Source organism: Mytilus edulis, chromosome 10, assembly GCF_963676685.1.
Source record: "Mytilus edulis chromosome 10, xbMytEdul2.2, whole genome shotgun sequence".
NCBI classification, from domain to species: domain Eukaryota; kingdom Metazoa; phylum Mollusca; class Bivalvia; order Mytilida; family Mytilidae; genus Mytilus; species Mytilus edulis.
In genome coordinates this window covers 53,539,801-53,683,979 of record NC_092353.1, presented here as the reverse complement: position 1 = coordinate 53,683,979, position 144,179 = coordinate 53,539,801, and the positions used below count along the sequence as shown (strand labels likewise).

The 144,179-nt window shown below is 31.8% G+C and overlaps 7 protein-coding genes across 10 annotated transcripts in view; 2 read left to right on the top strand and 5 right to left on the bottom strand.

The window, feature by feature from the left end:
* Positions 1-4,844, bottom strand: part of LOC139491483 (uncharacterized) — a 14,760-nt gene extending 9,916 nt beyond the window's left edge. The window contains exon 1 of the mRNA XM_071279198.1: positions 4,778-4,844. Within this exon, the coding sequence (XP_071135299.1) occupies positions 4,778-4,803 (26 nt within the window). The 5' untranslated portion in view covers positions 4,804-4,844. The remainder of the gene's footprint in view (positions 1-4,777) is intronic.
* A 12,811-nt stretch (positions 4,845-17,655) lies between these two features.
* On the bottom strand, positions 17,656-23,412 carry LOC139491482 (uncharacterized protein PF3D7_1120000-like). The gene is made up of 2 exons (XM_071279197.1): positions 23,332-23,412; positions 17,656-20,873 (listed from the first exon to the last, which is right to left on the bottom strand). The coding sequence occupies exon 2, from the start codon at positions 20,867-20,869 to the stop codon at positions 19,196-19,198; it is 1,674 nt and encodes a 557-aa protein (XP_071135298.1). The 5' UTR covers positions 20,870-20,873; positions 23,332-23,412; the 3' UTR covers positions 17,656-19,195.
* Positions 23,413-33,522: 10,110 nt separating this feature from the next.
* Positions 33,523-36,666, bottom strand: LOC139491480 (interferon alpha-inducible protein 27-like protein 2A). Of its 2 annotated transcripts, XM_071279195.1 has the most exons (4): positions 36,636-36,666; positions 35,432-35,485; positions 34,358-34,488; positions 33,523-33,806 (listed from the first exon to the last, which is right to left on the bottom strand). In XM_071279195.1, the coding sequence occupies exons 1-4, from the start codon at positions 36,649-36,651 to the stop codon at positions 33,669-33,671; spliced, it is 339 nt and encodes a 112-aa protein (XP_071135296.1). In that variant the 5' UTR covers positions 36,652-36,666; the 3' UTR covers positions 33,523-33,668. The 2 variants fall into 2 exon arrangements, with proteins under 2 accessions (XP_071135296.1, XP_071135297.1); XM_071279196.1 differs by lacking the exons at positions 35,432-35,485; positions 36,636-36,666 and adding an exon at positions 35,590-35,722.
* A 9,935-nt stretch (positions 36,667-46,601) lies between these two features.
* LOC139491479 (leucine-rich repeat-containing G-protein coupled receptor 4-like) lies at positions 46,602-76,114 on the bottom strand. 2 transcript variants are annotated; one of them, XM_071279193.1, is made up of 17 exons: positions 75,997-76,114; positions 75,233-75,413; positions 71,807-71,878; positions 69,912-69,983; positions 69,075-69,146; positions 68,360-68,431; positions 66,958-67,029; positions 65,865-65,936; positions 65,144-65,215; positions 64,330-64,401; positions 63,214-63,371; positions 62,076-62,123; positions 61,531-61,776; positions 59,324-59,521; positions 50,923-50,987; positions 49,220-49,428; positions 46,602-47,145 (listed from the first exon to the last, which is right to left on the bottom strand). In XM_071279193.1, the coding sequence occupies exons 2-13, from the start codon at positions 75,409-75,411 to the stop codon at positions 61,589-61,591; spliced, it is 1,149 nt and encodes a 382-aa protein (XP_071135294.1). In that variant the 5' UTR covers positions 75,412-75,413; positions 75,997-76,114; the 3' UTR covers positions 46,602-47,145; positions 49,220-49,428; positions 50,923-50,987; positions 59,324-59,521; positions 61,531-61,588. The 2 variants fall into 2 exon arrangements, with proteins under 2 accessions (XP_071135294.1, XP_071135295.1); XM_071279194.1 differs by lacking the exons at positions 46,602-47,145; positions 49,220-49,428; positions 50,923-50,987 and adding an exon at positions 57,284-58,626.
* Positions 76,115-79,064: 2,950 nt separating this feature from the next.
* LOC139491477 (uncharacterized) lies at positions 79,065-94,837 on the top strand. Of its 2 annotated transcripts, none has more exons than XM_071279188.1 (6): positions 79,065-79,214; positions 88,187-88,788; positions 89,471-89,566; positions 90,180-90,479; positions 91,376-91,618; positions 93,210-94,837. In XM_071279188.1, exons 2-6 carry the CDS (start codon positions 88,209-88,211, stop codon positions 94,811-94,813), a joined length of 2,823 nt encoding a protein of 940 aa, XP_071135289.1. In that variant the 5' UTR covers positions 79,065-79,214; positions 88,187-88,208; the 3' UTR covers positions 94,814-94,837. The 2 variants fall into 2 exon arrangements, with proteins under 2 accessions (XP_071135289.1, XP_071135290.1); XM_071279189.1 differs by lacking the exon at positions 79,065-79,214 and adding an exon at positions 80,011-80,172.
* Positions 94,838-97,459: 2,622 nt separating this feature from the next.
* LOC139492490 (uncharacterized) lies at positions 97,460-104,234 on the bottom strand. The gene is made up of 3 exons (XM_071280667.1): positions 103,909-104,234; positions 102,045-102,140; positions 97,460-98,030 (listed from the first exon to the last, which is right to left on the bottom strand). Exons 1-3 carry the CDS (start codon positions 104,113-104,115, stop codon positions 97,692-97,694), a joined length of 642 nt encoding a protein of 213 aa, XP_071136768.1. The 5' UTR covers positions 104,116-104,234; the 3' UTR covers positions 97,460-97,691.
* Positions 104,235-115,825: 11,591 nt separating this feature from the next.
* Positions 115,826-139,578, top strand: LOC139492835 (uncharacterized). Its single transcript, XM_071280987.1, has 4 exons — positions 115,826-115,856; positions 132,155-132,211; positions 135,884-136,754; positions 138,424-139,578. The coding sequence occupies exons 1-4, from the start codon at positions 115,826-115,828 to the stop codon at positions 138,434-138,436; spliced, it is 972 nt and encodes a 323-aa protein (XP_071137088.1). The 3' UTR covers positions 138,437-139,578.
* The last annotated feature ends 4,601 nt before the right edge of the window (positions 139,579-144,179 follow it).

The following is a 144,179-nucleotide window of genomic DNA, read 5'->3' as shown; positions in this document are numbered from 1 at the left end:
AAGTTTGATTTTAACAAAAATTGAATTCTTGGGCTTTTTTGATATGTTGAATCCAAACATGTACTTAGATTTTTTATTATGGACCCAGTTTTCAAGTTGGTTCAAATCAGGATCCAAAATTATTATATTAAGTATTGTGCAATAGCAAGAAATTTTCAATTGCACAGTATTCAGCAATAGTAAGAAATCTTCAATTGCACAGTATTGTGCAATAGCAAGAAATTTTCAATTTCACAGTATTGCGCAATAACAAGAAATCTTCAATTGCACAGTATTGTGCAATAGCAAATATTTTCAATTGCACAGTATTGCGCAATAGCAAGAAATATCTAATAATTGCACAATATTGTGCAATAGCAAGAATTTTTTCAATTGGAGTTATCTTTCTTTGTCCAGAATAGTAGTTGAATCAACTTAAATCATTGTTTTATACAATATACAATGTATATTCACTTTTACTATCAACTGATAAGTTAAAACAATCTTTACCATTCAGTGATAACAAGCACTTTATTTTACATTTTAATATTTTATGATGTATTTAAATGAGTAGTTATTGTTGCAAACTCCATTAGAAATTTTTCTCATTTCAGATTTCATAAATAAAGAGAAAATTTCTTCAATCATTTTTTGAGAGGATTAATATTCAACAGCATAGTGAATTGCTCAAAGGCAAAACAAATATTTTAAGTCTCATTAGACCACATTCATTCTGTGTCAGAAACCTATGCTGTGTCAACTATTTAATCACAATCCAAATTTAGAGCTGAATCCAGCTTGAATGTTGTGTCCATACTTGCCCCAACCGTTCAGGGTTCCACCTCTGCGGTCGTATAAAGCTGCGCCCTAGTCTTAAAGGCCGTACTTTAACCTATAATGGTTTACTTTTTAAATTGTTATTTGTATGGAGAGTTGTCTCATTGGCACTCACACCACATCTTCCTATATCTATTAAAAAATGACTTTAATACTGATGATATTTAAAAAGCAAGCTGGTCGTAGATGATCACTTGAATATACACGGGTATAACCAACGTATGGTTGATTTCGGACATTGTGTACTGTTCATCGATATTTTTTCTGTACTTAAATTTATGGGTTTTTTCCCCCGTCATATTATAATACCGTTCGTGAGTAAAACATCGAGAACATAGTATGAGAAATTCAAACATATATCAAGGTGACTCGATTAATGCTCGAACTTTCTTTACTGTATAAGGTTGATATAAAATGGCATTACAAAAATTAATTATGCAGACATCCAAACGTCAAATGTAAAGCAATTGTTCGTGCGAGACGAAAACGTTACCACTTATCAATCGTAAAATGAAGATCTTTATGTGACCTATCTTTGATTTTCATAGATGCATCCATTAGAGCTATTTTTATAATGCTTGTAGTTAAACGGTTTGAATGGCTTATTTGCTTTTTTAGTATAAATATGTGCTCTATTTCAATTACAATGCCTAGTCAAACATGAATACAAACCGAGCAAGCAAGTCTTAAGTATGTGCTGTATATTTAGACCGAAATCGTAAACTGCTTTTCCGGTAGAAATCATTTGATTTTCGGGGGAAGGGGGGAATGAGTTACTTGAAATGGCACATTAGTTTATATAACAATAGATTTCTTTTTGGAAAAAAGAACTATATTAATATGTTATTGAAGAAAATGAGTATAGTCAAATCTTCAAAATTTTCATAGGAACTGGGGGAAGACCCAAACTTGAACGTGATTTCTGCGTAAATCCAAATCAAAATTGTGGTCTTTCATATTTTAAATTCAATTTTTGAAAGTGTTTTGTATTGCTATTTCACCTATAGTTTTTAAACAACTGTTGTCCATGTCACGCGTAACGATTCAGTTTCATAAATGGTTGAAGACTTATGATGTCGTCTTAATATCTTTTGGTTAGTTTTGTAGCTGGGTTACTGTATCATGGAACTATAACCCCACATCTCCTTTTATTCATCGTAAACTGGTTCAAATTTAAAATAAAGAAAAACAAACAGTTGTATAGTTTTCTATGAAAAAATGTAAAAATCACTTTTTGACTTGCTGCAACTTTTTGCAACTTTTAAGTAGAAGTCTTTAGCTATTTGACTAGTGATGCCGCTCACGATATCCTTGGTAGAGTCAAGCATGGACATACGGAGAAAAAAATCTATGTGAAACAGAAGCAACGCTTTGTATTGATTTGTATAATTATACCGAAAGCTAGTTTAAAAGAGCAGTGAATTTTAAAATTACATTGTAGAAAACTTACAAAAAGTAACATGACATTTTAATTTACGCTTTGACAATTACACCAACTTAATTTGGTTAAACATGCTTTTTTTCTTCTTAGGCAGTTAATATATAGTGTAACTTCGTTCAATAACAGGCGCTATCAAACCAATTTTTAGTATTAAAGTGAAACACATATATATATTTATTTCGATCTAAACCATGACAAACTTGACCAAAACCATGACGAATTTCTAGACTCTTAACCAAACCATGTCAATCTCTTAACCAAACCATAGCAAATCCGATATCTTGCTTATTCTGCATTAATTTCGTTAAACAACAATTCCAATGTAGATCGTTTGACCTCCAATACAGATTCAAAGATCTTATTTGCTTTTCATCTGCTCGTGTGAATAGAACTGAGGCAATAGTTAAGGAAAGTTACATAAATTAACCATGTCAAACTTATCCAAACTATGACAAAATCACTGTACTAAACGCTCCTCGATATGACGACCTTACTACCCGTGACATTGGTACATGTAAATATAGTAAATCATTCAACGTGTTCGAACGTATTCAATAAAAGAGTTGAATCTAAAGTTGACCAAAATAAAATAAGAAACATTATAATAGTAATTAAAAACCAATTGTTCAGAGAACCATTGATGGTCTTTCCACCAGTAAGATCTTTTTTATATGAAAATATTAAAATTCGGTTTTAAATGTCAATTTTAGCGTCAAATGACAGCTTATTGGACGCTGATTCCAAAAATATATGGTTTCTATGCAAAAAGATATACATAAGGGAGATCATTTTTTACTTCCGGTTAAAAAGATGTTATTTCCGGTATGTTTTGATAGTTTACGTGACACTGATTCCAAAAATAGATGGATCTATATACTTTTACATTAAATTAGTACAAAAAATGGCTACTTCCGGTTTACAAAAGGTCACTTCCGGTTGGCTTATTCAAGGTCACATTGCTTGCAACCTTTTGCCAAAAGTCCCATGGCTTTATCATATATATATAAGAGGAAAAAGCAAAGGTCAAAATCTAGAACGTTAAATTTACCTATGACCTTGAGCTCAATTTCAAGGTCATCAACCAAGGACCTCAAATCAAAACACTCTAGGCCTCTAGACTTTATATTGTTAATGAGTTATATTACCATACAACTAATATTAGATATAAAAGGGGGCAAAACTCGCATTAAATGTTACGTACCCTTTTAAGTAAAATTTACATGTTACGACATGTCGCAACTAACAATTGTGTGAAAATATTTTTTCGATATCTTGTATGATTTCTGAAAATAAGAGATAACAAGCCAAAATCAAAAAATTGAACATGACCTTGACCTTTGACCTTGACCTCATTTTCATACTTTTTGAGCAAGGGCCTCAAATCAAAAGACCCTAGGCCTCTATCACTTATGGTTTTCCAGTTACAAATTTATTTCACTTTATATTTCAATACAAAAGGGGAAATTACTCATATATGGGGTCTTCGTAAAGCTTCGGTCAAAATAAAACGTAACATCCATAACGAGCAATTTGGAAAAATAAATTTGTCGCTTTCTTTTACGGTTGCGGAGGAGATCTGATAACAAGAAAAACAGTGTTTGGGGAGATAACTCTTACAAAGAACAGTGTTCGGTTAAACAGGGTGAGTTTCAAAAGCGTATAGACTGTATGATCTCATATACAAAAAAACTAAGCGACATCTTTTGAAACATTTTTACACCGCAAGAAAAAAATTAGGCGGAAGAAAAAAAAAATAATCAGAGCAAAATCAAAGGGTCTTTCCACACGAAAGGTGGAAAGACCTAATTAAAGTAGATTTTTCAGTTGAAGTGTGTATTTGTGTGGAGTCTGTGTAAATTGAGACTGTATAAAACAAAGACACAATTATACATTTCTAAATACGTCTTACATGTATAAATAGAATATTTCTTTGGAAAAGGAAGATAAATGGTCACATGATTAAATGTTTGTAAACTAGGGGAGATAATTTGACTTATTAATAGAATATAAGAGATAAATGATTCCTCGTGTAAATATACACCAATGCACATTGTTTCCTTTTATATTCGCGATTTTATGAAACTTTATTTATCAAATGATTTAAAAAAAAATCTTTTTAGCAAACCAATATTGAAGAATCAAAGCATATTATACTGCTCAACTGTGTTTAGTAAACATGTACACGGTAAATACGATCAACGATCGATTTATTTTTCTTGTGTTATAACAACAATTAATAAAGAAAAATTTACTAAAAACAAAAACAAAAAAAGACAGACCTCCATACAAACTCGAAGGTAACATAAAAAAAATGTTAAAAAAGGTAAATAAGTAAAACAATCAACGTGTTCGAACACATTCAATAAAATAACTGAATCGAAAGTTGATCAAAACAAAATAAAAAAATATTATGGAAATAAAACTTGGAATTCTATATCATTCAGCTGTAGTGTGTTTTTGTGGATGTCTCCATACATTGTGACTGTCTAATACAAAGAAACAAAGATACAAGTGCCATACCTTAATCGGTCTTTAAAATAGAACATTCCTTTGGAAAGGAAGGTAGATGGTCACATGATTAAGTGTGTGTACTCAATGGGAGATAATTTGAATTGAATTTAGAATACAGATAAATGATTTGTCATGTAAATATACATCAATGCACCCCTGGTTTTCTTTTATATTCGTATCATTATTTTATGCAACTGAATTTATCACATGATATTAAAAAGCCTTTTATTTTTCATATAAATTAAAAAACATGTAAAGTGCATTTTACATATTAATTAACGTTCTTCAATTCTATTCTCTTTAGTTTTTAATCCATTTTCCTTTTTTTTTCTATTTTTAGGCCCACTACTTCCTATTCTTTATATATCTGCAGACATTATTTTTTTTCATTTTTTGAGGCTCCTTTTCTATCAATCCACACAATGATTTGTTTCCTTTTCGTATTATCATTTTTTCATCTGTTGATTAAAAAAATGTTTGTTGTGCATATTAAAGATATACTAGTAGATAAGAGTCGAGCTGCAGTCTTTGGACATTTTATGAGAATAGAATTTTGGGAAATATCCTTCCGTTCTGATCTACCAATAATATCTTCTTAAAATTATATTTTCAGTTTATATTAGTTTATGATCGGTAAAAGCTTTTTATCAATTAGTTACTTCTTTTTTCCTGGAATCTGATAATCGGGAAATTTTGTTATTTGCAGTGAAACATTTTATGAAAAGTCTGTATTACATAAAAATTTTGTTTATTTGTTAACCTTGCTGCTAGCAGAAATTATATTACTAATATTAGAATTAAATTCAAAACAGTGTGGCTATGGCCATTGATTAACACATTAAATTCACCCATTGAGTGGGACAATTTAGGTGAACGTTTGTATGTAACGACCACTGCTCACTATGTACTTTTTAGGACACTTAAACTATGGGGTCACCAAAGCTTCTCAACACCTTAATAAAGTAATTCGAAAAATTAATCAGAAATAACAGGATGTTTTGATTTATATCAATTATATAAATCAAAGCATAAAGGTTCCTGATTAATTTTTCCAATTATTTTATAATTAAAGGCGTTAAGAAACCTTTTGGTGACCCCACAGTTTAAATGTCTATCGTAGGTACGTCGTGAACAGTGATCGTTACAGACAAACGTTCACGTAAATTGTCCCAGTCAATGGATAAATTTAATGTGTCAATCAATGGCCACAGCCACACTGTTTTGAATTTCATTCTATGATCTTCCGAGGGACAAATGATAAGTATATATAAGTTGCTTATATAATTCTTTCGCCTTGTTTTACACAAAAAATTATCAATAACCACTAAACCATAAAAATGAGGCCAAGGTCACATGACACCTGCCAGTTAGACATGTACACCTTACAATGCTTCTGTACACCAAATATACTTGACCTATTGTTATAGTATCTGGGATATGGACTTGACCAGCAAACTTAACATTGTTCAGTGGTCCATGAAATGAGATCAAGGTCAAATAAAAACTTTATGACGGGTATGAAGACTTTGCAAGGTATGCACATATAACAAATAGTTTCCATGTGACTCATATTAAGAATTACATTACCAATACAAAAAAACAACTTTTCTTTTAAAGTAGTCACTGAACCATGAAAATGAGGTCAAGAACAACGGACATGTGACAGACGGAAACTTCGTAAAATATGGCATCTATATACAAAATATGAAGCATACCTTCTATAAACCTATTAAGAAGTTAGTTCACGTAGCCACCACCGCCTCCGGATCACTATCCCTTTGTCTAGCTTTCTGCGACAAAAGTTGCAGGCTCGACAAAAACCACTCATGAATAAAGGCAACAGTAGTATACCGTTGTTCAAAATTCATAAATCGATAGAGAAAAATCAATTCCGGGCTACAAACTAAAACTGAGGAAAACGTAACAAATATAAGAGAACTACGACACAACAGAGACAAAACATCGAAGTGTAACACATCCAGAAACGAACTTTAATGTAACAATTGCCATTTTACTGACTTGGTACAGGGCATTTTATGAAAAAAATGGTGGGTTGAGCCTGGTTTTGTGGCATGCTAAACCTCCCGCTATAATGGCAGTCTTAATTATAACATTAAAATGACAACATAACACGACAGGGTTACAATAAATAAACAGATAAATGGGAGAAAATATAGGACAGAGAAACAAACGAATAATAGCTATCAAAAGGTAACAGGTTAAAAAATATTTTTATATGCCAGACGAGCGCTACGTCCACACAAAACTATGCTCAGATGTAAAAAGATTGAAAGCCATAACATCTACAAAGTTGAAGATCGCTGAGGACTAAAAGTTCCAAAAAGTTGTATGGCCAGGTTATCCGCCTGGGACAAAAACATAAATCTGCCGGGGACAAAAACATTTTTACCAAGAATAATACATAGTTTTGAAAACAGTAAATTTTATAAAATGACTATATAATAGATATACATGATTAAACTGAAGTGGTGACTAGCTATAGAATAAAAACGAGTACATTACAAAGTCACAGCCCTGTTAGCCATAGTCAATGCAACGCCCAAAGTGACGTCACATTTAAATTTCTAAAACGTGTTCCGAAAATTAAGGAAGAATTGGGATGAAATTCAAGATTTGATTTGTATGGCTTATCTAACTGACCTTAATAGCAGTGACAATTATAGTACTAATTTATATGTAATATGAAATTGTAGTAGTAATTAGATAATTAATTGTATTATCTAGCTTTGTGGGTATTTCTTCTGATCAAACTGCAAACAAAATATATCGTGTAAATTTCGTTGATACAAAATTAAATCTACCAAATGATCTGGATGATTAGTTATCCCCAACACAACACACGAATACAACAGAAAAAATACGATTAACAACTAAAAACGTTAAGACATTTGACAAACTCCGATGACAACAACAAACACAACATCAAAACCCAACAAGTTAACCACATGAACCACATCAACAAACAACAACCACTAAACAACAAGTTCCTGACTGGTGCGAACAAATGTAATCCCGTATGGTAATTGTAACACATAACAAACTTTTGGTATCACGCCTTTTATGTATGATACGTAAGTAAAGAACTACAATTTTATGGACAAAATATATAGGATTTCGTTACTTTATCTTCCTTTTATGTGCATTTAGTTTCGGTAAGATATTCATCCGTGATATGCCTTAAGTTATGACCATGCATTGCCTTCAAATTCCACAGCCACAAGAGCAAGTTAATTGTCTTATAAAATCGGCTGTTTCTGACTATCATTTCATTTGCTTCATATCAAAATTGTGTCTGTCATTTGCAAAATTTTAGTGCTCAAAACATTTGGATCACCACTTTTGGAGAAATCTGCAAATAAACTCATCATAGATACCAGGACTAAATTGTATAAATACGCCAGACGCGCGTTTCGTCTACAAAAGACTCATCAGTGACGCTCGAATCCAAAAAAGTTTTTAAAAAGCCAAATAAAGTACGAAGTTGAAGAGCATTGAGATGCAAAATTTCTTAATTATTTTCCATAAGGGAGGGGTTAACCCTTCTATCACCTGGAAGCAATGAACAACCATAGACACCTGTCAACTTTGTATTGATACGTTTCTGTAATGTCAGAGTCAGGTTGTCGATGTTTCTGGTTGGAAGAACTACTACAATCTGGGCTTGTCTGTCCTTCCGTTTTCGAAAGGAAAAATCAAATGGTTCAGAACTGACATTAATTTCTCCAAATTTCTGTACATTGGATGATATTTGCTGTAAAGACTTGTTAAATTGGAATTAAATATTGACTTGATTAGTGGAGTCGCTTGTGGCAATCGATTGAATGAATTTTTCCTCGCCTAAAATATTTTTCATTGTTAAAAATGTTTGAAGTTCGGACGCATGCTGTTTAATACTGGCAACATTTTCTTGTACTTCGACGATCTCTTTTTCCTTCTTTCTCAGAGTAGTCAATAATTTTTCTATTTTGCATTTTTCGTGTTGTTCAACTATCATTAATTCTTTAATCATGTCATCCTAAGTTTATCAAGGTGTTGATTTACTTGTATCCTGGTTTGTTTTATTTCTGCTCCAATTTTTCTTTTCTTGTTTTCTATAGATTTAAAATGTTCATTCCTGTTCGTGTAAAGTCGTTCAATATTCTTGACGACTACCTGCAGGGTTTGTTCCAATTCGTAAAAGACATTTGAAGTTTTGAGTTTATTAATGTCGATTCCACCTTTACAATTGTTGTGATATTTCATACATTCTTACAGCATGGACACTGGACTGTTGAAAAGGAACCCATGCTGCAGAAACGTAACTTTAAGCAAATTTCTGAATTATGGTCAACAAACATATTTTAGCAAAAAAACGGTGTAAATTCTTCAGATTTATTCCAGATGTCGATTGAAGGAACCGCCACAACATTGCACAATAATCGAATTATCCTGCGACTGATGTGATTATATAATATTTGGTAAACAATGCAAAACTTTTGTGGTCTCATTGGTAATCATACCACATCTTCTCTTTTAAAAAGACAATGAGAGAACTTCAATGAATATGGCGTTGAATATTGAGTCTGACCAAAGTAAGCTAAATGACCTCAATTTGACGAGTGTCAAATTAATGGTAATTATTTATACTAAATAACGATAAACAGGCACGATAATAAGCAAGCTCCTGATTTCGGACAGGTATATTAAGCATACATGTATCAGCAGCAAGTTGAATGTATTACCTGGATCCAAACCTTTAATTTCTAATGTGAAACAGGGTTTTACTGCATGCACAAAACAAATGATTAGCAAGTAGTTTTTGTCTTGTTGGTAAGAATAAACATTCAACTTTCTATGAAACAAAATAATCGTACTTTAACGTTTAATCCCGCTGCAAATGTTTGCACCTGTCCTTAGTCAGGAATTTGAACTAGAGAAGTTGTCGTCTGTTTATGTAGTTCATACGTGTTTCTCGTTTCTTGTTTTTACATAGATTTATAGACCGTTAGTTTTCCCGTTAGAATGGTTTAATACTAGTAATTTGGGGGGCCCTTTATCGCTTGCTGTTTCGTGTGAGCCATGGCTCTGTGTTAAATGCCGTACCTTGACCTATAATTGTTTACTTTTATAAATTGTAACTTGGATGGAGAGTTCATTGGCACTCATACCACATCTTCCTATATCTATCTTATCTTTCTTTAACAGAAAAGTAAACAAAATGACTGAGGGACTTAGGTGAAATATTACCTCTACCAATTAGAACCCTAAAAGTGTCACTCTATTGGTAGTAGTTTGACCTTGCACGTTGGTAAAAATTAATATCCAAATAAAAACATTATTTATCTCCTCACTTAATATTTAACACCACTCTCAACATACCCAAATTGTCCTGATTTACAATCAAAAGAAAATATAATCCTCAACACAAATGATAATGAAAACACTGAGATATAATTTACAATTCAGGTGAAATAAGAATTAGCATAAAAAAAGGTTCTAAGGTTCAAGTATTGACTTTTAAAAAAAAAAAGCAACTCGTTTTAATTTTTGAGGGCAGCCCATGATACCGATATAAACTAGGTGATTAGGGAATTGAAATCTGATTCCTTTTGGTCATCTTCCAACCGATAGTCAAACCCTTGTTAAAGAAGTCGTGCCTGTGGTTACTGGGGATTTAGAAATACAAACTCACGTGCGAGCAACATGGGAACGTTAAAGCCGATACCTCATTCAGAGAAAGTATCCAGCTCACTTTACGTGAAGACTTAAAGTATCCGTTGGTGGCCGGTTGCATGGCTTAATGTCTGTCCCAATTCTTTATACCAAGGACGCGTGACATAAAATAATAGTCTAAAGATCGGTTGACCTTTGTCAGACGAATATAAACAACATCTACAGTTCAGATTGATATAAAAAAAGAACTAGTAGAATTGACAATGAGACAACTGTCCACAAGAGACCAACATGACACAGAAATTAACAACTATAGGACACCGTATATCCTTCAACAATGAGAAAAGCCCATACCGCATAGTCAGCTATAAAAGGCCTCAAAATGGCAATGTAAAAAAATTCAAACGAGAAAACTAACGGCCTTATTTATATAAAAAAAAATGAACGAAAAACAAATATGTAACACATAAACAAACGACAACGACTGAATTACAGGCTCCAGACTTGGGACAGGCACATACCTACATAATGTGGCGGGATTAAACATGTTAGCGGGATCCCAACCCTCCCCCTATCCTGGGACAGTGGTATAACAGTACAACATAAGAACGTACTATAAAAATCAGTTGAAAAAGGCTTAACTCATCAGATGGACAAAAAACAAAAGGAGTTCATAAATTTGTGCTGAAAAAAGAAGCTAAAATTAGCTACCGGCTTCCGATGAACTCATATTTCAACTGCAGCGATAATCATAGTAAGATTAAAGACACACTAAAAGAGTTGGTATTGCTTAGTCGTTGGTATTCATAAAAAAGAATGGCCAACATAGGTACACGTATCTTGTCTTAGGGAAGAATAAATCTTACTTTGTAAAGGATCACACTGATTCGAACAAAAAAGTCTCCGAAACTGACATTATCAAGATGCTTGATTTCTTGATTGACAACATGTTTGTTACGTTTGAAGGACGTGCCAAGCCATTTCAAAGAATTGTGAAGGAGCCTACTACTATGAACTAAGATTATTTTGATGGGCTTGGTGCGGTTTTTTTTTAATTATGAATATTAAAGTACCGAAATATAAAAAAATTATCATGCATTTAATGTACACTGTAACTTTAAAACACTTTAGATGTGTAGTCGGTGTAAGCATGATAGATTTATAATTAATTTTTAAAATTTGAATACTGTACGCTAGCATTTTGAATTTCTCTATGAAGATGATTTTCTCATTAGTAAAAATATCCAATCGCCTTGATCTTATATGTAGATCGAATAATTTTTTTACGAACATTTTATTTTTGTATTATACAGTGTTATATATAATTAATCTTTTTATAAACCTATTTTTAATTTGAGTGTTGGTTATCCTTGTCGTTTTTTTTTAATTTTTTTAAACTCCTCCCTCTGAAAAATCACAGTGCCAGCCGTTTGCTTCTTTACAAACAAATAATACAAATCAAAAATGGGAGCATAAAAAGATTAATTTGATGTCCGATAAGTATAGCGTTTGTGTAGGCTCTCTCATGAACCTCCCTTTTTTGTTTGTAAAGAAGCAAACGGCTGGCACTGTGATTTTTCAGAGGTAGGAGTTTGAATTTTTTTTTTAAATGACAAGGATAACCAACACTCAAATCAAAAGTAGGTCTATAAAAAGATTAATTATATATAACAGTGTATAATACAAAAATAAAATGTTCGTAAACAAAATATTCGATCTACATATAAGATCAAGGCGATTGGATATTTTTACTAATGAGAAAATCATCTTCATAGAGAAATTCAAAATGTTAGCGTACAGTATTCAAATTTAAAAAATTAATTATAAATCTATCATGCTTACACCGACAACACATCTAAAGACGTCAGAAAAATATTCATATTTGCTTATTTTGGACCAGTACACCAATTGAAACCTCATACAGACAATATTGGTATTAAATGTTTACATTAAATCTGAGTTTAAAAAAATAAACACAGTGTCTTTTGTTTAATCTGACCATTATCAAAGAATGTTATCTTAAATTTGCGCATGCATACTGTACTGTGTATTTACAGAAGAAGGTGTCTTACCTTATGGTTTACAGTTATGACTTTTTTGCTTGTATGTGTATGTCAAATGTTTAGATAAGTAAATATGTTTTTAATGGACGATCATATCACATCTTCTTTTAACACTTTAAAAATTAACAAATAATCAGTCGGTTGAAAACAATTGAAAGCCAACAAACTTAGTAGTTAACTACATTAAACCGAATATTAAACCTTACTTTGAACGGGCGAACGGACGGGCAGTCACACCAGAAAACACTATGCCCGAGCGGTAGTGAGGGCTAAAATAACACGAATATAATGGCTACCCATGTTAAAACTACAATAAAGTATAGCTTGCATCAAATATATCGATTCTGAATAGGACACTTAAGGTAATTTGATGTCCGATAAGTATAGCGTTTGTGTAGGCTCTCTTATGAACCTCCCTTTTTTGTTTGTAAAGAAGGAAACGGCTGGCACTGTGATTTTTCAGAGGGAGGAGTTTGAACAGCCAGCATGAACGGTTGTGGTATGTAGGTCAAATCTGTCAATTTCGGAATGCAACACATTATAGTCATAATAAATGAATTAGTAACACCATGTGCACCATTTAAGAGTTTGAAAGTGTTTTAAAGTTACATTAAATGCATGATAATTTGATAAAATGCATTCTTCTGAAGAAGCTCAAGGCAATATACGCATGTTTAAACACATTTTATTGGATTTAGAGCATGGGTTTGTTCACAAAGCGAAAGAAGCACGTCATGTTAGAATTTGAATTATAATAAGTATTATCATGCATATGCCACAGCCAACATAGCAACTTAATTAATCTCAAAATCTCAAAATCACATCAAACGTTGGACCAATGTTCTTTATTTCAAAATCTTTTAATTCGTCAGCCTTGAGTACTCTTATTTTGTAGTTATCATAAGAGCCAAATACCATCCTACCACCAGGAAGCAGTGAACAGCCTATGGCAACTCTATATTGATACGTTTCTGTAATGTCAAAGTAAGATTTTTGAAATCTCTAGTTGGAAGAGTTACCATAATCTGGGTTTGTTTGTTTCTCCGTTTCTAAACAGAAAAATCACACGAATCAGAGCTGACATTAATTTCTCAAAACTTCTGCACGTTGGCAGTTATTTGCTGTTGATACTCGCTATATTGACTCGGTTTGTTGAGTCACTTGTGGTAATCGATGGTATCCTTTTTTGAGAAATATAAGTATTGTTAGTCATGTATATTTGTAAAAGAAGGTATGCTATGACTAGATAAAAAATGTAGCCTCGCAACAGGTTCTCTATAGACCTCTCAATAATTGGTGATAGGAATCTTCAACCTGTCAAGAACCTGACGTGATTCCATTGCATTTTTAATTTCCCTATTCCTGTCGCACAATGTTGCATATTTATACATCTCGCATATATTTACCCCTCGACATGGCTCTTTCCTCCAGGGAGGGAGAATGACAGGTGACCATATCAATATATAGATAAGCGAAGCGGGATACGATTGCAGATGTCTAACCCTGAAATGGACGGGCCAATATGGACACAATATTCACTATTGATACAGTTCTGAATTTGAATTGTAATTAAATTTTTGACACATAATAGGTTTCTGACACAGAATCACTGTAGTCAAAGAACTTCAAATTAATTAAATACGATTTCAATTTATATTCAATTTTTGGCTTTAGTGCAATACACTATGCTGTTGCGAATTGACCCCCCCCTAACAAAAAGTGTTAATTTTCCCCCGGTTTTTTGCTTTTGTGCAATATACTAAACTGTTGAATATTTGCTCCAAAAAAACATTTTAAGAACTTTTCTTTTAATTTCGGAAATCTGAAATGAGAAAAATGTCCCTTTCCTTTTCCTTTTTTTTATCTTCCTTTCCCTTATCTAAAAAATAAAATCATTCCCTCAAGATATGATCAGTTCCTCAATTCAAATTTCTAATGAAGTTTGCAACCATAATTACCCATCTTAATACATAAAAAAGTCTTAAAAAATAAAATGACATACATTATTTTGGCTAAAATTAATTTCAATTATTAGTAACTGTTGAAAATAAATTGACAGCTGATCAATTCAAGACAATCATCATTTCTTAATACATATTTGACAAGCAGTGTTATGGAGGTAATCAAACATTGTTCTTTAAAATAGATTAGGATTACCTCCCTTACACTGCTTTTCAATTGTCTAAATTGTTCTTTAACCAGAAAACCCCATGTCTACCCCTTATTTGTCAATAACTTCTGAATGGCATGGTTTGTCCTTTGTAGTATAGAAACTTGTGATATAATTTCAGAGAGATGCATACAGTTTTACACAATTATTGTCTGGACACCACAAACATGCTCATTTGGGCCGTTTTCTCACCCCTAATTCATAAATAGTTAGGACCATTGCCCCGGAAATCAATTACAACCTTTCTATAGTGGTTATAAACCTTGTGTTACAATTTTATTGATTTTCATTTACTTATACTAAAGTTATTATCCGGAAATCATCTGTCTTCGGACGACGCTGACGACGACGACGACGACAACAACGTGATAGAAATATACGACCTCCTAAATGATAATGAAACCACATATCCTTATTGACAATCGTAATTGCCTCTCCTTGATATCAATCGCATCTATAGTTTCTTAAGGACAATCATACAGCGCTTTTTATTCATAATAATTCGTTATATCATATTCTCATTAAGCCACATCTAGTCATTAAATATCCAGCTATATATTCTTACCCACACTCAAACCACATCTTACTATTTAGATATTTTCAATCATACAATACTCATTATTGACAATCATACCTCATCTTCTTATTGAAAATCGTTCCACGTTAACAAATTGACATTCTTATGACATTTCCGTGTTAGCAATCATACCACAATACATCTCACTATTGACCATAATAAGACATCTCCTTATTGAAAAGCATGCCACATTTTCTTATTGAAAATCTTACCAAAATTCAACATTGACATTCATATCACGTCACCTAATTGAAAATCATACTACATCTCATTATTGAAAATGAAAGCAATCTTCTTATTGACAATCATACTACATCTCTTTATTGAAAATCATAACACATCTTCTTATAGACAATCATATTAATCTCATTATTGACAATCATACATTTTCTAATAGGCAATCATACCACATCTTCCTATTGACAACCATACCACCTCTTCTCTTTATACTCATAGTGCGTCGTCTTATTGACAATCATGGCCAAATCTCCTTATTGATAACCATGACCGAATATCCTTATTGACAATCATGTCCGACCTCCTTATTGACAATCATGTCCAAATCTCCTTTTTGATAATCATGACCGAATTTCCTTATTAACAAAAATGTCCGAATCTCCTTATTGATAATCATACAACGTATTTAATGCGTTATGGTTTTTTTTCTTATATTTACATTGTGTAACTTATTTATATACGATATACCATCATCTTCCTTATCTTCCTTATTGACAATGATATCCGCATCTCCTAATGGACAATCGGAACCGCATAATGGAATTTGATGCGACTGTTATACAAGTGAGAGGTTTAGCTAGCTATAAAACCAGGTTCAATCTACCATTTTCTACATTTGAAAATGCCTGTACCAAGTCAGGAATATGACAGTTCTTGTCCATCCGTTTTTTATGCGTTTTGTTATTTGATTTTGCCATGTGATTATGGACTTTCCAAATTGATTTTCCTCTGAGTTCAGTATTTTTGTGATTTTACTTTTTTCTCATTATTGACAATCATGTCCAAACATCCTTAATGCTAATCATTCCGAATCTCCTTATTGAAAATCGGGACCGACTCTCTTTATTGACAATTCTACAAAATCTCCTTTTTGACACTACGGACCGAATTTCCATATTGACAATCAGGACCTAATCTCCTTATTGACAATCTTGCGTAAATCTCCTTATAGATAACCATGACCGAATCTCTTTATTGAAAATCATGACCGAATTTCCTAATAAACATTCATGACCTACCTTCTTATTGACAATCATGTCCAAATCTCCTTATTTATAATAATCCCGAATCTCCTTATTGACAATCACGACCGATTAACAATCTTCTTATTGACAATTCTATCAAAATCTCCTTTTAGACAACCAGGACCGAATTTCCCTATGGACAATCATCACATAATCTCCTTAGTGACAATCATGTCAAAATCTCAATATTTGATAACCATGACCGAATCTTTTTATTGAAAACCATGACCGAATTTACTTATTAACAATCATGACTAACCTCCTTATTGACAATCATGTACAAATCTCCTTATTGACAATCATGTCCAAATGTCCTTACTGATAATCATTCCGAATCTCCTTATTGACAATCAGTACCGAATTTTCATATTGACAATCAGGACTTAATATCCTTATTGACAATCTTGCGTAAATCTCCTTATAGATAACCATGACCGAATCTCTTTATTGAAAATCATGACCGAATCTCTTTATTGAAAATCATGACCGAATTTCCTAATAAACATTCATGACCGACCTCCTTATTGACAATCATGTTCAAATCTCCTTATTGATAATAATCCTGAATCTCCTTATTGACAATCATAACCCACTCTTCTTATTGACAATTCTATCCAAATCTCCTTTTAGACAATCAGGACCGAATTTCCCTATGGACAATCAAGACATAATCTCCTTAGTGACTATCATGTCCAAATCTCCTTATTGACAATCATGTCTTAATTTCCTTATTGATAATCATCCCAAATCTACTTATTGACACTCATGGCCGACCTCCTTATTGACAATCATGTCCAAATCTCCTTATTGACAATCATGTCCAAATGTCCTTATTGATAATCATCCCGAATCTTCTTATTGACAATCGGGGTCGAATCTCCTTATTGACAATTCTATCCAAATCTCCTTTTAGACAATCAGGACCGAATTTCCCTATTGACAATCAAGACATAATCTCCTTAGTGACTATCATGTCCAAATCTCCTTATTGACAATCATGTCTTAATTTCCTTATTGATAATCATCCCAAATCTACTTATTGACACTCATGGCCGACCTCCTTATTGACAATCATGTCCAAATCTCCTTATTGACAATAATGTCCACATCTCCTTATTGATAACCATGACCAAATTTCCTTATTGACAATTATGTCCGAATCTCTTTATTGTAAATCATGACAGAATTTCGTAGTTGACAATCAAGACCGACCTCATTATTCACAATCATGTCCAAATTTCCTTATTAATAATCATGACCAAATTTCCTTATCCCTGTATTATCAACAATCATGTCCGAATCTCCTTATTAATAATCATTCAACTTTTTTAATGCGTATTGATTTTTTTTCTTATTTTCACACGGTCTAACATATTCATATACGTAAAACCAACGTTTTCTTTATCTTCCTTATTGAGAATCGAGATCGAATCTTCTTATTGCTAATCCGGACCGAATTTCCTTATTGACAATCATGTCCAAATCTCCTTATTGATAATCATCCCGAATCTCCTTATTGACAATCGGGACCGAATCTCCTTATTGACAGTCGGTTCCGAATCTCCTTATTGACAAGCATGTCCAAATCTCCTTATTGACCATTATGTCTAAATGTAATTATTGATTATCATTCCAAATCTCCTAATTGACAGTCGGGACCGAATCTCCTTATTGACAATCGGGACCGAATCTCCTTATTGACAATCATGTCCAAATCTCCTTATTGACAATTATGTTAAAATGTCATTATTGATTATCATTCCGAATCTCCTTATTGATAGTCGGGACCGAATCTCCTTATTGACAATCATGTCCAAATCTCCTTATTGATAATCATCCCGAATCTCCTTATTGACTATCATGTCCGGATCTCCTTATTGACTATCATGTCCGGATCTCCTTATTGACTATCATGTCCGGATCTCCTTACTGATAATCATGACAAAAGCTCCGTATTGATAATCATGACCGAATATCCTTAATGATAATCATATAACGTATTTGAAGCGAATTGATTATTCTAATTATTGTGACATTGCCTAACTGCCTCATGTACGTAATACCAACATCTTCTTTACTTAAATTGAAAGTTGTTATGTTAATTTTGTCATTATGTTGTTGTCTCGTTTACGTGTAACGCATTTCCTTGCTTATTTATACTAAACTGTCTCTTGAACAGACATCTTCAAATTAAACTGTCTTTGATATTAAGTCGGGATGATCTCTGATATCTCCTTTTGTTTATACGGAACTGTCATAATATACTTTTTTTCGATGAGTTGCTGTCTCGAAAACGTATGACAGACATTTTCTATTATTAATATGGAACTATCCTTAGATCAACTTTGTAGATAAATTGCTGTCTCAAGACTGTAATTTGTGGTATATCTATACCAACGAAATCCACCAAAACTTGTACCCCACGAAAAATAATGAATCCTTAGAAGTTTAATTTTTCTGTATAATCTCGATAAGATGTCGTCGAGTCTCGGGTCCAATACAGCTAACTTCAAATCTATAACAGAGCCATTCCAATACAGAAATTGTCAGTTAATAACGCTATAAATTAATTTTAAACAGATCTTAATTAGTTCACAAAAAATTAATTCAATAAAAATAATGTTTGTAATCGAGATCAAGAAAATGTTGAACAAGGTTGAAAAAGTCACCCGTCTTGTCTTATTATTTAACATCATACAGAAAGGCTTCATTGGATGGATTTGAAACTAACAATTCATTGGTAGATGTGTCATAATGCAGAGCCCTTGGGACCCACAGTCCATCTTCAATTGATAAGAGTTGTCTATAGTGTTGTCCATCAGCAGAGATAACAACCACATTGCTAGTATTACCTCCCACTACATACACGTTACCATCATTGTCTACAGAGACACCTTGTAGAAAGCGCACAACACTTTTATCACAGAACGTCCACAGTATGTGACCATGGTAATCACAGCAGGTTACGCTGTCATTGCAATTTGTGTAGACCAATTTGTCACCGAATGTTGTAACGTACGCAAGATCTGTAAGATTGGTATTGTTAACATTGGTAATTGTTTCGTCATTCAGACTGATCATCTGTATTCCTTTCTCTGCGGCACAATATATTAAATATCCATCTTTGTATGCTACTCCACCATTATATGAATCAACTTTTATTGATTTCGTCTTTGATTTCTTCTTTAAGTCGATTATATTTATCTGATTTGATTCACCGGAAGTTACAGCAATAGAATCATCACCAATAAATACAACATCAAACGTTCGACCAATGTTCTTTATCTCAAAATCTTTTGATCCGTCAGACTTTAGTACGCTTAATGTTTTGTTTTTATAAGAGGTGAATACCATCCTATTACCAGGAAGCAGTGAACAACCAGAGACATCCGACAACTTTGTATTGATACGTTTCTGTAATGTAAGAGTCAGGTTATCGATGTTTCTGATTGGAAGAGTGACCATAATCTGGGCTTGTCTGTCCTTCCGTTTGTGAATCGAAACATCACATGGATCAGAACAAACATATATTTCCCCAAACTTCTTCAGAATTTCTGTGATTTGTTGCAAAGACTTGTTTATCTGACATGAAATATTGACTTGACTTGTGGAGTCACTTGTGGCAATCGATTTGACAAATGTTTCTTCGCCTATAATATCTTTTTCGATATCTTTCATTGTTAAAAATGCTTGAAGTTCTGACGCATGATGTTTAATACTGGCAAAGTTTTCTTGTACTTCAGCGATCTCTTTTTCCTTCTTTTTTAGAGAAGTTAACAATTTTTCTATTTTGCTTTTTTCTCTTTGTTCAACTGTCATTAATTCTTTAATCAAGTCATCCTGAAGTTTATCTAGGTGAAGATTAACGTTTATCCTGGTTTGTTTTATTGCTGCTTCAATTTCTCTTTTCTTGTTTTCTATAGATTTTAAATTTTCATTCCTTTTTGTGCTTAGTCGTTTAATATTTTCGACGACTTCCTGCAGGGTTTGTTCGATTTCATTAAATGCGTTTGAAGTTTTTACGTTTTTTATGAGTTCATTTATATCAGTTAAACCTTTACAATCGTTGTGAGATTTCACACATTTCTTACAGCAAGGACAATCGTGTTTTGCACAAAACAGCTCGTATTTCTCATTATGAAGTTTGCAGGTCTGAGAGATTTGCAGGACTTCGGTGGGTAAGTTTTTGTATTTGGCGATAGAAACGGTTTCATGGTTTTTTGATGCCTTGGAAACTGCATGATGTTTCTTACACTCTCCACAAAGTCCTTCGTCACATTCGGAACACCATACTACTGAAGGTTTGGTAATCAGAAGGTTTTCACAAATACCACAAATACCCCAATTGGTGGCCATAATCCTAAAATAGATTGCATGTACTTACATGAATACTCTAACATATTCTGAAATGTCTCGAATACTTTATTGGTTATAATTTGATTTATCTTTAAGGCCTTTAATATTAATATTAAGTTCAAGTTTCATTTAAATTCAATATCATTATTTTTACAGGCTAATGTTCAGAAAAATGACATACATAACATGAGACATGTTGGCTTACTAAAGCTTTTGACCTCCGAGTCAATAACTCTATTTTTGAAGCATGCTTCGCGAATTAACAGCAACTACAAGTTTTTGTAAACATTTTTGCTCGATAATAAGTAATTCACCGCGACCACAATCATCTTTTCAATCACAGAACACTTGTCGTTCTTATAATTTACTACGTATACGATCCACAAGAGGTTAGAAACAAAATGTTTAACTTGAAACTATACTTCCCAAAAACTACTCGACACACATTCGACTATAAAATTTAGAAGTTTTTCTTATATAGCTATTGTAATTTGAAAACATATAAAAAAAAAAAAAATTATCTCTTGAGGTACTAGGACATTTAAAAAAAAAAGACTTTTTTAGGTTATTGACCTTGTAAAAACTTTTTATAATAATCTTAAAGAAATGAATGCTTCCGAGCAATGTACTTATGCAATTTCCGTTATGATTGATATATCCAAATGGAATAACTGGTACCTCAGAAATTACAAAGCGGATTATTTGGAAACTTTGCAGGAATATATAAACATGTATTTTAGGTCGAACCGGTCACATTTTTCAGACAAATAATATAAAGGAAACATATTTCCCCTGAGTAGGTATCAGACCGAGTACATGTAGTATATACTTGTTAAAAAAGTAAACGATCCAAGGCAATGTATTTCCATACATAATGAAATTGGATACACTGTACCAAGGTAAAAAAGAAATATAGCCCCCCCCCCCCCCCCTTTTCTTCTTTTATTTAAAGTTAAATAGGGTATATCATTTTAATTCTTCCAGGAATCATAATTAGTATTGTATATTTGTTTCATACGGAATATTCATTATGAAATTATCCACAATAATTTTTTTCAAAAGGACGTTTGTTATTAGAAGTAAATATATGCGGACATCATCACTATGCAGTTTAAAAACCCATAATTTAATTGATACACAGGTAATTAAATCTTTAAATAACTTGTGTGCTTTGATCCGATACCGGCATTTAAAGTCTTATTTTGTCAACCTCAGCGTCGAGTATATACAATTTGTAACACGTCTATTAAAAATAATTGATTAGCATTGCTTTTCACACTCGTATTAGATATCAATAATATTACAGAAGTTTTTTAAATTCTGTCACAAATTGTAGAAATGATTGCACTGACAATGCGATTTTCCTATTAATAATTCTAAATGGCTTATATACATTATATCATATCTCTTTTATAAATAAATGATCAGCGCTGCTTATCAAATTATGGACACATGTAATCAAATACATTGTTGATGTAAACCTATGTTATAAGTTTACAAAAATTTGGCAAGATTTGTAGATGTTATTTAGAGCCCGCTATTAAACAAGACCGGACGGACAGACGTGCGGACGGTATTTAAGGACGCCCAATATTTCTATGTCTCCAACAACGCATTACGCGGTTATAATAACACGAATAAAGACTCCACAGAAATCGAAGCGAACAATAAAGAATAGTTGAAATAGGCAACATTAAGTCACTTAAGGTTCATCATAAGGAATTGAAAAATATGGCCGTGTTTACACCTCCAAAATTACTATGAGTACAGACAAACTGGTACATCCAGGAAAGTTTTAAGGCATGGCAGGAACTAGATATATAAAAGTTATATGAAGTCTACGTTTCAGAAAATTAAAAACTTACCTGGATTTTGATGTTCATTTTTTTCCAGTCTGCAGAAGATAGCAAAATAAACAAACACCCGAGTTTCATTTGATACGGTCCACTCAGTTACACAGTTTAAACCTGTTAAATCACCTATTGTTTACAGGTGTCTATTGTCCATCTATTGTCCATTTTAATCAATACTACTCACAACATTGATTATATGAGGGGAGCTTCTCAATCGTTTTCACTACTTAGTTAATTTTTGCACCTTCTGCAGGAACGAAAAAAAATGGATAGCAAAATCTAGAAAAGTTTATAATTTTCTGAAACATAAAATGCATTTAAAATTTATATATCTAGTTCCTGCCATCCCTTAAAACTGTTGCAGGTGTATAGGTTAGTCTGTACTCAGAGTAAAATTTGGGGTGTAAATACGGCCATTTTAGCCAAAAGGTTATGATTTTCGTGTTCTAACATATCTCGTTAACAACTGAAACGAAAGTTGATCAAAATAGAATAAAAAAGTATAAGCAAAAATATCCTACTATATAGTTATAGTATGTGTGTTTGTGTGGATGTCTGTGTAGAATGTGATTAAATAATACAGAGAAAACATTGATAAAAATAACATACCAAATCTAGTCTTATAAAAAAAACCGAGAAAAGACCATTTTCTGTAGTTAAGGAAGTTAAAGATCACATGATTTAATGTGTGTGTATGCCAGGGGAGATAATTCAATAAATAAATAAAAAATAGAATAATTCTGTAAGTATACATCAAGTCAAAAACGAATTATCTGTATCACATAACTGATTAACCTGGTTTCCGTTTATTATGATCGTATCTTGGTTTTATGTAACTTTTTTATCAGATGATTTAAAAAAAGCCCCTTTATATTGATTTAAACCATATATTTTAAATTCCATACATTATAGATAAGCGTGTAGATAAGAGTCCTTCATATATTATTCTTGTTAATTTTTGAGGGCCCTCATGGGGTTTTTGATTATGTGATTACTTGGCCGTTTTTTTAATGATTATTTGATTATTAAGCCAAATATTTCATGATTATTTGATTACCTAGGACTGTATTTTTAGTTTATGATTATTTGATTACTAAAGATAAGCAAATATTTAATGATTATGTGAATATATTGGCAAAAAAATGGTGATTATGTGATTACTAGGACCCCCCCATGAGGGGCCTCATTTTTAATCCATTTTCCTCCTTCCCTTTTTCAATCCTAAAATATTTCTGGAGACAATTATTCTTTTTTCCATTATTTCAGACCCGTTTTTCTATCAAGCCACCTTGTGTTTTCTTTCCCTTTTCGTATTATCATTTTATATAGTATTTTTTATTTGACGATATGTTTTTTTTTTTTTGGGGGGGGGGGGGTAGTCACGGCGCTAATTATGTGTATACATGTTTTAAAGATATATATTTATAAGAGTCTGGATAGTAGTCTATGACGTTTTATTAGTAAATTAGTTACATGTATATTGTTTAGATTTTTCTTCACTTTTTTAAGATCCCAAGGTACCTTGGTGATTGGGGAATATATCACACTTGGTCATTTTCCGACCGGCAGTCACTTCCTTGTAAAGGAGGTCGTTATTGTGGTTACGTGGGATGTATAAACACACATCCACACGCCATTTAAATAGGAACGGTGAAGCCAATACCTCATGTAGAGAAAGTATCCCGCTAACGATATGCAAAGGGTTGGCCTGTTGAATGGCTTGAGTTCTGTCAAAATTCTTAATACACTCATTGTTCACTGGCAGTACGAATACACCGCCTTCCATCGATCCGGGCGACCCATATACAGGGATCGGGACACACCTATTTTAATGAAGGTAAATTTGTTATCATCATGTATATTCATGCAATATGTTCTCTGATGGTCAAGCAAACACGTATCAAGCATTCCGGTTTTTTTTGTTAATTGTTGGGTGCATTAAAAATGTATTCGATGGCTTCATTAAGGGGTCTTAATGGGTGGGGGAGGGTCTGATCCCGCATCCCGCGTACACTTTGTATGTAAGGAATTCTTATTTTGTTTGTCACGGCACAATAATTTGACTTTCACGTGTCACACTAACAAAAATTCGGCAATCCACCGCCCCGCTTAGAACCCAATAAAACCCACTTCATTTCAGCCCCTATTATCCCTTGTTTTTTTTTTTATATTATTTTCCCTAATTAAAAGGAGCTGTATATGCTCTATAATGCAAACCACATCGATATCCTCAAAGATTAGTTATGTTTTAGTATGAATAACAGTTTGGATAAACTTCGATGAGACAGCAATTCAACAACTAAAATACGACACAAAACATTCAAATATGGTTCATGTCAAAAGCTGATGATGTTCCTAATTTGGAACCGGCACATGGCAACCTCTAACGAGGTTACTACCTTGACTGCGACCAGAAGATGTCCAATACATGATAATAATGTACATGTAACAGTTGACATAATATATGAGCTACATGTACAACAAATACAAACTGTTCTTATGCAAGTGCAAGTAAACATTTTTATGTTTATACACTTTATTTGATTTTTTTAACATTCAAATATGAAATAAAAGATGAATTTTGGTTTTTTATTTTAAGATTCTTATATCAATATAAAAAAGAAGATGTGGTATAATTGCCAATGAGACAACTATCCACAAAAGACCAAAATGACACAGACATTAACAACTATAGGTCACCGTACGGCCTTCAACAATGAGCAAAGCCCATACAGCATAGTCAGCTATAAAAGGCCCCGATAAGACAATGTAAAACAATTCAAACGAGAAAACTAACGGCCTTATTTATGTCAAAAAATGAACGAAAAACAAATATGTAACACATAAACAAACGACAACCACTGAATATACAGGCTCCTGACTTGGGACAGGCACATACATAAATAATGTGGTGGGGTTAAACATGTTAGCGGGATCCCAACCCTCCCCCTAATCTGGGACAGTGGTATAACAGTACATCATAAGAACACTATTTCCAAACAACAACAAACATTCCAAAAACGATTATTTCCAAGCCGATAAAGGGTAACAATTCATTGATTTTCATAGATATTTTAATCCACTGTCAATGATCTATTCACTGTTTATACATATTGATAGTTTAAGCAATATGTGATTGTCTTAGTCTATACCACGTGTCATTGAACATAATCTTCATATTCCCTCTGAGCATCATATTTCCTCTGAAATGTCGAGACAAATAATTAACTTTCGACCCAAACTGTTTAATCATTGTGTATGTCGTGTTCAGTTATAAAAACAAGTGGATAAGAAAAATGTATTCCTATGCACCTAATATTTTATGTTCAGGAAGTAAACAGAGCATAGGCAGTGGAATAAAACATACATTTGCCTTGGATTCGGGAGATACATGTATGAAGATTTGCTCACCCAAGAAAATCATATTACCCGCGGGCACAGCCCTCGTAAAATATGAATATTATTTGGTGGGGTAAACAAATCTACATATCTCCCTCAGGCACGGGAAATAAATGTTACTATATATTGTATTCAATGGTTACATTGAACTGAGTTTTAATACATAAATAATCACAGTGTGCTTAGTATTTGATCAGTATCAAAGAATGTGTTACATGTATTTTGAAAATGATCATACTGTGGAGTTGCAGTAAAATGTGCCCCAGTACTTGTGGTGTATTTCATTTTATCTTACCTCCTATACATTTCTAGGAATATGATTATTTAAAAGCGTCCGCGTGGAGACCGTGTATATTTCATATAAGGTTAGTAGGGAGGCGGGGCTTATTTCATACACGGTTAGTAGTGGTGTTACGTCTCTTTATATTCCATATTAGGTAAGGGTGGCAGGGATTCTTTCATACACGGTTAGTAGTGGTGTTACGTCCCTTTATAAAAACAAAACGGTACTGAGAAAAAATCTTAAAGGTTTCAACAGACGAAGAAATTGGTGATTAAGATGGAAATAAATTCATAAAACACATTTAAACTAACAAGTTTTTATTGTTGGCATCTGTTTTTGTAGGATCAAGGAAGTAGTTTCTTAATACTAACAGTATTGAAAACTTGCTCATTTTTATTATTGATCGCTTGTCTAAAATTGTCACACGTACAGATAAATTCGGTACCAGGGGCGGATGCAGGAATTTTCGAAAAGGGGGGGTGCTAACCCAGGGCACCCAGGGCAAAGGGGGGGTGCAAAACATATGTCCCGATACAAATGCATTGATCGGCAAAAATAAAGGGGGGTGCGCACCCCCGGAACCCCCCCCCCCCCTGGATCCGCCACTGGGTACATAGTGTGCTAGTGACGTAATACGGTAGATATGGAGTCAGTAAATTCAATATGGGGATTCAAGCTTTGCTCTCACCCCATATGGAATTTACTGACCCCATATATATCGTATTAGATCCCTAGCATACTATGTAACTAATAATACATTCGGCAGGAATTTGTTTATCATTTGCATTCTTGCATACATACCTACACCGTTATGTACTTATGTTGAATAATATTGCATTACATTGTTGTACTTAATAATATTTCTCAGTTATTGAGTTTTCGCTTGTATGTGTATATTTAACTTGTTGTTTGTATGGCGCCAGGGGTAGTCGGGAGCCTTTTCACGCTCCTCGTTTTTAGTCTAATAAACCGTTTAACACCAGATGATATCATACTTAACCATCAGAATCATCACGGAAACAAAATTAGCTGTGAAACATTTATAGTCAAAACAGGAAAACAAGTCATACTAAATGATTTTGTGTTAGATTCACTCTACCCCCGATACGATTTTCAAAACATCAATGGCGGCCATACAAAAATAATAAAACCAACAAGAAAAGTAACAAACATTCAATCTTATTTTATGTGTTTACTGTTGATATTGAGCGGAGACATTTCTTTAAATCCAGGCCCCACAAAGTTTCCATGCGGCATTTGCAGCAAAGCTGTTAGAAAAAATCAGCGAGGCATATTATGTGACGAATGTCAATATTGGTTTCATGTGAAATGCATCGACTTACCTGTTGCAGAATACAACATATTATCTCAAACATCAGATAGCTGGTACTGTAAATCGTGTACCTTACCACCATTTACAAATTCATTTTTTGACATTAGTCTGGAGGAGAAGTCAAACGCACCTAGCCAGAGTTATCTCCCTTCTTCACCTGAGGAGACTTCCGATGTCAACACGGTGTTTTCCCATCTGAGAAACGTGCGGAAACTACACCCAAGAAACTTTATTACAGCATACCTAAACATCAATAGCATAAGGTATAAATTTGATGAAATAAAGGAAATATTAACTGATAAAATTGTTGACCTTCTATTCATTGCAGAAACAAAACTGGACGTCTCGTTTAATGACAGTCTATTTGAAAGTGAAGGGTATAAACTTTATCGACGTGACAGAAATGCCAGCGGTGGTGGTATCCTCTCCATCATATCATCAGATATTCCGTCCAGCAGAAAGATTAACTTAGAATGTGAGACAATAGAAAATATATCACACGAGGTGTACATCAATGATAAGAAATGGTTGATAATGGGAATGTACAAACCCCCTTCAATGACGGGAAATACTTTCTCAGAATCTTTTTCAAAGAACTTGGATAAAATAACTGTAAAATATGATAATTATATTGTACTTGGTGATTTGAATTTTGACATGTTAATTTCTGACAAATGTCAACCTTTAAGTGATATCTGTGATATTTTTGATTTAGATCAATTAGTGAAAGAACCAACTTGTTTTAAAAAAGATTGTAGACCATCTTTAGTTGACGTCATTTTGACGAACAAAAAGTCATCCTGTTTTAAAACCTTAAATTTTCCAACTGGTATCAGTGACTGCCATAATTTTATCTCTACCACTGTAAAGGGTCAGTTGCCTCAACAGCAAAATGAAAAAATTATATACAGGAGCTATAAAAATTTCGATATTGATAACTTTAAAAATGATATTGCTAAAATTAAAATTGAAATTGTAGATGGAGTAACAACTGCAGAACAGGTAAATGAGATCTACCAAACATATGAAAATAACTTTATTAAAACACTAGACAAACATGCACCTTTGAAGTCAAGGTATCCCAGAAAAAGTCCTCTTCCATGTATGAATGGAGAATTAAGAAAAGCCATATACAGAAAACACATGCTATTTTCTCAGTACACCAAAAAAAGAAATAATCATACTTGGGAAAAATTCAGACAGCAAAGAAATTTGGTAAATAAGTTAAAAAAGAAATCTATGAAAATATATTTTTTAGAACGCTGTTCTGGAGGATCAAAAAGTGCTGATTTTTGGAATACTGTCAAACCTTTCTTTTCAAAAAAATGCAAATCCCAAGGGCAAAAGACTATTTTATTTGAAGAAAACAAAATTATAAATAATTCAAAAGATGTATCAGATATTTTTAATAAATTTTTTGCTACTGTTGCTGAGAAGATAGGAAATGATGTTATATATGATCCATTAAACAATCATACTAGCTTAAATGCCATACATGAGCAAAATCACTTGAAAACAGATGCAAATTTTAAATTTCAAAAGGTGACATCAGAAAAAGTGGAAAAAATCATAAATAAAGTTAATGTCAAAAAAGCAACTGGAGCAGATGGGATACCAGCAAAAATAGTTAAAGCTAGCAAATCTGTCGTTGCACCTCAGCTAACCAGTCTTATAAATTTGACTGTGGACACGGGCATATTTCCAGACAAACTTAAAGAAGCCCAAGTTACACCCTTACATAAAAAGAGTGACCCACTACTTAAATCAAATTACAGACCAGTCAGTGTGTTACCTATTTGTTCAAAATTTTACGAAAAAATATTTGAAATACAGTTATACGATTTCTTTGATTCCATTTTTAACCCTTATTTATGTGCTTTCCGTAGAGGACATGGATGTCAGACTACGTTGCTCAGATTACTGGAAGACTGGCGTAAAGCTTTAGACAAAAACTTATATATAGCTGCAGTTCTTATGGATTTATCAAAAGCTTTTGACTGCTTACCTCATGAAATTTTACTAGATAAATTACTAGCATATGGTGTTTCTCCACATTCAGTATCTTTATTAAAATCATATCTTTCTGATAGAAAACAGCAAATTAAAGTAAACGGTGTTCTGAGTAGCTGGGCTGACATCCAAAAAGGGGTACCCCAAGGTTCTATATTGGGTCCCCTTTTATTTAATATCTTCATAAATGATATTTTTTATTTTGTTAAACATGGTACATTATATAATTATGCGGACGACAATACTCTGTCTTTTAGTAGTCCGGATTATGACCATCTCATATCAACATTAGAATCTGAGTCTCAAGTGCTTATTGATTGGTTTAAAGAAAATAAGATGCAGGCAAATCCTGATAAATTCCAAGTTATTGCTGTAGGGAAAAGAACCTTTGCAAAAAATCCATCTATACAAATTCAGCAAAATATTTTATCATGTGAAGAAACAGTAAAGTTACTTGGAATTGATATTGATTACCAACTAAAATTTGATGCACATATAAGTAACTTGTGTAGAAAGGCATCACAACAGCTGAATGTTCTCAAGAGAATTGGATCATTTTTAAACAGATTAAATAAACTTACAATTTTTCATACTTTTATTTTGAGTAATTTTAATTTTTGCCCTTTGGCTTGGCATTTTTGTACAGAGAAAAATTCTAAAAAACTTGAAAAAATACAAGAGAGAGCATTACGATTTGTATACGACGACTATTTATCATCCTCTGAAACTCTTCTTGAGAACGCAAAGGTTCCAACCCTACAAGTAAGACGCATCAGGACAATGGCACTTGAGACTTATAAAATTTTAAATAATTTGGCTCCTGTATGTTTACAAAATTTAATAAAAATTAAACACACTAAATATTCTTTTAGATACAGCAATATTTTGGATGTACCACAGGTAAGAACTACCTCATATGGAAAAAAATCTTTTAGTTTTGCTGCTGCTACTTTATGGAATAGCTTACCTGACCACTTCAGGACTGTTAACAGCTTCTCACATTTTAAGAGTCTTGTACAGTCCTGGAGTGGAACAGAATGTTTTTGCTCTGCCTGTAGATAACTTTTTGTTACAATATTTATGCTTTTTATGTTGCATTAACAGCCTGCGTTGCAACTGAAATTTTTTGTTTTTTACCTTTTAAAATTTGAAAGATTTGAAATTTTTTACTTTATAATTCATAAATTATTTAAAAATTAATTTTTAAACAGAAAATTTTTAAAATTTTTAGTGCTTCATATATATGTTTTGGTATTTTGCAAGATACATGTATTATCTATTTGCTTAGAGTTAATTTTTGGTGCTGCTTCTTATTATTTATTGCATGCTGCATGCCTTGTTTTATTTGTTATTGCATATGTTTTTATATTCGGTGAAAAGCTCATTAGAGCTTATGTTTGTATTGTTTGTCAATATGCCGAATCCAAATAAAGTTTTACTTACTTACCTACTTACTTAACTGTTTGAATTAGTAATCATGTCATTTCCCCCCTGTTTTAAATATATACCGTCCATTTTGTCTCTGAGGGATAGTTTTCTCATTGACAATCACAACTCATTTACTGTTTACATTAAATAAACAAATAACCAGTATGGTGAGCCAACAAACTTTTAAGTTATCTACCTTAAACCCAATATTTAGCCTTAGAGAGAGGCAACGGACGGGCAACGGACGGACAGCAAGACCAGAAAACGGAATGCGCTCACCACCATAAGTTAAATCTCGAGAAGACTGATTTACTTGTCTTGCTATGATATCTTTTCAACCTAAACCAAAATACATAATATTTTACGTCAGATAAACAAGGTACTATCGTAGTCGGGGCGTCAAATATGGTAATCGTAAATTTCGTTGTTACAACCTCATATTAATCAATAGTTGTCCAGTAGGAAATATTTGAGTATTGTATTTCAGGTATTGTCACCTAGAATGAGTACAGTTATCTTTCTTTGTACTGATTATTTGTATTTGAATTGAAGGGTAATTTCTTATATTACACAATAAAACGAATCCATGGATCTGTTTTATTATACCACCTAAACAACCTGGTTACCGGTATAACTGTTTTTTTTACACAAGTAGTATGCTGGTAATATGTAAACCATTTGCGCGAAAGAAAACCAAGTAGTTGCAAGCCAAAGCTCTCGCGACTGAAAACATTTAGAAAAAGCTACGTGCAATAACAAAAGCTTGAGAAAAGGCTTTTGAACGTTTCAAATCTATATGGTTCTGACATTCTAAAAATGTTAACATTATAAAATGACAGTTTTCCTTCATTTTCAGTCTCAAGTCTTATTCTTGTTTAGTATGATGTTTTATCATGTCCATGAAAAAAACATGTGATTCAATTAGTTTTTGAAACTAAAGTGTCTAAGCTATGCATAATATACATATCAAGCAAATTACAAGGACTATACAACATTTTTAACCGGATTTTTGTGACAAAAATGTCGGTTATTGATTTGGGGATGTACGGCGGGCGGGCGGTCGGTCGGTCGTGCGGGCGGCAATCAAATGTTGTCCGTGCATTAACTCATGAACTGTTCAACCAAAGCTTTTAAAATTTTAATATGTTGTTACTGACAACTAAATGAAGGTCAAGTTCAATAATGGCGATTTTGACTTTTACCGTTCAGGAGTTATGGTTCTTGAAAGATTGAAAAAAGGTTGTTTCCAGTCGTGTCCCTGCATTTACGCATGAACTGTTATACCTAAGCTTCCCAAATTTTAATATGTTGTTACTGATGACAAAATGGAGGTCAAGTTCAATAATGGCGATTTTGACTTTTACCGTTCAGGAGTTATGGTTCTTGAAAGATTGAAAAATGGAGTTTCCAGTCGTGTCCGTGCATTTACGCATGAACTGTTTTACCTAAGCTTCCCAAATTTTAATATGTTGTTACTGATGACAAAATGGAGGTCAAGTTCAATAATGACGATTTGGACTTTTACCGTTCAGGAGTTGTGGTTCTTGAAAGATTGAAAAATGGTGTTTCCAGTCGTGTCCGTGCATTTATGCATGAACTGTTTTACCAAAGCTTCCCAAATTTTAATATGTTGTTACTGATGACAAAATAGAGGTCAAGTTCAATAATGACGATTTTGACTTTTACCGTTCAGGAGTTATGGTTCTTGAAAGATTGAAAAATGGTGTTTCCAGTCGTGTCCGTGCATTTTCTCATGAACCATTCAATCTAAGCTTTTCAAATTTTAAGATGTTCATACTGATGACAAAATGGAGGTCAAATTTGATATTGACGATTTTCACTTGCACCATTCATCAATAATGGTTCTTGTGATATTGCCAGGACACAAATAAATATTAATAAATCCGGTTTGCTGTCGTTGTGACAGCCTCTTGTTCAAATTGGATGATGTCCCCTTTTTCAGAAAAGATAAAAACGAGGGGTTAATTAAAATATATATTCAGAACAAGAACATTTTCATGATAAATGATTAGAAATAAACCCTTCAGCTCATACTGGAGCGACATTTTGAGTCTGAAGGGAAGACATCAATTATTTAGCAATACTCATACTTCTTTAAGAATTAAGAGTATTGCTGCCACATGCTTTGCGGATGACCATCGCATACGGTTACCGATATTAATTCATTAATTTGACCCGGCAGTTTTTCGAACAAACGACCTCCTGACCCAAGGCGAACATGCCACCACTTAACAACCCAGGTTGATAACTGGAGAGCAAGCCGTTAATTTAGAAAAAATACAGATCAGATGCTCTAATATTATGTCACTATTATAAAACACCGACATCTGAATAAGATTTTTTTATTCAAAATGCGTAGGATATAAATTAAGTTGACTAATAATCTCATAACATATTCACAAAGTTTCAATTATAATCATGTTTCAAAAATATTTAGCACATTTTTCGAAATTCACTACTGAATGTTGACTGTTATTTTATATATTTTGTGACTGCACCAACTACGGTTCCTACTGTTGCTCCTATTGCTACTTTTGTCGAGGCAGCCATTCCTAAAACACCAGCACTCTGGCATACAGCAAACCATCCACCAGCTGCAGTTATCGGGGTCTGAAAGAATTGGAAAAAACAAGTAGAAAATAAAATTGTAGATTAGGGTGTCCTTAAATAGTGCATATAGTATGTTGTTGTTTTCATTGAAATGTCATTTTTTTTCTTGATCAATAATACATGTATATGTATATAGAATACCTAAATTGTTTTTGCTATATTGAAGTCCCCCTTGATGGCTTTGCGATATTATGTATAAAAAAAAAATCTCGCAATATTGAAGACCCCATGGGTGCCTTGGTCTGTAATCTGCTCTTTGGTTGAGTTATTGTTTCTTTGACAAATTCTCCGTGTACACTCTCAATTAAATTAAAACATATTAAGAAGACTTTTCTTTGTTGTTGTATATCGTGTTCTTATTTATGTAAAACGTTGGTAATCAATAAACGTAATTTGAATACCCAATACTTCATTTAATATTTTTTTACTGTGGAATGACATTTTTGCAGAAGAAACGATGGTCTAGCTAAAATTTTGTAAGCTTGGTATCTTCGATGTTTTTTTATCCAAACAAATTGCAATATATTTGTTTACTGCTTTAGAAATGTTACCTGTATCCATGCAGCCACAGTACCAGCCGCCACTCCTGCTGCTCCGAACCCTGCAGCACTTAATACCAAAGGTGCGGCTACAGTTGCAGTAACACCAGCTGCCACTGCCACGACTCCAGATGTTAATGGATCTAAAATATATATATATTGAATGTTGACTGTTATTTTATATATTTTGTGACTGTACCAGCTACGGTTCCTACTGTTGCTCCTATCGCTACATATATACAAATTGGTAAATATAAGAAAGATCGTGCAATACGTTTTACTTTATCATCTTATTATGATTTATGATTCCTGTATTCTTTAAAGATACAGAAGTCATGATAATATTATACGGTTTCAAACCTTTTATAACGAACTAAACAGTTTTTATTTTGCTCATTGTTGAAGACTGTATTTCTTCAACTCACATCATTTTGACTCTGGTAGAAAGTTGTAGCATTGGCTAACATAAAACATCACGTTATATAAATTCGAGATTAGAACTATAATTACCCTTGTCTTCCTAATGTACAAATTTTAATAAAACTGAGTGAGGACCAAATCAGGCTATTACAGAATGTAAGAATTATCATAAGGAAGAGGGAGACAGTGTACATGTACAGATGTATAGGTATTTAAATGAAAACATATCCTTTCTTTGTAAGTTCAGATGGGTTGTGTATTTCAACTTCAGAGGCGGATTTAGGGGAGGCAGGGGGCCCGGCTGCCCCCCCCCCCCTTTTTGGGAAAAAAAATTGGTTGCTTATATAGGGAATCACTGAAGCGTGACTGGAGCGGGGCCTCTTAGGTCAGTCAGTGGGCCCCCACTTATGAAAATTTCTGGTTCCGCCACTGAACTTAATGACCAGTGGGAAGTATTTCATCATGCAAATTATCAATTTATTTACAGAAACTTTCTGCCATATATCATGTATATCAAACAATTTACAACAACAACAGATTTCTTTTTGTTTAGTTATACTGTTATGCGAGTAAACGTTTATAAACTTTGTCATGACATATAGATCGAACAAATACAATTTACTTTGCTAGAATGTGTAGTGTGTATATGTGTAAACACAGACTTACCTATAATTACACAGTGATATATAAAGGTAAACAAATTCAGGCAACTGTGGTAAACTATAAAAGGATGATATCTGTTTAAACATAATATCACATAATAGTGTTACATGCATAAATATATACAAACTAATTTGATACCTTGTCAAAACAAGTAAACTTACCAGGCATTCTTCCGTGATATCTATATAATGTTAATTATGTTATATTTCAAATACACAAGGTCAAGGATAAAAGCTATGCTATGCAATTACATAATAATTCTAAATATAAACTATTAAAACATGTAAAACTACACATATTTACATCGGAGAGATCGCGTAACAGAAACGGACATAATTTAAGCAACTGGTTTTATGCGTTTTATTTTACCATGGGGAATTACAGATAATTTAGGTGAAATCTAGTCTTTTTAGAATACGCATGTTATTATTGCTGATATTTGCTTTTTATGGCATTTTTTTTTAGGGAAACACATATTTATTTGGGCGAAATTTAGCTAAATATATTCTGAAATGTCATGTTACAGGGCATAACCAAAACTTCAGATGAATCTAAAAATATAAGTACAAACTATGGTATATATGATACTAGATATTTGAAATAAACCATGCAGATATAAAGTATATAGGTATAAGAAAAGTATACTAATAAATGTATGTACATGTAGTCGAAGTTGACTACCACTGCATGTTTGATAGTAGGTCTGGCCATAGATGTAATACCCATGTAATACCATACATCTGGCATATTATACTTTGTTTTTAATGCACGTAAACGATTAACGGACTATATTTAATGGCATGTGTGTTGAAGTTTGTTTGTCTTTTTCATGGCGTTGTCAGTTTGTTTTAGATTTATGAGTTTGACTGTCCCTTTGGCATCTTTCGTCCCTCTGTGAGAATTGAATGCTTTGTAACTTCATTGGGGTGTAAAAGCGTTGACCGAAGTACATTTTATATGAAGCGCGGATAATTCAATATTTATAATTACATTTTTAGCTAGGATCATGAAAACACGACTTTAATAAACTTTTTATTTAATTCACCTGTAAACTTTATTGTGGGATCTCGTGTAATTATAAATGATAAAATTTATTGTGTAATGCAACTGCTTAATAATTATATGATGTACAGTTAGCCAATCAGAATAACGTATTATAATGAAACATACATCAAATGTATAAATTATATATGACCATATATCTGACCTGTAGTCCAGTCCATATGGGTGTTGGATAGTACGTTGGGTCATACGGTTGTGTTTTTAAAGCACGTAGACAATGAACGGGCTATATATCTGACCTGTAGTCCAAGGGGAACTTCTGTTAGGCGGAACACATATTTAAATGCCACGTTTAAGCACTGCATTTAGGCTATTTCGTGGCTGCCAGTTTTTATTGGTGGAGGAAGCCGGAGTACCCGGAGAACTAGAAACAACCGAAATTCGATAAGAAAACTGACAATCTAGTCAATTAAGATTGGAGACGAGCGATTTCGAACTCACAACCTCAGTGTTGTCTGGCTAGCTATATAGTGATAACATATAGTCCGATATTACTCTGCCGTCCAACGGCTGTTTTGCCAGACAAGCTTGGACCGTGGGACGTCAGATCTCGTCCCATATCAAAAAGTGGATATTTACCCGTACATAATAGATGCGCTGTTTCGTTGCATCTAGCCGCGAAGACTCGTGGTTGATAGGTCTATGCTGCATAGTACTATATATTATGATTCTTAAAATAAAATAAACATACTAATATATATAATATGTTCTAGACCATACGAGTATTTGAACCGTATGCGAGATTTCAGGTAAGTTTATCTGTAATATACATTTGTAACTAATAAATATGACCAACGCCTTAACATTTGTCAGGCCGTACGCGTACAGTCCGACCGTATGCGTATTTTTAAAAAGAACGCATATGCTCTAGACCGTACGTGTATTTTTAAAAAGTACGCATAGGCTCTAGACTGTACGCGTATTTTTTAAAAGTTCGCATACCCTGTAGACCGTACGCCAATTTTTAAAAAAGTATGCATGCGCTTTAGACCGTATGCGTACGATCAAAATAGTCATATGGTCCGGAAAATATACACTGCCAGTCCACGTCTCTGCCTTTTTTAAGCTGATGATAATAGTTTTTTTCTCTCTCGTGTTGTACTGTTACATCACTGTCTCTGGTTTTGGAGGGTTAAGCACATTCGAACTAGGCTAACTCGTATGTATGTATCTGACCAAAATCATCAGCCTATTCTTCAGTGGTTGTTGTTTGTGGCTGAATATCATATTTTTTGTTCGTCCATTATTTTGTGAATAAATAAGGCCGTTAGTTATCTCGTTTGGGTTTTTTCACATTTGTCATTTCGGGGACCCTGACTTATAGCCGACTATATGCGGTATGGGATATGCTCATTGTTGAAGACCGTACGATGACCTATAATTGTTAACTTCTATGGCATTTGGTCTAGAGTGGAGAGTTGTCTCATTGGTAATATTACACCAAATCTTTATATTTACACATATATTGACTTTAGTTACATCTGGTCATCTTACACTGATATTGACTCTGGTTACAATAAATATATCATTTGGTTACTTTTCGTCACCTAATACTGTTACCACCTATTGATGTTAAGTTTGGTCACTACTGGTCACCCTATATACACGTGCACATATTAAATTTTAAAAATAGTAACCCTGGTCATCCTAAATATATTAAATATTATATATAATCCCTAATTAACTTACACAGAAATATTTTTTTGTCACCGCAAATTCGTGTTACGCATATACTGACTTTTGTGACCTCTGTCCATCATACACATGGATATATTGGCTTATGTTACTTCTGATAGCCATACACAAATACTAACTTCAGTTACATTGGATAACAGAATCAGAATCAGAATCAGAATAATTTATTATAGTGTCACATACCAATATAAACACAATGTACGGTGGCAGAATCCGGCCATGAAAGAAAAAAAAAATATGTTGTTCCCTCAAGATACTATGTCGTTCCCTCAAGATGCTATGTCGTTCCCACAAGATAGTTATCTCGTTCCCTCAAGATACTATGTCGTTCCCTCAAGATAGTTATCTCGTTCCCTCAAGAGTAGTTATCTCGTTCCCTCAAGATACTATGTCGTTCCCTCAAGATAGTTATCTTGTTCCCTCAAGATAATTATCTCGTTCCCTCAAGATACTATGTCGTTCCCTCAAGATGTTATGTTGTTCCCTCAAGATACTATGTCGTTCCCTCAAGATGCTATGTCGTTCCCACAAGATAGTTATCTCGTTCTCTCAAGATACTATGTCGTTCCCTCAACATAGTTATCTCGTTCCCTCAAGATACTATGTCGTTCCCTCAAGATAGTTATCTCGTTCCCTCAAGATAGTTATCTCGTTCCCTCAACATAGCAATACAATTATATTAATTTATTCTTTATTTCCAACTTCGAAACGGTGGAGTAAAGATACGGAGGCAGAATGCGGCCATGAAGAGTTGTTTATATGCGAAGAAAAATGGGTTTGAATTACCCGATATATAGCCATTAAAACATGTTTGATGATGGCACAGAGATTTCATTTATTTGTCCACCAGACAGCAACGAAACAACAGCAAAAAAACACAATTACTCATGAGACAAACTTACTAGTGTAAAGTAAGCCGTCGATACCAGCCGGTGCTGATATTCACGAGTACAGCAATTTTCGTATAGATAATTAAAGGCAAATGTGTGATCCTTGAATTTTGTGTTCGTAAAAAAGGCGAAGAAATATTTACATACATGGCAGTGTTAACAAAATCTATAATAAGTATTTGTTTTTGTCATATTTCAGAATATGAGACTTACAAACTGTTCCATTTGTTTTGAAGGTAGTGAAGTCAGCAACTGTAGTTTCAGTTTGTTCGATTTTTAATGGGCTCGGACATTAAATTTTGCAAAACTGAATAAAATCATAACAGCTGATTTCTTATACCTGCACAGTAATAGTTTAACTTGTATATTTTATATTTTGTACAATATACAAACAAAGCAAGCAAGCTAACCAAAGTTTTGCTCTACATGCATTAGAAAATAAGCTGTAATGATATTATCTATATGTATGTGCGACAAGGTGAAAAATTTAATATGTTTTGTGAAAATTGCAGCGTTGAATCTATAATAAAAAAGAAGATGTGGTATGATTGTCAATGAGACAGCTGTCCACAATAGACCAAAATGACACAGAAATTAACATTTATAGATCACCGTACGGCCTTCAACAATGAGCAAAGCCCATACCGCATAGTCAGCTATAAAAAGGCCCCGATATGACAATATAAAACAATTCAAACGAGAAACTAACGGCCTTATATATATATATATAAAAAAAGGAATGAAAAACAAATATGTAACACATAAACAAACGACAACCACTGAAATACAGGCTCCTACAGTATACTGTTTTTTGATTGGATAGATTTTCCTCCTTTTATATATTTAATTGGGCCGGGTTTTTTTTGGTTTTTTGTTGTTGTTTGGATTGTTTTACACAAGTAATTTTTGGGTCATTTATAGCTTACTTTTCAGCATTGAACCTATGACTGCTTACTTTACCAAATTATGTCTTTGTTGGAAAGGTGTCTCATTTGGCAATTATACCTCATCTTCTTTTTTCTATATACAAAGCACGTTTTAGAAAAAAAAAATAAAGGGTTATATGGCACCCACTATGACCCAGAGACTTTTAATATTGAAGATATTTTACATATGTCAACAGGACAGCAGCCGAACGATAAAAAAAACCTCTGCAACAAACGGATATTATCGATGGATGAAACTATTAAACAAAATATATTGAGTTATATAATGTAACCGCTCAGTGGCGGATCCAGGGGATGGACCCCCCTTTTTTTGACGATCAGTGCATTTGGATGCATGGGGACATGTATTTGGAACCCCTCCCCTTTTGTCCAGGGTTAGGACCCCCTTTTAAAATGGCTGAATCCGCCCCTGCCGCTTTCACAACACTTATGTTTAGCATACTGAATATTATATTGTTCTTACTTTTAGTTCAGGTCCTGATAAAAAAAAATCACACATTTAGTACAGAAAGAAGTGTTTCAATGAAAGTTTTCGTATTTTTCTAGGCAGCAATGATTTTGGAATAATATTATACATGTTAAAAGAGCTCAATTTTTTTTTATAGTGGACAGCGGTCATTTCATTCGAAATTTCACTGTTTCAGGTCGTAAAATTATTTATTTATTTATTTATTTATAAAATGCACAATATTTATACCCCTGGGGGTTGAAGACATATACAAACAATACAATACAATATACACAATAGAAAAATTAACATATTAAACATCATATATTATTGCACAGGTACAATGGAAAAAAAGCCTGTTCAATAGCCTGTTTATAGCTTGTTTTACGATGTGAGACAAGGCTCCTTGTTGAAGGCCGTACTTTGACCTATAATGGTTTACTTTTTAAAAATTGTTATTTGGATGGAGAGTTGTCTCATTGGTACTCACACCACATCTTCCTATATCTATGTTCAACAACTTTAACAAGACGAAACAGAAAGTCAAATAGTGAAGCCCGTAAACAATCTATAATACTAAAATTACGAGGTCCAATTTGTCAGCCGTCATCACGTAAAAACAACGAATCAAAGAATTCAACTTTATATACAACTAGTATAGTACAAAGGTGTAAATTAAAATGTACACCACTCCAGGCCCTTTTGTTTTCCACGTAATTAATATCGCCAATAATTAGGAAGTTCCGGGTCGAGTCCGATATCGATACCAATAGTATAATCACCTGTTACCTATTACCTTATCTGTACGTTCCGCATCTGACAGGCGCACCACCAAACGATGTATTCAGGATTAATATGCTATATAAACGGGTCATAATCACAGGGTTGACACTACTAAATTGTCAAATTGTTACCTATTGTAGTATTTTAATCCGTAAGACTTTCTAAGATAACAATACGAATATTAAAAATCTGGACTAAAAATAAGTTTCAATTTGTTAGCGGGCATGACGTAAAACAGCGAATCAAAGAATTCAACTTTATTTATAACTAATATAGGACAATGCTACATTGATTAAAAAATACTCTATTCCAGGACCTTTTGTTTTCCAAATATTTAATATTACCAATAATTGATAAGTTCCAGTTCGACGGGTTCAAACAGAAAGATTTGAAAGCAGAGAAAATTGTGTATCTTATAATCGGCATGACTTTATCAGATGACAGTACTAATACTAAGATAAGGCTTGCGCATAGTTATATACTTTAATTCAGTCACGGACCCGCGATATCACGGGTGTGTTCTAGTACTTTTTAATCTGAGCATGCAAATTGAAGATTATGTTATATCACGCATTCGCAGAACATCCATATTAGTTTTCACGACAGACTGTAATGACACAACGGCAACATTCTTGAAATTAAGCAATGTTTCATTGCTAGTTCATTGTGATTTTCGAAGCAGCAATGTTTTGGAATTTTAGAATGAAATTCAAAACAGTGTGGCTGTGGCCATTGATTGACACATTAAATTCATCCATTGACTGGGACAATTTAGGTGAACGTTTGTATGTAACGACCACTGCTCACTATGTACTTTTTAAAGACACTTAAACTATGGGGTCATCAAAGGTTCTCAACACCTTAATAAAGTAATTCGAAAAATATTCAGAAATAACACGATGTTTTGATTTATATCAATTATATAAATCAACACATAAAGGTTATTCCTGATTAATTTGTCGAATTATTTAATGATTAAAGGCGTTAAGAAACCTTTGGTGACCCAACAGTTTAAATGTCTATCGTAGGTACGTTGTGAACAGTGGTCGTTACAGACAAACGTTCACGTAAATTGTCCGAGTCAATGGATGAATTTAATGTGTCAATCAATGGCCACAGCCACACTGTTTTGAATTTCATTCTATTATATAGACAATAATAGTGCATTGACTTGACATATCAACGATATAAGGATGAGGCTTAGAAACGGGGAAATGCGAGGCTGAGCCGAGCATTTTTCCCGTTTCGGGCCGAATCCTTATATCGTTGATATGTCAAGTCAACTGAATGCACTATTATTGTCTTTATACTGCAATCTAAAAAAACATTTTCAATTGTTGTTTATTGTGTTAATGTTATTTATTTGATTTAAATATTGGGGAAAATCCCCCTTTAAAAAGGCCTCATATCACACAGACGGAGAAATATAAAACACGATGAAATGTACATCATTACCGCAATCAATGATGAACGAATTCGTTGCAGACTAAAATATCATCAATAAACATAAAACATAATGATTTATAGGTTGCAAACAAAAAAATATTAAGAAGTGAAATTTTTTTTCCCAAAAATTGCAAAAGAAACAAGTTTGAGTCGTTAAACGCATCGTTGTTTACATTGGAAACAAGAACAGGTTGAAGAGGTCGTATGAATAATTAAATATAATTTCGACAATTTCTATTTAAATATTCATGAGGAAAAGTGATATCAGGTCAGTGACCGTATATGGCATAGAAATATACAGTCAACGCATTTTGACTGCTTAAATAGAACGAGTGCAGTATAAGTCGGTTTAAAAGAGCTGAAATGATTTTCTCACTGGACAGTGGTCACGTCATTGGATATTTCACTGTTTCATGATTTGCAGGTTCAATTCATAACAATGCACAAAAACGGTTCAACTACTTTTGCAAGGTGAAAAAGAAAGTCGAATCGTGAAGCCAGTAAACAATATTTTTTTAATCTGAGCATGCAAATTGAAGATTACGTTATATATTTTACATTAAACATATTTGCAGAATAAAAACTAGTAATGAGAGTCTCATACAATATATTAGTTGACTCTGTAAATAAAGTAAATGCAGAAACGTTTCGGAAAGAAGTTGACCAAGCCAAGAGCATTTTACTAAAACTTACAACAAAATGAGGACGTAGCTATAGTTTTGATCTATTCTTAAACGATTAAAAAAAAATTAAATCAATAATAATGGAAATGATTTATAAGACACATCAGTTTTCAAGAATGAAGCCAATAATAAAGCAGTTGTGGTTTAAGTTAATGACTCTGAATTTTTATCAATATGGTATAGACAAATTGTGCAACGTAAGCTATGAGAACCACCCCGTTTTTAACTTAATGCCATACACTGATACTATCCAAACAAGGCATAAATTAGATATGGATACAACAAAATATAGTTTATTTAAAACAGCATTATTGTAAATTCATATTTTGCATTTAACAGTTCTCAATGGTTATTATTGATTGTTGTTGTTCATTTCTCAATTATTTATTATGCTATTTGTTTGTCTTTTTTGTTGTGTTACATCTGTCATTTTGGACCTATACGAGTTTGGCTCGTTTTGTTAACATGGTTAAAGACCGAATGATGATCCCTAAGAATTAATATATTTTTTCTTGATCTTTGATAGTTATATCACGTACACCTATATATAGCTAGTTCATTATTAAAAAGTACTTGTTTTAATATTCCGAGATCTTGTTACATTTAATATTACCATTTCGTTTTGCTTTAAGATAGATCCTTCCTGCGTTGGTATAACACATTTTCCACTTGTTGATATTGCCAATTCCAGACCGGAAGTCTCAAATTGTAAAATTGTACAGACCCACTTTACTTATATAGTTAATGAGTTTTATTAACATACACTATCAGAGGGTTGATATCACTCCTGCTGGACCGTAGAACCTGAGGGACTCACCAATATATACAGTTTCTGTAATGACATGGTGTATACACAAGGTTTATATACAATGTTTCTCTTTTATTTAAAATTCTTCGTCACTAGATTTTGACAAAAAAAATACTTATCGGGAAACGATTCAGTTTTCAACTGATTTTTATCATTCAAACTTATTTAACTTGAAAACGAGTTCATGGACCCTATGTTTTAAAATGCCATTTGGTTTGATTACGTTAGAAGAACATGTGTGCCAATTTTCACGAAAACGTGAATACTGCCATTTTTTTTTAATTTTAATAAATACAGAGCAAAAAATGATGTTTTTTTTTCTACAATCATGAACATTTGATAAATATGAGATATTTCTGAATAAAAACTGTATAAGTTTTTATGATACTTATAAAATACAGAAATTACAAATCATTTAACAACAAACAATGTGTGTTTGTCTTTAAAAACAAAGTTATGTCTTTCTTTCGAAAGGAAAATCCGAATTTTTAGCAAATATACAAAATTTCGACCTCATTTTACTCAAAAAGTAGCACATGACGGTATATTTTTTATTACATATTTGATTTAATCAGAAAAAAGAGTCTATATGAAGATTTTTATCACAATGTAAATACGGATTAAAACTGTATCGTATGCCCTTAATTTCACTGTCCATATAGTAATAATTTCAGGTCACTGAATAACCTACCCACATTTCAATGGCTGCCTAAATGTAAATTCAAGTGAACATGTGATTGAAGATCTAATGAGGTTAGACGTTCTGCTCAATATCTCAATATTTCCTCTATACTGACCCAGATTCATGATGATTTCAAACTTTAATCTATAACGAACGTGAATATTTCAACTATTCAAAGTTTGCTTCCAGTTAGTTCTCAGTTGTAACATATATTCTGTTTTATCATACGGTGTTTCCTTGTCTCATTTTAAGATATGTTACCCTCGATGATGTTCATATAAAATTGACTCCTTAAATAGAGGCATGCTCCTTTAACAAAAATTGCTCAAATTGATATAGACACTCCATACGTTTAACATTCACCTTTACACATTGGTCATGTTGGTTGACCGATGCGATGTGTCAGTGTCTCAACCTTTGTTTTTCGCGGTTCAAGATTTTTGTTTGAAAGGTACCAGTGTAAAAGTCCTTTTTACTGTAAATATTTTGATTGTGTTATTTTCACTGAGTGTATTCGCATAATAGTTAAAAAGAAATAAAAAAAAACGAATAAAACTTATCAATGATTATGTAAGTTTTTGGGTTTTGTGTAACTGCATGTCGCCTTTCCATGTTATTCTTAACTGTTTTTGTGCTTGCTGTCTGTTAGTATATTTGCTTTTCGTTTATTGCTTTAGCATAAATCAGACAGTTGTCTTTTTGTATGAATTGTTTTGTTTTTCGTTTCCTCATGTCGCGATTTTTGAAAGTATACTAGTATACTTTATAGATTTACTCATTATTGGAAACCGATGGTGGTCTGACGTTGATAACGTTCACATAATTTTCGTCCAATATACAGTTATGGCCCGTAGAAAATGTGAATATCCAAAATGGTCAATACGAGAAGGTTATTTTACTGAGGGCGCAGCCCGAACTGAAATAACGTTAATTTAAGGGATGACAATTTTGGATATTCATTGCTTCTAAGGGGCCTTAATTGTTTTATTATACCGAGCTAACACTGGCAGGGACTTTTGAATCACTGACAAAACATTCACTTTACTTAAACTTTGGTAACAAAGTAAACACAAGTTGACGTTCGGAAATACATTTGTGTCATAGAATTTCTCATACGCACAACAAAGATAGAATCTTTTTGTGAAATATTGATGGCCCTGAAAAGGACCGTTTATAAGAGATATCATCGGCACTAGTTGCCTGTTCTAATGCTTATTTCCTCGCAACTCGGTTGGCTTCTAGTAACGTGAACTTTGCCATTTTGTTTATGTACGTCTGTGACGTCATTTCATGGGAAATAAATTTTGTACAAATCAAGAAACTCAAAAGGTTATTCGCCGGTGTATAATAGGGTTATTCACTGCTGGTATAGATTTGAAGGGTTATTCGTCATTCCTTGCAATTGAATGAAAATAAATCGAATTATTCCATGTCACGTGATAACGTGTTACTCAATAGAATTGTTTGTAAATTATGTAAGGTATAATAATAATGATTGTCGCAATTTGATATTATCATCTTGATATAATTTAAACATTTCGGTAGAGGTGGAATCATAAACTATGCATGTAAGTGCTACGACCAATAAAAAAAACAAGAGAGGCTTAAAAATGCAAATTCGGAAACACTGGGTTTGAGACTTATAGCGTAAACAAAATAAATTGGTGGTTTTTCAATGATCTTGGCAAACACATATAACTATTATTTTCTTAACAAACAAAAACCAGTGTATATCTTCAATTTATATTTTATTAATTAATAAACATTTGCATTTGAAACTGCATAAATATATGAAACATGCAGGGGTTTTTGTTTATGTTTTTTGATAAATAAATCAAAATCAAATCAAGTAGATCTTTCTGATTTACATATGATTGAAATATTTACCAAAAGATGGTCAACAATATCGACCAGTGAAATAAATATTAACAGAAAATGAAACAGAAGTGAGAAACAAAAATGTATTTGTTAAGCATTATTATTTCATTGCAATTTAACAGTTGTTGTCGTCATATTTGTATCTCCAGATGGTTGATTTTACGCTTGGAATTCGTTTCTTGTTCACTTGATTTTTACCGGCGCTGATATATGCATTCCCATCATAAACAATTCCAACGTGACCGCTACCGCTCGATGCTGGAAAAGCAATTACATCACCACGTTGTTTAGACCAGAAACTGCTGACTAAACTGTAACATCCTGTGCTCTTAACTCTGTTTGAATTCGGATTCCCCCAGTCGTTTGCACTGATTGGAGAATACCACCAAGAATATCTGTAATTAAAAAATGATATCATGTTTAGTTTCTAGTTTTGTTAAACTATAGCACATTTACTTCCGTATATAGACATACACAGCTAGAAAATAATTATTAAATTTGCCGCACATTTGCAGAGTGTATACATAAAAGATAAATAAAAACATAATAATCAAGTCTTTTTCACAGTTTTAAATTTATTAAGTTAGTGAATGAGTCTTAAATATATAATTATATATATCTAATAAAACCGTTTCATAAGGCTAAATTTAACGTGTCATTATATACAAAACTAAAGCAAGGACCTGCGCTTCGTGTTTTCCAGGTGACTAATGACTTTATGCTGTCTGCAATATATTATGACGTACATCTCGTAAGTGTCTTTTAGTAGGGACATGCATGTCTCCCAGTTTTCCCAATTTAAGGATAACCATATTATGATTGAATTTTCTTAATAATGGTTTAACGATAAAGGTTGATTTTATCTTTTCCCGTATCAGAGTTTTAAGCTCAGCATTTGTAGAAATTAACAATTGTTTTTTTCACTCGTTTTCCATTTCACGCAATCAATTTGAGATATAAAAATGTTCTTGAACTCCTTGTTTACATTTGTGATCAATGTGCAAACTACATCTGCATTACGAGCGGAGCGAAAATGCAGTTTCGTATGACTTATAATTTCAATTTCTCGAACACAGTATGCAAATTGTGTTTTGAAATCAAACATATATATTTGTATGTGATTACTGTGAATATGTCCGTTTAAATGAAGTTTTTTTTCGACAAACATGAGAGTAAAAAAGCACATATCTAACAATATAAACATAACGTCACTCTTTTAAACGTTTCGTTCCTTCAAATATCTGTTTCAGAACATTTTTAAAGTAGAAAATCATAATGTATTTTTTTTTTTGCTTCATTCCGTAAAACAAGACCTTCTAGTAATCTTGGATATAGTACACTTGAGAATACTCTGTTTAAAACAATGGATAATACACAGTTCATAAATTATAAGACTGTTTTGTTCTGAAACAATATTATATGTATTTAGCCATAACAAAAATAAAAGAAGGAAGGCAGACATCGATTTAATATATAGCAGCATACAAATTTGATGACAAAATTACTAAAGGAATCTTTTTATGATAATTTGATTAGAACATTTTCTACATAGTATTTAGGAAATGCCTGTAAAAAGTAAAGATTATGACACTTGTTTATTAATTCTGACTATTTTATTTATTGTGTCTGTTTAGTTAACGCATCAACAATGATCAATGTAAATATAATGGAATTTGATGAGACTGTCATCAAAGTGAGAGGGTTAGCGCTATAAAAGCAGGTTTAATCCACCATTTTCTACATTTGAAAATGCCTGTACCAAGTCAGGAATATGACAGTTCTTATCCATTCGTTTTTGATGCGTTTTGTTATTTGATTTTGCCATGTGATTATGGACTTTCCGAATTGATTTTCCTCTAAGTTCAGTATTTTTGTGATTTTACTTTTTACCATTCATTTGATGTTTAGCTTTTGATTTTACCCTTTTGATGAGGACTTTCCGTGTTAAATTTTCCTTGGAGTTTGGTATGTTTGTTATTTTACCTTTTACTACAAGGTTTTGATGTTTTAAACTTTCTGCATTCTATTCTGATAAATTTTAGAAAAGAGAAAGGCAAAAGATTTCAAGGGGACATTCTCAAACTCAGTACGCCATGTATGACAAACACGAAAAACGACAAAAAGAGAAACAGCAGTACACAAAAACACAACACAGAAAACTATCGTACGAACAACACTAAGCTCACATAAACCGGGGGTGATCTCCGATGATCAAGAAGATCAAGACCCAGAGGCACCGTCGTGTTGCCTATATCAGTACAAACCCGGGGTTAAGTCTAACTAGGTCGGTCATAATCGGTGAAAGGTGGCTTTAGGGCTCATCCTGACTATAGGCACTTTCAGATACCTCAGTTTGAACTAACATCTGTCGAAAAAATATTTGAGAAAACTTCGTAATCATACGATACGTCCGAAGACCATTGACCTTTATATACCGTTGTACTCAAGAAATAAATTTAAATTGCGTACCTCTGAGGAACAGTTGCACCAACACTTTTCAGCACATCGTTTACAAACAGGTTGCATTTATTTGATTTGCAGAATTTTTTGCCTCCTTTACAACCTTCAAATGCCCATTCAGTGCTGTCCTTATAACTGTTTGCCTTGTCTGCTATTTTCTTTGCTGTTACTCCACTAGATCCACCACCTCCACCTCCCCAAAACCATCCCTTAACATGCTTAATAAGATAACAAAAATATACAGTAACATACAGTTAAACAAAAGCAAAGCTGCATTGCATATAAAGTTTTTCATCTAACCTCTAAATGAACCCAGAATAATATCATTTGCAAACGGACAAATTTTTTGTATGAATGTTCTTTGTAGTGTTTATCTCATCTGAATCTCTCACAATATGGTGTATTGTATAGTAAATATTAATGAAACAATCCCGTTAAAGTAGCACGTATCTAGTATAATCTTAATCAATTACATTACAAATTATACTGGGATAACGTATTTCATGCATTTTTTGCTAGTGTAGAAGTGTCGAAATTAATGTTTTTTCGCTATTCAATGGTTTATACAATGGGTAATAGTGTCAACATCTCTTAAAATCGACCAGTAACTGTCAGGAGATCTGTTCGTGTGAAACGTTTTAAGAACACCAGGTTTTTATTTTACCTTGACTCATTTTGAGCGTCAATTGCTGTATATATGAAGACAAAATGCATGTATGGCGTATCCAGTCTATATCTGATACTGATATTCATGCAAAAGACGCGAAAAATACCACAGGAAAAGGCAAACTCATGCAAAGTCGAAAATAATCTGAACTCTAGGTGGTCAGAGAACAAAGGAATTCGGAAAGACGAAAGGAGGAAATTCTTTTAGAAAGGCAAAAGACAGGAAAAAGAAAAAACTATGACTACTAGCTACAAACAGAAGAAGATCACAGAAAAGATCAGGAATCAGATATAAAAGATAAAACCGAGGAAACGATGTACATTGATGTATGACAATTAAGTGAACTGGTTAGTCTACTATTAAGAAAAGGTGGAATGCTAGTTTTCCCAGCTGGATGGCAAGATTATAATTAACAAGCTTTCGCAATAGAGAGGATAAAATTAAGAAAGGGACATTCAAACTTAATGTACCTTAAAACAGTTTTGGACTGTTAAATATTCGAACTAATGCTGACAGTTCTACCGTAGCACTAATTCTGAGAGTCCTGCATTATTGAAATAAGAAGCATATGAAGACTGAGGTTCTTTTTATTTTGTTCTTTTCATAACTGACATTCTGTATTTTACGCTATGCTATGTCGGCCGAAGTTTGGATCCCACCTCAAATGAAAATATTTTCATACTAAATTATTATGCGTTATTTTAATTTCATAACATTCCCTTTATCTGAAGCTCTTTCTTGGCTCACATGCATCAGGAAACGCTTCCACAGAAAGTCTTTGGAAACGGGACATAAACGATTAGCCAAAATAATATCATTATTAATCTACACATGAGTTTTGTTTTATAAAATATTTTTTCCGCCGAAAATTTGAAGTAATGATTTTAACCAAGTCATGTCAATACCGAATCACATACTACTTGGCTGATGACAGCTTCATATACTTAGTGTACACCAGTATGAGTAATTGACAGATTTATTTTTCTAACAGATTCAATACATGTAGTAGTAACATGTTCATAGACCAACCAGCACATGTACTTACCGCTTGGCATAAAGGCAAAATGAACAATGTGCAGAACAAAAACAACATAGCACACCGGTACATATCTACAACAGATTAGATACAACACAATAACTTTGAGGAACATCCAGGGAAAAGAGAAAGCACCACTCATAAGTATTATGTTAATTTCGTCGATAAGTGTTTGACATTATATAAAACAAGGGAACAATATATAAATATGTCCTGTTGTCCATAGATATGCCATTCTTTATTTGCAAAACAGATTAGAAAACATTTACATATGCAGTCAAACATATTGATTTTAAAATCATAAATATGTATTGTTATGTACATCGATATTTCCTGAGTTGCTATCTTATAAATGTTGATTTAAAGTTTGATCAATCTAACAAGTCTATATTGTCCTGAAAATTGTGTAAAAATATCATTAGAAACCAGTACGTCGATCGAATGATTATGTTTTCAAATAGTTTACATTGTATTAACAAATGTGGATCCCTTGATCTTTATCCCACCGTTTTAATTGATAACGACAATGTGAAATAATGGGATCATACCCCTATTTAGCTTGTATGTTTTAAGGGGGCTTGGCAACCCTGAAATATTCCGCTCATTTTTTCTCCTTATATCTATACATTTGAACATTCAAGGGTTCTTCGCCATCCACTTAAGTCTTGTTGAAACAAACCATTGCATTTAAGGTTTTTGTTAATCTAACAAAGACTTATAGGGGGAAATCAATGGTGGTTTTACACCTTCTAATGTAGTATTGATTTGAGGGTAGCGCTAGCTAAGAGATACATAAAAAATAATAGCAAATGAATAATTCCACCTCATTCAATCCGTGTTGTGTACTTCATTCTAACCCCTTAGCTATAAATGAATTATTTATGATTGAGGCGTGTTAGGCTATTAAAAGAAAAGAATGCCAAAATTGAAAGTGAAACAAAGGTCTATCATTTGATTGACTGGTTCGATCAAAATCGTTCTTATACAGGTAAAATTGAAAATTAACTTATTCTAACCTTATAATTGAAATCGAATAGACAAAGACACATCTTTTGCACGATGTCCAGATCCATATATCTATATTTATGTTTATATTGATATCATGTTATGTGAACCACGTTTTATTTTCGTGATAGTTAATAAGATGGCGTTAAAACTTAAATACACACAAAACAAAGCTACATATTATTGAACCAATGCCCTGTAAATTGTTTATTTTAGACTTTTCGTAATGTGTATAAATGTTTTACATGGTTATACATCTAATATGAGAATTTGAGTCAAATCGGGGAATATGAATTTCACAGCTAGTGCCTTTTGAAATATGACAATGACACACTATACATTGTATTCCATTTAAATGAACAAAATAATCTAGACCCTTACAGCTCTTCTTTAAAAGCATGCAAAGCCAACCTTTGATCAACTTGCTTGCTATGTTTGTTCGGATGTTTGTAAACAAAAGGTAGGTAGTTTGTTTACTATATACTGGAATTTGATTGGGCAATAAACATAAACTTCAATTCATATCCAATCAAATCCCAGTATATATTGAAACTCCGCCTACCTATTGTTTGCAAACATCCAAGCAAACATAGCAAGCAAGTTGATAAAAGTTTTGTTTTGCAGCTTTTATAGAAGAGCTGTAATGATTTCAAAAATGCTCGTTTTCTATGACGGTTATTTTTTTTAACGTGAACTCAAACATTTTAATCGTCTTAATTTGGTTTGATATGATTTGAGAAATAGTTTGATATGGCTAACAGGCGTTTCGTCTAAATAAAAATCAATAATGATGCTCAAATAGAAACAATCTCAAAGCCCATTTAAATACTTTGAAGGATGAATAACAAAAAAAAATCTGAAAAGATTTGACCTATACATGTATGATTCAGGAAAACAATTTTAGGCATAGAAATCCTTAGCGTTTTGAATGTTTAAACATTTTCTAAACAGTATATGTTATGTCATGTACATGTAGCACAAATAATCTAATAACATCCAAAGAAACTGTCTGGAACGAAACGCATGACAGCATAAGCATCAACCAACTCTTTAACCAAAGATACAACGCATATAAATTGCAATGTCAGACGAGCGTTTCGTTGACATAATACTCAGCAACAGTTGCACGGATTTAATCAGCAGGCAAGTATAATAATGTATAACGAAGTTGGAGAGCATTATTCACCACAAAATTCCAGAAAAATTAAAACGACAGATTATCTTTTGAACATTTTGCAAGTTGAATAATTTATTGAGACTTTCTCAAGTCTGAATGGTACCTGTATTTAGTTATCAATTGTCAAGGAATATGATAGTTGGTTGTCCATTCGTTTGATGTGTTTGAGCTTTCGATTTTGCCATTTGACAAAAGACTTTTCGAGTCGAATTTTCATTAAAGTTCGGTATTTAAAAGCTGTTTTTTTTTTAACTTTTACACACATAAACCGTAACTGTCTTACAGTAGAAGAAACCAAATGAGGGACATCTTTTTGAACTTTCATTTTGAAAGCATCAACAGTGCAGAACAGGCTACCTCAACTCATTATATAGCGGTTGCAAGGGTACTACTACTAGTAGAAAGTGTTATTCCCTCAGTATAAGGGAATCGTATAAAGTCTCTGTTTTGATCGGTTCTGTATGAATTGGACTTCTATAGATAAAAACGGAGACATTACTTCCCGCGTATTAAAAGTTTAGTTCATTCAAGTAAAGAAAACATGCAGATTATTTAAAAAAAAACCTACATTGTAAATATAACATGTTTATCTTAAATTATTGTCTGTATAGAGTGAAAAAAATGGTATTACCTGATCTTAAACAGATGTCTCAATATCAAATGTAAATAAGATTTAATTTTAGCAATACAACAGATAAAACATTAGTTTGCGTGAGTATTATGTACAAAACTATTATTCATATTTCTGTTTTTTGTCAGTTTTACAAGGAAATATTGATTTGAAATTTCGAGGTATTGCATTTCAATAAGTCATTTTTTAAACATTTTAACCGGCAATGATTTATCATGTTTTGATTATTTTAAATAGATGAATAATATTCTTACTCTTTTTGTCAAAAACCATTTTCGGTCACAAATTGACAAAAAGCTATCAATAGCTTTTTGTGGTTACGATGGTGTATAGTTGGGTATATCATGTAGTGTATTCTTTTTAAAGAACATACACCCTAAGTATGAAATAAACTTACATTTATCTATATTGTCCATGTTGTTCACATATATGAATTCTATGAAGCAAAAGATAGAATAAAGTAAAGAGTTTTATAAAAAAAAACACCAATAATAATAGCTTCACGAATCATCAAATAAAAGCCTATAAATATTATAAGATCTGAGTGAGTCAGATACAAACAAATATATTTGATAATCTTGTCATCTTCATAATTTTCAATAATATGTATTGCCTCAATTAGAAATCTTCTTATTGATGTTCAGTTATTAATATCAAATATTAAAAGAATATATCAGTTGTTACCATTCGTTTGATGGATTTTTGCTTTTTATTTTGCCATTTTATAAGGAGGCTTTGCGTTTTGAGTTCAATATTTTTATTATATTACTTTTTACTCATCATTGTTATGAATAAATATTACATTTATGATAACTAATATTAAAATCTGTTTTCATGAGATAAATACTCTATTTAAATTGAACCTACCCAGCAGGCACACAACGTTGATTTAACATTGAATCAATGTTTATTTTCTATGTTGAATCAATGTTGAATTATTATTAGATTTTGCAAATTTGTATCAACGTTGAAATCCTATGTTGAATCAACGTTGATGTTCAACATTGACTCTATATAGAATAATGGTTGCTTCAACATTGTTTCAACCAATAGCTTAATTTGAATTCAAATTGAATTCAGGGTGAATACAATACTAGTATTCAACACGGAATCACAATTGGTTAGTGGTTGTGTTCAACTGTGTTTCCATCTAAACTATAAATAAGTTTCATTCATCCGGTATTTTCTTTGGCTTGCAGTCCATAATTTTATACTGTAGCAATATTCAAGCTATTGTCTTCTCAAGGCGCTCAACATGCAAAATGCCATAGCAACATTCTGCCACAGGAAACCTGATCCAATAACTGCTCTATTATACCCAAGTTTGAAAAATAATCTCAAAACAAAATTGATTAACTTTAAATAAAGTCATTGTCTGGTTATATTTGATATGGTGTGGGCTTTAGCCCACTGTTGAAGACTGTATGGTGACCCAAAGATATATAAATAATGTTCTTTGGTTGATGGTCTTGTTAACAATAGGTACAACAATAAAAAGTGTTTGGGTGCACAAAACTTTGAATAGATGCCGTTGACTGCAAATTACTTGTAAAATATCAGTAATTTTCAACAATAAAACTGAGTGACCACATTCTTGTGATGAGAGCACGACTTGACCATGATTATGATAACAACTAATCAACTGCATAACAAATATGTGTGTTGAGGGCTTTCCTACGAACCATAATTTAACCAAGATTTTTTTTAACATTTAACGATATGCATATAACAACACAAATTATCATCCAAGAGAAATATTGATTTCGAAAGCACACAACCCTTAAAACACAAATTTTGCTCAATGTCTATTTGAAATATCTGAGTGATCAAAATATAAACAAAGTTTGCTGTTCGGACACTTCCTACCCCATGTATTCTAATGTTTAACCACTGATTATAGAGAAATATTCAATACGATAAAATTAAAATAAATTTATTTATTAATAGTGAAACTTTAACTTCTTTTTTTCTCACACCTTGTCTTTTTGGAACCCATTTTAGAAAGTTCATAGTTTTGTCAGACACTTGAATTGCTGTTCCGTGATTCCATCTAGGTCTCCATGATGACATCTACAAAATCAAAAGTTGTAACATTGTCAAGTTTAATTCTGTTCAACACATTCATAATAATATTACTTTAAAGTATAAATCAAAAGCATAAGAACCGGTGAAAACTAAAGTAAATGACAGACCAAATGCTAGAAATAAAACGCCAAAACAAGAAAACACATGAAATAAAAAGGCCATTAATGCAGAAACTTTTTACCAACCTCATATACCATTTATTTTTTTATTACCTTGTCGAAACTCTACTTCAAATTTGACAGTAAAATATTAAAGGTCCAACTTGGTGAATAATATATAGCTTCTGACCTTCCATCCCAAATTTGTAAACAAGCCACCCTTTTTATGCGATTAAAATTTCTTTTTACTTTTGATTCAATCATATGATTTCAAATAGTCAATGATAAAAATTCATGAGACGTTGTAAGATATCTTGGGAATGGTAACATGCTATCCTGATCCCGATCCTAAGGTAAATCCTTATATTGTCCTAAACATCCCCCTTTTTCACGTGTATAATTTCAACTTTTCAGTACAGTTTTCAGATCTTTTCATAACAACATGATATGCTCACATTTCTAAAATACGATAACGTAATCACAACAATTAATATAAATACTTACGATAAAAATGTTAAAGCTGTATACGGGATAAAAACTCTGCAGAAATCACTTGTGGTCTCGTTAGCGGATATTCAAACTTTGGCAACAAAAACAACTGCGCATGCGCATATCTGAATAGTCTTAAAATAGAAATGTTACAATGCCGCGAAAATTTAAATCGTTATTTAAATAGATCTATCCGTTGTTTATATTACAAGTTGTCAACCATTGTTTATGTACTGATGTATAGACGTCTTTCTCTTTGAATTGAAAAAAAAGAATGCAAAAAAAAGAAATGATATGAAAACAAGATATTTGACATCAGAAGTCAAGGAAAAAGGGGGAGGGATCTTTTAAGGGGAAGGGGTTATTCACAAATATTTTATTTTATATTTACTGTATGATCCTGCATACACGCTGGTTCTATTATTATGTTTTGGGGTGGGGTGAAATTTTGGAATTTTCTATTATTTCAATATTTGGGGTGCGAAGTTCATGATTAATCAGTAATTAATGGTTATATATACACTGCGACTGTTTTATGTGTTATTTTATAATCACCACAACAATTGGTGATAAATCTACTTACTATTTTATTAAATGTGAATATCGTTGTCAGTTTAAAAATAATTGTGATGTGTCCAATACTTCTTTTTTGACAATTCTGGTGATCCACAACTACTGGCCACGGTTTTTTATATTGTTTAGCCAAAGTTGATTCAGTGTTGGTATTTCAACACAATGTTAATTCAACGTTGAAACAATGTTCCAATTTCAACGTTGCATTGTCAACGTTGAATCAATGTTGAATATTTGTTGATCAATGTATAACCTAAAATCAACAAAGATTCAACGTTGATTCAACAAAGTGTGCCTGCAGGGTAGCACTTGACTGTTTCGATGTATATTTTGAATACTAAAATACACAGTCAAAACTCCCTCATGACCATGCTCTTGTAATATCCGCTTGATCATTTGTTTTATTACCTGACTAATAGTTAAGGATTTTATATAGCATCAATTTAAATTATACATACAGCTGCCTTCTAGTAAAATTATGTATACCTTGTGTTCCATTTGATATGAAACTGGCGATACAGGGTGTTTCATTGTATACGGTATATACACGTTGCCATTTGATTGTTTGAAATAACGTTCGTCGGATCTAAGTTTTATCATTCTTTGTATTTGTTCGAAATAACGCTACTATAGTGGGTTTTCAATCGTTCTATTAACTGGAGGAAAAATAAATTGAAGTCACGTTTAAAACATTTGATATTTAATTTTCCTGACTTCAAAAACCACATTTGAGCATATAGACAAAATAAACTGTGTCTATCCGAACCTTATATACCAGCATACCAGCAAACGATAGTAACTGTGTTCCGCCCAACCACGTGTTTCAGACAGACGATAATAACTGTGTCTCGTCGAATCAAATATATAAGACAGACTATATTACTTTGTTCCGAATATCACATGTATTAGACAGACGACACTAACTCTGTTCCGCTAATTAACCACATGTAGGTGACCGACAATACTAACTGCGTTCCGCACAACCACATGTTTCAGACAGACGATAATAACGGTGTCTAGCCGAACCACATGCATCAGACAGACAATATACTTACTGTGTCACACTAAACCACAAGTATGAGACAGAATATTATAACTGTGTTCCGCCAAATCCATGTATCAGACAGACAATTAACTGTGTCCACACAAGAAAAATGAATAAATTATACAGTCTCGTAAATTTATACAAACAAGCTTAATTATCCTCTTCATTGCCCACAACAATAAGCATTCACATAAAGGTATACACCATAACTGTGATATTAACTAAACACTTTTTATGTTACAATACTTATATGCAAAGACATTTACGAAGCACTATACTACAAATCAATATGTATATACCGACAAGGATTTACACATTCAACAAAAATAAATATCAAACAATGTAAACTTGTATAAAATGCACTATATCTTCTTTTAACGGAGTAAACAATTGTAACTGACACACACATAGTTTTCAGTAAATCAGGAACATCTGACGTCAACATTTTCCTCAATGCACTCATCCTGGAACTTGTCACAAAAATAACTAAACATTGATTCTTTGAGTGTTGTTATATAGAATGACTGCATTGTTTTGATATCTATAGTACAATTTTTGTAGTTGTTTGCCATGGTGTATCCTTCTGTAGACATTAATGCCGAAACAATAACTGTAATAAAATTTAATAATAATAGCTTTGTGACAAAAAGGTGTTGATTTTATCTGTTATATCAACACAGGATACATGTAAGCATTAACATTTTTTAGATCATTTATGTTGTCTTCGACATATTAAAGATTTGAAATACGAAAGTTAATCACTCTGAAAATTGCCATTGCTTTCAACAGAATAAAATCAACCTGAACTATATTCATTCAATAATAAACTGAATAAACGTAATAATTTGAATTTATCATCACTGAAAAGATAACACATAGCCGATATCAAACATTGTTTGTTTTTACTTTTTATTTTGCATATACATATAAAGAAAACAAGCTAATTACTCATTCACAACATTCTTGTATCGAATGAATACTTTGACAAGCTTAAAAAATATTCATGTAATCATTAGGAATCATGAAAATAGTTAGTTAGGTTTTATAGCATATGTATCATTGTTTATGTTTATCATGTTTATGATTTACTCGTTTTAAATTATTACTTGTTTTTATATTTGATATAACTTCACATTTCTATCGTCTAGTTTATGTTTAAACAATGCAGAGTTATAAAGCTTTTTAAAAATATTTATCGTCTTTTTATAGTAAATATTCTGATCATTGCCAATTTTTTTTTCCAAAGGCTAAATATCCTAGTGAACAATTCTTATTTTCCTTTAAATAATGTACACAAGTTCACCTACCGTTACAATCTGGACTGTCAGAACCTGGAAGCCATGATCCAGAAGCTCCACATACATAGATATTATTTGGATTTATTCCTCTACCAACTGTATATGATTCCTGACATAAATGAATACAAAACTGGCCAAAATCCTTTCTCCAGTTGTTACAAAGAATAGCACCATTGATCGGAGCACCAATATTATTACAGGTATATGCTTAAAAATAAAAGCATATGGCAATATGAGAGGCCGACATAATTACTAAATACTGTAATACGAATAAACAAAAAATAGTATTCTGACTCAGTCATCTGAACATGTAAACTTGCGATATCATTTAATGATATCATAAAAAAGGAAAACAAAAATCCTCAGCTCTAAGAAAAAATCTGAAAAAGAACGTCCGTCAGAAATTGACAAAATCAAACGTCATACATCAATGGAACAATGGCTAACAACTCCTATATTTGTGACGTGGTACAGACATTTTCCGAAAAAAAAGAAAAATTAAAATTGGTTTAATAGCAAGCTTAATCTCTCACTTGTGAGAGAGTAGTTGATAGTTCCAATAGTTTGACAAAATAGGATAGGCGACCCAATAAGACGTGTAACAGGTGGTTAATTTGACAATTGTTGGGATCCAGCAGTTTAACTATTTTAAGCATGTATACCACACGAAAAAAATAACTGACTTCCAAATTCAAACAATTTAAGAAATTAATCCATCAAATACGCCCAATAGTAATAGATATTATTTATGTGATATAGATACAATTGATAAGCGTTGATTCTTGAAAAAGAAACCATGAGTCCGGAGGGCGAATGTTTTGTTTTTCATGAATGAACGCTTATCCATTGTATCTATCACTTAAACTATTGTGTTAATGCCTTTTAAAAATAAACGCATATTCTTAATTAGAAAGTATTGTTATTGAGTTTAAATAATCATGTAATCGTGTCAAATGATCCATTACAATAAATTAAATATCACAATCCAATGGTTGAAACATACAAATGTTTTATAACACAACACGTCTACCCTTAAAGATCATCATACTATAAGGCATCTGAATGTTATCTGTTTTTTGGCAAAATAAGATATATTCGAACTTATTTCTATTAGAATTGAAAATGGAAATGGAGAATGTGTCAAAGGGAACAAAACCCGACAAAGAACATATATAAAGTGCATATAATAAGTATGTTTCCGAAATTTCTAACAAAAAGCTTTATTCTAGGAACGTCACGATTTGCTAGCATAGAAATTTACGAATAAACAGTTGTAAAATTATGTCGTAAAACAGATGAAATCATATTATATTATATACTATAAAACAAAAATGGGCAAATATAATGTAGTCATTTTTGTTTCAAACATGTTGAACATGTTGAATAACCAACAATAATTTGACTATAAACGATCAAACTCGCTTTTATTACACAAAATATCCACAATAACATACAAAACAAGAACAAAAACTAGAAAACTAGAGAAAAGGGACAGCAAATAGAATTCGAACCCAAACAAGCAAGTCCGTACCTTAAATTATTTACTACCTTAACCATGAAACCTCGTGGCTATCAATTCATAATATACGTTTGCCGTATCATGTATATATAAAGGTACAAGTCCTGTGTGTCTGTTGTACCGATGTATATCATATATTCATTTATATGTATAAATTAGATATTTAAGTCGTAACCGATTTGTAGCCCACAGGTTCCGTCGGTATGTTGATGTCAGAAACACGTTACAGAATTCATGAACGGGTTCGATTCCCAGTGAAGGCATATAGAAATTACAAAAGCTATAGGTAAGTTTTTAAAAGAATTCCATTAGTGAACAGAAATCAGTAAATTAGTCAATTCAAACTTAATGTAATTAGGCACACAAAGGAAACATAAAAATATAAAATGGTGAATCAATTCAGCGACAGATTAAAGAAGCGTTGATTTTAGAAAAAGAATCCACGATAAATGAGTAGACTAACGTCACCACAATGGTTTAACTTAGACGTGAAGACGCAATTTTCGCACTGCAGATACACGTTTCGTCTTCAAAAGACTCATTAGTGACAATAAGGTCACCATCATTTTTATTCTCGATGATAGTACCATAAAGAACATACATATACTCTATATCGTATACAACTTTGCGATCAAGTAAAGGTTAAGTTAAAAAGATATAAAACAGAAACAAGACTCATCAAAATCGGTCTACTTACGTCTCACTCTTATCTCAAACAAACATTCTGTACGAAGACCATTGGATGGCTTCAGTGCTCAATAACTGACATTAAAATCCCCCCAAGGAAAAGTCCATTTTGCTTCTTGATAATTTTTGAACACCTCCAAAGATTCATTGTTTGGATCGATAAACTCCGGTACAGACCATTCTACAGTCTTTGTCAATTCTGACGTGAAAACAGTCATATTGGCTGGACAATCAAACATATTTGGAGGCTCAATATCTAAAATTATACGATGAAAACCTTATAAGCAGTTCGACCTTTTAGCAATTTATATTTATGGTAGTTATGAAAATGCATGAACTTTGGTTGATTGTTGTCTCATTCACAATCATACCAATCTTCTTATTCTTACACAAATAAGATCTGACAGTTTTGATAAGATATTTTTTATAAAGAGAATGAAACCAAAGTGACGAATGCTTTATCTGTCTTAAACAAGGTTGACCTTGAACAATTTTTGCTATTTCATGCAAATCATGTGCATGCAATTGTTAATAAAAGTATTTTTTTCAACTTACCTACATCACAATTTTGACCAGTCCATCCACTTGGGCAAGGCTTTTTACCTACAATTTATTAAATTAAGTATATCAATAACATTTTGCTTTGAGTTCAGACATACTTGTTATTGTCTCATCCGTAAACGTTTGATCCGTTATATCACTATTGAAGTTAACTATGCATGTCTACCATATGTCCTTGTGTTGTTCTTCCTTATTAGCAATGCAATTTTGTTATATATTCATCTACCATACGCGAAGATATCCCATGAAGGTTAAAATTTTCGTATGTGTTTTTTCTTTCTTGTTAATCATTCAGTGTTTTGTGGGACGTTAAACTTGATTTGGCTTGTAAACGTTTTTTTTTTTAATTCAAGCGTCACTGATGGGTTTTTCGTCACTAAACAAAGCGTTCTGCATTCACATTTATAAGCCTGATATCTTTCATGATTTACTTTTGTTACGATATATATGCATATCTCTCTCTCACATGTTTAATTTATCGTGATTAGTTCTGAATGATCTTAAAATTATAGCTGGTCTTCGGTACGTTTGAGACGATATTCTGAAACCTCTTGCTTTTACAAGGTAATACTATCACAGTCTTGTCTGCTGACATATACTTTACTTTTCTTCATTTATTTACATACTGTTTTATAGATCTTATTGAAAGTTTTATAAAATGGAGTTGAAAGCAAATAGGAGACGATGAGAAATATATGCAAAATTTAGAGAGAAACATTTCTGACTTAATTTCAATGGCATGTGTTGCTATAATAAGGACACTAAACGATATTTTTTTCGTATGCAGTTGCGTTATTTGTGGATTTTTTAATATATATACTAGTCTACTAAAAGCTTGTGAAAAAACCACATCAGCGAAAATCTTCTAACATATTTATTGATAGTGGATTAGGAAACACGTTATGGCAACTTATATTGATCACTTTCCTCTTTGCGAGTACAAGTGATGCTTGTAGCGGCATTGGTCTGCTCTTTTTCGATATCTATAAGGGTGTCTTTTACTTGTCTCTCTTTTAATAAGACAATACTTGCAAACTATGTCAAAGCAGAACCGAATATCAGTTCCTGAAGTTTTCCTACCCGGAACAGGGATCGAACCAGGAACCTTTCGAAAATCTTTAATAAATTTTACCGTTGCATTCTTCAAAAGTATCATCAGTCACATCTGTTATATATATTCCAGAAGTTTTGCATGTGGCATAAGCTGTTCCTAAGGTAGGTCGTGATAGTAACCAATCACGAAACCACCGTACATAACAATCACAGGTGATCAAGTTATAATGCAATTGACTGTAATGAAAAATGCAACATTTATATTTAGTATACACAGCTTTGATCACTGTTTCAAGCAATACGGTGACCAATGGTTGTTAATTTTTGTGTTATTTAATCTCTTGTTAAGAGTTGTCTCATTTCAATCATATCAAATTTTTTTTTTAAATACACTGTATGAAACTGACGTTCTTATATTGTATGGTCAAATTTACAATTTGCTTTTATAGGTTCATTTCTAGGTTCAAAGGAAAAGATGTGGTCTTTGTATCAAAACAACCACAAAAATACACCTTATCGCTATTCCCGGCTGACCCGTCCGCTTGAACTTTTGACGTCAACAACAATCACTTTTCCATTGTGGCGTCAGACATTTTGTTTTATGACGTCAAAATTTTACGGGAACCTGTGTGATTTCCAGCAATGGCGGACAAATAGCGATAAGGTGTATGTAGCCAGTTAAAAACAAAAAATGCTTGTTTTACAGTGCAAATTATTCAATGATAACGACTATATTGTACTTTGACGATATTAGATTTTATATAAACTATTATCAATAAAACCGTTTTTAGGTTTTTCAACATAAATTTTTTATCTAAATATTTTCTTGCTAAAGTGAATAACAAATTTTAAAGGGAAAGAGGTCGAAAAGTTCTCAAAATTTATTAGTCAACTCGAAAAGCATACAACGCAAGCTGAAGTTTCGTGTAAAATCCTTGTCACAACCATCAGTAGAATGAATATTTTATTTTACATGTAAATGCAAGCAAAATAGCACAATAAAATAGGAACTAAGAAGAGACCCTACTCCACCGATAGATCGTTATGTTTACTTCACAGGCAAACATCAATTGAATATTACAATAACCTTTTGAAATATAAATCAAGCAACCACGAAACTCCAAAAATGTATAAGGTATAAAGTTTAAAAGGAATAAGCAGTAAATCTAGATGCCTTTATTTTAATATTACATACATTTTTGTCAGAGCTGGAAGATCTCCAAATGAGGTATTTTCAATTGTTGATATTTTGTTGTCATAGATATCTCTTAATCAAAAAGAAAACAATGCATTAAAACGATGGCATTAATACGATTTTATTGCACATAAATATATATTTCACGTAGAACTATATTATTTGAGATATTTCAAACTGCGATTTATATCATTTCAGACGAAAAAAAAGTCAACTAAATGTTAAATAACAAGAATACCGAACTACAAGGTAAATTGAAAACTGTAGGTCTTATAACAAATTGCAAATTGCAAATGCTCAAAGACATCATCAAACGAATGGAAATAATTATCATATGCCTGACTTTGAACATGAATTTCCTGATGTAGAAAATTGAGAATTAAACGTGGTATTATATAGCGAGCTAAACCTCCTACAAAAACAGATAATTTAGCTGCACTGTTTCAACTTTATTGTAAAGCTTAATCCCGAAAACAGTTTGAACACAATGTTATTTTTTATCAGCTAGCTTTCGTTTTTTTGATTGCGTAATAATCCATTTAATCTAGATATATATATTTTTCTGAATATAAGCACACCTCACATTGATAAACTCTTAATTGGGTATTAAATAAAACAACGTTCCGGATGTATTTTGTTTGTCCGTTAAGTCTTGTACGACATTCAGAAGGTGAACAATATTTGGTTATGTATTTCTTATCTATAGTCCGGGATATGTGTATATAGTTATTTGTACGGAAATTATTTATTTTGTGAACTGTGTAACAAAATGTCCTTATATTATAACACAAGCTATGTACACTTTTATACATACATTTGTTCAAGGTTATCCAGATTCCAAAATGTATGTTCACTTATTGTTGTTATAAAGTTACTGTAAATGTATCTGAAATAACGTTAAAGAATATTTGACAATATAGATAGTATGATGCTATGGGTTCATCATAATATGAAATACTGTAAATGTCGGTTTTAACAGTATTTAATTCTTGTTTATCTAGAATGTACGTGGGACAAATATTTGATGCCGTTTTGAAATTTGAACAGAAGGTGAAAACCAAATTGAAAAAATTTGTATTGCTAAATTGTAGATACTATAAAATACGGTTGTAATTGAAACTGAATAACTATTGAACATTGAATTGAAGTTATCTTCCTTTACAGTGTTATTGATACATGAACACATATAAAATGACATATTCATGATATTGTAAAGACGAACCTGTGCAAGTTTTTTACCCTTCATTTACCCTTTGCAACATGTGATTCATTTAAGCAAGTTTTTTTATTCTTTGTAAATTTGAAGGTTATATGCTAAATTTGAAGGTTGTATATCTTGTTCAATAATATTTCAAATTATTATTTATCGCGGCACTAGTACTTTTGCTTTGTTTGTTATTTGTTAAGATTGTCTAATGTGGTTAATCATGTCTTAAAAATAAGTAACGTTTAGAACTGTTTATTCTTTGCTAAATGAAATATTACAACGACATAAATTTCAACCATACGCATTCAATATAAAATATGATACTTACAAGATTCGTAACGATATGAGGTTCGAAAATACAGTTGATGGTAGACTCTGTAATTGGTTTTGTGAAACGTCCCTAGACAAAGTTAAATATTTCAAAATAAATGATAAAATAAATAAATAAAGGCAACAGTAGTATAGCGCTGTTCAAACTCATAAATTCATGGACAAAAAACAAAATCGGGGTAACAAACTAAAACTGAGGGAAGCGCATTAAATATAAGAGGAGAACAACGACACAACACTACAATGTAACACACAAAGAAACGGACCAAGCATCAGACAAAATCCCACGAAAATAACAAATATAACATCGAAACCAAATACATGAATTTGGGATAGACAAGTACCGTGACACGTCTTATCGCAATGTCAATTTACACTAAAAAATAAGAGAAAACAAACGACGCAACGTTAAATTGTAACACACACAGAAACGAACTATAATATAACAATGGCCATATTCCTGATTTGGTACAGGACATTTTTAAAGGAAAAAAATGGTGGGTTGAACCTGGTTTTGTGGCATGCCAAACCTCCCCTTTTAAAGCCATGTGAAATATAACATTAAAATGACAACTCAACACCACAGGACTACAATATAAATAAATTGGAGAACACAATTGACAAAGAAACACACGAACAACAATGATTATAATTATACCTTACATATATTATATAAATTATATTGTGTAATACAGTATCACGTGACATGGAATAATTCAGTTAGTTTTCACTCAATTTCAAAGAAAGGGCTTATGACCCTAAAAATTGTAAATAATATAAAAAAGAAGATGTGGTATAATTGCCAATGAGACAACTATTCACAAAAGACCAAAATGACACAGACCCTATTTTTCGCCTGTGTAATTTGTACAAAAGTCATCTCTCATAAAAATGGTATCGTTGAATGGGGAAAATGACAATTAAAAGTTAAAATCATCATGTTTTTTTAGATGTTAGTTTTAAGTCGTACATCTATGTCAATATATTTAGTAGGAGAAAAATATATTAAGATAAGAAATGTTTTAATTCATCATTTACGTTCCTAGGACATGTAGCAATTATCTGACTGACTGTAACTGTCATCTACTCACAATATCTCCATCAATTGAAGGTCGACGAAAACATTGGTCGTTAGGTTTGATATCCTATTATTTTGAAGATATCTGAAAAGAGAACACGATCAAATATAGCCATTACTTAACTGTCAACAGTTATAGTTTTGTATAAAAAAAAACTATCAACTTTTTAAAGTCTTGTTCAGTCCTGGAACGTTTTGAAATGTCGCTGTTCTGCCTGCAGATAATTCTTGGGCTTCTTATTATTTATGTTACTCTATTTTAACATATGGCGAACCAAAATAAAGTTTTCTTATCTTATCTTACCAGTTTATATATGAAATAACGTTTCACAAGCAGTTTTATTGTTCGTGTGTTTATAAAAAAGAAACACTCAACAAATAAATCAATCTTATAGTTTTATAAGACAGGAGCTCGTTTCGTCTTTAGTAGAAAGCGCTAGTTGTTTGGGGTGTCAAGGACAATTGGTTGCAATTTAATACAGGCACGACTTAATACTTAGCATTTAGATATTACGCTACAACTTTGTTTTTGCATTGGTCTTCAAACTATAATTACAGAGTGCCACTAAAGAGTTTTCTGTACTTGAACGCTCGTCTGGTGACCACATTTTATGCAACGTATCTTTGATCTAGTGTGTTAATAATTATCAAGGGAAGTGACCGAATGTACATAACATGCATAAATAGGAACTGTTCCCTTTAAAAACAAGTTTTTGAATTTCTACCATTGAACGTATCCTTAACACAGTTTTGGACAATCATAACCTAGGATGTTGAAAGTGTGCAACGTATGGAAGCTCTGGGTAGAACTAATCGAGAATAAGTTATATGTCACATTATTCTGACTGTCTCGTATTTGCTAGAAATAAACCTTACTGTACATTTAGAGTAATGTATTTGAAATCATTGTATTTTCCCAGTACAGTATTTTCCGTTTAGCAAAAGACAATTGTAACTCAACCATTAACAAGTAAAATGTCAATAGAGTAACACCATCAGTATTAACTATTCTATTTAATGCGCTTTAGACTTAATGTGAGTGTATCATTATGGGATATTACATCTAGATTAAATATCGTTAAAATGTACAAGCAAAGAAAGTGTACGATTTGTCTTCAAAGATACCAGGCTAATAACTTAATACGACTAACGCGTGTTTTGTCAACAACATGTACAATAGACTCTACAGTTACACTCAAATAGAATTTGTTAAAATGTCAAATGAAATCGACAAGTATTGAGGTACCAAACATTTGTGTTTATACAGCTAAGGTAATAAGGGAAGAAACTCCTTGTAAGTTTTAACAATTCAAAGTGTGGTTAAAAGTTAATTTATAAAAACGCTATATAGTCATTTTAATGTAGCTGACGTTGATATTGCATACTACTAGTATTCTATATGTATTGTCACTTACAATTCCCGAAGCTGATGAAGACCCTTGAACACATCTGTATCATATTCCTGTATGGAATTTTCATATAGGTATCTGAAAATATGTGTTTTGAAAATAAAAATTAATTTAAAAAAAATATAAATGTTTGGTTATCATGATATTATCCTTGTGAAACTTATTTACCAATATATCATCCCTTGTAAAATAAAAGTTAAATACATACATTTATAGGGGCCTCTGAGACCGAGTGGTCTAAGAAGTTCTATTATTGTAATCACTAGCCAGTCAACACTGAGGTTGTGAGATCGAACCCCGCTCGTGTGGGTGCACTCGATTTCAATCTTAATCTTATCGAAAGTCGATGGTTCTCTCCAGGCAATTCCACCTATAAAAACTGACCGTAACGAAATAGCCTAAAAGTGGCGCTTAAAAGTGGTTTTTAAACACCAACAATCAATAAATCATAAATCTATATCATATTGGCATCATTCTTAACCTCTCACCTATTATAATATTAATATTTTTCTTCCTACTTAAAATCGATGACTACCTGTCTTATAATATGTACAAAAAACTATTTCGACTTAGTTGTTGAAGATATTTAGAATCTTTGGTTCTTTCAAAATCATATTAGTACTAGCATCTTATAATCTCAGATGAATAGACTCATCAATTTCTTATATGGCAAAATAGACTTACTGATTTGATCAATTATTTATCATGCTTATATACTTACAGAACTTGCAACGACTTCAGGTTTGAGAAAACATTTACTGGGAGCGTTGTTATATTGTTTTGTTGTAAATGCCTGCAATTCAATAGAGCAGAGAAGCATGGTTAATAAAACATCCCATAGTTAAAATAGTGTGATATATTTAGATTATTTGTCCGTCTTTGGTCAATTTTTTTGTCCTTTCTTGTGTTTAAATATTTTCATTGTTATAATATATTCGAATTATAAGATATATTTGTTAATTTAATCATCTGTAGTGTTTTTCAAAATGAAAAAAAAAAACAACTTATAATCGGTGAGGTGTTCTCTCTTCTCTCTTTTCTATTTATGCGAGCATACACACCGTTTATATTTTCCGATGATACATGTACAAACTGTTCGCGTGTAAACTTCAGCTTAAACGTTTGTTTTACTTACAATATCAAGTGTTGTAGGTGAACACAACACGTTTTTTTTACATTACTGTTTGCAAAACTGTCTGGCGTATTTAATCATAAGCCTAGTACCTTTTAAAACTAAATAGAACATGATACCAAGATAATATATTTGTATAGTATGGGACATCGTAGCTGCCTCATGTTTGAATATATTAAAAAAGTATGTTCATTTAAAGAAAAAGAATGTGCATATATAAGTTTATCTCTGCACATCATGATATGGTTAACGTTTTGAAGTAAAGCTATATTTGTTTGTAAACATATTAGTTGTACAAAAATGGGTGATTGCAGGAGGATAAAAGATTCACACTATGTACGAACGAAGTAAAATAGTCAGTTTGCTTTAAAAATCAATAAACATACTACAACAGTCCGTGTTTATACCCGGAGGGAAAATACTTACAAATTTGTTAATTTATCTAAGTTTTCAAAGAAACTACTGTCAAGGTTTCCAATCACATTATCACCTAACTGTCTGAAAAAGAACATATTTCTTCTTTAAAATGGAAGTAGTATTACTCGAGACAAATCTGTTAATTGGTGTCAAACAATAAAAAAAGAGAAACAAAGAAGTGAATTGTTGTGTATCCTGACTGTACATTCGTAAACGAACGATTAAGGTAGATTGACGGTATACCGCCATCTTGGATTGTACAATCACAGAACAAAATTTGTCTAGTTATAGCCCAAATCTGCAAATTTGGAGACAGATTTGCAATTTAATGATTAGACTGTTTATTTATATAAAGAAAACTTGGTGATTTGTTGTATTATTCAAAGTATTTAAACAAATATCATTTTGTTTCGTTTTTAGAATCATTAATTCAAATGAGCCATTTAAGGGGATATAACTGCTTTAGTAAAAAAAAATAAACTGGACTAATAGAGATATTTTAAAATTTTTACTTGTAGCAAGCAAAAAAGTTCGGTGACACCATTTTCTTTTTTTTTCTTATAACAGATGATAAGACCTAGCTTCTCACAGTTTATTTTTCAAAATTCTGTCTCATAGATTTTTTTTTTATGCACAAAAATGTGTTTTTTCATGACCAGTCTAACCAAATTTAGTCAATTTTCAACGACTATTAGCTTGAAAAATAGCACGATGACACATCCTTTTTATAATATTTTTGAAAAAAGCATACTAGTTAAATTTTCATTTTGGCAAATTATAAGAAAATTCTGTCTCAAAAAGTCTATACTTATGATCTACTTTAATATGTGTCCGTCTGTAACTTTTTTATAGATAATATGCTAGTTTTGCGTGACAGCACATTATATATTAGAACCAAGAATAAAACATGTGAACAGCCGTCACGGATAGTCTTTGTCCACGAATGAAATGTTATGTATCGTTTTTGCTATTTGCTATTTAATATTTCATGTATCATTAGTTGTATACTTGAATTATTAAGTCCATTTATCTAGTATATTAAATAAAAGTCAAATCCGACTATTAGATAATTCTATATTATGTATCCAGTACTCTATATGCGATTTTTAGCTTCATTTTAACGTGTTAAACATAAGTATAATTTATCAAAGAACGCAATATGATGATTTTTATAATTCGTTTTATGTGACATTTGGTTAATGTCTGGTTGAAGCTTAACCTATAACTTCTTAGTGTATGTCTATAATCGGATATAGCTATGCATTAAGTCTACTTTGTATATTCACAAACTTTATATAAATGTATGAAGAAATGAATGCTAGCTTGCGTATGTATTTTTAATTGTTTGCATTTATCCTTGTCCTGTGTGTATTTATGGAATACAGAGAAAAATGTAAGAAAAAAAAATTAATTAAAGATATGATATATGAGAAGTTTATCGAGATCTAGCGGATGTTCATTAATTTCTAGAGAGAAATGATACAATAACAATCAAACAGTATCACATGCCTGGTGAGTGGTTTTAATAAGATATTTAGCGTGATATATGCAACGCGACTATTGCGTGATGTCATGCGGGAACTGCATAACTTGCTGGATCACCAGTGTTCACTCTTTGTTTTGGTTGGAATTCTTGTAACGAGGTGTTTAGATTTCTTAGTTACAGTAGTGTTTCTTGTCCTTTCTTTCTTTATTTTTGTCCATGGCATCTTCAATTTATTTGGACTAACAGATATTCAAATACTACCTTTGTATCGTTTATCTCTTTAAAAAATGCCACGGTATGACAAAAAATCTGCAGCCATTATTTTCTCCTTAAAGTTTTAAGGTTCCGCCACATTCAATTCAAAATTAGCAGAAATGTTTTTGTGCAATTATAATTTGAATGTTTTATAAAGACCTACAATATTTCCAAATTCGTTAGGTCAGAAAACACTTCTCTGTTGACGTCTTTTATTGAATTACTGTATAAATATCTGAAATATACAGTAACTGTTATGATTATCTGAAATATACAGTGACTGTTATAAATAACAGAAATATACAGTAACTGTTATAAGTAACTAAAATTTACAGTAACCGTTATGAATAACTGAAATAAGCAATTATAGATATAAAAAATAAACAAATATAAGTACAAGATAAGTGCAATATAAAATGTAAAATCAATCAACTCAAGTTCATATCATTTTCTTCTTGTTTTTGCACAACACCTTTTCCTTATTGATTCGATATAACTGATTGATTTATGTTTGCCTTAATACTAGTATCAGCTGCTTTTATAAAAACTGGTTGTCTGAAATTATAACTATTTACAGTCGACTGAACAGGTATATCATTCATTCATTTTTATAATCATTTTTTGAAAATCTATAAATCCTTGCCTTAAAATATTTTCCCTTATCAGATGCAGAGTACTCTTCACATCCTTTGAAGTGTAAGTAGTTTTGTTATACAGAGTCTTCATTTTTATTTCTGTTTTTTTTTTCTCTGAAAAATGTGCTGATACAAATGTATCATGTCTACAGCATGCACATATGCTACGGCATGCCTATGAAGCCAGTTTTGAAGCTTGTAGTTTGATAACCATATATTTCCCCCAATTAGTCTTTGTTCTATTAGAACCTTTCTAAATATTATGCAGATTTTATCGTGGGTTCAAATAAAGAAATACTTAGTATGAGATAAGTTTTATCCTGTCCAATACTACATTCAAAACTTCACACATCATTTAATTGCATACATGTATAAGATAATAGCGAGCACAGGAAGTTAACCAACCACATTTTCATTTTTATAAGATTTAATAATCATGTCACCTGAAGTTTCTTACATATTTCACAATAATAGCAAATAAAATAGAACTGTACTTGTTATCAACCCACAATATATCGTTATGACCAAGAATTCTTTTCTGCTTTGTTATATAGCATGAGTTTCCTTCAACTGTCAAAATCAAGGGATTTTTTGGGTTCGACCCTTTTTAGTATGAAACCGGATGTCATGTATTATGAACTGGTGGTATTACAACTCTATAACATATTACTACTGAATGAGTTAGAAGACATAGTCAGTTATGCATTCTGTTTTAATTGTTGACTTAGTTATAACAATTGATTATAACACATGGTCAACAAATCATATCAACTTTTAAAAATTCGTTCGAAAATAAGTACAGTTGTTATTCTGTATGAACTATTTCATTTGGCGGTGTTGTCTCCTATCTTACATGTGGTTGTTTTAAGTGCTTTAAGGTAAACTAAAACATTAAACAAATACTGAAATATATCAGACTAGGGGAATTCCTAAATTGTAACAAGAGTTACAACTATAACATAATCTTCATTGAGTAGCAAAACGGTTCTTCGAATAGTCAGATGATGATGATGTTTGCGTCCTACTCTCTCAGAATGACAGACGATTAAAATAAGTTGTTGTGAAGAGATTTCAGAAAAGTTGTAACACATATGAATCAAAATGAATGGCGGGTCGCTTTTTGTTTCATTTTAGGGTTTATTGTTAATATATTTTTTTCTTCATTGTCCAGTGTTATTGTGAATTTTTTTCTAAGGTTTATGTGCAAAATGGTAAGTTTTTGAAGGTTAAGTTGTTTAAACCATCTTACAATTACAAACTTAGGCTATCGGGAAAAGGGGTTGTTCGATGTTACGTGTCCTTGATTGAACCTTTTAACCCTTGACAACTTCAAACAAACAATTTACATTAACAAAAATTGTCTCCGATAATATATATCAAAGTTATTATCGGCTGCAAAAATCAATTATGGAGTACACCCTGATTATTTGTAAACAGATACAATCACCAATCTGGTCGGAAACGGTCATTTTGATCTTCACAGTTCCTAATAGTTATCACAGGTACCAGGATTATAATGTAGTACGCCAAACGCGCGTTTCGTCTTTATAAGACTGATGTGTGACGCTCATATAAAACAAATTAGTCCAAACAGGTACAAAGTTGAAGAGCATTGCGGATCCAAATTTCCAAACAGTTGTGCCAAATAATCTATGCCTGGGATAAGAAAATCCTTAGTTTTTCGAAAAGTTCAAAGTTAAAGCTAAAATACTAAACAATAAAGCAATAAATAATGTCCAGATTTTTAGTTAATTTTCAGACTAATCAACGCCAGTAAATTCAGGACTGTATTTCAATTACTTGCAGTCAATTGAGATGAGATCAGTCTCTTTTCAGGCCATTTAGTACACATAAAACATACGCAAATTATATGATTAGCTTATCAACAGGACTGTATTGATTACTATGCAACTGTCTAAACGGTACTATATTTACAGCAGTCGTTAAGTATGACATAGAAATACATGATAGGCTGAACAAAACTTAATTATTTATTTTTTAGACTTTTCAGACGTTGTAAGAATCAAAACGACCGTTTAAGATAAAAATAATACATTTACAAGAAAAACGTATGTTATCCTCTTGCACATTTGAGTCATTCGGAAAATCGTTTCGGATTTTTTCCTGTGGGATATTTCATGTAATATTGAATGCACTGTTTAACCAGTATTAATCAATCGTTTTGCTTTCCAATTGATGTCTGTGTTTTGCAATGTACTCACAATTCATTCAATGATATCAAGCCTGAGAAAGAATCCTTGTTCAGCATTTAAATGCTGTTACTAAACAGATACCTGAAACATATTTGAACTTAAAATTATGTATAATCAGCTATTCATGCACACGGCTTAGTTGTTTGGTGTATCTGTGTTAAAAATAATGCGACAGATCGTATTTCGATTTTTTATTATCAAATAATTGCATTCAATAGGAAAGTTTTTTTAATCGCTATGATATAGTGTGGACCAAACAGTATCGAAAGAAAATAAGAAATGAATTTTCTATTCTCAAATCTATGACATGATCTTAAGATGGAATGAGAATGATCATTTTCCTTTCATTTTGTTACTATTTTTGTAACGAAGGGCAATCATTTATTGGTTTCAGTATATTCCTACTTTGATATTACCAACTACAGAACAATTTTGTCTTGGCATACTGTGCATTCAATATAAATTACTCAAAGGATAAAGCACATGACAATTTCAGTTGCACTTTAACCTATAATTGTTTACTTCTTATACAGAAAATTTTCTTCCTGTATGCATGATATGTAAAACATGTTTTAATAAAATAATTGTTTAAACTTTGTTTTTTTCTCTCAAAACAATCAATTTCATTTAAAGTAGATGTTACTGTCAACCTGAATAACGATTTAAATAATATGTACCTTATTTTAATGATTTAATACGAATCTAAATAGTACAATTTAGCAATTTCATTTTAAAACTTACAGTTTCTTAACATAAGTTGGAATATTTGTTGGCACTATATTTAGTCCCTTTGTGTTACAGTCTACATTTCCTCCCTCTGACACAGCTTGACAATAACAAGAAGTCGGACATGCATTGCTTGAACAAATGCAACAGCTGGCCAGCAGTATAAAGAAACATTTCCGGTAAATATATCTCATTCCTACAAAGAAGTACAATGTTGAGTCGCGTTTTTTTTTGTGTGTTTTGTTTGTTTGTTGTAATTTACTTTCCTTTATGAACACGTAGGTTCCAATTTTTTGACATTTTGCATGGTTTGATTAACTAGTTAAAATGTATGATGGTTGCAATAAATCTAATATATGATAACCCTTATTACGTTTAACAGTTTAATATATTGATGGGAGACTTTTAAATTTTCTTTATAATGTTTTGAATGGATTGATTACTGCATACGTTATATGGTGATAATACAATGTGATGCAGATAATACTTTTCACAATAGAAATACTTTGGATTTGGACCTCTGTATAAGCATATGCCTCTTCGAAAAAACGTTCTTTTCGCATCTCCAACAAAACTGTCAAAAAATATTAACGATAAATGTATGTGCTATAATTTAGTACGAAAAACAATTTTTATGCGTTTCAGTCTTAAGACGTATCTAATCATGGATTTGTATTGTTGAGATCAATATGGCTTTTGGTACAATAATTTATAACTGAAACACCAATGTTAAACCATTTTTCCGAAAATTATAATTAAATAAGGAATAGTGTACTTACTTTAACTTTCATGTCAATGGTACCAGGTGTATTTAGGAATTTCCTAATGAATAAGGAAGTTGTACATATATGAAAAACTTAATAATACACAGAATGACATTTTGTAGCATACACAAATTATATATTCAGTGTTCAATTTAAAAGGTTTAAATACCTTAAAAATGTTTATATTTATATTAATTTATTTTTATGTTTATTTATTGATTTTTAAAACATATTCAATCAAAAGCATAACTAGTAATACATGTTGCGAGTTGTTCCATTATTTATCGCATAACGTTTTATATTGATGTATATTTGTGTCGTGTATGAAGAGTTGAGGGTCTTTTCATCAGATAATTAGGCCAACAGATAGTTAATGTGTTGATATGAATAATCTCCGTTGCAATGCCCCGGCAAAGCAACAGCGGCAAAAGAAGCATAGCTATATTAAAGATCGTTCAAACCTTCAACCTCATCTGTGAAACTAACAATGCATACATTGTACATTATGGGCGATAGTTCTTATTAGAGGGAACCGGTGAGATCACGAATCACGTACGAATCATGAACGTATGAACAAGATATGGTACAAACAAAACTTAAAGAGAAAATATCGTCACAGTTCACCAAAACGCCCACAGCCCAAAGAGCTATAGATATCATGTATTGGTTATCCTAATCTTGTACTTTTCATAAAAGTTTTTATGTTAGGTGTGAAGATAAGTGTAGGCACACAATTTATGGTTTGCAAGAAAGAACACAATATGTGTCATTCAATCATTATTTCACATGCACGCACGAATATGCATTAGTATGTCTCAATCTCACATTAATAGTATCATGAGTAGCAGCTGCCTTTTTTGCAATTGAATTCATGCCAAATGATGCTCTGTGTTACAAAGTTTATTTTTTTCCCTTGTTAAGGGAATGATACTTAATTATAAAGTTTAGTATAATTTCCCTTTTCTGTATTTCATTGAAAACCTATCAAATAAGAAATAAATGTATAAAAATTTCAAACATCATACAGTTCCAAATCGATTAAACAGACTTCCAACTTGTTCAAGAATTAATATATAGGATTATTTCTAATAGGTTAAGGAAATGTACAAAGTCGTGAATATTTTAATAACTGGAAACTTCATGGGAAATCAATGTAATCCGAAAACCTCTTTTAACCAATTATTTTCTTGATCGAACATTATGCTTTCAACAGACTAAATTCTTGTTTTGCTTTAATGTCTTTCATTCAAACCTTAATCTTTCATTTTAAATCGGTTTTGTCGAAGGTTTAAACCAATGTGTCAAGAGTAAGCATACATAGTTTTAAAATGCAATTAGTAAGCAAATGTAACTAAAGACCAGCATTTATTGATTATTTTGAATCAATGACTAAAAAGCATGTACTTAGCAGAGTCATGTGTTTCCGATTTGATTTTGATTGTTTTAGAATAATTAGATAACTTTTTCATTTGTTATATTAGATAAACCCTAATTCGTTATGAGGAAATGCGTAGCGATTATAATTATTTATAGACATTCAACTTTCAACAAGATAAGAGTTTACAAAGTTTATTTATATTTGAAAGACATCATTCTGAAATATACATCATACATCAACTTTATCCATCTTGTATACCAGTATCGCAACAATAAGATACATATACATACTCACAATGTTGATACAACATGCATTAGTAATAGTATATTTTTTTTCTATCGCAGTCTAAATATATACTTATCATATGTTCAATACGCGTGCAACGCACATGTTAATAATAGACCTGCGTATACTCATCTTTTATCACTCTGGTAGGAATACCATAAACACTTAGGAAAAATGAAGAAATACATTGCCCTTCATGTCTTACCGTGGGCCGCATGTATGCTATGTGTAACGTTTATATCATGTAGACTCTACGTTTTAATATTGTATCTTTATTGTGTTAATAGATCACACGTATTCTTTAAGTGTATTTTGACTTGTTTCTGTTTAAATGTCTTTTTAGTAGAGTTAAACAATAGCAATTGATATTTATATAGTGTGTCTTTTGTGTTGTAATGTTACACTACTGTGTCAGGTATGGATAATATTTGGCACCTGGTCAAACATTTAAACTGATTGCATGTTAAGAGCCTGTCCAGGGCAAAAGCCTTTTGTTCCATGGTTGTTGCTTGTTGGTATGGTTTATATGCGTTTCCTTTTTCATGTTTTTTTTTTATAGATAATACTGTTGGTTTTCCTGTATGAGTTGTTCTACACTGGAAATTTTATTTACCATTTAGCTTGCTGTTCGGTGTGGGTCGATTCGTGCCGTACCTAGACCTATACTTGTTTAATATATATGCATTTTTACTTTGATTGAGACTGTCTCATTGGCACTCATAACACATCTTCTTAATAAAAGTAATGGGATATCGAACATGGGAAGAATCAGGAATTTTAAGATATTATTAACATTTAACACAAAAAATGTTTAAGGGCCAGATATGATATTTTGAAAAGAAATAAAAATCAACTTACATAGACAATACACCACATTTTTCTTCTGATATGCAGGTTATTTTCCCTGGAGAAGTAAATTGACCTTTTCAGGCTTCGGCATCATTTTTAGGTTAGATTTTCTTCTGAATTCCCTCAAAGTCAAATATTTGCTGTTATCATCAAGTAAATCGCATATAAAAATCTTTTGAGTACATTAAAAAGTGTGTTAACAGATAGTTCCATAATTCATTTCAAGTTATTGTTTACTCATATGCATTGTTTTATTATTCCTGTTGCAGTGTAATTAGTGGCAGGGTATTTGGGAAATTTAATTATTCTTTTCAAATGCTTCATCATTTATAGAAATCTTCTAGATACCATTTGGGGTCATTAGCAACATTTTATTTACCTCAAATTTGTAACCATTGTGTATTGTCATTTCACCACCGGATTTAAAAGAAAAAAGTTTCTTGTGAAGGTAAGTTAAGGAATTTTTTTATTTTTTATAAGTTTACATAATTTATTAGAATTTTTCTATCTCTCTATGTCCTCTTTAAAATTTCTTACATGCTCATTTCAATACACAATAAATGCTCCCTTTAACGTAAGTTGATCGATTTTTAAATAACATCCGGTGTATTTTCTGAAAATCTAGATATGACATAAATTATGTCAATTCTATTTTTGAATAGAAATGTTTGTTTACGTATTAACGTACTTTTTGTTAACTGGAATTATATTTGTTTAAAAAGTAAGTATACACTTTTTGTTTTGTCTATATTAATGATATGGCATGTGTTTATTGTATAGGTATAACACATAGGTTATCTGTACAAATCTTGTATTATTTTTAATTTTAGGTTCTTGTGTACAACTTGGAGTTTAGTATAGCGTTCATTACCACTGAACTAGTATATATTTATTTAGGGGCCAGCTGAAGGACGCCTCCGGGTGCGGGAATTTCTCGCTACATTGAAGACCTGTTGATGACCTTCTGCTGTTGTCTTTTCTATGGTCGGGTTGTTGTCTCTTTGACATATTCCCCATTTCCATTCTCAATTTTAAATACATCAGATTACAGATTTATTGGATAAATTCATATTTGAAATAAATTAAGAAATTATACGTTATATTTACTTTTGATGTTTTCGGGGTAATTATAAATTGTTTTATTACAAATATTCTTAAGCATAGACGCTTTTTATAACTACAGACATTGGTTCCATCGTGATCATCGTGATTTCCGTTGATTCTAATATCACAATTTGAAAGTTCAAAACATAGGACAATAAGTAAATAATAAATATCTCGCTATCTTTATTAATTTCCAGAATTGCACTTTAGTTTTTTCTTTAACCTCGTTCTTTTTAAATCGTAGCGGTTTTATAATATGTTGACGGTATGTATTGAAATAAAAGGAATGCAATACAACTACATGAAACTATTAAATAATTCATTAAAAGATAATAAACAAAAACGGAAAATAACAAGATGAAAAACACACAAACGTGATAATTTCATTTTCAAACGCAATAAACGATCCCTTTGATATTGTGCGACCAAAAATAAATCGATTTCCGGTGTATTTTTGAAAAAATCCAGGTGAAATGATATAATAGGTCATTTCTGTGTGTTGTGCAACATGTATGTATGCATATGTAACCTTTTATTTTATCATAAATACGTTAGGACATCTGAACCTTTCAAAAGTAAGTTTAATGTGCGTAAAAAGTAAAATAGTCAAAGTTTATTTTATATTTATTGTCATGTTTATCATACCAAGTGATAAAAAATGCTGTGCTACCATTTAACACAAGTAATAAATATAGATAAGCCTGTTCATTTGTAAAATGTTTCAGACTTTGCATTTACTAGGTATTCAGTGGTGCAAATATTCAGTGTTACAGAAAGAGGGACGAAAGATACCAAAGGGATAGTCAAAGAAAGATACAATATATCTTACGCTTTTTTATAATACGGTTTACAAGAAACACATTCAGGTAGATTTTTTTTTTAACCATTTTCATCTATAATTTTAATTTTTCTGTCGTTCACTTTCGTTATAAAGGACTAATTCTTACATATTAACCGTTGCTGTATACTAGTAGATTGAGATACGAAACAAATCTGTTTAAATACAACTAAATAGTATTTAAACAGCTATACGAAAAAGCTTCTCCTTAAAATTATTAAATGAACAGGTCAATTTTCCTGATTTAGTAAAACTAAATCAATTGTATTTCGAAAAATGAGACGCTACTTTTAATAAAATTCATACCATATCTCAACAAGTGAAGCGACCACTTTTAAGTGAGGGTAAATGGAAACGTTTATTTAAACAGGTGAATCAAATACTTTATTTTTTTGTATCTGTGTTAAATTTTATTTACATTGTTAGTATCCCTACTTTAATTTAAGCAGTGCATTTTTATTTTATTTTAATCTATATAATTCAGAAATAGACACTTTTTTTCTAAATTCATCGTTTGATTCTATGATATAACTTCATAGAAACGCCATTCTTTAAAATTGTAATAATAAGTTTGTATCTATCATTTCTTATGGCTAATGCAAATTAAATTTCAATTTCAAACAAGTGTTGCAAGTTCTCAATATTGACTACTTCAAGTTTAAACCTCCTGCTTGCACTTGTGTTAGTTCCCCATTCATATATAATCCCGCTGTCCATGTGGTTACTGGTGACCTCAACATTGACAAAAAACTTTTCTGTGAAATGTGTATTCCAAAGTCCCAAAATATATCTTGAGCCTGCATCCATTAATTAGAAACATAACTTTCAGATACTGAATGATTCAGTGGAGGATTATGTAAAGTTAAGAACAAGAAAACAGACAAATTAACTCTTTTAAATGGGGAAAATACTTTAATGTCGTTGATACAAATAGAGTTCAAAAACCGAATGGGTCTATTTAAAAATACCAATGCTACATTAAACATAAGCTTTAGAGACTCAAATGTTGCAAAAACGAAATGAAGTTTAAATCAGATTACATAAACTGATTGATAAATGAATAAAGTATTGACAATTCACTTGGAAACTCAACATATACCCCACGACACTTACTGAATCGGAAATCCTGAAAAATTATCTGTATGTTCTATATTTCCTCTACATACCAAGGAGAACAAACTGGAACATCACTGTAGTAGATACATAAACTATAATTATATCCGTGCAAACATCGATATTTTCCATGTACCAAGTCAGGAGTATGTCAGTTGATATCCATTCTTTTGATATGTTTGAGCTTTCAATTTTACCATTTGGTTAGTGACTTTCCGTGTTGAATTTTCCACGTAGCTCAGTTATTTTATGTTTTGCTTGGTCCTTAAAATGATCATAGTTGGTCTTACTTTGTTTCATCAATAAAATTAGCCAACATAGATACATGTATATTGTCTTAGGGAGGCGTACATTCTTTGTTGTTAAAGAAACACTCTGATTCCACCAAAAATCTCTGACACTGACAACATTGAGATGCTAAAGTTCCTGATTGATAACATATTTGTTACGTTTGGATAACATGTTTTTCAACAGTCAATCCGCATTTTCATGCCGACTTGTTCATTTCATGCTCTTCAACTTTGTATTTGTTTGGCTTTATATATATTTTGATAGGAGTGTCCCTGATAAGTATTTTGTAGACGAAACGCGCGTCTGGCGTACTAAATTATAATCCGTGTACATTTGATAACCATTATTTGTTGAGGTTGACTTGATATAAAAACTTTTTATGAAGGAAAAAACGAATCTAGCGTTATTTCTCAACCTTTTAATTTTTATTACGCTACATAGATGCTGTTCTCTCACTAATCAATTCATTTTTTTTGTGACAAATCTATCAAATCGAAGTTGAGATGAGCGATACAACCTATATAGTAAAGTCTTCCTTAGGTAGAAGTCCATAGTAAGAAAATACAATTAAAATTGAACCACAAAATGTTTTATATCATCTTCTTTTCCTGGCTTTCTAATACCTAAACCTAACTGTTTGGGTTATACATGTGCATATGTATGTAATCAGTATCTTCAATAGATTTGATTTTCAAAAGTCAAAAGGGTGAAACGTAATTCCTTTTTTGTGTATCCATGGCAACATTCTGCGTGTTTTTACCATAAAATATTTAAAAAAAAGGTGGGGGGGGGGGGGGGTAAAAATGTCACATTTCCCACCAGAATTAGGATCAAACAAGAATTTCAATGCCTTTGAGCGCTACCTTTATAAAAACTGTCGACATTAACCTACATCATGATCAAACTAAAAATGGGTGTTAGAAAAAACATAACAATAATTGCCGGACTAATGTTTGGCACGGATATGCAAACACGGACTGTCATACAGCCTATGTAACATACAATACATAGTCTTGATGTTCATATAAACTCACTTTGAATGCTATTTTAATCTTCCGCTATCAAAAAATGAATGTTATTGCACACTAGCTCGCATCCACAGTGGCCAATTGGAAACTACACACCAAACTGTGGAGTGCTACCTTATGTCTTTACTTACGTCTACAAACTGACAATGAGGGTCGGTTGAAAACAATATTTTACGATAAAAGGGAGGATTTCAGCTTCCCCATTGTAAAATTTCCATTTCTATGAAGCAACATTTCAGCAGCGCATACATACGGAATATATATTTTACAAATGAAACGAAATTCACGGCCTTTGTTTCCTATCATGAATGTCTTCAGAGAAGGCTGCTTCTTACAAGGACGCTTTTAAACAAAGAGATCCGAATAGTAAAATTAAAGTCATCCCTTTGTAAATCTTTCGGACGTCATTACAAGTCTGTTGACCGTTATGGAATATCGGTTTCATAGATGATCGCGGATATGTTCCTTATGTTGTTACTACAATCACGTTCCCTTTTGCATGTTTTGACGAATGTAACCTACCAAATTAAACTTATTACCAGGTCTGTACTTACATTCACTACACGACGGGTACCACATATTGGCTAAATCTGCTTACCCTTATTGAACACCTTATATATTCCCAAATTTCAGGTTAGGTTCGTGTTACCCAGTCTTTAGCTTTCTTTATTGTATTTAGTGTACTGTTGTTTGTGTGCTTGTCGATTTATTTTTTAATTATGGCGTTGTCAGTGTATTGTTGTTGGACTTGTGAGTTTAGATATTCCCCAAAAATCTCTCCTTTTATTTTAAAATACGGTTATTTGATTTTACATTCTATAATGAGTCATTATTTATTCATTTATTTCACATTTAAATCCCGATTTGTTTTTATAGTTGATAGACATCCATCTCATCATGCTAAGAAAAGAAGACGTGGTATGATTGCCAATGTTACAACTCTTCCCAAGACACAAAATGACACCAAAATTAACAATTATAGGTCATAGTACGGCCTTTGACAATGTTATTAACGGTCCGGAAATGACGATGTTTATTTAAATACAGATTGGAATGTCTGCATACATTTTCTTGTATAAAGCAGATATTGGGTGTCTTTGCGTGTTTTATACATTTATCACCTTATTCTATTTCATTTCCGAAATGTATTATTGTAAAATTTGTTTCATATAAAGAAAAATATACTGCTAATATAAGTTTAATCAGATCAAATTATAGGGCCTGCGAGAACAGTAATAATTGATAATTGATATTAAAAAATGCAATAAATTAAACAAACTACCTTTGTTTACCTCTTTCGATTTAATGAATATTACATTTAGGCTGTGTTCACACCAAACGTCATGTACAGTAAACTTGTTTACAATTAGTTTAATGCACTGGACACTGGTTTCACATAAAATGTGTTCACATCTATACACCTTGTTTAAATAACTGTACATAAGATTTGTTCACACTTGTAAACTCTATGTCATTTAAATGTTCATCACGTAGAACCGAATGTAAAAGTTTTCGGACAACTTTTCTAGCAGTAAGGGAACGACCATTTGACTTCAAATCGGGGAGGGGGGAGTATAAATATTCCGAACCCCAATTGGATAAAAAAAAAGGTCCTACAGATGATACAAAAATATTCTAAATCAAGAGTTTCCCCATACATTAAAGTGTTAAATGTTGAAAAAAAAAATGATTACCAGCATCGAAAAAACCTCGGAATAAAACGTTTGCGCGGAAAAATATCTGGCTCAGATAAATTAAGAAAATACCCAATCTTTTTTTTAAGTTAAGTGGTTGCTTCTTTATGAAAGCCATTTTGAGGATTTGCAGTAGTTTAAAAATAGTAAAAATGTCTCGATTAAGCATTAGAAAACGTAGGCTGCAGCAGCGTGCTTACAGGCGAAGAATATATATTTTTATTCTCATAACGCCAATGCATTACATCGGTATAGAGATTGAAGGAGAAAAAGGAATGATATATTAGGGATCACTATTTTCCTATATTTTCTGTTTGTTTCAAATGGTATTTCTTCTCCAAGGAGTATTTGGCAAGTTTTTTGTCAGTTTTAAGGGTAATTTAACGGATCCGAGAGACATGTACTAGACAAACAATACATTTACCTCACACTTTTTAAGTAATGCATTTATGAGTGAATCGTTGTTTGAGTAAAGACCAGTGGCAAACATTTCTGTGCAAGTCAAGTCGATTATGAAATACCTTAATTTTTAAATGAATTATGTGTTCGGCAATGATGCTGCTTTGAGTCTTGATAAGGGCTTAATAAAGCTACGTTAAGATTAAAAACAAAAACAAATAAATATATCAAGTTTAGACAAATATTTCTGTAAAGAACTTTATTAATAATTGTTATAAATATCAATTTCATTCAAAAATTGTTTCTCCCTTAAATATACACGGTGAAACTAATGTTTTAAATGCCTAGTTTTGTGTACACTTAATCTACACAAGGCCTACATCGAGTATCGACTGCATGTAGATAAAACATTATTTACACTACATGTAAACATTGAATTTTATCAATGGGAACGTAATTTTGTTTAGTTTACGTGTGAGTTACACTTACACAACACCGAGTTTAGGTCAATGTGAACACGGCCTTAGTGTTTAGGTTTGGTTATCGTGTATATTTAGATCATATGCACAATGAAAAACACTAGTCATTCAACAACATCTTTGATTAAAGGGGCACTAATTACGATAAATATAAAACAATATAATTTGTTATTTATTTTGCTCTATCATTAATGAAACGCAAAAAGTGAAATAATAATTCACTTTAAGCAACCAGTATGGTTCAATTTTGTTAAAATAAGCTACAAAAATTGATTATGAACTATTCACTTGCAAGTGAATAATTCGACCTCATTGAATCCGTATTCATGTGAACTTCAATTAAACCCTTAGTCTGAGATGGATAACACGTGAACTGTATGTGTAAAGTTATTTAAAGGAAAAGAATGTCAACATCGAAAGTGAAACAAAGGTAAATCATTTGATTAACTGATTCGATCCACAAATTTTTTTTTTATACAGGTAAAAACGATGATTAACATTTGTTTGTCATCTTTAATATGAAATAGAATCGACCTAGAATAATCCAACAACACGAGGTTGCTTAATCTGTTTATATCTATATTTATGTTTACATCGATTATATGGTCATCGGATGACTTTAGAGGACAACTCGATAATAAATTAGATTCAGAGATTTGCAAGTTTCCTTGTCATGTTTTATGGATCTTCAAATGTATTTTTTTTTCGATTCATATATCACTCTTTTGCCTTAGGAAGCACTATTTGCCTGTGTAAAGCAGTTTTGTATAATTTAAATTGCAAAAATTGACAGAAAATTAAAAAGTGTTAAACACCAGTGTTTAGTTCAGTTGGCCTGTTTTTATATTCAATAAGGTGAAACATGTATTGTACACATACCAATAAACAATGCAAGATAGTTCATTTGTTCTTCTGTCTGCGTCATGCACTAAAGCTGTTGCTCTGGAATTTGTTGTCTTGTAACTTATATTAAATTTATCCTTTTTTTAATGAACCTAATGCTATTTTATAGGTTTGTTTAATTTTTTCACTGTTATTGTATGTAAAATATCTTAATTCTTTAAAAATCTCAAATATTACCCGTTTTTATAATCTGTTGACTGATGTACAGTCATCAGTCGTAATAAGTCTTTTAAACAGATACCATTCCACTCAATACCAAAAACCATACTGAAAGTTAGTGTTCCTATCGGAATATCAGTAAATTCGGCATTCAGTTCTTTCCAAAGTAAGGTAACCAGTCGTTGATAACAGCCTGTTTGATCAACCTCGTTAACAGTTTGTTCATAAGAGTATGTGTCAAAATATATATCATTTTGGTACCAACAGTTTGGTAATGTCAGTTATGACAAATGTCTCAAAATGACCTATTTTAATGTAGTTAATTTCCTTGAACAAAATACTACACTAATTGTACTTTCGTATTAATTTGACCTGTTACAATTTGAAATGCTTTTTTGTTATTTAATGTTTACTCATGTGTGTTATATCTCGTCTCCCTATGCTTAATAAAAAGAAAAGCTTTAATGACTATACATTTTCACTGTTCTCGTACTATAAACAACATTATTTATTTAATAAAAAATATTTCAATTCTCCATTCCTTTATCCCTAACAAAAATATTTTCATTTACCTGTGTACATTATTTCATTTAGAGGTATTTTGCCCAAGGTTATGGTTGTTTATTTTCATTGTGTCATAATCAAATGTATTCGTACAGTTCACTTGTTTGTGTTGAATTGTCTTTTGATTGAGTTTAGTCATTTCAATTGATTTTTTTAAGTGTATTTCTATGTCAAGATGTTATCCTATTGTTAAAGGCAAGGTTGAAGTTTGGTAACTATTGATTGATACGGTTATAATATAAAATAACTGTTTGCAAAACTTGAATTTCTGCTTTTTTTAACCTTTAAGAATAGATAACTTTTTCTGTATTTGGCACAACTTTGAGGAATTTTTGGTCCTCGATGCTCTAGATCTACTACATGGTACTTTTTTTCCAAACGTTACTGATAGGTCTTTTGTGGACGAATACAAAGTTTGAATCCTGGTATTTATGATGAGTTTATTTAAAACATCGACCTGCTGCATTTGTTAGCACCTGTCCTAAGTAAGGAACTTGATGTTCATTGGTTGTCGTTTGTTTCTGTGGATCACAAGCGTTTCTCGTTTCTAGCTTTTTATAAAGATTAGATCGTAGATTTTCTGCTGGAATGGTTTTACATTAATCATTTCCTGGACTCTTTATAGCTTGCTGTTCAGTGTGAGCAAGGCTAGCCTAGGTATTGAAGACCGTACTTAACCTACAATGGTTTACTATTACAAATTGTGTCTTCCTCAATAGCACTCATCTCGCATCTTTTATATATATAATCATTACACACAAAGCAAGGAAAGTTGTTGAAGGCCAAATTGGGACCAAAAAATGCGTACATTCACGTCATTTGATCTCGGGTGGATAGTTTTTCATTTGCAACAACACCACATCTTCATATTTGCCTAGGGCATACAATGTATTCCTATTATGAACATAAACAGTTTTCAAGATGTATAAATCAAACAGTTACTTTAAGTTGTGCATAAAAAAGTCGTGCGGTAGACTTGTAAACCAAAATCAAAACAAGGGAAACAACAAATGTTATAAACTTATTGGATTCAACGATTGTGTGTAACTTATTTTAAAAAAGAGATGTTCAGTATAAAACTTTAATTTTGACAAATCAAACTCAAATTTTCATGTTTACAGATTAAGACGAAGCTTTAGAAAAATGGCAACAGCGATGTTACAAACTAAAGAGTCAAGAACCAGACTGGCACGTATATTATTAGTTGTATCCGATGTGTATCCAGAAATAATGCAAGAACTTCTGCTGAATAGTATTCCACCACGAACACTTTTCAATATGATTCAAAACGACAAAAAAATGAAGGACAATCTGAATTCAAAGGAACAAAAGATAGTTCAAGACATGAATCAAAATGGATATGCTGACGTTGATGTGACATTTGCTTATAAATTACTTAAATATTTCAATCTTGTACCAACCCCAACACAGAATTGGGGACGAGAACCTAGGTCATGTGATTTATCAGTCAGTGATGACGTAGAAAGAATTCATCATTGGCGTAATAGTGTATGCCATAGAGCTTCAAAAGAAGTTTCAGAAACAGAATTGCAAAAGTATTTTACAGACTGCATTGAAGTTGGAAGACGTTTCGATAAGGAATTTCACAAACAGTTGAATTTTGGTTATTTCTCAAAAATATCGGCATTACAAACACAATCGATTGACGCAGAAACAGAAGCAAAATATACAAATGCACTTGAAGAAATTTGCGAGTTGAAATGTAAGTGATTACTCAAGCTATCGAAATAATGTGTGAATTGACTTCAATCTGTAATGTTGTTATTTTTTTCTTTCTTACAGTTTTTTATTTGTTAACTATGTAATTAGCCTGTGTATTGACTTAGTAACGTTTTGTTCCCATTCAGTGTGTTTTTATTTGTTTTGTTGTCTATTTCATCTATGCAAAATATATTCAAATGGCGTAAATTTGACATCATAATTCGTTTAAAACACGTATGCATTCTATTAGAAAGGACGTGGTTCGATAATAATCTACCCTTTCTAATCATGCAAATATAATACATTTTATTACTAACCGAATTTGTTTTCTTATTGAAAATATTTCACATTTTGTATTTGTAGACACAAACTACACATCAGAGAGACAGCAATCAAACTATACAAAATTAAGATCTCAACTCAAGATCTTCAGTTTTAGATATAAGTGTTTATCCTGAGTCTATAACAGTTCTTAAACAATCCTAGATGTGGACACTCGCCTATTAAAGGAACACCATACACATAATAATCAAATGACCAATTCAACGTTTCTTTTCAATTAAAACTCATTCTGCGACATACAAGCTATACTTATAGTTATAGAGAACATTGTACAATTCAATTAAATATGTGTTTTAATCTAATTAATGAATTTTCTTTGAATTTTTATTAATACATTTCAGTGAAACTAAGGCATACAATGAAGAATGATAAAACACTGAATATTTACTATGCGACAGATTTTGAAAGTTTGATGCAGGAAACAAATGAAATGGGTCGTAAGTTATATAATTACATTAAAGTTTTGCTAATGTTATGATATTCATTAGCATGGGTTTACCAAAGTTGTCTTTTTTGGGAAAAAAACCCAGTTAAAATCAAACATATTATATGTTTTTATTGACAAGTTAAACCTGGTGGTTTTGAACTTTAATTAACGTATAAATGTAAAATGATTTCATAGAAAATATTCTAAAATACATCTTTAATCATAATGTACTGTTTCATGCGCGTCCAATTTGCTTCAAAACTAGCCGCTAAGTAGATAGCGTTTATGGGTTATGAACGTTACATAGAGGCTTATTAGCTTATAGTGTTTATCTCGTTTTTGTTTGATTCTAACGCTTTGTTTGTCTTTGTCATTTGTAAAATGGAATTCTTGACTGCATTTCAAAATCAGATCAATAATTTAAGTATTTAAGTATCTTAAATGTTGAACACACACTGTAGATGTGAATTAAGTAACGTTTAAATCATTTATCGTACATTTTGTTTGCAATTCAATTCATTATATATGCTAGGCTCAAATTGATTCATGATTCCTTTTTGTGTGAAATTACCAACTGGATTTATCATTTTTACATTATCAATTTTTTATTGTATTCATTTAAGAAAACGAAGGTGAAGTTGCAGCAACAATAGTAATACATGGTTGTGACAATGAAGAAGAGATAACAGAAAAAATAAATAATCTGAAAGAAAATTTGAATACTGGAAGATATACAATTAAGCTGAACAGTGCGTCATATGGAAGCATATTATTATACATCTCAATCCAAACAAAAATGTTGAAATACAGAAAAAGTATTTTGGCCGAAGTTACTGGATTTATAGAAGACATATTGGACCTTTCCGGTGTGGACGATGACGTAACAGCTACACTACGTCTTTTTGATGTCATTTTAGATAAAGGTATTTATCCAGATACAACTACACGTGAACTATAAGGGTTTTATAAATTTTATTTCTGCAGGAGATGTTGAATATCAGTTAAAACAAATTGCATGCATTTTCCTTTGAATCAAAACAGAAATGTAATTATGTTAGCTCACACCGAAAAGAAATGTTTCAATAGACTACAGTTGACTTGTGAAATATACTACTTATGATTTGTTCATCGAGTATTTCACGTAAGGTTTAAACATTGAAAACAACACTCTATATAGTGACATTGATTCACCATATGCTTGCGATAATTGAATATTTCTACAAATTAGCGGTGAATAGTCTGAATTGTTGTGAAGATAACTACTCAACGAATTATAAGTTTCAATATCAAAGTGTAGGAAAAGCTGTCAATGTGAAATCCTTATATCAATTGAAAGGAACCACCATACTTTACTGGTTCATTTAACTTTGAGTAAACTAATTGGATAGAATAAAAACTGTATCATTATGATCCAAATGTACAAAAAACTAGCCTATTAATATCGATACAATATAGTTAACATAATGTTGAAATTATATTTCTTTACAATTTAATTACATTTATAAAGGTCACAGGAAAACCCTCAAAATTGAGAAATACGACACCAAAATGACTCAAGAGATATAGTTGGTGATAATGTCTGTACTCAGACAGCCTTGGCTGTGCAATTTTACATTTCGAATGACCGTTCCTTTTTGCCATGGATTTGATTCGGAATTACCGAATTTCCGTACAAAACCCAATTACCGGTGTTAAGACAACTTATTTGAACCTTAATGTAAATAAGAAATAAAGCTACCGACTTTCATGTGTCCCAATTATATAAATGAACTATTATGAACTTAATGATGTATATTTAGTTACATTTTTCCGTTTACAGACGATTGTACCCAAAGTTCAACTAGACAGAATGAATGGCTATCATCGTATGTTACAGAACCAGGAATGCAGACGAAACCAATACGATTAGAAGTAGGAATACAATCAAAAACATTACAGTCATCGACATCCTTGCAGGAAAATGTAATTGGCTTCGTCACGGATGTTTTAGAAACAGCAAATGCAAATGTCATTACACAGGATCAACGTATCATCGATGTCATCTTACAAGGAGAACATACGGGTAATCAGAGTAGGAAAATGACATAAGCTAATCAAAGATAAAAGCACGGTAGGGGCAGCCAAATGCCAACAAATAACATCTTTGTAACTTATTTTGTTAAGCAAAGTGGCTTATATTATACGACCGCATTTTTTATGCAGCCATATAATGGCATGACATTGTCCTCCGACGAGATTGTATTTCTATACATTGAATTGAGTGCACCTGTATCGACCTCTATAAAATTGAACCCCAAGCTTCCATATCATAAAAGAAAGGTTTGAATAAATTTAGGGGGTTATGACCCACAATATTTATGAACAAGGAACAAAAAGCGGATAAAAACAAGCAAAAGTATAAGTCTGTGGATCTCTATGACATTGTACCTCAGTTTCCATACCAATGAAGATTTATCTTAGTACGTTGAATATAACCGTATATTAAAATTTTGGATATCGGTTCTGGATTTAAAATTGCCTCACATATAGAGTCTTACCTGTGCAGAAAACCAAAAAACAATTCATCAAAATACGACCTTAAATTGTCTTGAAAGAAAGGTTTTGTTCATTCGTTTTCTTTGTTTGAACACCATTTTAGAGAGGAAAGATATTAGGCGTAATACAAAAAGATTTACAAATAATTATAAATAAGTAAGCTGCCAAAATGATTTGTTGTTCCTAAATTACAATTTTTACCCTTTTTAGGACATTTTTGCAGAAGCAAAGATGCATAGACACAAAAATATAGCAAACACTCATAGCGAAAAAAGATCTGAAATTAATAAACGTGGTTAAAATTGTACATTGGACACTGTGGATAGTTATTGCCCTTTACAGGTTTTGTTTTGCCATTTTAGATAGGAAAAAATTATATATTGCAAAGAGGATAAGCATAATAAGATTATATATAAATCGATTGGGAGAAATTGACAACTGACTAACCAAACAACTGCCTTACAATTTTATGAATCTTTTTGCAAAAACAAGGAAACACAAAGCACAAGAATATAAATAAAATGTTTAGCAACATGTGATCTGACAAAAAGTCAACATTGTTGATTTCGTGAATTGGGCTCTTTGGGTATTTATTGCCATTGAAAAATATAATTTCCATTTTATGGTCGTCTTTGCACACGCTAAAAAAGATAAGGAAAAAGAGTAAAAACATATAAATAAAGACACAAACTGAAATCTTCAAGTATTTCAACATAACCAAATTGGTATAGTGGTAATATAGAATATATATTGTCCTGAATTTTTTAAGTGATCTCCAAAACATCAAAAGCCTCAAAGATAAGTACAATGTATCGAAAGAAAATCAGTTATTATCTATACATGACCATCTAAAATATCCTTTTAGAAGATATACAAATAAGCAAATTGTCACTGAGTGCATGAAGAAAAAAAGTTAATATCACAATGGCAGATGTTTTTATCAGGTAATCGATTCAGGCAATTTATCTTCGAGTTTGGTATTTTTTTATATAAACAATTTTTTGCTAAGAGTATTGAAGGGTCAGAATCATGCTGTTACAAAATTGTTATATAAAAATTCGTAATGTGTTATAAAAGTATTTATACATGAAGATGTTCAATCATTTCTTCATTTGTAGATTTTCATCGGAAAGGAAATATTTACAAACCTTGCGACGATTGTTCAAACGTACAACCTCGAATCTCAACATATGGTTGTTCAACGTGTAGAAAATTCTACTGCCACGCGTGCTATGATATACACACTCAATCCAGTATACACCACAAGGTTTTTCAAAACATCGATGTCTATCCATTTACATGTCTGATTCACCAGAACGAATGCATCTCGTCATTTTGCAGTTATCATGATCAACTCTGCTGTAGTTCTTGTGTTTGTACATTTCACCCAAAATGCAAAATGGTCGATATTTCTGAATGTAAAGGTTTCAATTCCTCTTTCGAATCAGACCTTCAACAGAGATTACAAGATTCAAAAGACGCCCAAGTAGATATTGTCGAAAGAATGTCCGAACATAATTCACATCTGACAACAAGTCATCACCAAATTTTATCTAGGATACTTGGAATTAAAAATATTTTAACTCAGCGACTTTGTGATTTAGAAAATACAGCAGAAGAAAAGTTATTGGAAATAGTTAATGATAACAAAAGCCTCTCGAACGAATTACTTAGTAGAAATAGCACTTTGAAGCAATTTGATCTTGACATTGAATTCAATAAATCCAAACATTGGATTGAAGGTGGACATAAATTTGTCCTATTAAAGCTTATTGAAAAACATTTGGCAAATGAGGAAATATATTTAGACTCCGTCCGTAATAAACTGCAAGTGTCAACTATCAAATTACAAGACGACAACATTGATGCTGTGCTATCGTCATTCGGACAGATATCATTAGTTCAAGAAAAAGTCACTTTACCCTCTCTTAGGAAAATAAAACAAAGTCAGGCACCCGTACTACGACAAAGGAGCTCAATAGCAATTTCATTGATATCAAAACTTATGGCATCTGATTATAATGAAGGAGCAAAAATTTCTGCTGGACTTTTCTTGCTAGATGGAAAGATACTGCTGAAAGATTCCGTATATAACTGTTTATACATTTGTCAAGCAGATGGTAGCTTTTATGAACAGATCAATTTAGAAAACTGGCCCGCTGATATTACAGTAGTCAATGAAAATTTAGTAGCTGTTGCTTTATGGGAGAATGGAATACAGATTGTTGATGTGAATACATCACAAATACAACATAATCGCGAGATTGGATTTGTGTCCGGCCTTTCCAGTTATAAGGAAATGCTTGTCATTATATTAGATGGTCATCTATTTCGAACGGACTTAAATGGTAACATCATAAAAGTTTTAGATAGAACATGTGCTGCAATTTCCGTAAGTGTAGACGAGGAAGGAAAAATATACTACACTGATGAAACCAGTATTTGCTGCATTGATTGGGACGGTGGACCAATATCTAAAAGAACATTAAAAAATCTAGCTCCAGAATATATGTGCGTTAATAAATACGGAGAGGTGTTTGCACTAAATACAACTGAAAATAGTGTCTATAAATTGTCAAAAACGCTCAAACAATATAAAGTCATCTTAGGCCATGACAATGACATTAAACAGCCTAGAGGATTAGCATATAATGACAACGATGACCGTTTGATGGTCATTAATGACGATGGTGCTTCGGTTGAAATTTTCCAATTAAATTAGTGATATGCAAGTGTCCTTATTTTATCGATATTGTCTCATTTACGATTATGAATTATAACTGAGTAAGATTTGCATAACGGGTTTTCAATGTATAGCAGGTGGGGATATACTATGTCTTTCGAGTTCATGCAGTTTCCGCAATTTGTTGGTTGCTAGATATAAGAAGATATTGTATGAGTGCCAGTTAGACAACTCTTCATCTAAGTCTCAATTCATAAAAGTAAACCCTTATAGGATAAGGTACGGTCTTCAACACGGATCCTAGGCTCACACGGAACAGCAAGTTATAAAAAGGGCCCCAAATATTGCTAGTGTAAAACCATTCAAACGGGAAAACCAACGGTTCAATCTATATATACATAACGAGAAACGAGAAAGCACTTATGACCCACATAAACAAACGACAACAACTGAACATCAAATTCTTGACTTAGGACAGGTGCAAAACAATTGCAGCGGGATTATACACTCATTTATTTGGTTTTAAGATTTGTTTGGATAAGAAAATGTAAACTGCTCTTGCTTGCAATATGATATAGTTTTAATAGACAAAGTCAATTGCTGTTAATGCTGGAAATCACTATTTCCTTTTTTGTAATTCAATTAATTGGTATTATTGTTTTCCTGCGATATCCGTCGGTGGCAGCAGCGTGCACTTTTTGTAAAAAGCTTTATGTTTCAGAAGGATATAGACCTATGTGATTCCTACCTTGTATGCAGATATCTTTGACAGTAATACGTTCATTGTCATGTTGTCCTTGATCCGATTTACATGGTTCAGTGAAAAATAATTGTCTTGTAAATTTCTCACTTATTGTTAGTTGTAGGATAACAATATTTGGTATATGGAAGCCTTGAAGCACCTACAAGTCAATGATGTCTGTCAAACCTGACCTCGACCTCATTTAAAAGTTTAGTGACAAGGTATATTTATCAGATACTTGAAGCAGTAGGTAAACTAAATTTGTATGGCATGGATCTAAGTGGTTTCATCTGTCCATGCTTTTTTTTGCGTCGTTAAGTTTTTGTGATTTGGTCTGGTTTTATGTTCAAATTGTAAATTGTGTCAATAAATTAAAAATAACAGTTAATTATAAAACCTAATAAACTATGTGGCTCTCATGTGAAAACTCCAATACAATTTTACAAACACGATTGAACTAAAATACAGTCAAACTATTATATGTAAAGATAGAGGTTAAGTTCTGTTTCGTTTGGTCTCTTGTAAAGAATGGTTTCATTTGTTATCATACTGCATCTTCTTTTGTATGTAAACAGATAAAGGTTCATGTCCACTGTATAGTAACAATCGTGTTCTCGTATAAATTACATCCAGTGATAAGTCATAATGTGTTGTTGGCAACTATTAAATAAAAGCAACAGTAGTATACCACTGTTCGAAATTCATAAATCGATTGAGAAAAAAACAAACCCGGGCAACAAACTAAAACTGAGGGGCAAACATAAAATATAAGAGGGGAACTACGACACAACAGAACCACAACATAAAAATGTAACACACATAGAAACGTACAATAAAATTACAATGGCCATTTTTCTGATTTGGTACAGGTCATTTTAAGAAAAAAATGGTTGATTGAACATGGTTTTATGGCATGCCAAAATGGCAACAAAATAAATGACTAAACAAGTGGAACATTATCGTTGTAAATCGGGATGAAGAAATAACAGTACAGTGAACCAGAGGCAAACACCATGGTCGCGAAAGTCACATAATCGACTATAAATGCAATCACAATAGAATGGAGAATACAAACGGGAAATGTATCAAAGAGACAACAACCGTCGAGTTAGCAGAACACATCAAAAGGTCATAAAAGAGTCTCCAATACAACGAAAAGTCCAATACCTGCAGAGGAGAGTCAGCTGCTCCTTAAACAATAATGTATTTTTCTTGATTGTAATAGTAGTTATCAAAGGTACCAGGATTATAATTTAGTACGCCAGACGCGCGTTTCGTCTACATAAGACTCATCAGTGACGCTCATATCAAAATATGTATAAAGCCAAACGCCACCAACTCAGAAATATACAAATGAACTAACATACAAAATCGTATAAGACTAACAAAGGATACTGCTTTCCGACATAGAACAGGCATATAAAGCGGTGGGATAAACATGTAACTTAATATTTCAAACCACTACCGTTGTATCTCTAGTCAATGTGGAATAAATTAACACTCATCAATTTGCAATTTTCAAAAACGGTGGGAAACCAACAAACACTGATAATATGTAAACTACATTAAAGTTAAGCTTTATGATGGTTTATATATAATTCATCAATAGTACAAACCACAACAATAACAATACAAGTTTATCGGTAAATATTCCAATAGAAATAAAACAAATAGTCATTCCAATAAATGATCTATATTGAAAACTATGCATATTACTGTAAATGCACATTGACCGTTGGTAGCCAACTACAAATTTGCATGGAAATAATATGATATGAATTTCGTAATCTAACTTAATCATAACTACATGTTATAATGAAATTTGTCACGTGATGTTTTAAACAAATAATTAATTCAAAACATATAGATGATAACAAGAATAGACAATGCTAGGATTAAAATTGATTAATTTCTTTTTTTTTTTTTTTTTTTTTTTTATTAAAGGTAAATCATGTTTTATTGATAGTTTTTGATTAATTTCTTAACATGTAAGCTCACAAACTGGAGAACAATTTTTGCTAGTTTTTAGATAAAGACTGAATTTCCACGAAATAAAACAAAAAAGAAAAATAGGGCTGCCACAATACATCCCCTTTTTTACCAGGCAGTGATCAACCAGTCTGAATTGAAAATTCAAAGACATCGCAAATCAGTCATTTAAAATTCAAAGAAACTTTAGTCATGTTTCTCAATTTGACTTTTAAATTTCAAATTTCCGAACGGGGTTAGCTTATATTGGTTAGTTTTCTTGTATGCATAGTAGGCAAATGGATATAAAATCAAAATTAGTAAGGGTTCAACGACAAACCCAGATAATAGATAAAGCAGAATATGGGCCATCATGACAATTCCAACTCCTTTAATAAAAATAGCACGTCGCCGGAAATACCCATATGATAAAATGAACGCACTAGATACTCCGACTGCTCCAAATCCTAGGCAAACTACTGTAGGGTCAACTTTAATCCCTGTCAATTGTCTTATTGTGGATGTATACATTTTAAGTCTTGTTCCCTAAAAGAAAAAAAAAATGAATTAAGTAAGCATATTATCTAAACACAAAGGTAAGACAGACTGGTAGGGATATGCAATTTCCTCGATTTTTAGTTGCAACTTGAAATGTATCAGTTAAAGTTGACATGTCTCAATTTTAAGTTGCAATGTCGTAGTTTTAAGTCGATATTTTCGGTTTGTTGTGAGTTTTCATTTTCCTACACTCAAAGGAGTAGGTCCGGTAATGGCCGATTTTGGCCTCAAATTTCAGGTTCATCTAACGATAGTTTTTAGATACTTTTAAAACACTTAAGTTTCTTTTTCAATTGATTTGATTAGTTTTTCTGAAAGATTATAACTGATTTAGTCATTTAAAACGCTCCGATTCAAGATTAAATTTAAAAAAATCTCTCAAATATGCCAAAAAACGTCACCTTTCAGATGGTTTTTGTCAAAACTAAAAGTGGCCATATCCGTGTTCATCCTCAACCTTTATATATGTTATGTATCATCATCAAATACAACTTACGTTTCAATATAATGAATGAACACGAATGCGGCCACTTTCATTTGAGACGGAAACCGTCTAAAATTTAACTAAAACGATAAAATTGTGAAGATTTCAGTAATTTAGCATGACTTAATAATGCTAGTACCCGATATATGTACATTGTATTGCCAAAACACCCTATATTTATGTAGCAGAATCATTCTACTTTCCAGTATAAAACTAAAAGATTACAATTTCACAATTTTGTAACACTGCTATATTTTGGGGCCAAAAAGGGGTCTTACTGAACCTACTCCTTTGTCAAATTGATTATCAACTACAGTAACATTTTTTTCTTAGCGTATTTGTAAGTTTTTATGTTTGAAGATTTGAAGTCATTACTGAGTTGTGCTGAATGTCTGTGATGTATGTTTACACAGTTTTCATGCTGAATCCTAATAATTTACATATTATGTCTGTTTGGGTCAACCAACTTTGTCAATTAAACGGAACCATAAACAACTGCGGAACGTTTTGCTGGCTATGAAAGCATAAACCCTGCATTTGTTTCAAAATCATGCCTGTATAAGTTCCGGAATATGGTACATGTAGATGTTTTTCACTCATATGAGTGGTTGATGGCGTTTTATTTTGTCAGCTTTTATAGACTTTCCGTTGTTTACTTCATCTTTATAGTAAGTATTTTTTTTAACTTTGTACTCAAATTGATTCACTTTCAAGCTTAAGGTGGCATGTCTCGATTCAAAATCGAAATGCAAAAAATGAAAACTAATTGCTTATCAATGTCAATAAAAAAAACTCATCAAAGATACCAGGAATAAAATTTTATATTTACGCCAGACGCGCGTTTCGTCTACAAAAGACTCAGCAGTGACGCTCGAATCAAAAATGTTTAAAAGGCCAGATAAAGTACGAAGTTGAAGAGCGTTGAAGACCAAAAAATCCTTAATTTAGCCAAATACAGCTAAATTAATCTATTCCTGAAGTAGAAAAACCTTAGTATTGCAAAAATTTGTGTCAACAGTAAATTTATTATTATGAACGAGTTAGAAATGAAAAATATCATTTTGAGAGCAGATTGTCAAGTAAAAAGTGAGAACTGTCAGGTTGATAATGAAAAATGATACTAACAGAATTTTCATTGTGTATTGTTATTGCATACACCAACGAATAATTAAAAATACGCAGAAAAGGTTTATCAGCAGTTGTAATTATCTCAAACGTGCTCTATATACTATACACACGGAAAAAAGTATTGCAACAGCAAATTGAAATTGAAATTAAAAAACACTCTTAATTTTTTTGTGATATAATTTGTTGAAATAGAACTAGTTAAACATTATTTAAATATCACCTGAGTTTAATCAATAAATATCGACTTAATAAGTTCTTATCTGCACATGCAGCTACTGCACCCGTTAACAACAAAACAGATGTTTGCAACCTCATTGTTTTCAACACTTTAAATAACCAAGTTTATAAAGTGATGTGATTGACACCTTGTAATGGGTCCTCAACAACTCTTAAATGCAGCAAGATGGCAGATAATCAGCATGAGAAAAACAGGTATGCCGCTGTGACAAATGCACGTATTGTTGGTCATTAGCATTCCACTATAATTCGTTTTGAGAATAAAAATCAGGCAGTAAACGATGTTAAAGATCTTCCGAGATCAAGAAGACCCCCTATACCATCTGCAAGGAAAGAGTATAATGAAGGTTGGTGAGAAGGAAGCCCATTGCATACAATACAATACAATACAATCCTAAAAAAAGAGAGTGGTGGCCATACAGGAGCCTTTAAACAAGAACTGTTCGAGATCGACTCATCGCTACAGGTTATTGTGCGATTAGATCATTTTGGTGACATTTGCTTACGAACAGACACACAGTTTCCGTATTTAATGTAATGCAGAGCTTGCCAAAATTAGCATCGTGGGGGAAGATCTATTGTTTCAATGGAATTCGGTTCATCTTCCCTGGCCCGATCGTAGCCCAGATTTGAACCATATCGAGCGTATATTGGACACTATTGGGCGAAAAGTGCACGAAAGGACACCCCAGTTCAAATATATCATGAAATAAACAATGCCTTTCATTATAAATGGTTGCTGCTACCTTAGAAACAATTGAGTCGATTTATGGCAGTCAAGACGTTAAAACGCGGTTATCCGTTTGCATGGAGGCTGTACACAAAGTTCTAATTCTTACACGTATAACGATCAACCATGATGTGAACAATCATCTTAAGATTAATTTTGAAATGTCTGACATTGTAAAGTTCGACTACAGTAAAAATTGTAAAATGCATTTTTATGTACAAAAAAACTTCATTTTGGTATTAAAATTGTGGTTAGATAAAACATTTTTTTTTCATACATTTTTTGTTCGTTTGAATGACAATGCTATCATAAACTATGTTTCATTATTATGTTACAAATATTTTATCATATTCCATCCAAAATAATAATCCAGGTGTTGCAATACTTTTTTCCATGTGTATATATATATAGCTAGTTTTATTGCTTGTTGAATAAGAATATTGCTTTAGTTTAAAAACCCTCAGTCACATTGACATGTGAAACATGTAGCACATTATGGGTTAGGTTTAACGATTTGTATACCCCATAACATTGCAATTATTATTTGTCTCTTTTTAGCTCACCTGGCCCACAGGGCCAAGTGAGCTTTTCTCATCACTTGGCATCCGTCGTGTGTCGTCCGTCGTCGTCCGTCGTCGTTAACTTTTACAAAAATCTTCTCCTCTGAAACTACAAGGCCAAATTTAACCAAACTTAACCAAAATCATTATTGGCGTATCTTGTTTATAAAATATGTGCGGTGACCAAGCCAACCAACCAAGATGGCTGCCATGGCCAAAAATAGAACATATGGGTAATATGTAGATTTTGGCTTATCACACTGAAACCAAAGCATTTAGAGCAGATCTGACAAATGGTTAAATTGTTTATTAAGTCAATATATATATTCCCTGAAACTTTCAGATGAATTGGACAACCGGTGTTGGGTTGCTGCTCCCAAATTGGTAATTTTTAAAGAAATTTTGCCATTTTTGGTTATTATCATGAATACTATTATTGAAAGGGATGAACTGTAAACAGCAATAATGTTCAGCAAAGTAAAATCTACAAATAAGTCAACATGACCAAAATGGTCAGTTGACCCTTGAAGAGTTTTTGTCCTTTGTAGTCAATTTTTACCAATTTTCATTAATTTGGTAAATTTTATTAAATTTTTACAAAATAATTTTCTCTGTTACTAATGGGCAAAGTTCATTATAGATAGAGATAATTGTAAGTAGCAAGAACGTTCAGTAAAGTATGAATTTCAAACACATCACCATCACCAAAACAATTTTGTCATGAATCCATCTGTGTCCTTTGTTTAATATGCACAAAGGCCAACATTTTGTATTCATACATGTATCTCCAACATCTTGAACGTAGACATTCTGAAATTGTCAACTTATATATTTACCATGTTTAATCTACTACAATAACTTACAGTTGCAAGACAAGTCGGCATCACGGCAAGTAACACATACATCATTGAGACACATAATACTTTGACGTCAGTAATTTTAAGTCTTTGTTCTCTCTTCTGAAATAAAAGAGAGACGAAAGATACCAGAAGGACAGCCAAACTCATAAATCAAAAAAAATAATGTGCACAAGTATTAATATTAGTATGAGATTAAAATATAAAATTGTCGGTCTGACGATTGATAAATATACTCATTTGCTTTCGAAAAGACTAAGAATGTTCTTTTTATGAAATTAACAACAATTTTAAATTTAAAATTGACACTAAAATTCAAGCTATGAAACTTCTTTTAGAGACATTTGATTTTAAAAAATTGGAGGGAAATGGTTGACTTGGACTTTTACATCATAGTTAGCATTGGCATTGTTTTGGTCTGAAATTGTAAGATGGAAGCGAGAATCTACTTCAATTTTTGCATTTACAATTTTATGAGCTTTTGAATCTGCGCACATAAATTATATCATATATTCCATTCGAAAGCTGACAAACCAAGAGATTTCTCACTATTATTTGTTAGCTCCGGACGGTTAATGTTGAACACGTCTTTGCCTCTTTTTTATTCTTTCTTCTTTAAAATGGCATTAAGAGTCAGCTTAATGTTCCCTGATTTCACTCATAGTCTCAAATTTGATATATAACATTTAAAACATATATTCAATACAAAAAAATATAAAACAAATGATTTTTTATTCATTGGCGTTATAATATGAATCAGCATTTGGTGTGTATTTTAGTCTAGACGCTATCTAAATAATAATCAAGGTGACCATTCAAAACTTCCAAAAGTGACATAACCCGATATAAATCATAATTATTACCTGTAAAATAATGAGTTTTTGTGGATCAAACCAGTCACGCAAATTAATTATTGATCATAGTTTCATGTTCAATGTTGACATATTGTCTTTAAAAAAACTGAACGCTAACAAGCTTTATTCATGCACAACATTAGTGGTAAATAAAAGGTCGCATGCATACTTATGCAAGGAGGTTGGTTGAATAACTCACGTTCAAGTGACTTATTTATCAGCGTGTTTTTTCTAATTCTGACAAAACATGCAAAATGCATCAAAGACTTTGTTTAGTATATATGCATGCATTGGTTCAATAAATTCGATAACAATAAAATTTAAAAAACTGATATGACTTGAAATGACCTATTATTTTATGTACACTTACTCTATCCTACCACAGACTTGAAGCATGACGTGTTTTGTTTGTAAAGTTATTAAAGATATTGGAAAGCTTTGTAAGTAAGATTAAATCTTTGTAGTTTTGAAAATGGGGATTGTTTTAGAGACAGCAACTAGCAAAAGAGCAGAACATAGCTCAACGCAGCGAGCAAATTTCGTACTCGGCGGTGATTTACAGCTGTCCCCCAAAACTAAATGTCTTCTAGTGCAGTACAAATGGGCGTAACACTTAACTTAAAAACATATAAATGAATGTATAAAAAGGGGTTTATTGCCGTTGCAAAGACCCTATGAGTAATCAATATTGTATGTTTGGGTCACTGCTTATTTCAAACATAAATGGATAAACGTTAACACATTCCATATAAAGGAGTGATTGACTGTTAATTCAATATAGATAATCAGTTTTGACTGAAGGATTACATTTTTTGCAACGTATTATGTCTCTTTGGGGTTGCTCGCCAAATTTTGCATATATAACGGAACTATCTGTCGTACATATTATCAAAATGCAAGTCAATTCTGTACCATGCGTGACCTATATGTACCGTGTATGCATCACATTTTTCCTACACAAGCGTAATCTTGTGATATTGCATTTTAAAAACTTTCAAATATGATTAATATCTTACCTCACTTCCATCGATTATTCTATTCGGATCAATCAGATTGGATATTTCGTCCTCAGTCAAAGCAACTACTCTATGTTTTAATGACCCAGTATTTTCTCCATGAGTGAGTTTACAAGAGCCACAGAAAGATGTCTTGCAGTATCTACATTTCCATCTAATTTGTCCCTTACTGCATCCGTGACATTTTAAAATAACCTGGCAGTCCATTATTGCTTGGCTATATGCTTGTTTAACTTATTTATAATCGTGTATCGTATATGTTGACATGCTCTTAAATAAACTCGTATCGCTAATAGTGACAAGTGGTTTAAAAATAAAATTCTGCGTAGTTTACAGGGTTATTTAACTAATGATATTTATCTTTCTACCAAGATACATGACACGATGTCTTTTCATAAAATAAGGTGTCGGATTTTAATGTTGATGTCATGTTTACTTAAAGTATGTCGGGCAAGACTTGTTATGAATGAGGGGTCCAAAATAGTATTAAAGAAAAATGGCAACAGCAAATTTTTAAGTGCATTAGGTTTATCATCTCTAGTTAAAAAATATATACTGTATGAGTGTGTTTATTCAAACCTGTCGGAAACGAGCAAATCTTTAATCCAAATGGAATTTATATACAATGGCAGAAAGTTACAAGGTCCTATCTTATCTACTTATAAATGACCATTATACATGTTATAGCTGTATACTTGATGTTTGCTTTTTTTTGGCTTCCGTCGAGTGACAAAGGAACGAAAACATGGGATAAATAGCCTACCTAATGACAATGTAGAAATGAACAGTTTATTATAGTGCAAAGTGTATAATTATATTAAATAAATACATGTTAGTACAATATCATATAACAGCCAGTCAAATAGGCGTACGATGCACTGCAAAATTGATACACTGTATTTGAAAAATAGATAAGATAGTTTTGGACGAATGGCTACGTTTAAAATAAAAACATTAGATCAACCTTATTCTTGAAAGTAACATTATATATGCCTTAATCCAATGTACAATCTGATTCAGTATCTAGTCTTATGTTAATTCTTTTGAACGTTTTTATCCGATCTTTCACTTTGCATATCATCGTAAATATGGACGACAAATTTGCCACTGGACGTTGTGGTGAGAATCAATCTATAATCTTCATTAAGATACATTCATTTTACGTGTAAAGTTTTTAGACTTTAATGGATATGTGTCGCAATAAGATTAACTCTACTCATCTATTGGAATTTTTGAAGTCATATGAAACCTCAAACTATAAAAGAAATTATGCATATGTGTTCATTATCACACTTATGTACGTCTACTTTTTTCTGAAAAAAATTCTTTAATTTGTCCACGTTTAGATGAAGTTTTTTTAAATATCTTGCTTGCACCGACACATTTTCCGTATGTAAGTAACCTTAGCGTGACTCTCTTCGTAAAAATCCGGTGATCGCAATACGCATGGATCTGTCAGTAAATTAAACTATTTTCTTATTGTATATGTTAAGCACGAGCTCAATATCAATGCTTCTTTGTTGATTGTTTAATATAATGTTATAATCGGTTAACTGCGGTACAAAACACGCCAATAAACGAACTGTCATATTTTACATCATGACAGATAGAGAGAAAAAAAGAGTTATACGATATGTTTGCGTACAAAATGATAAAATCGTGCATAAAAAAAAAAGACTAAGTTTATGAATTTTTGATCCTCAATGCTCTTCAACTTTGTACTAGTTTGGCTTTATAAATATTTTGATATGAGCGTCACTGATGAGTATCATGACAGACAGAAAGAAAAAAAGAGTTATACGATATGTTTGCGTACAAAATGTTAGAATCTTGCACAAAAGACTGTTTATGAATTGTGGATCCTCAATGCTCTTCAACTTTGTACTAGTTTGGCTTTATACATATTGTAATATGAGCGTCACTGATGAGTCTTATGTAGACGAAACGCGCGTCTGGCGTACTAAATTATAATCCTGGTACCTTTGATAACTATTTATGATATATACATGCATTAGTTCAATAATTGGATAAACATTTTTTTTCACCAGTCACTCTTTGAATTTGACTTGAGAGCATGTTAAGTGGATTTGACCAGTTTGAATATTGACTTTACATGGAGAAGTTCAAGGACTTACATTTACATCTTTACATAAAAATAGGAGATCCTAGATAGGAACACGCACAAAAGCACATCCATGCGTTGTAAATTACTGTTAGACCTACAGATTTTGGTGTCATCTGAAATTAAAAAAAAGTGTTCATGGTTTTAAGCGCTTTAAAATAACATGCTTTTTTTAATCATTATTTTACTAGACGTTTGATTTACTACTTAAAACGATGATTCAAAGATAAGTGCGTAACTTGTTGTACCGTTTATCTTTATATCTATCAAATGCTAAACAAATAAATGTATACTGTATCCTTAATTACAAAAAAAGGTTTTTATGGTCTTACACAGCTACTTTTGCATAGGTACTATTTCTGTACCAAAAATCTGTAATACTGGAAATTTAATTTTAATATTCAGTATTTTTGTTACTTTAAAATTCTTGTAATATTTAGGTACCTGTATTTCACAGCACTTTTTAATAACATGCTATTGGTTCTTAATCATTTTACTAGCATGATTTATTACTTAAAAGCAACAACAGTATACCGCTGTTCGAAATTCATAAATTGATTGAGAAAAAACAAAACCGGGTTACAAATTAAAACTGAGGGAAACACATCAAATATAAGAGAATAACTACGACACAACAGACACGAACTATAATATAACAATGGCCATTTTCCTGATTGGGTACAGTACATTCTAATAAATAGAAATGGTTAGTTGGAAATGGTTCTGTGACATGACAAACTTCCCGCTGTTATGGCAATGTGAAATATAACATTAAAATGACAACATAACATGATAGGACTACAATACACATAATTGGGAGAACATATAGGACAAAGAAACACACGAATAATAGCTTACAGACGGTGTCAGATTGAAATTTAATACGCCAAACGCGCGTCTTTTACACAATACTAACCATTGACGCTCTGATGAAAAAAGTTTGAAAGCCGAAAAAGTACAAAGTTGAAGAGCATTGGGGACCAAAATTTGAACGCTGTTTAAAAATTAAGTGCGTACCTTGTTGTACCTTTCATTTTTATATAAATCAAGAGATACACAAATCAATGTATACTGTATCCTTAATTATGCTTAGTTTATCAAATTTCTAGTATTTTTTGAGATTTTGAAGTATTCCTCAAATTAAGTCATTACAACTAACATCAATTGTATTTGTTATTTTCATAATCTGGATTACATGAGAGCTTTTTTTGGAAATTGTGGCTTTATGGCAGTTTTGCAAGCAAGTAAAACAATATTGGACTCGACCTCAACTTTATGAAACTAACATCGCGTTTCAATAGTTTATACAGATGCAAACAATGTGTAGTCACGTTATTGAAGGGAAAGAAATATAGATTCTACCACTGCATCGAGTGTGATACGGTATTTAAAAGTGAAAAATTAGAAATCGTTACAACTATTTCAAACTTCGTGTTTGATTTAAATCTCTACTTTAAATTGAAAGAAGCCTTAACCTTGTAGATTTAAAAGAAAATTTATAATATGCTACGGTAAAACATGTATGCCTAAATGTAAACGCAAAACAAATACAAATTATGGATCTGCACATTGTTCATTTAATGAGATTCATGCAAATAGATTAGAATTTACTAATTAAATATAGTTCCAAAATCTAAACATCCTTAAATATGTTGGTGTTATGCTTTTAGTTTTAATTGTCAACATATTTTTCACTGATGGTCCACCATACTGTATTGATCCACCTCGTTGCTAAGGTTGTAATTACGATTTCTTTTTCATATATATCTGCAATTAAAAACCTATTTTTATATTTATAAAAAAAAAAGAAGGTAAGCACACTTCCAGTTCACTTTAGATTTTGCTTAAACTAATCTTTTTGATAATAGATATTAACAAAGATAATAACATAATTCATGTTGCAATCAATCTACTTTTTTTTTGCTGCAGTATTCTTTTTTTCAATATTGCAATTTTTCAATTTATTAATAACCTTGAATATTGTTTGTATAACGAACAATCGTAATTTCATTTTCACTAGAACCTTATAAGATAGAATATTGATTGCTATCCAGGTATTTACACTTAAATAGTCCTGATCCTATTAATGACATTGGGCCACCTTTTTTTTCTAAGATCATGTCTGACATTATTACACATAATTCTGTTGGGAAAGTACTAAAAACTAATATAGCAAAAATATGATATTATTTAGGTCGTTAGTTATCTCGTTTGAAATGCTTTACACTTGTGATTTCTTGGTCCTAACGGCTTACTATGCGGCATGGGTTATGCACATTGTTGAAAGCCTTAAGATGACCTATAGCTGTATATTTCTGTATCATTTGGTCTCTTGTGGAGAGTTGTCTCATTGGAAATCATACCACATCTTTTTGTTTAAACGAACTCCAAGGAGAACATGGAGAAACGGAATTTCCTGATTAAATGGCAAAAAAAAAAAAAATAAATCAAACAAACCAAACGAATGGATTACAACTGCCAAAAGCCTGAGTCATTTTCAGATGTAATTCGTATACAATTCCAATATATTGACAACAATGTGCGAACAGAAGGTCCGAGACCACAATTATTTCGTAGTGCATTTCTTTTAGAACATAAATGAAAATAAAAATTTATATCAAAATTATAGAAAACTTCATCGTCTCTAACTCAAAATATGGACAATTTTATGTTTAGGGCGTCTTGAAATCTTTTGACAGCTTCCGAAGTGCTAATTTTAAACCTTTTTCAGCTGGACCAACTCACTACTTTCCTTTAAAATTCTGGACCCAAATTTTTTTACAGTATAATTTCACCCCCTTACTTGCAATTTGAGGCATTAAACATGGAGAAATAAATTTGGAAGGGGTATAAAAATTAATGGCAAGTAACCACTGTCAACACTAGGGACTATATTTGTGAAAAACCAAAATCAAGGGACGACAATGGTGGTCTCGGACCAGAACAAACAAAAATAATACATGTATGTAAACATATCAATAATAGCAGTACATCAGTCAACGTTTTGTTTTAATCTTAATCACTATGAATCAAACAAATATGTCGACAAAGAAAATCAAAAAGTCATAAAAACAACGCACATATGCAAAAACAGAATGGAAGATTACAAAAAAAAAACTATAACACAAAACACAGTGAGTATATGTATAAGTCGCGAGCCACGTCTTATAAATATAACCAATAATAAACCAAGGTGTAAAAGTATTATCGAACACACCCAAATAAAAGAACTCTATGACGAGTTATTAAGATGATACACAACGTCATCCCCTATTATCTATACCTGAAGAGCATCCTGTATAATTGCATGTTCTGATTACAAGGTCTTGACATTCTATGATTAGCTTTTTCAGAAAAAGGTCGATACATGTTTTTTTTACATAACCCTGGTTCATTACATAACCCTGAATTCTCATAAGAGTTCGTTTAAACAAGAAGATGTGGTATGATTTCCAATGATACAACTCTCCACAAGAGACCAAATGACACAGAAATATAAAGCTCATCGTAAGGCTTTCAACAATGAGCATAACCCATGCCGCATAGTAAGCTGTTAGGGCCGAGAAATCACAAGTGTACAGCATTTCAAACGAGATAACCAACAACCTAATTGATATCATATTTTTGCTATATTAGTTTTTAGTACTTTCTCAACATAATTATGTGTAATAATGTCAGACATGATCTTAGAAAAAAAGGTGGCGCAATTTCATTAATAGGATGCAGGACTTTTTGATGGACAATATATTTGTTGAGTTTTGAGGATTTATTTTTCAACAGACAGTCGATATTCCAAAAGGTACTAATTGTGCACCCCTACTGGCCGATTTGTTTTTGTACTCGTAAGAAGCAGAATTCATTCAAAACCTTCTAAAAGACAAAAAGAAAAACCACATTGCGAAATTCTTTAATTTTACTTTCCGATATATTTATTATGTTCTTTCATTGAGTAACCCATATGTCAGTCAGCCAATACTTACATCTCATATATCCCAGTGAACTTGAAATTAAGGATACTACTGATACTAGAAGGACTGCTTCGTACCTTGATCTTTTCCTCAATATTGGTGCAGATGGACGATTTCACACGAAAATCTATGATAAACGGGACGATTTTAACCTCCCAACTATCAATTTCACATTTCTCAGCAGTAAAATACCCTCTGTCCCTTCGTATGGTGTTTACATATCTCAATTGATACGTTATTCTCGTGCTTGGCATATTAAATTTCAAACATGGTGCCTTTTGTTAGCTATTATTCGTGTGTTTCTTTGTCAATTGTGTTCTCCTATTTATTTGTCTTGTAGTCCTGTAATGTTGTGTTGTCAGTTTAATGTTATATTTAACATGGCTATAAAAGGGTGAGGTTTGGCATGCCACAAAACCAGGTTCAACCAACCATTTGTTTCTTTAAAGAATGTCCTGTACCAAGTCAGGAATATGGTCATTGTTATATTATAGTTCGTTTCTGTGTGTAACACTTAAACGTTGTGTTTCTTTTGTGTCGTTTGTTTCCTCTTATATTTGAGTGTGAATTCACATTATTATAAGACGTGTCACGGTACTTTTCTATCCTACATTCATGTATTAGTTTTGATGTTATATTTGTTATTCTCATTCGATTTTTTCTAATACTTAGTTTGTTTCTATGTGTGTTACATTTTAATGTTGTGTCGTCATTCTCTTATATTTAATGCGTTTCCCTCGGTTTTGGTTTGTGACCCGGATTTGTTTTTTTTTTCTATCGATTTATGAGTTTTGAACACCGGTATGCTACTGTTGCCTTTACTCATTAACAAGTTGGTTAGACATAGGTCACGTTTTATAAAGTTTAAGTAGCAGGTGCAAGATCTTGAATACCGAATGAGTTGGGAAAATGTATATCCCATATGCAGGTAAAGTTGTACTAAAAAGGTGTTTAACATATAGTCTGGTACCTAATGTCAAATTAGTATGTCAAATTTGAAGTATAAGCATCAATGAGCTCGAATACGTCACCTCAATCAGAAAAAATAGAAAAATGGATTGTAAATGAAAAAACATATTATAATTATCTGGATGTGAAATCAGATGATCTGGCTTATTGGAGCTCATTAAAAATGTGTCTGAAGAAACTCTGACTTGCACGAAAAAAGAGGTCGACAAGGAAAGACGCACAGTTCGTGTCCAGAGGCATGCCGACAATTTGATGAAAAATTCTACCTCCATATTCAACAAATAAAAATATATGTTGCCAATACGAAATCAAGCATACAGATCACTTGTTCTTCCGTGTCGCATATTTTACATGTTGTTCACTGTTTACAGATATACCATGTGTATCCCTTATTGATTAAAGATGACAATGTAAATCTAGAAAAACAAATGTTTTTTTTCGAAATAAGCTTTAGAACAAAATTTCAATTAAACAATGTAAAATTGAATTAGAAGTAGCGAGGAAAAAAACATTTTGTTCTTAATTTAAGGACATAATATGAATACCTGAGGTAGTGCTAATTGAAAATGATATTTATACATGTATATCAAGAAGGATACATATACTTTATTTACTAGATCTAGGGTTTACCTTGCTTTCAGTAATGACAAACACTCTTTGATTAATACTATACTCGTTATAATGTGTAATTAATTTTCCAACTGTGTAGTGCAAAACATCGAATTGATTCAGATTATATAGCATTGTATCCTTTAAAGTAATTTCTATTTCCTTTTGCAATTCATTTGCTTGATTATTATGCGGTCAAGGGTTATGTGGGTCCTGTCAATCAATCTATGAACGACTTTCCAACCGTGTGTTCGTCTTACGGTATAATGTTTTTATGCTCCACCTACGATAGTAGAGGGGCATTATGTTTTCTGGTCTTTACGTTCGTCTGTCTGTTCGTTCGTCCGTTAGTCTGTCCGTCCGTTCGTCCCTCCTCGGGTTAACGTTTTTGGTCAAGGTAGTTTTTGATGAAGCAAAAGTCCAATCAACTTGGAACTTAGTACACATGTTCCTTATGATATGATCTTTCTTATTTTAAAACAAAATTAGACTTTTGACCCCATTTTCATGGTCCACAGAACATAGAAATAAAAAGTGTGAGTTTCAGCTTAAAGTTTTTGGTGAAGGTAGTTTTTGATGAAGCTGAAGTCCAATCAACTTGAAACTTAGTACACATGCTCCTTATGATATGGTCTTTCTTGTTTCAAAACAAAATTAGACTGTTGATCCCATGTTCATGGTCCACTGAACATAGAAATTAAAAGTGTGAGTTTCAGGTTAAAGTTTTTGGTCAAGATAGTTTTTGATGAAGTTAAAGTCCAATCAACTTGAAACTTAGTACACATGTTCCCTTTTGGTTGATCTTTTTACTTTTAAGGCCAAATTATATTTTTTACCAAAGTTCACGGTCCATTGAACATTGAAAATGATAATGCGAGTGGGGCATCCGTGTATTTTGGACACATTCTTGTTTTTCTCTGTTTTATATTCTAACATTTAATATCAAGAAGGTGAGTCGCTTAGGCAGAATAAATGCTTACATGATTGTAGTTATGGTAAACTTAGCCACCTCTATACAATGTTAGCTTTTAACATTTATACTTTGAATAACCTTTTAATTTACATGATGCATAGTCCTCTATGAGGATTAGATCAGTATCCTCTAATTTGAGTCGATTCAGTCACACAATAACATGTGTTAACACTGTTTTAATGTAATATACCAACTTTGTACTTGTTTGGCTTTATAAATATTTTGATATGAGCGTCACTGATGAGTCTTATGTATACGAAACGCGCGTCTAGCATACTAAATGATAATCCTGGTACCTTTGATAACTATTAATAACTATACTAAACTACGGGGTTCTGCTTCCTGGGTAAGTGATTTATAGTCATTCAGAAACTAAAAAAAAACTTATTTCAATGTCTTATTGCATAGTATAAAAAAATACATATATTCATTAAGAACATGTCTTATTGCACAAAAGTCGACATGTTCATAGATGAATCTTTATCTCATGCATTAAAACTGAAATAAATCTTTTCCCTTTTTCTGTTGTAATTTGTATCTTGACCATATGCTATCGTATCTGCCGGTTAACGTGTTTTTTATTAGGCACTATTCACTCATGTATTACAAAATATCGTCAAAATTTTGCTTACAACATTGTCAACTGATTGTGTTGCAAATTATGTAATTAATATGCAAACAAAACCAAGTAACTGTTAAACATATTAAAACAGTTATTATTCTTTGTTCTAGACAATTTCACACGAACTATGCAGTATTTAAATGTAAAAGTCGAGCATTTGTAAAGAAATCGTATGTTATTGACTAGTATTATATTACTTGATATTTTAGTCCTTACTATTAAACTGTTTAACGATAACAATGAGACAATTTTTTTACTATGCATATGATTAATGCAGCCTGGAGCGTTTTTATTGATAGAATTTATATCAGGTAATCTATGAATTATGTTTTTGTTTCAAACGAGGCATGATTATTCATTGTTCTTTGCTAAATTAAAATATAATTTTTCAATTTTGTTTAGTGAAATAATCTGTCTTGAAATATCATTTAGTTGTATTTTTATGCAATTAATTTGATGATCAAGTAAATGTGCGTTTTCGTGGGATTGATTGAATTGTACTTTCAATTATTTTGCACTAACGTAAACTACGTGTGCCGGAAATACGTAGTACATTTTATTCTATTTATGTGTTGCTTTGATAATTTTCGTTTATTAATTACTTTATGTTTACGATTTGATTTTGAATGTATGTTCTTGTGTGTGTCGGGGGGGGGGGGGGGGGGGGGGGGTTGAATATGAAATAATTGAGTTTGCTGGGTTTTGTTTTTGTTGCATATCAGACTTTCTGTTGTTCTTTTGTTTTCCTCCGATAGTTGGTGTGTTTCTTTGGGTTTCATTTTGCAATAAGGATATGTTTTAAATTTAATCGATTTATGACTTGTATACTACCGTTACTTTCATTTATATGGGACATAGTTAGTTCATATTCAGTATATTATAACTTAACTTAAATTTATCGATGTAGGATTATATGTAGGTATTATACAGCCACGTGTCTATTGTAATATCTGCATATTGTCCTCTACATGTTATTTGATCATTTTACGTTCCTCCTTATTGAAATTGACGATCACGTTATGTTTCACTGTTATAGTACTTCTTTCTATTCTGTAAGTTATTTTGGTTTTATTACTGATTAAATTGGTGTTTGGGTCCAGGATGCATCAATTTTAATCATGTTAAATTGATGGCTGGTTTTTTTCTCAAGTAAACATACTAATCGGACCATCAGGTAATTATATAAGTAACTGGCATATTTCATTTTTATTGTTATGTCATTAATATATGGATTAATCTATTTATAAAACACAAAAAGGTCAATTTAATTTTAATCTTAAGTGTTCTATAAAGTAGCAGTTCAATGTTAATATCTGATAATTTTGCACCTTTAAACTTATTTGAATTGACCTACGGGAATGGTCTAAATGAGACGAATTGATTGTCAGGCGCCTTGACCTATAAGCAAGCTATATCGCTGATTCAATACAATTTCGTCTCGCTTTCCATTCATAAAGAACGCTTCGCTATGGTAATGACATGCATGATGTCACATATCTTTACTTTGAATGTACGAAACAACAAAATTTAACCACCTATAAAATGTATGCTACAATAAAAGGAAACTAACAGGTGTATTTTTTTTTACATCGGTCAGGTAAATTAGCTCAATGCTATAATTTATTGATCTTATCAACTAAACATTCCAAGTCAAATTAATAATCTCAGAGTACGAAATATTAACCTTGAAAATAAAGAATGTTTAAATACATGTAAATCACAACAATGATAACTTATCAAAGCTTAATTACCTTAGCCGTATTTGGCAAAATTTTTGGAAATTTGTGGTTCCTAATGCTCCTTAACTATGTACATTATATTGTCAAATTTGTATTAACATATAGGTTTAATTGACATTTCTTTATGGATCTAAACTGTTTCAAATTGGTTATACATTACAGATTGTAAGCTATAATATCTCATGTGTATGTGTATTTTACAGCTATGAGTTCTTCTTTGTCTCTGGAAAAAAACTTAAATACATGAGATTTTGATTTTTTAGAGAAAAGTGCACAACCTCAATTTTCAAAATTATCATCCTTTTGCCGTCAAGTTGTGTGAACGTTTGTGTGAGCTCAGGGTGATTAAAAGGAAGGACAAGGAGAACGATGAATACTTCCATTGTCCTCCGTCTAACACATATCATCGCACTTTGAGTGCTGTAAGGGTTTTTACTTATTTTACGATTCCTAAATTAAAACAATGGTTTCTGATGTCACTTGTTTTCCTGTTCTTCTTTTCTCCTTGACGAGTTAGTATAACAACATTAAAGTTTAGTAAGCATAAGAGAAAACATGAAAAGAAAATACAGCAAGACTGGGAGTTTGTTATGATAAACGCACACTTCTTAGATGAGTTTGCGACTTATGCACAGCTTGTCGACCACTTCATAATGTATATCGCAACACACTTGCTATTTTACCAGATTGTCAAATTTCACGTTCAAAGACGTTGTACTTGCCTTTATAATCTTCATTCGCTTGTCTATATGTAGGGGAGCAAACGTTGCGGTGTTATTTATCATTTAAAAAAACATCATTTTTTAGACTTGTGTTTTAAATTTGAAAATTTAACTGTCTCGAATGAATAAATATCGTATCACACTTGATCCAGTGGTGGAATCTTTATTTTTGTTTAACTCGTTTTAGGTTATAATGGCGGAAAGTGTTAAAGGTAGTGATTTCGGTAAGTGAATTTAATGATTAACATAGAAATATACAATAATTGAATATGGAAACATCATGTACTAAAACAATTTAAACAGTTTTGTTAAACTAATTATCGTATGTATATTATTATCCATTGTATAGCCTATCCACTGTATTAGTACTCTGAAAAAGCACATATGTGTTTGATCTTTAAAAGTTTTTTTTTTTTTTTTTTTTTTTTTGCAGTCAGTACATTGAACTAGATTTAACATTTTTAAGCAAAGAAACAGTCTATTTTATAGAGGGATTGATTGGATATTGACTCCTGAATGGACCAAAACCACCAAAATGGCATGTCCCTAGACCGCCTGTTCAACATTCATACTAAAATATTGTAAAAAAATGTAGAAATAAATGTTATTTTTACTTAATATAAGTTCTTCAATAATTCCAAAGTATGTTTAGAGCCAACATATTTACAAAACAGCTTTTAACATAGGATTTTTAATTTCAGAAGGTATGTCCCAGACAAAATGTCTACTAAAAGAAGTCAATAAAATTTGCTAACACAGTTAAATAAAATCAATGTTATTTTGTTTGCAAAAGATATTAGGGGCTTAAAAAAAAGTGAAGCTTTTGTAACAGCAGTTAAATTGTTGCTTTGAAAATTTGAGCACACCAAATGGACCAGAGTGATACCGTATTTTTGTTAATGTCCACTACGAAATGGATCAAATCTCATTCAGTATCTAGTTTTAAAATTGTGAAAAAATATCAGTGTACAGCTTAATGCATGCTTCGATGAATACAATCAGTCTTGGGAGAAAAACGTTTCGTAGTTGACACAAACACTACCATGCAGTCTTTTTTTAACTCTTTTTTTCAATTAAATTCGTGCAAAACAAATAACAAGGGTCAGTTTCATGTAATTTTTAGTATGTTTTTATTAACAGAGAATAGGGTTGGTGTCAACTACGAAACTTTTATTCCACTACGAAACAGTTTTGTCAACTACGAAACAGTTTGAATAGACTTATTAAGAAGGGATATAATTACGATACTGTTGTCAAGTCATTAAAGATTGCATATTTTGGCGTTAATATTGAGTCACTGATAAGGTCTTTGCATCGGAACTAAACACATTTATTCTAAAAACAGTTGTTGGCATGACACGGGTTATGTTCTTCTCATATATGTTATGATGGTATGATACTAAACCCCTAACGGGAAAGATTGTGCCTGATGTTCATATGATGAAATCATAATCTTTCAGTCAGTTTAATTGAAGTCTGGAGCTGGCATGTCAGTTAACTGCTAGTAGTCTGTTGTTATTTATGTATTATTGTCATTTTGTTTATTTTCTTTGGTTACATCTTCTGACATCAGACTCGGACTTCTCTTGAACTGAATTTTAATGTGCGTATTGTTATGCGTTTGCTTTTCTACATTGGTTAGAGGTATAGGGGGAGGGTTGAGATCTCACAAACATGTTTAACCCCGCCGTATTTTTGCGCCTGTCCCAATTCAGGAGCCTCTGGCCTTTGTTAGTCTTGTATTATTTTAATTTTAGTTTCTTGTGTACAATATGGAAATTAGTATGGCGTTCATTGTCACTGGACTAGTATATATTTGTTTAGGGGCCAGCTGAAGGACGCCTCCGGGTGCGGGAATTTCTCGCTACATTGAAGATCTGTTGGTGACCCTCTGCTGTTGTTTTTTATTTGGTCGGGTTGTTGTCTCTTTGACACATTCCCCATTTCCATTCTCAATTTTATTTTTTACAGAGTTTGGCATTAGTGCCGTGTGGAGGCAGTAGAGTGCCTCCCCGTGCTTCAGGGTTATGTTCTAATAATATACAAGATTATGGAGTGTGGTTCCGAGCGAGAACTGCTCTAGTTCATTACTTTAGGAATATTTATCAAAAAGTATTTTCAATATTCAGCCCCATTCTACTATTTAGTCAGCCATCAGTCCTACCCTGATAATCCCTATCTTTTTCGGGTAATTTATACTGATAGCGTTTGACATTTTTAGCCGAACAAATTTATCCATTTTATATAACTTAAATTATTGTATGCTGGTTCATATTCTGGATGCCAATCTTTGCTCCTTTATTATAATATTCACTAACAAAACAATTATGAAGCTTAGAAATGGAAAATTACTAAATACTAAACTTGTTCAAAGGGTATCTACACGTCTCAATCTTCAAAATCGGTTATCTAAAAATACTACCATCGCTAACATTTTTAACAATAAAAATCGTGGTTACCCTTCTATCGATAAGTGTCATGCCAAAAAATGACTTACATGTCCCCGTCTTTCCACCAACAATACGGTAAGGTCCACGTTTAATGGTCGCACATTCTTTAAATTTTGAAACTGATATAACTTGAAAAACAAACAGTATTATTTATTTACTCACATGAAACAAACCGGGGTGTGGTATTCAGTACGTCGGAGAAACAGGACGATATTTATCTAAACGCACTCAAGAACATCTGTATCGTTTTAAAAGACCCAATAAATTCAAAAGTGTCATTTACCAACACCTTAAGAAGCACAACCATCCTTTTAAATATTTATCAGTTCAACCTTTAGAAGTAGTAAATAAGCAGCCTGGTGAATCGCATTCAAAGTTTGTACGATCACGTAAAATAATTGAATTAAATTGGATTAAAAAATTACAGACAGTTTACCCTCTCGGTCTAAATGATAATATCACGGGAATTGGTAATATATCTAGAACCAATTCCGTTAACATTTTGGATATAGTTTCTAAAACTGTTCGTAAAAAACCTTCTCACGGTCGTAGAACAAATCGCAATCAAAGAAAATTTCGGGCCAATCATACCAATATTTCGGACCATATTTCTATTTCAAAAAACAACGGCAGACCATTATCTGTTAAGAAAACTCTGTTCGTTACCGGTTAATAAGTTAAATCAAATTTTGGAGGATTGCAAAACAATTTCATATAGCAGTCCTAAGTATGAAATTGTTCAAATTATTATGGCATATTGTTATTCTAAATTATTTCCCAAAATTGATCGCCCTGAAGATCATAAAAAACATTTTATTAAAATTAAGTATGTCAATAAAGGCTTTGATTTTGTAAATATTGCCGGTATATTTAACGACCATTCTGTTAAAGAACAAATTCCTGGATATTTTGACAATACTGAGCTTCCTCTTATTTGTTATATTTACAAATAATCTACCCGGAAATTTGTGTTTAATTATAGTCAATTATGTAAAGATGTTAATATCATTGAAAATACACCTACTTCATGTAATTGCAGTAATTCCGAATATATTTATGGACCCATTTCCCATGTTATAACAGGAGATCTTAACATCGTTAAAGACCGAGAGTTAAAATCATTCCTCAGTTAAGGACCTAAATATCGTCCCCCGTCTATTATTAATTGGAATGAGTGTCTTAATATTATCCACGACTCACTCCATACTTACTGTATGAAATGGATAAAACGGGAAAAAGCTGACAAAAAATCTTTGGACTCTTTTTTTTTAATTCAGTAATGAAGATAGTTGATATACGTATTCAACACTTTAAAGAACATTATACTATTAACAATAACCACAATAAACCTATTTCTCGTATCAAACATAAACTAAAAGAACTAGCCAAGGAATTTGTTTTTGTCCCGGCCGATAAAGCTGCTAATAATATTATTATTGTTTGACGTAAATTTTACGTTGAGGTTCTGAAAAAGGAAATCACCAATTCACCAACATTCCAACTGACTCCATTTTCAGAAAACGAAATCTGTAGCAAACATAAACTTTTAGCCACCGCTTTACAAGCAGAGCCAAATACAACGAAAGTCCCAACTATGTATTGGCTTCCGAAGCTACACAAAACCCCTTACAAATATAGATTTATTTCGTCTTCAAGCCATTGTTCAACTACTAAATTGTCTATTCTTCTTACCAGCACACTTGGTACAATTAAAAACCTGATAATAAATTGTTCAAATAAGGCCTTCGAAAATAGTGGAATAAATTACTTTTGGAGTGTCAAGAACTCGTTGGAAGTACTTGATAAATTGCATGCTTATATTGGTGATTTTGAATCTGTTCAAAGTTTTGATTTTTCTACCCTGTATACAACATTGCCTCACATTCTCATTAAGAAAAAAATCACACACCTAATTAAATGGGCATTCAAAAAATCAGAATGTGAATATATATGTTCAAACTCTTTTAGGTCATTTTTTAGTAGCAATAAACAAAAAAACTATGTTAATTGGACATGCTTCGATACTATATATGCCCTTGAATTTTTACTAGATAACATTTTTGTTCGCTTTTGGGATTCCGTATATCGTCAGATTATCGGAATTACAATGGGGACTAACTGTGCACCACTTATTGCGGACCTGTTTTTGTATTGTTATGAGTTACAATTTATGACAAAAATAAGCAAAGACCCATCGAAACAACATCTGATAAATAAATTTAATAATACTTTTAGATATTTGGATGATATTTTGGCTCTCAATAATGACGACTTCAGTATGTATATTAATGAAATTTATCCTGTTGACATTACTTTAAATAAACCTAATACTAACAATGACCACTGCCCTTTTCTCGATCTTGATATCTATATCACTAATGGAAAGCTGAATACTAAAATTTATGATAAAAGGGATGATTTTTCATTTCCTATCGTTAATTATCCGTTTTTAGATGGCGACGTTCCCTTGTCACCATCTTACGGTGTTTATATATCTCAACTTGTACGATTCGCTCGTGTATGTAACAATGTTTTAGATTTTAACGAGCGAAATTTATGTATTACTGAAAAATTATTACACCAGGGTTTTCGATATCACAAACTAGTCAAAACATTTACTAAATTTTATCATCGGTATAAAGACATCATTCGTAAATATAGCTCAACATGCAGACTTCTAATACGTTCAGGTATTTCACATTCAATTTTTTATGGAAATGTTCTTTTTAAAGCACAAAGGTGTCAGTATTCACCTCAGAAACTTACAAAACCTTTGAATAGACTTATTAAGAAGGGATATAATTACGATACTGTTGTCAAGTCATTAAAGATTGCATATGTTTTTTTTTTTTTTCATTTTAGTTCGTTTTTGTAAAGATTTTTTTCAAAAACGAACTAAAATGAAAAAAAAAAAAAAAAACAATATTCCTCATGCGCATTTCATTATTGTCCATGCACTATGAATAGCATACAATCATGCGTGTCCCATATGGACGTTTTTGCAATAAAAGCGTGACTTTCAGACCTAAAAAAATGGAAAATCAACTTGTCAAATTTTTATTTCAAAAGTTAATTTGAATACCTCTATTATAGACCTGTTTGTAAACAAAACGTGCAATCTTACATACTCTTTAAAATGATATTATTTTCATAATTTGTGTACTATTTCGTAGGGGACATTTGTCCACTACAAAAGTGCTTCCAAACACACATCTTATTGCAATTTTAAATGTCTCCCATAAACATTCCAGTTTGTTTACTTGATATAGCAGAAAAATCTCATTTTTTTCTTAATTGGAGAATCGATAAATCGATTTTTTATCGATAACGATTAGACAGTACTTCACATATGAAGGTACAACTCATGTTACATAGTGGACATTTTGATGCGTTTCGTAGTTGATAAAACTGTTTCGTAGTTGACAATAAAATTGAGAATGGAAATGGGGAATGTGTCAAAGAGACAACAACCCGACCAAATAAAAAACAACAGCAGAGGGTCACCAACAGATCTTCAATGTAGCGAGAAATTCCCGCACCCGGAGGCGTCCTTCAGCTGGCCCCTTAACAAATATATACTAGTCCAGTGATAATGAACGCCATACTAATTTCCATATAGTACACAAGAAACTAAAATTAAAATAATACAAGACTAACAAAGGCCAGAGGCTCCTGACTTGGGACAGGCGCAAAAATGCGGCAGGGTTAAACATGTTTGTGAGATCTCAACCCTCCCCTTATACCTCTAACCAATGTAGAAAAGCAAACGCATAACAATACGCACATTAAATTTCAGTTCAAGAGAAGTCCGAGTCTGATGTCAGAAGATGTAACCAAAGAAAATAAACAAAATGACAATAATACATAAATAACAACAGACTACTAGCAGTTAACTGACATGCCAGCTCCAGACTTCAATTAAACTGACTGAAAGATTATGATTTCATCATATGAACATCAGGCACAATCCTTCCCGTTAGGGGTTTAGTATCATACCATCATAACATATATGAGAAGAACATAACCCGTGTCATGCCAACAACTGTTTTTAGAATAAATGTGTTTAGTTCCGATGCAAAGACCTTATCAGTGACTCAATATTAACGCCAAAATATGCAATCTTTAGTGACTTGACAACAGTATCGTAATTATATCCCTTCTTAATAAGTCTATTCAAAGGTTTTGTAAGTTTCTGAGGTGAATACTGACACCTTTGTGCTTTAAAAAGAACATTTCCATAAAAAATAAATGTGTTTAGTTCCGATGCAAAGACCTTATCAGTGACTCAATATTAACGCCAAAATATGCAATCTTTAATGACTTGACAACAGTATCGTAATTATATCCCTTCTTAATAAGTGGATAATATTACGACACTCATTCCAATTAATAATAGACGGGGGACGATATTTAGGTCCTTAACTGAGGAATGATTTTAACTCTCGGTCTTTAACGATGTTAAGATCTCCTGTTATAACATGGGAAATGGGTCCATAAATATATTCGGAATTACTGCAATTACATGAAGTAGGTGTATTTTCAATGATATTAACATCTTTACACAATTGACTATAATTAAACACAAATTTCCGGGTAGATTATTTGTAAATATAACAAATAAGAGGTAGCTCAGTATTGTCAAAATATCCAGGAATTTGTTCTTTAACAGAATGGTCGTTAAATATACCGGCAATATTTACAAAATCAAAGCCTTTATTGACATACTTAATTTTAATAAAATGTTTTTTATGATCTTCAGGGCGATCAATTTTGGGAAATAATTTAGAATAACAATATGCCATAATAATTTGAACAATTTCATACTTAGGACTGCTATATGAAATTGTTTTGCAATCCTAAAATATCATAGATAACTTTGAATGGTGCAAACCGTGTATAATTCCTATACAAAACAAGAATGATGTTTATTTATGGTAAATGAGGGGATGATGTTTATTTATGGTAAATGAGGGGATGATGAATGGAGCATGGGGAAATTGTGTAGTATTGGCGGGCAGTAAGCATCATTTCTCAGGATGTGACAAGTTCACGTTAAACTCATTGATGTATTGATGAATTGTTCTTCAAAAAGTCCAAGTATGTCATAAAATTCAGGTCCAGAAAAACAAATCAGGCATACTTTATAATATTGTCTACTCTTAAAATGAAAGTGGATTACTACACATAGTCAAGATAAAGGGCGTTTTTGATTTTTATGTATTATATGAAATCATATGTAGTCAATGTAAGACTGCAACTTATGACAGGTTGTTAGGCGCTTTAGAAAACTCTTTTTTAATTGTTCTTCGATAAACTTTTTAACACTATTAACGATTTAAATTTAACTGCACCAGCTGGACCTTTTGATAATGAATGTCTCTTCGACGATGCTCCTGGTCACAATATTATAATCAATACCTACTTACACATTTCAAGAGAAAATAAAACACACAAAAGTATATAGTGAAAGCCTTGAAAGGGGTGTTACTTTGCGTGATGGAGATGTATTCCTTTATAACAATTAGAACTATTTCTTCATTCACTGCACAAGATATTCAACTAACATAACTGTACTTACAAACAGCAATAAATTGTAGGGTCTACTAAGTGCTCCTTTAAACTACTTTCAAAGCTATTACCATCTACATTGCATTTGCAATCACTGTCGGTCCTTAAGGTTTATGCGAAAATACCAACCCTTAGGAATAAAACAATTAAAACATATTTACGTGCACACATACCCTAAGTCTATTTTCTTTTGCAATAGTCTTAAACATTGACTTCTATTTACTATTTACTATTTACAATAGTAAAGACAATAAAGACAATAACAATCAAAACCAAGGAGTAAACAAAGACTCACAAAACCAAAGGACATTTACATCAACAGTTATAAATAATAATGAAGAAACAACACGACCTCCACTAAAAACCGGGAGTGAAATTAGGTGCTCCGGAAGGGTAAGTATTACCTGCACCGTATACGGCACCCGTCGTGTTATTTCTTTGTTCGGTAATGATGGAAGGTTGTAATGACTGAGGAAAATCATTCTCATCTGAAACAGGATAGGAGGAACTAGTCATACCAGATTTACATATAGTGTATTAATAGAAAGATAAAACAAAATCTGCAAAAATAGAAGACAAAATAATTGAAAACATAATAATTCTGAGTGGAGTATGTGTTTTACCACAAACAATCTGCTTTTCTATGGAATCTTATTGTGCTCCTTTTCTTGTAAATTCATCTCATGAAGAAGGAACAGAAAGCAGCTTTTTTCTGGATCCTCAGATTTCGCTATTAAGTTGATGTAATCCTATAAAATAGCCAAGGAAATATATTGAATGTAGTTATCCCCTTGCACTTTAAAGTATACGATATATGTGACTGATAAATTGGCATTAATAAAAGAATTTTCTATTGATCGTTGGTAAGGTCGGCTGAAATCAAATATTGTACACAAAAACTATGATACATTGTATCGACAACCAAAAAAGGCATGCATATACAGTATCTACCTCATATGTTATATTCCAAAGCCTAATTATCCGTTAATGATTTCCCTGACAGAGGGTTGCTGCTAAACAAATATTTATGGAATCAAGGGTGCTATTGATTAAGCTGATGTGCATTCTCCGAATCTTTGTAAACACCACTACGAGTGTGTACATAGGGCATGTTTGTTTTAAAGATGACACCACATTATGACATCAATTTCTAAATTCTGTTATCAGAATGAAACTTTTCACACGACAGTTTCACACCTGCATTATAAACAGGACGGCTGCCAAATGGAGAGCAAGAACTGTTTATCCGTTTCCGCTTATTGTCATGGTTTTGTCATTTCTATTCAAATAATAAGTTTTAAATGTCCCATTGGTTAAAGCTTTTTCTTTTTTCACGCACTGTATAAGTACTTTAAAAGATTGTCAGCATATTTTGCATCTATGCTCTTCAAGATAAGGGCTATCATAAAGCATGTATCCTTTTAATGACCTACGCTTACCAAAAAAAACCCACAAACTGAAGGAATCGCATAAACTCAAAAAGAGACGAGAAAAGATGTGCCAGCAGAGAAAATTTATGTCGAACAACATAATCTTACATTGAAAAAAATTGATATAATTGCGTAAGGTTATTAAGGGAGTTCGCTACTCAGTTTCAAAATAATAAACTTTTCAGAACACTAGTTTATATTGATAGGAAATTAATACAGGAATGAAAAGAGCAAATAAAAATGTATAGATCAAAGTGCTTGTTTTCGAGATATTAGCCATTGAAATTTTGGCTGGAAAATATTCTCTCTTGGCTTTTCATAGCTTTATCATTGACAAATTTAAGTTCTCAAAAACTATTAAAAAATAATTAGACTTTTACAGATGGCTTATCATTATGCATGTACAAGATTTATAAAAAGAAATTGGGGCCAATGGGCAAATTTCTTAAGTCATTCAAATGGATAAAACCAGAGGATTATGAAAATCTGACTAAAATCCAAAAACATAGCTCAGTATTGTCAAAATATCCAGGAATTTGTTCTTTAACAGAATGGTCGTTAAATATACCGGCAATATTTACAAAATCAAAGCCTTTATTGACATACTTAATTTTAATAAAATGTTTTTTATGATCTTCAGGGCGATCAATTTTGGGAAATAATTTAGAATAACAATATGCCATAATAATTTGAACAATTTCATACTTAGGACTGCTATATGAAATTGTTTTGCAATCCTAAAATATCATAGATAACTTTGAATGGTGCAAACCGTGTATAATTCCTATACAAAACAAGAATGATGCTTATTTATGGTAAATGAGGGGATGATGAATGGAGCATGGGGAAATTGTGTAGTATTGGCGGGCAGTAAGCATCATTTCTCAGGATGTGACAAGTTCACGTTAAACTCATTGATGTATTGATGAATTGTTCTTCAAAAAGTCCAAGTATGTCATAAAATTCAGGTCCAGAAAAACAAATCAGGCATACTTTATAATATTGTCTACTCTTAAAATGAAAGTGGATTACTACACATAGTCAAGATAAAGGGCGTTTTTGATTTTTATGTATTATATGAAATCATATGTAGTCAATGTAAGACTGCAACTTATGACAGGTTGTTAGGCGCTTTAGAAAACTCTTTTTTAATTGTTCTTCGATAAACTTTTTAACACTATTAACGATTTAAATTTAACTGCACCAGCTGGACCTTTTGATAATGAATGTCTCTTCGACGATGCTCCTGGTCACAATATTATAATCAATACCTACTTACACATTTCAAGAGAAAATAAAACACACAAAAGTATATAGTGAAAGCCTTGAAAGGGGTGTTACTTTGCGTGATGGAGATGTATTCCTTTATAACAATTAGAACTATTTCTTCATTCACTGCACAAGATATTCAACTAACATAACTGTACTTACAAACAGCAATAAATTGTAGGGTCTACTAAGTGCTCCTTTAAACTACTTTCAAAGCTATTACCATCTACATTGCATTTGCAATCACTGTCGGTCCTTAAGGTTTATGCGAAAATACCAACCCTTAGGAATAAAACAATTAAAACATATTTACGTGCACACATACCCTAAGTCTATTTTCTTTTGCAATAGTCTTAAACATTGACTTCTATTTACTATTTACTATTTACAATAGTAAAGACAATAAAGACAATAACAATCAAAACCAAGGAGTAAACAAAGACTCACAAAACCAAAGGACATTTACATCAACAGTTATAAATAATAATGAAGAAACAACACGACCTCCACTAAAAACCGGGAGTGAAATTAGGTGCTCCGGAAGGGTAAGTATTACCTGCACCGTATACGGCACCCGTCGTGTTATTTCTTTGTTCGGTAATGATGGAAGGTTGTAATGACTGAGGAAAATCATTCTCATCTGAAACAGGATAGGAGGAACTAGTCATACCAGATTTACATATAGTGTATTAATAGAAAGATAAAACAAAATCTGCAAAAATAGAAGACAAAATAATTGAAAACATAATAATTCTGAGTGGAGTATGTGTTTTACCACAAACAATCTGCTTTTCTATGGAATCTTATTGTGCTCCTTTTCTTGTAAATTCATCTCATGAAGAAGGAACAGAAAGCAGCTTTTTTCTGGATCCTCAGATTTCGCTATTAAGTTGATGTAATCCTATAAAATAGCCAAGGAAATATACAGTTGGGTGCAGACCAAGCATTACATAGAGTAAACGCAAGTTAACACCGCGTGCACATATTTCGTTAGTTAACTTCACATCTCCCGTTTACTAGTAAACGCACGTTTACTATAATTACGTTAACGTGGTCGAAATGGAAATTTCTAATGTCTACCCTAGTAAACGGACGTTTACTATGTTTCCGTTTAGTCAGTAGTAAACGGGCGTTTACTTCAGAATTTTTGAAATTTATTTTTACGTGCACTTAAAACTAAACGGGCGTTTACTACAGATTTTGCAAGTGTATTTTTACGTGCACTTGAAAGTAAACGCACGTTTACTTTTCGCGTTAACTGATTGAGTAAATTTAGAAATAAACTTCAAGTTCATTTGCACATTTATTTTATAAAAACGACCTTTAGTCTGAATATTTTACGTATATGTGTTTCAAACCAGAACAATTCAAAAACTCTTTTAATTCGAAATATTAAATTACACAAATTCACTTTGATTAAGTCCATTAACTGATTGGCAGATTTTCTATATTTTCTTTTCAAAAGTTACATGTGCAAACATCGATACGGAAAGAAAGGTTATCCGAGACATCGGGAGAATATTTTTATATGATGGGATATAAACATCATGGTTTACGTTGTTTCGTTCCCCGTTTATTATTGTCTCTTTGCATTCCTAACTATAACTCGGTGCATTTAATACATTATTTTTAATCGAAATTCACCTTTTTTGCCTTGGATTAACATGATAAGATTCTGTTTTGACAAATGATAAAAACCGTAAATTGTACAGTGTATTGAAAGGGATATCAATACAGTGTAATATAAGTATGTACATTTGTACCGAGATCAATTTAAATGTTCAAATATTGCTATCTTTACATGGATATATAACTAATTTACTATGCAGCTATATATATATTCAATATTTTGAATAAAAAAATGACATGCTGGCACTCTAAATTGATGCAAACAAATTTTTTAGTCATAATATTCAAATATTGCTACCTTTTTAATTATACAATCAATCCTTACATGAAAATATAACTCATTTACTATGCGGCTATATAGATTTACATAATAGAATGCTATGGTCAGTTTTGGTTGTAGCAGACAAATAATTTTATTATTATATGAGTCAGTCTGAGGTATGAAAACTACTGAATTTTGTTTACGATTCAATATTTTGAATAAAAAAAGGACATACTGGCGCTCTAAATTGATGCGAACAAAATTTTTTAGTCATAATATTCAAATATTGCTACCTTTTTTAATATACGATCAATCCTTACATCAAAATATAACTCATTTACTATGCGGCTATATAGATTTACATAATAAAATGCTTATATGGTCAGTTTTGATTGTTGCGGACAAATGATTTTATTATATGAGTCAGTCAGAGGTGTGAAAACTACGGAATTTTGTTTACGACTCAATATTTTGAATAAAAAAGGACATGCTGGCACTCTTAATTGATGCAAACAAAATATATAAGTCATAATATTTAAATATTGCTACCTTTTTTATTATACAATCAATTCTTACATGAAAATATAACTCATTTACTATGCGGCTATATAGATTTATATAATAAAATGCTTATATGGTCAGTTTTGGTTGTAGCGGACAAATGATTTTATTATATGAGTCAGTCAGAGGTATGAAAACTACGGAATTTTGTTTACGATTCAATATTTTGAATAAAAAAAGGACATGCTGGCACTCTAAATTGATGCGAACAATTGTTTTAGTCATAATAGTCAAATGTTGCTACCTATTTTATTATACAATCAATCCTTACATGAAAATATAACTCATTTACTATGTGGCTATATAGATTTACATAATAAAATGCTTATAAGGTCAGTTTTGGTTGTTGCGGACAAATAATTTTATTATATGAGTCAGTCTGAGATATGAAAACTATTGAATTTTGTTTACGATTCCATATTTTGAATAAAAAAAGGACATGCTGGCACTCTTAATTGATGCAAACAAAATATTTAAGTCATAATATTTAAATATTGCTACCTATTTTATTATACAATCAATCCTTACATGAAAATATAACTCATTTACTATGTGGCTATATAGATTTACATAATAAAATGCTTATATGGTCAGTTTTGGTTGTTGCGGACAAATGATTTTATTATATGAGTCAGTCAGAGGTATGAAAACTACTGAATTTTGTTTACGATTCAATATTTTGAATAAAAAAAGGACATGCTGGCACTCTAAATTGATGCGAACAATTTTTTTTAGTCATAACATTCAAATATTACTACCTATTTTATTAAACAATCAATCCTTACATGAAAATATAACTCATTTACTATGCGACTATATAGATTTACATAATAAAATGCTTATATGGTCAGTTTTGGTTGTTGCGGACAAATAATTTTATTATATGAGTCAGTCTGAGGTATTAAAACTACTGAATTTTGTTTACGATTCAATATTTTGAATAAAAAAAGGACATGCTGGCACTCTTAAATGATGCAAACAAAATATTTAAGTCATAATATTCAAATATTGCTACCTATTTTATTATACAATCAATCCTTACATCAAAATATAACTCATTTACTATGCTGCTATATAGATTTACTTTATTAAATGCTTATATGGTCAGTTTTTGTTGTTGCGGACAAATAATTTTATTATATGAGTCTGTCTGAGATATGAAAACTATTGAATTTTGTTTACGATTCAATATTTTGACTAAACAAAGGACATGCTGGCACTCTAAATTGATGCAAACAAAAATTTTTTTTGATGTTCCTTATCATTTCATATTTTAGGTCAGTGTATCCAGGTTACGATGACAATCTGCGTTAACGGGCGTTTACTACAAACAGTAAACGCGCGTTTACTTATTACGAAAATAGAAGACGTGCATTTTCCCACGTTAACGCGGAGGTAAACGGGAAAGTAAACGCCCGTTTACTCTTTACAAAATTAGAAGACGCGCCGTTTTTGCGTTAACGCGGAGGTAAACGCGAAAGTAAACGCCCGTTTACTTTTAATGTCTACTGCAATTTCGGAGTTAACGCACAGTTAACTCGGCGTTTACATGAAGTGCACGCGAGTAAACGCCGCGTTAACTTTTTCGGCCCGTCTACATGTAATGCTTGGTCTGCACCCAACTGTATTGAATGTAGTTATCCCCTTGCACTTTAAAGTATACGATATATGTGACTGATAAATTGGCATTAATAAAAGAATTTTCTATTGATCGTTGGTAAGGTCGGCTGAAATCAAATATTGTACACAAAAACTATGATACATTGTATCGACAACCAAAAAAGGCATGCATATACAGTATCTACCTCATATGTTATATTCCAAAGCCTAATTATCCGTTAATGATTTCCCTGACAGAGGGTTGCTGCTAAACAAATATTTATGGAATCAAGGGTGCTATTGATTAAGCTGATGTGCACTCTCCGAATCTTTGTAAACACCACTACGAGTGTGTACATAGGGCATGTTTGTTTTAAAGATGACACCACATTATGACATCAATTTCTAAATTCTGTTATCAGAATGAAACTTTTCACACGACAGTTTCACACCTGCATTATAAACAGGACGGCTGCCAAATGGAGAGCAAGAACTGTTTATCCGTTTCCGCTTATTGTCATGGTTTTGTCATTTCTATTCAAATAATAAGTTTTAAATGTCCCATTGGTTAAAGCTTCTTCTTTTTTCACGCACTGGATAAGTACTTTAAAAGATTGTCAGCATATTTTGCATCTATGCTCTTCAAGATAAGGGCTATCATAAAGCATGTATCCTTTTAATGACCTACGCTTACCAAAAAAAAACCACAAACTAAAGGAATCGCATAAACTCAAAAAGAGACGAGAAAAGATGTGCCAGCAGAGAAAATGAATGTCGAACAGCATATTCTTACATTGAAAAAAATTGATATAATTGCGTAAGGTTATTAAGGGAGTTCGCTACTCAGTTTCAAAATAATAAACTTTTCAGAACACTAGTTTATATTGATAGGAAATTAATACAGGAATGAAAAGAGCAAATAAAAATGTATAGATCAAAGTGCTTGTTTTCGAGATATTAGCCATTGAAATTTTGGCTGGAAAATATTCTCTCTTGGCTTTTCATAGCTTTATCATTGACAAATTTAAGTTCTCAAAAACTATTAAAAAATAATTAGACTTTTACAGATGGCTTATCATTATGCATGTACAAGATTTATAAAAAGAAATTGGGGCCAATGGGCAAATTTCTTAAGTCATTCAAATGGATAAAACCAGAGGATTATGAAAATCTGACTAAAATCCAAAAACATGACAGGCGAAATTCCTTAAGAAGAGCTGTTATGTGTGTCGAGGACACGTCATTTTTTCAAATATTTACCCATATACTTTTTTATCTCAATTTCAATGTTGACCAAATATATTATATTTTAGTTATAAAAGAAATTGAAGCACAGTACTGTTAGTCATTCTACAATCAATTTGCAACGCCCATGTTTAAACCCAATACAAGCTTAATATTTTGTACATTTATGCATCTCATACATTTTTTAACCTTTCTTCTTAATGAACAGTAGAATATAATTTCAACCTGATGTGGGCGACGAATGATTCACAAAAAGACATTATGAATGGTTCTACGTGTATATCTATTTGATTTGAACTAATTAAAATTTAGTTTTCATGGCATTTAAATGTGTTGTCTTGTGGCTAAATGACTCCTCGTTCCCTACTTTCAACATCTTTCAGGTTCTTTTCCATAAGAAGGGTGACCAATCTTTGTGTTTTATTCAATTTTAGTGTAAGACTTTTTTATATTTGACTTATGGAAAATATGGCACTTACGTTATCAAAGGCTCTTTTTTATAATTTCAGTGAGCATAAAACGTGATTTAGGACAAGCTTTGCCATTAATACAGGTACCAGGTAAAGGTAGGTACATATTTGTGTTATAAAAAATGTTCTTGCGAAATTCACTCTTTTGCATAATTCTTTACATTTCATCAATTTTCCGAATTTATTTGTTATTAGAAAGAATAAAAATCTTGGTTTTTGACAAACAAATTGTGCAGTGAACATTTTTTTATTGTTTTTTTTTTTTGGTACTTTTAAGAATATTTTATCATTGGCTCTTACCAGAAAGGAGAAGATATAAATATGGCGAAAGGACAATAACAAATCATTGCTTTATGGTTGGTTGGTGATTTATATATATATATTTATACTTATACCCATATTTAGATCTATTTTCATTTATAAGGTTATGCTACGCGTAACTATGCAATCCAAGATAATAGACCTGTAGCAACATAAATGGTCGATAGGTCAATATGATGTATACATAATGTGTGATGCCTCTAATGTGTTAATGTGGAATTAACAAGGGGAGCAAAAAGGGTCTTGTGGTTTTCTACAGGAAATATCTTATTGTGTGTGCTTTTGTTTTCGAAAGGGTTATAGAGATGCATAAGTCAATTCTGGTTTTTTTTTGTTACTTTTATCGATCTGTCAAGTTAAACCCTTTTCAACTGAATTTTAAAGTTTGTTCAATTGTTGATCTGTGACACCACTGTCCAAGATTAAAAAGAGGGTCTTTAACAAGTTTAACCCCGCTACATTACGTAGGTGCATGTCCCAATTCAGGAGTCTGTAATTCAGTGGTTGTCGTTTGTTGGTGTATATTATATTTGTCTTTCATTCATTGAACATTAATGAGGCTGTTAGTTTTCTTGTTTGAATTGTTTTACATATGTCATTTTGTGGTCTTTTATAGCTGTATGGATTTAACTCAGTGTTGAAGGCCGTACAATTACCTATAGTGGTTAAATATTGTGTCAATTGGTCTCTTGTGTAGAGTTGTCTTATTGACAGTAATACCACATCTTCTTAATTTTATATTAGAACGAATAAGCTGTTTCATCTAATTTAACACAAATGTGTATTAAAGACGTTCTTTCCATTAACAATGCGGACTTTTCTCATTTGACCCCATTAATAGTCATGAACTAGATATTTTAGACAACCCATACAAATCGTCATCTGCATAGTTTTTAGAAACATACCCTAAATTTGACTACAATTGTCATCTAATAATACCAGAGTCTATGCCAAACGAGATGATTTCAATTATGAAAATATGAAATGTCCTCATCTTAGCATCGATATACCAACTTCATCTGTCTATGAAGCATACATTTCTAAACTCATACGATCTTCATGCGGGCGTACCATTTGGATAGTCATGCGCTCCAGTTTCAAAGTCATGCACATTAGATTTTGATGGTCGTGAACACCATTTGAAAAGTCGTAAGCACGTGTTTAAAAGTCTTGCGCGCCAGTTTGAAAGTTTTGCATCCGTGTTCGAAAGTCGTGCGCACGAGTTTATAAACTGGTGCGTGCAAAATGTTATATCCGGCAAACGAACATATTTATATTTACATGACACTTAAGGGGCTCCTTCATTGTGCTTTACTATACAGGTTGTATAATCAACTACATATTTTTTTTTTCCTTTTCGCTGGAGTATTTGTTTGATTCGATTAGTGTGCTTGTTTGGTGTAGACCAAGGCTCCGTGTTGAAGCCCGTACTTTTACCTATAATGGTTTACTTTTACAATTTGTGAATTGGATGGACAGTTGTCTCATTGGCACTCATACCTCATCTTCTGATATTTATCGAACGTTTAATTTGGTTAAGCTGTGTTGTATGTCTCTGATAAATGGTGTTTGATGCCAGATATGGCGAATTTATTATGTTGATGTTGCTCCCATAAAATGGCAATACTACGGAACATGAAACAACTCTCAATGAAAACAACTCTCAAACAAGTAAGCGGATGTATAAGCAAGCAAGAAACCCAGATTTAACCAATCATTTGATAAGGAAATCATGTGTCAAGTCAGGAATATGACAGTTGCGTTTTAATTTTACGTTTTTAACAATATTTTTCTGGCAAATTTTACAAAAATCAGCAAGAATCTTAGTTTTACAGAAATGACTGCTTAAACATTTAATGGGCATCAGATGAAACAATTTTAACTTTTCAAACAAAATAAAAACTTATGCAAGGCAAACAGACACCCTTATAGTATCATAAGAATTCTAGTCGGAGTGGTATTATCAAAAGATCAAATTCAATGGCATCGAACATTATACATGTTATAGTTCTAATAAGAAACACAATTGATGATGAATAACTCATGTAAATCAAATCTGTTGATATACAGATTACAAGCATAAATATTCACTTGTTTAAAGAAGGTATCCAAGCGTACGTATAGCTAGAATGTTGGACCGTTTTTATAGATATTTTTTCCAATATTTTTCATAAAAATTGATTAAATAAGATTATTTATTGACGGAATATGTGTCTTCTCGATATTCACGATCAGTTACTAGATCGTTCACGATATGATCGCAATGCTTGACCACCGGTAGTTATTCTTTCATGATCATCTCTCTCGATAAACTGAATTAAAGCCGTTACCTTATTTCGTACATTCTTAGCTTTCAAATATTGGATAGACCGTTACTTTGAAAGTTGATCCATAAAACGCTTCAGATGAAGGAAAGTCATAACGTGTAATTTTCATTTTCTCTCTCAATGATAAAAAAAATCTAGATTTCTTACATTAAAGAATGATAGGAAAATGGCAAAACGGTTGAATCTCATCTTACGGATAATTACTAAAAAAATACCAATTTGATTGTTATCTTACAACAACAACATAAAAAAAAACAGAAACATTATTAGAGTCTCACCTCTCTAAAACATTTGATAGAAAAAAACAATATAATAATAACAAATCTATTTATAAAAGAGCCACTATAAAACAATTTATGAGAGACTGTAACACACACATTAAAGTACATTTATATTACATCTATAGCATATATCAATATATCTTAGCATAAAACACCAAAAAATATATAAAAAACCAAAACATTATTTTCACTTTTTCACGAGTATAAAATACACATTCTCTTAAATAAAAATGTAAAATAACAAACTTTGTCATCCTAAAACTAATTAAAACATTTTCCTCATTACTCAAATTACTAAACATCATTTGTATATTACATACACTGTTAACAAATATCGTGTAAATCTGCATAAACTGTACATTCTTATAAAACATTTTTTTTTTTATCTTCAATTATATTTAAATCATGTTTTCTACAGTTAAAACTAAACCTTTCATTTACATTTTTACCTTCATATCTGCCAGTTTCAATTTTATTCAGAGCAACATATGCTATAAATTTAGCATATGGACTTCTATATTTACCCAGCAAAGTAATACTAAGATATTTATCGATACAATAATTTAATTTGAATTACCTGTAAGTACGTATTTTACCGCTAGCTAGTTAAATTGAAAGCCTTTTATTAACAACCATATATAAATAGTTTGTTTTCGTGTCGGTTGTCATAGAAATCTAAAGATTGGGTAACATGACAAATCCGAAAATGTAAAAGTTTTTTTTATTACAAAATTGAACTCGATTCTCAGACTCATAATACTATGCAAAACACATTATTATTATTCATTATTATGATCGCACTAATAACACTACACTTATTAGATTATTCTTTAATTTAGCTGACGAGGAATTAAGAATTGTACTAGTTGGTAAGATTGGAGTCGGAAAGAGTTCTACAGGAAACATGATTCTCGGCTATAACGGATTTAAAGCAAAACGAAAATCAAATTCGGTGACAAAAAATACGAAGTCACTTCGAACAACAATAAACAATAGGTCAATATTAGTTATTGATACTCCAGGTTTGTATGCTTCCTCAAAAGAGAATAATCGTCAGAATGTACGGGATGAAATCAAAATCTGTACACAAATAGGAGCCCCTGGAATTCATGCAATTATTTTCATTTTGTCAGCTGCATTACGGTTTACTGAGGAAGACAAAAGTTGTTTTCAAGATTTTTTTGAAATATTTGGGAAAAAGTTTTACCAGTACGCTATTGTAGTTTTCACAGGCGCTGATATTTTGAAAGAAGAAAAAACAACTTTGAAAAAATATATTGGTTCTGACACTATTTTGAAATCATTTCTACAACAATGTGATAATAGAGTAGTAGCGTTTGATAATAAGAATCCATCCCCTCTGGACAAAGAAGGACAAAGGAATCATTTGGTAGACATTGTCCTCAAAATTAACGAATCGTTAAATACATACTACACGAATAAGAACTTTGAAGACGCTGAGAGGAGATTTCGTAAATACACTGAAAGAAGACTTCGTGAAGACACTGATAGGAGACTCCTAGAAATGGAAGCAGAGCAAATAGATCAAATCGAAAAGCTACATGATCAATATGAAGAAAAAAACGCTTTAGATATGGTCGAACTTGATATGAGGTATCATAAAAATTTAACAGAATTGAGAGACAAAATTAGACAAGAGATAGAAGAAGAAAACAAAAAGGAAAAAAAATCTAAAAAAACCGAACGATGGTGAGAACAATATATTATCTTGTTTCGTAATTTCTATTTTAGGATGGATTTTTTATTCGAACAATTTCTCAGATAGAAATACTATGTAATACTATGAACGATAGTCAAAATGAATCCTTTGCTTTTAGAAATTAGAATCTTAGTTTAGTTTTGAAATTATAATACTCGTCCGAAATTTTGTTTCTAAGTTAAAATTTAATCTTCAAAAAAGCAAACCCGAAGAATTGATTGTTAGCTCACCTTGCTCTTAGTGTCCGTTTTCGGCAATCGTCCGTCGTCGTCATGTGTTAACTTTATCTAAAATCTTATTTTCTGAATCTTCCTGTCCATATTATGCCCTAATTGGTCTCAATCATACTTACGGTATCTAGTTTAACAAAGGTATTCGATGACCCCGTCAATCACCCCTGATTTCCGCCGGTGCATAAAAAAGAACATGGTTGTAAAATGCAGTTTTGGCTTTAAGTAATTATATCTCTGAGCATTTTGGGCAAATCTGACAGGATTAAAATGTTCATTATGACAAGTTCTATTTGCCACATTAGACATTCCATGGTTTGTTAATTGCCCCTGAATTGGTTATATTTCAAGGACATTTGCAGGATTTTTTGTTGTTATTATCTTGAAAACATTTGTATTATGACAAAAGATATTTTTAAACTGTTCTCACAACAATTGTTCAGCAAACAGACATCTACAATTGATCTGCAGGATCAAAATTATCCAATGACCTAGAAGGAATAATTTCTCTTTAAAGTCAATTATTCACAACCTTTCGCGAATGTTTCGAAATGATGAGATCACAGATGATCTCAAAAACAAACTTGAATGAAATCAAAAAAAGATTTGCCCTCTGTGTTTATTTACTACGTTTTTTTACATAGATTTCTATGATTATGTTTGTATGTGCACATATATTGATAAACCAAATGTATTCAACTTTTCAACTGAAGTAAAATAAATTATTACCCTAAAAGTGGGACGAAAGATACCAGAGGGAGAGTCAAACTCATAGGTAAAAAATAAACAGGCAACGTCATGGCTAAAAATAAAAAGACCAACAGACACATAATAGTACAGAAGACACAACATAGAAAACTAAAGACTAAGCAACACGTACCCTACCAAAAACTAGGGGTGATCTCATGTGCTTTGAAAGGGTAAATGTTGTATTCAGTAATAAATAGGCAAATCGTGATTGATCGTATGAATGGCATGCATTGCCTCCTTTCACAATATGTCTGAACTTTGAACATAGAAAGTTGATAGTTAAATATTATAAGGTAAAGTACGCCGAAAATATAAAACCAAATTTAGCTGTTAATTCCGCGGTTGAAGGCCGTACGGTTCCTATATTTATTGCTTACATCCACTGAATGTGAATATTGATGGATAGCTGTCTCAATCGACAATCATACCTCATCTCCTTTTTTTGTCATACATATATGGGGTTTCTTTTTTCAGAAAAATAAGATATTATCGCAAATACAAAATCTAAAAAGGACTATTTTGATGAACCATACAGGTATAATCTTAAAAGAACCGAAACCAATGACATTTATTCAGTTGAATGTTGTTTGCGAAATTTGTTTTTAATTGAATTTGTATTCAGATTGGCATGCTACATAAAGAAAGGTTAAGATAATATATTTATATTTTTGTTTTTCAGCTCTGTTATGTAGAGGATGTTAACGAATTTAATGTACCATAACACAGATTCACGAACACAATTATTGATATAATGTTTTGTATCCTTCCCGAACATTGGCTGGATGTGTCATTCATTGTGTCAGAAAGACTTGTATTGATAATACTTAAAGTTGTAACAACTTTTCATGATACCACGTTTCTCATAAAAACGTTTCTGATTAACATTAGTTGTCCATTTGTTATATCATATTGTGTTTATAACTATTTGATATATAGAGAATAATACATGGCAAAATCCGTATCATATGTCGTATCATCCCGAGAAATCAATATCAGCCTAAGGGCCTTTATGCCAGAGGGATGATATATTTCAACAGAAGAGTATTATATTATATGAACTGTTTTCTGATCAACAGCACTGGGTTACCTTCAGTTCTACTTTTGTCTTGTTTAAAGGCCTTAAAAGAACTGCTCAATTACTTATACGAAGCACCTGGGTTACCTTACAATTTGCGTGCTGTTGTTTTAAAAATATTTTGTTTATTATTGTATTAATTTGTGTGTTTTGTATTTTTCATAGTTGCATTTAGTGTGCCAAAAAATATGAAAACTTGACGTTCGTGACGTCACATACAATATGAAAACTCGACGTTCGTGACGTCACATACCAAACAATGACGACATTCAAAAAAATTTCCTATTTTGAGGAAAATATTTCTTAAGCAAAAAAAACAAAAAAACTGACTTTATGTAAAATAAATTTTTTTTAAAAAGTAGGGCTGTGATAAAGGGTATGGGTGTGATAAAGGGTATGCGATAAAGGGTGCGCATCAAAGTTGCGCGATATGGATTAAACAGCAGGCTATTTATCACATATGCAAAACTACTGTATTTACTACTAAACATATGATAAAACATGTTTAAGATGTGGTTACAATTGTATTCAGTACCATCATGAACATTTGCATTATGTCATCTAATCTCTTTGTATATCTTCTTAAATGTTTATACATGTAGATACCAAGTAGACGTAAAATTCGTACATGTACATATCAACCTAATTCACCAGGATAGTAATATGAAATACTTTTAGTTATATTTATTTTTTCGTTAAGTTCTGGGGAAGTTGTTTGCGCTAGCCATAAATAATAAAATTGATAGAAGATTCCATAAAATCTCCTGCATTAGAATTTCATTATTATTTTTGTTTTCAACATTCAAATTTTCAACTGACTAACATCACCTAGTATTTTTTTTAGAAGTAAGTATACTATTTTTATCGAGTTAAAATACTTTATTCAATTAGTCGTACTTTTGATTTATTATTAAAAAACGTTGTAGTTCCTTTTTTTATTTACATTGTCGATGTTCATGGACAAATATTGTACTGGGAAACTGAAGTGCTGACAATTGTATCTTTGTTGTTTTTGTTTTTTAAGCTTTATAGTGTTTTATAGTCAGTTTAAATGTTTATGATACTTTAACCGACATGTATTATATTTGATATCTAACTACAATTAGTTCAAATAAAACGGTTAATGTTGAAATCAGAAAAGTTAAATGTACACTACATGTAATACTTTATCACAGACTTGAGAACTAAGGTGTTTTTGTAAAGGACAAGGTACGATAAGGCCCGTTTTTGGCCCCCCTATTTTCTCATTTTTCAAATTCTGTTTTGGAAAGCTTTTCATCATGTTAAAATATTCCCTAAGGTTTGAAATTTGTTTGTCTGAACTTCAAAACTATTAATTTTGCAAAATGAGTGAGGTTAAGGGGGTTAAAGGGCACCAAAAACACCAAAAGAAGGAAACATAACAATTTTTGGTCATTGTTTCTTAAAATTTAATAGGGTGTGCCTCCGTGACCCAGAGAAAATTACGTCGATTTAGACAGCAAAAACAGTGCTAATGACATTGGAATGAAAAAATTCCTGGGTCACGTTGGCGCACGCAATTAAAAACTAAAAAAATGTTGTACAAAACACTTAAAAAGTGAATAATAATTACAATATTTGAATATTACCAGAAAGTTAACCCCCTCACCTCACCCAGTTGATCAAATTAGTGGTTTTAAAGTTCTTCCTAACAAACTTCAAGCATTTAGGAATATTATAACATAAAAAGTAGCTTTCAAAAACAAAATTTGAAAAATGGAAAAAATAGGAGGCATAAAACAGGCCTTATCGTACCTTGTCCTTTATTTTAGGTATCGGGTTGCTCTGTAAGTAATTTTAAATCTTTGTAGTTATGCATAAGACTTATTATAATAACACCAACTGATACACTGTATATGCATTACACATGACTTTTGCAATTGACTGTTGTATACCAATAGATGTCCCAAAAAATAACTCATAATGTCTCTTTGTTCTTTCTCACCCAGTTTTGTAAGTTTAACAAAACTTTCAAACTGTCTTATACAAGTGCGAAGTTAAACTTAGTCAAGCTATAAAACTAAATTTTACTTAAGGCAATACATTCTTTGGAAAAAGTCAGGAATATGACAGGTGTTTCCCATTTGTTCAAAATTTTGAAAATGTCTATCGTTTGATTCAATTGATATAAGTTTCCCCCATCATGCCCATAGTTTAAGTAAATAAATGTACACTACACTTTAAATGTGTTTATTAGACAGAGCAGAGTAAGATATGTTTTAATGTGAGGTTTTGTCTTACTGAAATCCACAACTGTTTCAACAAGAGATATTCCGGGCCTGTTTGATACAGTACAAGTCTTATATTTATTTTTTGTTCTCACTCTCAAAATGCAAAGCACTTAACTCCATTCAAAACACACGTTTCATATTCGCTCCTTGTACGTACTGAAATGAAGCATTTCCGTACTTCTATAGAAATTAAAAAATATCATTCAGGAATATGCTTAAATTGAATAAAAAGTCATCGTTCTTTGGTAAACTTTTTCAGCAATTAATATTTTTCTTCACTATGATTATAAGAGTCAATTATCAATGACAGTAACAGTTGAACCACTAATGACATAGTGACATTTGAATCACAAATGACATAGTGAAAGAGGAATCAATGACATATAAGCAGTTGAGCAATCAATGACATAGTAAAATTTGAACTATAAACTACAAAGTAAAAATTGAACTATAATTACAAAGTAAAAGTTGAACTATAAATTACAAAATATCAGTTGAGCTATAAATTACATAGTAAAAATTGAACTATAGTACAAAGTAAAAGTTGAACTATGAATTACAAAATAAAAGTTGAACTATGAATTACAAAGAAAAAGTTGAACTATAAATTACAAAGTAAAAGTTGAACTATGAATTACAAAGTATAAGTTGAACTATAAATTACAAAGAAAAAGTTGAACTATCAATTACAAAGTATACGTTGAACTATAAACTACATAGTAAAAGTTGAACTATAAATTTCGTAGTGACAATTGAACTATAAAGTACAAAGTAAAACTGAACTATAAATTACAAATTAGAAATTAAACTAAAAATTACAAAGTAAAAGTTGAACTATAAATTACAAAGTTAAAGTTGAACTATAAATTACAAAGTAAACGTTGAACTATAATTACAAAGAAAAATGTTGAACTATAAATTGCAAAGTAAAAATTGAACTATAAACTACAAAGTGAAAGTTATACAATCAATAACAAAGTAAAAATTAAACTATAAATTACAAAGTAAAAGTTGAACTATAAATTACAAAATATTTTTTTTTCCATTTTGGTCATATAGCACTTTAGATATTTGCTTTATTATCCATCCTTATTTTTTTAAAATTCAGCTTTGAACTCTCATCATAAAGGCAAATCCAGTTAATAAGAAACTTGGGCCAGTGATATTTTAAACAATACTTAACGTGAGTGTATCATTATAAATGATTATTAGTAATATTTTATTTAATTACTTATAAAGCATGTTTTGCGATCCAGTATTCTATATATATCTCTATAATATAAAGTTCGTACATGTACCAAATCTGTAGAAATGAGCAAGAAAACCTTCTACAGTAACAACATTTTAAGTTTGTTGATTTATGGCAACGACTTTTCATTTTTTCATTTTGAAGTTAAATTAAATGTGTTAGTGCGTGTGCGCGTTTAAAATGGGAAATGTAAGTTAATGTTGGGTGGGGTGGTTCTTATTAGAATTCGAAGCTAAATACGTGATTGTTCCTAATGTCTTGAAGAAATGAAACAGAATATAAGCGAAAAGGACATCCAACTCATAATTAAGGCGAAAACAATCTAACAACGTCATGGTCCGTCATGGTAAAGAAAGAAAATGACCAAAATACAAACGATTACAGTAAAAAAAACACAACACAGACTAAAGACTGAGCAATAGATAAATCGATTGCACAACTTTGGATTGATATTCATAATATTGATAATCTTAATTTGTAAAGAAACAGGCTTGTTAAATCACTTGCTTTAAAGTTCCTTTACACATATCATATGCATGATTAAATGCATGACTTAATAATGCAAACGAACAAATGAATATCATGTACATCATGTACAATAACTGTTTGTACTGGAAAAATAATTACTAGAACCGTATAGCGGGTTATTTTCACGGGGTTCAAATTTTCGCGGATAGAAGAAAATCGCAAAATTAAATTCCGATAATTAAAGGTGTACATGCAAAGGTATTAATAAATGTTTTTAACCCACCAAAATAATAACCGCTAAAATATTTCGTATACCTTGTTCAGTGAAAATCGCGAAGTTTTACAGCCGCGAAAATAACCTGCTATACGGTATTTAAATAACCTGCTATACGGTATTTAAAGGATTCTCTGTTTTGTTTTCAAAAGCTAGTCAATAACTTTTAATTTTTAATTTTTGACATTTTTATGACGAATTATTTCCAGGAAGAATTTATAGAATACGAAGCAAAAAAAAAAACAAACAAACAGAGAATAGCGTAGCAACAAAACATTAGAAAAACAAGGAATATAATTATGTAAATTTAAAGACAGAAAAATCATCAAATGTCATGAATAAACAAAGACGTAAACAACATTTGTCCATTCTAAATTTCAAGAATAGGTAAAATGTCAGTTTGAGAAGAACCTGAGTACAGTTAAAGGAAAATTTAAATGAAACATACAAGCTGTAAATGTCAACTCAGATTAATTTCAACAGGTAACATAGTTAGATAAAACAGCAACCTATTTTTATGACCCTAATGAATGGCCAATATCTCAAGAATGAATATCCCAATAAATGGATACTATTCAATAGTGACCATACAAGAAGGTGGACATAACCAAGAGGAAGTCACAGGTTGTACTGTAGCCCTATTTGTGTGATACTGGAAATCTTAAATGGCCAAAACATATTATTTAACTGTAATTGCTCTACTTACATGTATAATGAATGATCCATGGAATGTTTCATTTCGTCAGTTAACTGTTAGGTGACTAATTTCAAATCCACTTTGAATGATTTTCTTTTTAAATAGGCCTAGTATGTCAGTTGGAAATGAAATATTTGATCCGGCTTGTGTTTAAAAAACACAGCATACAGCATATATGGCATTCAACCTCTTAAGGCTGAGGTTGTACTTTAATTGTTATTGTTCACGTTCTGTGTCTCTTAATGTCTTACGAACACCATCACGAATTGGTTGATCAATACGATGTATCTTTGTCCAAACTTACTAAGGACATTTTTACAACGTCGTCTGATCTTTTTATTACAGAACGTGTCTTATACCCGATTGTGACTGTTTTGCTGAGTGTGAATTCATGAACGTTTCGTCCCCGAGGGTATCACC

Excerpts from the sequence above, each read along its gene's own strand:
- LOC139491482 (XM_071279197.1), bottom strand. The coding sequence starts at position 20,869 with ATGGCCACCAATTGGGGTATTTGTGGTATTTGTGAAAACCTTCTGATT.
- LOC139491480 (XM_071279195.1), bottom strand. Across the intron at positions 34,489-35,431 it reads ATATCACTGTGTAATTATAG|ATCCATTAACATCTGGAGTC; the intron begins GTAAGTCTGTGT and ends TATATATTTTAG. Across the intron at positions 33,807-34,357 it reads CTGTGGCTGCATGGATACAG|ACCCCGATAACTGCAGCTGG; the intron begins GTAACATTTCTA and ends CAATTCTTTCAG.
- LOC139491479 (XM_071279193.1), bottom strand. The coding sequence starts at position 75,411 with ATGAGATATATTTACCGGAAATGTTTCTTTATACTGCTGGCCAGCTGT. Across the intron at positions 68,432-69,074 it reads CTGAAGTCGTTGCAAGTTCT|ATACCTATATGAAAATTCCA; the intron begins GTAAGTATATAA and ends ACATATTTTCAG. Across the intron at positions 65,216-65,864 it reads CTCATATCGTTACGAATCTT|ATACATTTACAGTAACTTTA; the intron begins GTAAGTATCATA and ends ACGTTATTTCAG.
- LOC139491477 (XM_071279188.1), top strand. The coding sequence starts at position 88,209 with ATGGCAACAGCGATGTTACAAACTAAAGAGTCAAGAACCAGACTGGCA. Across the intron at positions 88,789-89,470 it reads AGAAATTTGCGAGTTGAAAT|TGAAACTAAGGCATACAATG; the intron begins GTAAGTGATTAC and ends AATACATTTCAG. Across the intron at positions 89,567-90,179 it reads GGAAACAAATGAAATGGGTC|AAAACGAAGGTGAAGTTGCA; the intron begins GTAAGTTATATA and ends TATTCATTTAAG.
- LOC139492490 (XM_071280667.1), bottom strand. The coding sequence starts at position 104,115 with ATGGACTGCCAGGTTATTTTAAAATGTCACGGATGCAGTAAGGGACAA. Across the intron at positions 102,141-103,908 it reads GAATAATCGATGGAAGTGAG|AAGAGAGAACAAAGACTTAA; the intron begins GTAAGATATTAA and ends CTTTTATTTCAG. Across the intron at positions 98,031-102,044 it reads TGCCGACTTGTCTTGCAACT|GGAACAAGACTTAAAATGTA; the intron begins GTAAGTTATTGT and ends TTTTTCTTTTAG.
- LOC139492835 (XM_071280987.1), top strand. The coding sequence starts at position 115,826 with ATGGCGGAAAGTGTTAAAGGTAGTGATTTCG. Across the intron at positions 115,857-132,154 it reads TGTTAAAGGTAGTGATTTCG|TGAGCATAAAACGTGATTTA; the intron begins GTAAGTGAATTT and ends TTATAATTTCAG. Across the intron at positions 132,212-135,883 it reads AATACAGGTACCAGGTAAAG|CTGACGAGGAATTAAGAATT; the intron begins GTAGGTACATAT and ends TCTTTAATTTAG.